Source organism: Microtus pennsylvanicus, chromosome 17, assembly GCF_037038515.1.
Source record: "Microtus pennsylvanicus isolate mMicPen1 chromosome 17, mMicPen1.hap1, whole genome shotgun sequence".
Classification (NCBI taxonomy): Eukaryota; Metazoa; Chordata; class Mammalia; order Rodentia; family Cricetidae; genus Microtus; species Microtus pennsylvanicus.
The window spans coordinates 15183123-15325178 of record NC_134595.1 but is presented as its reverse complement, the minus strand read 5'-3'; the positions used below and the strand labels follow the sequence as shown (position 1 = coordinate 15325178).

The 142056-nt window shown below is 45.2% G+C and overlaps 7 protein-coding genes and 1 pseudogene across 8 annotated transcripts in view; all 8 read right to left on the bottom strand.

Moving 5' to 3' along the window:
* The window catches only part of LOC142837164 (uncharacterized protein C2orf78 homolog), a 5876-nt gene extending 3865 nt beyond the window's left edge, over window positions 1-2011 (bottom strand). Inside the window, exons 1-2 of the mRNA XM_075952126.1 lie at window positions 2005-2011; window positions 1-19 (exon numbers count right to left, since the gene is read on the bottom strand). The exon at window positions 1-19 is cut by the window's left edge and continues 257 nt beyond it. Coding sequence (XP_075808241.1) covers window positions 1-19; window positions 2005-2011 — 26 coding nt within the window. The remainder of the gene's footprint in view (window positions 20-2004) is intronic.
* An 11975-nt stretch (window positions 2012-13986) lies between these two features.
* On the bottom strand, window positions 13987-19841 carry LOC142837163 (uncharacterized protein C2orf78 homolog). The gene is made up of 3 exons (XM_075952125.1): window positions 19835-19841; window positions 17104-17865; window positions 13987-15854 (listed from the first exon to the last, which is right to left on the bottom strand). The coding sequence occupies exons 1-3, from the start codon at window positions 19839-19841 to the stop codon at window positions 13987-13989; spliced, it is 2637 nt and encodes an 878-aa protein (XP_075808240.1).
* Window positions 19842-31825: 11984 nt separating this feature from the next.
* On the bottom strand, window positions 31826-37692 carry LOC142837161 (uncharacterized protein C2orf78 homolog pseudogene; annotated as a pseudogene).
* A 12001-nt stretch (window positions 37693-49693) lies between these two features.
* Window positions 49694-55559, bottom strand: LOC142837160 (uncharacterized protein C2orf78 homolog). The gene is made up of 3 exons (XM_075952124.1): window positions 55553-55559; window positions 52809-53570; window positions 49694-51561 (listed from the first exon to the last, which is right to left on the bottom strand). Exons 1-3 carry the CDS (start codon window positions 55557-55559, stop codon window positions 49694-49696), a joined length of 2637 nt encoding a protein of 878 aa, XP_075808239.1.
* Window positions 55560-67560: 12001 nt separating this feature from the next.
* On the bottom strand, window positions 67561-73427 carry LOC142837159 (uncharacterized protein C2orf78 homolog). The gene is made up of 3 exons (XM_075952123.1): window positions 73421-73427; window positions 70676-71437; window positions 67561-69428 (listed from the first exon to the last, which is right to left on the bottom strand). The coding sequence occupies exons 1-3, from the start codon at window positions 73425-73427 to the stop codon at window positions 67561-67563; spliced, it is 2637 nt and encodes an 878-aa protein (XP_075808238.1).
* A 12004-nt stretch (window positions 73428-85431) lies between these two features.
* LOC142837158 (uncharacterized protein C2orf78 homolog) lies at window positions 85432-91286 on the bottom strand. The gene is made up of 3 exons (XM_075952122.1): window positions 91280-91286; window positions 88549-89310; window positions 85432-87299 (listed from the first exon to the last, which is right to left on the bottom strand). The coding sequence occupies exons 1-3, from the start codon at window positions 91284-91286 to the stop codon at window positions 85432-85434; spliced, it is 2637 nt and encodes an 878-aa protein (XP_075808237.1).
* Window positions 91287-103025: 11739 nt separating this feature from the next.
* Window positions 103026-114190, bottom strand: LOC142836917 (ribonuclease P protein subunit p29-like). Of its 2 annotated transcripts, XM_075951618.1 has the most exons (7): window positions 113940-114190; window positions 110576-110628; window positions 109088-109308; window positions 107938-108015; window positions 107726-107787; window positions 105296-105397; window positions 103026-103501 (listed from the first exon to the last, which is right to left on the bottom strand). In XM_075951618.1, exons 1-7 carry the CDS (start codon window positions 113944-113946, stop codon window positions 103365-103367), a joined length of 660 nt encoding a protein of 219 aa, XP_075807733.1. In that variant the 5' UTR covers window positions 113947-114190; the 3' UTR covers window positions 103026-103364. The 2 variants fall into 2 exon arrangements, with proteins under 2 accessions (XP_075807733.1, XP_075807734.1); XM_075951619.1 differs by lacking the exon at window positions 110576-110628 and having other exon boundaries at window positions 113940-114018.
* Window positions 114191-133240: 19050 nt separating this feature from the next.
* Window positions 133241-141643, bottom strand: LOC142837157 (uncharacterized protein C2orf78 homolog). Its single transcript, XM_075952121.1, has 3 exons — window positions 141436-141643; window positions 136615-137376; window positions 133241-135132 (listed from the first exon to the last, which is right to left on the bottom strand). Exons 1-3 carry the CDS (start codon window positions 141641-141643, stop codon window positions 133241-133243), a joined length of 2862 nt encoding a protein of 953 aa, XP_075808236.1.
* Between the last annotated feature and the right edge of the window lie 413 nt (window positions 141644-142056).

Below are 142056 nucleotides of genomic sequence, written 5' to 3'. Positions count from 1 at the left end.
GGTGCACTTTGGCAATTTTCTGTAGGAAGCAAGAAGAGAGTTGGAAAAATTTGAGATGGAAGCTTTCTATGCCCTGGGAGGGACTGTGTTATCTTCAGGTTGTACTGAGTGGGAGAGTCTAGCACCTATGTTCCCTTACATATCTCAAGCAAATGGGTTAAGATCGATCGGTGGTGCTATGTAGGATGACAATCACTAGATGAACTGTCTGCTTTTTCCTGTGTGGGCATGGAAATCCTGGTCAATCTGCCTTAATCCTCACTCAGATCTAGACACGATGCTCCTTTTTCCTGATTGTAATATAATAATGCCTGTTGGGACACTTCCTTGCAAATATATTCTACAACAGAGGTTATTATTGGGAAGAGACCCATAGGCATATTCCATACCTGGAACTTTGTCCTGTTCTCTGCAGATCTTACAGTATAGAGTGACCTAAACTCACTCTACGTTGATCAGTCTGGCTTTGAAATCACAGAGACAGGTCTGCTGCTGCCTCTAAAGTGCTGGTGCTGGAGCCCCTGCCATGACCACCAGGCCAATCTCTATTTTATTGAGTTTTTTTTTCTGAAATGATGTTTAACAAATGTGTAAGGAATTTAGGTAATTATTCCTTTCCCCTCTCTCTTTTTTCCCCCTTGGATTTCTTGTATAAATAGGATCTCTTATAATTTCATAACTTTCAAGCATTATTCAAATATGATTTCAGAAATACAACCTACTGACAACATTTCTTCTTGTTTGCACCAGTTTAGTGTGTCCTCTTGAGAATGCTAATGTTTTATGGGGTTCATCTCTGAATATGATTGCTTCTCAATTTAATATCTGTTGATTAAATTGTTTTCTTAACAGCTCCTCAGTAACTGTTAATTTTTATATCTCTTCTAAGGGGGAATCCTTGTGAGAATCCCCTCCCCCACAACAGCGTGTCAGTTGCCATGGTCAGACTCTAACTGACTGGACTTCGCAGCCCCAGTTGATCCTATCCAACACCACCAGTGCACATGAGACATGGGGAACTGGGCAGAAAGTGGTCTGGATGGAGTGCAAGAGTAGGGACCAGATCAGGATATTCTTTCTATATGTGCCAGGGAACCTTTGTACAGACTAATCTGAACAGTTACGTTTGGTTAAACATGGCTTGGGAAATGACAATGCCTTGTCTGTTTTGATTATAATCTGGTCGTCTTCAACATTGTGTTCTAAACTACCATTGTTGACCACCAGGGTCCCCTCTGCAGTGTGCCTTCATATATTTATATACTTTTAGACCCGTACTGTGTTTGCCCCCTTCCCTGACTTCCTGTGGGTCTGTCCTTCCAGCAACACTGTCAATATTTCTTTCAGTACAACAACTGCCTTCTCAGATTCCACAATCGTCTTATTCTCTTCCACTCTCCATGTTTAATCCAGGGAAGTCCAAGTAACTGCACACCATGGCAGTCGCCATTTTGTCCATAGTCAATATTCATTTGGTGAGTATAGAGAGAGGCCAGTGTAGAGCTAGTTAGACTTGAACTGACCTCCATCCCACCCAGTTCTCTCTATGTTGTGATTATAGTTGTGTGCCACCATCCGTGGTGTGACCGATACTGTTAGAGTCGCCCTGAATTTTAAAATAAGACTGGAAACAGTAGTGGGGGTAGACTGTCTCATCAGTGGTGTGGAGTGCTAGATCTCTGCGTGCCTTGTTCATTTTCCTGTGTCTCTGTAGTTTAATACCATCCAAAAGGGCCTGATTTTATTCCCTGGTCACTTTCCTCTGAAAACCCAACAGTACACACCCCAAGCATAGTGACACTGTTCACTCCTTGAGGTGGATGGAAAACACTTGAGAATAAACTTTCTGTCTAAAATCACATACTTAGTAAGAACCAAAGCTAAATGTGACATTCAAATCTAGATATCTATATCAACATCAATACTATCCACATTCAGCAAAGATTTACTAGTATAGTAAAAGTCAGTGGAGAGGATCACATGTTTTAAAGTCTCTTTCCTTACCTGACATGGTCAAGGGGAGAGGATTAGCAATCCAAAGAACAATGGAGCAAGATAATCGGTCGGCTTTGTCTGATCAGCTGACCTCAGTGGCAAGTGTGTCCAGTATCAGACAGCACTCACTGGTCACTGGTCACCTGGACCTGTGATGATCCAAATTTGTTTACAGTCATCACCATGGAAACACCAAGATTCTACCAGGTGCTGGTAGGGTTGGAGGGAGAATGATGTCATAAATGAGGCAACAGCCAATGGGAAGGCTCGATTCCTAACTAGAAGATGGGATTGGTTGGAGAAGATGCCAGGAGACCAACAGTAGCCTTGGAGGCTGGGGTGTGGGCTATTGAAAGAGGCAATCAAGGCATGGACGTGCCACTTCCCATAGCGTTTAGTCTAGGCTATCATGGCAGTGCTCTTATAAGGTTCACTGATGAAGCAGTGTATAATGTACATATAATGGGTCACCTTCCAACAGAAAGTGTCCCATCAGCCAACACTTACATACAGTGAGTAGTCTTGGGCAGGAGGGAGAACTGCTGTTGAGGGAACTCAGGTGATAGGCCATTCCAGTCCATCTGGCTTTTGTGCCATCAGCATCTGTCCATGACCCAAGGAAGAGATCAAATTGTTCCTTTGTGACTATGTGCAAGGTCAGGGCTCGGTGTGCTGCGTGCATGTTGATGAACTCTAAGACACTTGTCTTCTTGTTGCTTCTGTTATTCTTTTTTGTCTTGTTTGTCTGTCTGCGGGATTAGAGAGTGGAGACTTTATGCGAGACACCCGGCGATGCGGGGTTAGGACGGAGACACAGACACGCGACCGTCCCACGTGGGTGCACTTTAATGTTGGGGTAACAACAAGTAAGGGACAGGTGTGCAGAGACGAAAGGAGAGAGGGGCAGAGAGAGAGAGAGCTCGTGGTGACCCCTGTTTTTAACGGGGAACACACGGGCGTCTGGGAGAAATGCCCTGCGCCTTTGCGGCTTCAAGTCCAGGGGGATGCTGGGAGCTGTAGTCTGCAAAAGGAACAACATTTCACCCTTTTTGGTTTTATTAAAAAAATTGTGGGGGGTCTTAAAGGGTAGGGAATGGGGGCGTAGCCCGGTCTCTCATGACTGCTTCCTGCTGGCTTTGGACGTCGAGGGATCCAGGGAGTGTCCAATTATTCTGACGATGTCCTTTGGGTGTCGAGGGATCCAGGGAGTGTCCGATTATTCTGGCGATGTCCTGTTGGTTATGTCCTGTTTGCTGGCTTTTTAAGGTGGCTGATTGAAGAAATCACATCTGTCTGGATCCTCCTGAGTATCTGGATCATAGTTAAGTTGCTGGAAGACAAAAGTCGCATTAGTAGAGAGAAAAAAATTAAAGGGGAGAGGAGGTTTGGGAGGATGCTTGGAAAATTAAAGGGGAAATTTGGGGTGGAGGAGTTTTAGGAGGTCTGGGGTTAAGAATGATAAAAAAATTAAATGATACTTATTCCGTTAATGATCCGCTTGAGTTTGATTTGTTTAGGTGGGTCGGGCTGGCTTCCTAGAGCTTAAAGAAAGTGTCTTAAAAGAAAATAGATTTTAACCGTATATTCCTTAACATTTCAGGGGTCACTGCCACAGTCAGCGACTGACCTGTTATGTCAAGGAACTTTGTTAAGAATCTGCTTACCGCCTGAGCCCTTGACTCCGTATTTGATGATGATATCTGTAACGACAGCTGGATGGTTATTTAGGAATTTAAAGAAGGGAGGGTGTGTTAACACAGGAGGATTAAGTGACGGATGGGACCACTGTTTCCCTTAGACTGGAGTCGAGGGGGCTGAACCTGGTATCCTTTGGAACTTAAGAGAACAAGGTCCTGTCTGAGTTACCGTGTATGAAGGATTATCTTGAGCCGTGGAGATGAACAGTTTAAGATGTGACAGGTGAATCCAATGGGGAATTCCTTCAAGCTTGGCAGCTGTGGGGGTTAGAAGAATTACTTTGAAAGGACCCTGCCATTTAGGGGAAAGAGGTGAGGGACGTTGGCCTGGAGGTGAGAGTAATACCTTATCTCCTATTTTAACCGGCGGTGGACATGTATTAGCACATGGTTGATGTAATGAGTGATCTGTGAAGTCCCACAGTAGCGAAGGTAAGTGGAAAAGGAGGGGAGTGAGCAGGTGATCAGGAAGGGGAGAGGTTCCCGATGAGAAGCTGGGGGTTAAAACCGGCCGCCCATACATGAGTTCAAAGGGTGAAATGAAAAGGGGGCCCTTTGTGAGAGCCCGAAGCCTGAGAAGAGCAAGGGACAGAAGGCTTACCCAGTCGAGGTGGAGTTCCTGTGACATCTTAACGAGAGCTTCCTTTAAAGAGCAGTTAGTCCGTTCTACCTTACCTGAAGACTGAGGGTGGTACAGTGTGTGGAAGTTCCAGGGGATTACAAGTGCCCTAGACAGATTTTGAGAAATCTGGGAAGTAAACTCTGGGCCATTATCTTTTGGCAGATCTGACAGGGGGCTGCTGTGGCTTTTAGGAACCTGATATCCTTAGGTGTGGGTGTTTTAACAACGGGAGAATGGTGATCAGTGACAGCGGGAGCCTAGAGGGGCTTTGGAAGATCGAGGGGGCAGAGTAGGGCGGGGAGGAGACTGAGAGGAGTCCAAAGATGCTTTCCTAGTCTGTGTGACCTGTGGCAGGGGGAAGCCTCCAGCTGCTTGCATGACCTGTTGGACGAATATTTATGAGGGAGTCTCTCAGAGGGGCTATGCGAAGTCCTTGCAGATCTGGAATGGGACTTTCTTGGAGATCTGGAAGCGGAACGTTTAGAGGTGTTAGGTGAGTCCTTCCTGTGCCGAGAAGAGACCTTGGAGGAAAGAGGAATGGGTGAGCTGTTGCTGTCACTCAACTGGGGAGAACGAGAGCGAGTGGCCCCTCGAGGCCTGCGGGGGGTGGGTGGAGGTTTGTCCGCAGGATCCATGGCGGGAGCAGAGGGTTCCTGGAGGGATGGCATTGATAAGAACATGTGTGCAGGTGAACAGTGAGAGGCAACGGAGGGGTCAATCTTAATGGCCATGTAGAAAAATGCCATAATGTACATCATTTCTTTCCATTTAGCCGAACGGTGACAGAAGTTAGCCAATTCCTGTAAAATATCGGGGTCAAATGAACCCTGAGAAGGCCACCTGAAGGAACCCTGTAAATTGTACTTTGGCCAAGTTTTAGAGCAAAGACGGATTAATGTATATAACTTCACGGAGGGAATTAGGGCATGAGGTTTCAGAGCTTCCAGCAGCTGCCCCAATGGGGAGGCCAGGGGAACCGTTTTAGGAGGCTTAGCACCCATGGCTATTACTGTGAAACTATCCGCAGAAGGCACACGGAGGTGCCACGAACAAAGCAGCCCTAATTACAGGCGTCCGAGCAACCAGGGGGCCTTGCTATAGCCTAACTGACCAGAACCTAGCTTCCGATGGGGAAGAATCCCGGCTAGGAGGAGGCAGGTAAGCCTTTGGGGGCTGCCTGTTGCAGCCCAGAGGCGCTCGCCACATAGGGATCCCATAAAGAGGACAGAAAAGAGATCAGAAAGAAAACAGAAAAAGATAGAACTGGGAGCTCTGAGCTCCCAGGTGCGGATAAAAAAACAGGTCTAGCTAGCCAAGGGTGGAAGGCCGGGCGGAGGGGGGAAGAGTCGGCAACCTTACCCAGGATGCACCAAAGAGAGCCGGGACCTCTCTGGGCTTAATGGGAAGGCGATCCAACCCAGGTGAACTCACGAATTAGTCGCTCTTAATTCCAGATGGCCGCATTGAACACGTGGGGGCGGTCACAGGTTGTTGGTCCTGACCTTGTCCCGGGGGAGGCCCCGAGCTCTGGGAGGTGCCAAAAGCCCAGAGTAAAGGCCCCAGGCGAGGGCACCGGGACAGAAATGTTGCCGTGTCGAAGACGGCACCAATAACATGTTATTCTTTTGATCTTAGTCATTCTGACAGGTGTAAGATGGTATCTCAGAGTTATTTTGATTTTCATTTCCCTGACTGCTAAGGATGTTGAACATTCATATTTATCCCCAAGCACAAAACTCAAGTCTAAATGGATCAAAGACCTTAATATAAATCTGACCACACAGAACCAAATAGAAGAGAAAGTGGAAGTAGTCTCCAATGCATGGGCACGTGAGACCACTTTCTAAATATTACCCCAGTAGCACAGACCCTGAGAGCAACAATAAATAAATGGAACTTCCTGAAACTGAGAAACTTCTGTAAAGCAAAGGACACAGTCAATAAGAGGAAAGGGCAGCCTACTGAATGGGGAAAGATCTTCACCAACCCCACATCAGACAAAGGACTGATTTCCAAAATATGTAAAGAACTCAAGAAATTAGACATCAACATTTCAAATAACCCAATTAAAAAATGAGATACAGACCTAAACAGAGAATTCTCAGCTAACTTGGTGCAGGATCAAGTGTCTTTCATGTTATCCTTTACAGACCATTGTCTAAGCAATCCAGAACAGGAGACCAAAGCAGTACATTGAGGTAAGAGGTAAATCAGAGACCACAGGGGATTTCTCCTTCCTGGTACTCTCTAGATTTGCTCAGCCAACATTCTTATATATTCCAAGTCAACTGTGTTTGTATAGTATTGCCGAGCATAGCCTAGGTCCTTCCGTGCCATTTAATAATAAAGATCATGTTTAGGGGCTAGAGAAATGGCTCAGAGTTTAAGAGCATTGCCTGCCCTTCCAAAGGTCCTGAGGTCAATTCCCAGCAACCACGTGTTGGCTCACAACCATCGGTAATGGGGTCTGGTGCCCTCTTCTGGCCTGCAGGCATACACACAGACAGAATATTGTATACATAATAAATAAATATTAAAAAAAGATCATGTTTCACAATCAGTCTGAGAGGCTACTTCAGGGAGGCAACCACTGAATTGAACTCTCCTCTTTCCTTAGGATCCTGGTTTGTTTTATGCTCTATAAGCTAAATAGGAGTGTGTGCCTTGGTACTTGCAGTCGTCACTATTGCCCCTTTGTTGTATCTCAGTTGTGCTCCAAGTAGCATCGCAAAGTAAGCATTTTTCTGACCAATTGTTTATTATTATCCAATTTTGGGGTTCCCATGAATAACATGGTCCAGAGGTGTCAATGGAATAGTGCATTGTGGGTGATCTCTGATGTCTTTCTTGTGCCTTGCCCCATTACTAGGGGAGCACTTTACATAGCTGTGTTGCTGGCTTCCATTAATGAAAGAGCCCTAGGGACTTTGATTTCCTGTCCCATATACCTTATCCATGTGAGTTTTTGCTTTATTTTACATATCTACGTATATAAATGATGTCCAGTGCTTGTAACCCACCATTCCTTCACTTTCAAGTAACGTGGGTAATCCCACAAGATCATTACTGTTGACGTGGGTGAGAAGGTGTTTGTTCTCTTATTCTGTAGGAATGTACATTGTTAGGGAGACACACATGTGACATTACTTACACTGACTGCATTTTATGAAAGAAATTAACTGAAATCCACATACCCTGTCAATGAACTCCTGAAGTCTTTAACTCAAAATGACAAAAATCTTAGTTGTGCCAAGTGGATAGGTGAGAGCAAACTAAAACAGAGACCATGCTGTGTTCAATAATACACTCAAGTAAATTCAATAATACATTCAAGTGGATGGGTATATGATGGCCATGTTCTTGTCTTTGAGTCAGTGTAAAGAGATTGGTTTGATACTACCAGATGCGTAAGAGCTGTTATGATGTGCCCTGGCCCCATGAGAATCCTGAAAACTAGGAGCTGAAGGGACTTGTTGTATTATCTAGATTACAAAATTCCATGTGAGGGGATCTTTGCAAGCTGCAGCGGAATAGACTGCCCTCCCTATTTAGAGAATCTTCTTAGTGTGTGACTTTGCACAAAGGCTATCCCCTGATAGAATTGGCATTGGCAGGTCTGCACAGAGACTGCTCACATGTGTACGAAACATTTCTTATCGTCGGTGGTACCGTGGTATCGTCACAGTGCCTGAAAATTATGGATAGCATCTCCAAGGAGAGCAAAAGTAAGTTAGAGAAGTTGAGAAATGGGACCCTGAATGAGTGGAATATGGCACTCACTGAAGCCATATGCCTGCTATATTCTATGTCCCAGAAATGATCTTAAGACTCAGGAGATGCTGGTCAAGAAACTCTTCAAGACCTGCCAAAAGATGAAGCTCTTTGGATCCTTTTATTTGGTATGAGTAAGAAGTAGATGATTGTCCCTCTGTTTCAGTTGTAGGATATCTAGAAGTCAGACTTGGACTGAACTGTAACCTCCCTTTCTGCTAGCAGGCTGGCTTTCATAGAAGGGAATTTTTATGTTGTGCCGTGATGTACAACAGAATCTCCTGTGGCTCAGAGGATCACAGGTCACAGTGGGAAGGGAACTCCTACTGTTTTATTGAAGGGAATGGATGGGCCTTTGTATTTCCCTTCTAAACCTTTGTGCTTCTGCGTGAGATTAGTGCAGCTGCAGGTGTCGATGGAACTGCTCCAGTCTGTCTCCTTTCTCGACTTCCTTTTCTGTGTGCTTTTGGTGCTGATGGAAAAACTGTAAAAGCTTTGGCTGCTGATACTCAGTGGCTGTGGCTGCTGTTGTGGTGAGATGATTGCCTCTTATGCCAAAATGGATCATGCAGAATGCAGTCCATCCAAATATCAGGGACTGTCATGCAAGCAGGAGTGCAGTGGTTTGTATGTAAGAGCTAATGCACTCAGGTAGAGCAGTGTAGCCTGGTTTTTTACCCCATAATAAAATGACTATCCCATAGAGATATGTTAGCTAAGATCAGTTGGACTTGATCTTTCTAGATGGTACAGAATATAAGAAGTGGAGAGTTATCTGAAAGTTGGGGACTTGCAAGTATTGCTTCCGTAGGAGCAGCAAATCAGTTGGTGGGTGTAATGTGAAGTATTGTACCCTCCGTGTATTTCAATATACAGTGTCTTTAAACACCAAAGCAGGTCTACCACTCTTCCTGTCCATGCTGTTCCAAGGCGTTGGATGGATTATTGCTCTGCACATTGCTGTATATTGCAGTTTGTTCAGGATTAGGATATCTGTGTTAGGGCCTGAACTTGATGTCCAGTAGCAGAGCAAATGATAAGAAATTTGTGATGTTGCACACAGTGGAACTCGTTACAGTAGAAACAACGAATGCAGTCAAGGTGATTGCAGGAGAATCCTTGGAACTCGAGATAATTATATTGTACCAAATGTATCCAGTCCCACAGAAACATCTTCTTATCCTGTCTCACTATGTGGATTTTTGGCGACACATCTCTACCTATAGACATTCATGAAATTGTAAGCAGTACTATAAAGCAGAAGAACATTTCCTAAGATATTTGGTGAGAGCTAAGGAATGGCCAGGTAGTGGGAACTGAGTGCTGTTGTCAGTATACAATATACAGAATAAAATCTGTTCATTGAATAAATAGTACAGTGAGACTTAAAGTCCATGAGAAGAATTCAGTACATCTTTTTGTCAATTGCTTTAATATGTAAAATAATTCCTGAGCTATGTTCAACAAGTGTTATTCTACAAGACACTTAATTTGAAAACATAAAGATTAAAATAATAATCTTAACATGAATGTATATCCATTCAAATGCCTTTCTGTTTTTCTGAGGAGTACAGTGAAGCCCAGTAGACTCATGGAGTCCCAAGTTCTGTAGTTAAAAAACACAGAGAGAGTGATCAAAAAAGAGACCTCCCTAAACTATTGCTTTCCTTCATTCTCTTGTAGTCAATTGTGCCCCTATCAGGATGCTTGGATACAGGTTGTGGGATCCTTTCGTGCTGGCTTTGTTATATTTATCTAGACCAGTGACTCTGGACAGCAAATAGGCTTTGTTAGAATGGACAGTATTGTGTCTACACAGTAGCTGGGGATTGCCTATTGAGAAAATACAAACACCATAAATATCTAGGGACTGGTTGAATACATTCCTTGAGTCAAATCCAGATGTTGTACTATCTGGAAGTAGATAGGCATTGTCAGAAGTCCAGCCTACAAGTGAAACAAAGGTACTGTCAGAAAAAAGAATCTGAGTTGAGTTGCAGTTGTAAATCCATGCAGCTAAGTCAATACATTCAGTTCAGTCTCTTGTGATTTTAGGTCAGTAGCAAGAATTGCCTTGGCCTACACATGGACTCTTCATCAAATCATGCTGGGAAACCTGGTGATCCACATGTACAGAAAGAATCTTGATTCTACCTGGATTGTTGAAGCATATTTTTAGTTCCAGCACTCTTGAGGCAGGGACTCAAAAGACAGAGGAAGCGGCAGAGGCAGAGTCTAGCAGATCACTGAGTTCAAGGCTAACCTGGTCTATGATGTTATTACCAGGACATAGAGCGCTTTGGAGAGAACTCTCTCTAAAGGAACTAAAAGAAAGTGAATAAATGTCACCCAGCGAATATCCAATGCCACTTCCCCAGAGATCAAAGTTCAATAAACTCTTGTAATAATAGGGGACAGAGTAGCAGGAAGAGTTGACAGAGTTCAGGGGAGGCCAGTTTTCTTCTCTCACTTCCCCCACAAGAGGTGAAAGCCCTTCCCGGACTCCCGTGTGTGCATGCTGGGGTGGGTTCGAGGCTTTTTAAAGCTGTGGTGGCTGAGCACAGGTGGATTCCTCCTCCTTTTGGTCCTGGGATGGTGTGCTTCTCTTCTGACTTGACTCTTCCTAAACTGCTTCAGCTCCTCTGTTTTCTTGAAGCTGTTTTCTCTGGTCTTCTTGGTATTGTCTTGCTCATGAGCCCCAGCTTATTCCCTCCTGATGACTAAGGAGTCTTTGCATAAGGATGCTGTGCATCTCTGAATATGTTTAATACATTGAGTTATTTGAAAAATCGTGGAAGGTGAATATCTGGCCCCGGTGTAGTCATGTCAGCAAAGTCTATGCTGGAGACCATCACAGTGTGCATGTCCAGGCTCATGATGGCCAAAGGTGCTGCTTAGCAAGGAGACATGGTCAACAGCCAGCTTCTGCCTCAGGGTGTTAGTGTCAGTAAAGCACAGCGTGTGCTGCAAGTTGGGGTGTGCTAAAGGGAGAAGTGATGGGACTAGGTTTCCTGTGTACCCTTAAGGAATCCATAAGCATTGATAGATTGGCTGTCATCTCATTCAAATTCTTTTCCATCCCCCCCTCCCCAGGATTAGAGCTGTTGGCAAGAACAGGAATTCTGGAGACCTTTGGATGGGGGCAGTCAATGACCTGTCCCTATCAACAGGTGGCATCAACATCTGTGAATGCAGGGTGGAATACTAGCAATATTGTGGACTGCAACTGATGGACTGTCTGTCCTGAGGTGTCAGTCCCACGGACACCCCCTTCTCCAACACTGAAAGAGCGTCAAGGAAGAAGTTAGTGACTGGTAAGTGAGATGCTCCCCTCCTTCTGTGCCCTCTCCACTTAGGCCCTTATAGTGATGGGGAAGGCATTCCTATGATCTCTGTTTGAGTAGCAATTTTTCAGAACAGTGAATCTGTGTGGAATTACAGTTGTAAGTGCAAGCAGTTCAGCCTCTGTGACTCTTGGTAGCTATCAAAAATGTACTGTTGCTAACATACATCCTCACATAATCATGGTGGGGAAATCGGTGACCCACATATACAGAAAGGAAGGTGCTTTCACCTGTGATTTTGGTGCATTCCTTTAGTCCCAGCACTCTTGAGGCAGGGACACAGGCAAAGGCATTACAAAGGCAGTGTCAGGCATATCTTTGTGATTTCAAGGCTAGCCTGATTAGTGAGGTCAGTTCCCAAATATTCAGTGATATGAAGAGAAACATTGTCTCAAGAAATTAAACTTATAAATAAATTAATTCTATTTCTTATGTGTCACCCCATACAAGGTTAATGCCATATGCCTCAGAGGACAATGTGTTACAAACTCTGAAACAGTTAGAGCACAGAATAGTGCAAGGAGGTTAAGATTCAGGGACAGGTCAGGATGGAGGAAAATATCAGGCGATCAAATGTCAGTTGATCAATGGTTGCTCAGGGAAGTAAAGGATTCTTTGCCAGCAAGAGAAGCCATTATTTGAGGGTTTTTTCTTGAAAACCAAGTGAAATCTTTGCTACTGATAGCTCAGTTAGAAGATTAATATCTAGACGATTTAGAATTAAATAAGTAAATCATAAGAAAGAAGACAACACAGGTATTAAAGGGGATAGAAAAAGACTGTTCTCACAGATTTTGGAAAAACTGAGGGTGAGTACATCCAAATGTTCTGATTCAGGAGGAATCAGGGAAATGCATAGTGAACCTCCAGTGGATGCCATTCAAGGCCGACTAGAAAAAGTGACCAATGCTGCTAATGGGAATTCACAGTGAGGAATGCTATCTACTGCTGCTGGGGATTGGACGTTTTCCATCCTGACTGGCTGTCAGTGTTCCGGGACCACCAAAGCCTGCATCTGGCCCACCCCATGGTTCATGTGCACCTTCCCAAAGAACTCGGGACATTAGAGAGGCACTTGCCCGTCAGTGTTGATTGCAGCACTGTCTACAGTACATCAGGGAACCAGGCATGGTGTCCAACAGTGTTTCCATGGGTGAAAAACATGTGATGTTTGTAGATAGTCAAGTCTTTGCAGCAATAGAGAGGCTAAGGTTATGTTGTTTGCATTATGTGTACTCAACTTGGGTGTGATGAGATGGCTTCTTAGACAAGAACACTTGATTTTCTCGCAGAGTCCCCAGGTCGAATTCAGAGCACCTCATGATGGTTTTCAGTCTCTCTTAATTCCAGACTCCAGAGACCTGATTTTGGCCTCTGTGAGCACTCCACACATTTGTTACACAGTAGCTCATGTGGACAACACAGACACACACACACACACACACACACACACAAGAGAAATGAACATGTTAAATGGATCATTTCAAAGATTGATACAATTTGAGATAAACCCAGTAATCCAAATCAACCCATATCAGAAAGATACTTGCCTTGAAGAATTTCTTTCAAGGTAGGATCTTGATTATGCATACATGGACTCTATGTTTCATATCATGAAAATGCAGGCAGATCTCTATGGCAGAGTACTGATGTTTAAAGGGCTCGTGTTTGAGGTTCATAATGGGAGAAAGTGTGGTGACAGCAGGAGTGTGTTCAGTTTACAGTATACACTCTAGGAAACCTACCATGTTTAGTAACTCTGACACGGATAATCACACAGAAACCACATTAATTACAGTACTGTTCGGCCAATGACCCCAGCATATTCCTGGCTAACTCTAACATCTTAATAAAGCCAAGTAATATTAATCTGTTATCACTGTGAGTCTGTGACCTATTGGCAATGTTCTGGCATTCAGGCATCTTTCTCCTTCGGCAGCTACATGGCATCTTTTTGAGTTTGCCTGCTTTCTCTCTATATCTCAGCTCGAATTTCCTACCTAGCTTTGACCTGCTCAGTCATTGGCTGAAACAGCTTTACTCATTAATGACCAATGGTAATAAAACATATTGACAGCACACAGAGGGGACTCCACATCATCCTAGGATCCTGAAAATTAAAGTCCAGGAAAATAATCTTATTGCCACTAGAGCTTTTTGCTACAGCTTTAACATTAAATAAGTAGTACCACTGACTTATAGCATATGTTGTATCTATGTAACATGTATTATTACATAACTAGGAAACATAAATTAATAATAGTAAAGTTCTAAGGAAGACATCAAAGCCCTCTCTATATACTGATAGATAAAATCACAGTCTTAAGTTTCTACAGTCAATTATAGTGTCTTCAAATATTTATAAATTTATAAACTATGTCTTTCCATTCATATATATGCATATATCTAAATATTATTCTGCATTACTATGTATGTATCTACATATCTACACATTAGGCTAAGCCTCTAAACTTCATGTATGCATGAATATCTATGTGTATCTACATCTTACCTGTGTATGATGAACAGCGTTGTGTCCCAAAGGTTTGGGCAGCACTTACACTGCATAGCCATAATATCTCGAAATTTCCATATCTTTCTCCCTCTGAAGGAAAAGCTGTGGTTTTCCCAGGGAGGTACACTTGGCAGCATTCTCTCGCTCCTGTTGAGCCCGCCTCTTCATGGCCTCCCTCTCTGGCCTCTGCTCTTCAGTGATGGGCTGTGAGATGACTGGCCCTGGAATGTCCACTTTCCTCCATGGGATGGGTTGGCAACTGAAGTCTAGCAGCAGGTATTGGGTTTTAGCTTTGGGAGATGAGAGGGCCTTGTTGCTGGCAGCAGAAAGAGGCTCCCTGTGGAGTGAAGTGTGAGATGATGCTCTGTAGGGTGCAGGCAAAGAGGCAGCCGGCTGAGGCCCAGGGCAAGACTGGATGGGCTTGGTTATGTTGGCTCGTGTGGCACTGGTGCCGTTTGGCAGAGCTGGCTTGTCAGAGGCCATCAGTGATGTGCTGGCAGGAGCTGGTTGGGATGGCTTGAGCGTGGGAGGCTGAGCTGAGTGGGAGTGAGGCCTCACTGGGTAAGCCACAGTGGGCCTGCGTGAAGCCAGGCAGAGGAGCTTTCTAGAAACAGGTTTGGTTTGAGGCTTGTCCAGGACTGGGAAAGGCAGAGGTACTAACTTGACCTTCCCAGGTTGGGGAAGCTCATACTGGGATGGAGATGGACACCGCTTGGGAGCACTGCTCCCTGGTCTCTGAATCTTGCCCAGGCTTTTGTCAAGGCTTTGGCCCTCACGTGGCATATCCAGCAGTGATGTGGTATCAGGACCCATCCTGGGATCTTTGTTGCTGCTGAAGTTCAGCAGAGCCCGGGAGGAGGAGACGCCAGTTTTCCTCTCACTCTTCTTCCCCAGTGGGTGAAAGACCTGCACGGACTCCAGCATGTGCATGCCGAGGTGAGTTCGAGGCTTCTTAAAGCTGTCATGGCTGAGCTCAGGTGGATTCCTCTTCCTCTTGGTCTTGGGGATGGCGGGCTTCTCTTTTGCCTTGACTCTGTGACTTGATGGCTTCAGCTCCTGTGTTTTCTTGGAGCCGTTTTCTCTGGTCTCTTTGGCCTTTTCTTTCCCCTGTGCTCTTGCTACGCTGGGCCTCTTGGGTACAAATATCTGAGATTTGCTCTGCACGTGGTTGGCCGTGTTGTCTATGGTCCCAGGATCATCTTCCTTCAGCATATCCTCGCTATGGGTTCTGGCCTGAAGAGCTCCATGAAACACATCAGAGACTTTCTGGCTTTTCTTTTTGCCTAGTTCAGATAGTCCATTAAAGATGCTGGTGCGTGACTGGGCCTGATCCCTCCTGATGTCTTTGGAGTCTTTGGTTTGGCTTGCTGTGTGATCTTCCATTTGGTCAAGGTCAGTGATGGAGTTTAAGAGTTGGGGAAGGTGAATATCTGCCACCAGAGTAGTCATGTCTGTAAAGTCATTGCTAGACTCCATGACACTCTGCAGAGCCTCAGGGTCTTCCAGACCAAGGCCACTGTTTCCCAAAGTGGCATTTTGAGAAGCTAGCTTCTGTCTCAGGCTCCCAACATCACTGTAGTTCAAGGGCTGCTGCATGCCGGGGTATGCTGAAGGGAGGGGTGATGCGTCTTGGTTACATTTTGTGCCCTCATAGGAATCCAGAGGTGTTGATTGCTCAGCATTCATCTCATCTGCATTGTTCTTCTGTGTCTTTTCCAGGCTTGGGGCTGGAGGCAAGGCCAGGAATTCAGAAGGACTGTGCATGAGGGCAGTTAATGACCTGTTCCCACTGACAGGTGCTGTCGTCATCTGGGCATCCTGGGTGCAGGCATTGCCGAGGTCTGGACTCTGTAGCAGACACAGTGTCTGCTCTGAAGGTGTCAATCCCAGGGTCATCTCCCTCTCCACCACTGAAAGAGAGGAAGTTCGAAGTCAGTGCCTGGTAAGTGAGATGCTACCCCGCCCCCCTTTCAGTGCACCTGAGCACTGAGGCTCCTACAGCATTGTTACAGGCATTGCTATGAGTTCTGCTGGAGGAGCAGGGAAAGCAGCCCTCTTTGGAGACACATAGTAACTACTCATTTGTTTCTTCTGACCGTGTGATATCATGTTTTCTTTTGTGATTGTGTGGTGTGTACATGCTTAGTGATCATGGGGAGGTGGTAGAATTCCTTGGTGTGTGCTCTTCCCTGTCTCCCATATTTTCCTTTGGAACAGTGCCTCTCATTGCCTTGGGAGTTTGCTCTGAGACAGGTTGTGTTGCTCACTATTTCCTAATCTTACTCATCTCTACCAGTTTCTTTCTGTTCATTGTATTACTCATATGGCCTTGAAGCCTGGATTTTTATATGAGTTTAGGTATCCATATCAGTTCCTCAATTCTGAAAGGCAAGCAGTTCAAAAGCCCTGATATTCCTTAAGCTCCACATTTCACAGATTTTTTTTGTTAGTGATGTGAAAATGTAAGACTGTAGTAGCTTTGAGCTTCAACTTTGTAACAGAGAACATGTCTACATAGTCTTGGCCTTGGGTCACTGCTGAAGATTCAGAAAGAAAAAGAAAAAGAGAAAGTGGAAGAGAGATCTAGAGGAATAAAAGAGACAGAGGCAAAGACAGAGAGAGGTTGATCGAGACAGATAGGGCTAGATGCTTCATTCCTACTTATCAATATTACACAGGTCAAAGCAAACTGTCACTACATCTTAAGTGTTAGAGAATGTCACAGCAGACACTAGGAGTGTGGGAGAAGACCTCCTCTAGGTCAGATTCAGGGTTCCATTTCTCTCGATACTAGTTTCAACTCAGGGGAAACTTAGTGATACAAAAACAGAAAAAAAAATTCTTGGTGACATCTAGAATCTGGAGACATAGATTAGGAAGGAGGTGATTTTAGTGAGCTGGTACGTGGGGCTGATTAGCCTTGTCAGTGAAATGCGTTCCTGTGGTGTGGTCCTTGGACATGTCTAATGAAGGTTGAATGTCACTCACTTTCCTGTATTCTCTCTCATTATAGAGACTGAATATAGGGGTAATAAGCCTGAGCCACAGCCAACATGTCAGGACTCCCATTCTTCCTCTGTGTGGACATCCACTTCTGAAAGGTAGAGCTGTGTCTCCTCTGAGGGCTGATCTCACACCTCTCCTCCTGGCTTTACTCACCTTGAAGACTGGTGTCTGGCATGGTTTGAGCAGATGTGGGCCAGTAGATGGGAGAGGTGGAGAAAGGTGTTTGGATGTTCATTGGCTGAATCTCCTGTAGTGCCATCACCATCTCTGGGTGCAGAGAGGAAGCCTGATTCCCAGAGCAGGACACAGAGCCATAGGCCTGCTGGCACTGCCAGAATTCTTCAGCCATCGGAGGACCCAGGCTGTTCTGGTCATAATAATAGACCTGACTTCCATGCAGGTAGCAAGGTGCCAGGATATATCGTTGATCTGGTAGATTTGATGGCGTTGCCTGTACAAGGCAGGCAGACAGTGTTGGATAGGATGGTGGTAATGCATTGATATGGAAAGTGGTATCACACTGGGCTGTTATAGACTGAGACGAGGGGATGGTATTCTGGTCAATGACAGTTAAAGGGGCATCCAGGAACGGAGCTTCCCTTCTGGTGGTGCTTTCTCTGAGATCCCAGTGGAGAACACTTGGATAGAAAAATGTCGAAGTAGAGATCTGGTTCTGGTCAGTTGGCTTAGTCAGCATGGTCGTGCCAGCTCGTTGGTAAAGACAGGCACTGTCCGTGAGCTGCTGGCAGCATGTGCTGGAGTCTGATGACAGGAGCCATGCTGAGCTCACAGCTGGGGTACAGACCCTATAGAAATTGTACACACTTCCTGCTGAGGGTGTGGCATTCCTCAGCACAGGCACAGAGGGCTGCAGAGCACATTCTGTCCCAGTGAAAGGTGCACTTTGGCAATTTTCTGTAGGAAGCAAGAAGAGAGTTGGAAAAATTTGAGATGGAAGCTTTCTATGCCCTGGGAGGGACTGTGTTATCTTCAGGTTGTACTGAGTGGGAGAGTCTAGCATCTATGTTCCCTTACATATCTCAAGCAAATGGGTTAAGATCGATCGGTGGTGCTATGTAGGATGACAATCACTAGATGAACTGTCTGCTTTTTCCTGTGTGGGCATGGAAATCCTGGTCAATCTGCCTTAATCCTCACTCAGATCTAGACACGATGCTCCTTTTTCCTGATTGTAATATAATAATGCCTGTTGGGACACTTCCTTGCAAATATATTCTACAACAGAGGTTATTATTGGGAAGAGACCCATAGGCATATTCCATACCTGGAACTTTGTCCTGTTCTCTGCAGATCTTACAGTATAGAGTGACCTAAACTCACTCTACGTTGATCAGTCTGGCTTTGAAATCACACAGACAGGTCTGCTTCTGCCTCTAAAGTGCTGGTGCTGGAGCCCCTGCCATGACCACCAGGCCAATCTCTATTTTATTGAGTTTTTTTCTGAAATGATGTTTAACAAATGTGTAAGGAATTTAGGTAATTATTCCTTTCCCCTCTCTCTTTTTTTCCCCTTGGATTTCTTGTATAAATAGGATCTCTTATAATTTCATAACTTTCAAGCATTATTCAAATATGATTTCAGAAATACAACCTACTGACAACATTTCTTCTTGTTTGCACCAGTTTAGTGTGTCCTCTTGAGAATGCTAATGTTTTATGGGGTTCATCTCTGAATATGATTGCTTCTCAATTTAATATCTGTTGATTAAATTGTTTTCTTAACAGCTCCTCAGTAACTGTTAATTTTTATATCTCTTCTAAGGGGGAATCCTTGTGAGAATCCCCTCCCCCACAACAGCGTGTCAGTTGCCATGGTCAGACTCTAACTGACTGGACTTCGCAGCCCCAGTTGATCCTATCCAACACCACCAGTGCACATGAGACATGGGGAACTGGGCAGAAAGTGGTCTGGATGGAGTGCAAGAGTAGGGACCAGATCAGGATATTCTTTCTATATGTGCCAGGGAACCTTTGTACAGACTAATCTGAACAGTTACATTTGGTTAAACATGGCTTGGGAAATGACAATGCCTTGTCTGTTTTGATTATAATCTGGTCGTCTTCAACATTGTGTTCTAAACTACCATTGTTGACCACCAGGGTCCCCTCTGCAGTGTGCCTTCATATATTTATATACTTTTAGACCCGTACTGTGTTTGCCCCCTTCCCTGACTTCCTGTGGGTCTGTCCTTCCAGCAACACTGTCAATATTTCTTTCAGTACAACAACTGCCTTCTCAGATTCCACAGTCCTCTTATTCTCTTCCACTCTCCATGTTTAATCCAGGGAAGTCCAAGTAACTGCACAACATGGCAGTCGCCATTTTGTCCATAGTCAATATTCATTTGGTGAGTATAGAGAGAGGCCAGTGTAGAGCTAGTTAGACTTGAACTGACCTCCATCCCACCCAGTTCTCTCTATGTTGTGATTATAGTTGTGTGCCACCATCCATGGTGTGACCGATACTGTTAGAGTCGCCCTGAATTTTAAACTAAGACTGGAAAGAGTAGTGGGGGGAGACTGTCTCATCAGTGGTGTGGAGTGCTAGATCTCTGCGTGCCTTGTTCATTTTCCTGTGTCTCTGTAGTTTAATACCATCCAAAAGGGCCTGATTTTATTCCCTGGTCACTTTCCTCTGAAAACCCAACAGTACACACCCCAAGCATAGTGACACTGTTCACTCCTTGAGGTGGATGGAAAACACTTGAGAATAAACTTTCTGTCTAAAATCACATACTTAGTAAGAACCAAAGCTAAATGTGATATCTATATCAACATCAATACTATCCACATTCAGCAAAGATTTACTAGTATAGTAAAAGTCAGTGGAGAGGATCACATGTTTTAAAGTCTCTTTCCTTACCTGACATGGTCAAGGGGAGAGGATTAGCAATCCAAAGAACAATGGAGCAAGATAATCGGTCGGCTTTGTCTGATCAGCTGACCTCAGTGGCAAGTGTGTCCAGTATCAGACAGCACTCACTGGTCACTGGTCACCTGGACCTGTGATGATCCAAATTTGTTTACAGTCATCACCATGGAAACACCAAGATTCTACCAGGTGCTGGTAGGGTTGGAGGGAGAATGATGTCATAAATGAGGCAACAGCCAATGGGAAGGCTCGATTCCTAACTAGAAGATGGGATTGGTTGGAGAAGATGCCAGGATACCAACAGTAGCTTTGGAGGCTGGGGTGTGGGCTATTGAAAGAGGCAATCAAGGCATGGACGTGCCACTTCCCATAGCGTTTAGTCTAGGCTATCATGGCAGTGCTCTTATAAGGTTCACTGATGAAGCAGTGTATAATGTACATATAATGGGTCACCTTCCAACAGAAAGTGTCCCATCAGCCAACACTTACATACAGTGAGTAGTCTTGGGCAGGAGGGAGAACTGCTGTTGAGGGAACTCAGGTGATAGGCCATTCCAGTCCGTCTGGCTTTTGTGCCATCAGCATCTGTCCATGACCCAAGGAAGAGATCAAAGTGTTCCTTTGTGACTATGTGCAAGGTCAGGGCTCGGTGTGCTGCGTGCATGTTGATGAACTCTAAGACACTTGTCTTCTTGTTGCTTCTGTTATTCTATTTTGTCTTGTTTGTCTGTCTGCAGGATTAGAGAGTGGAGACGTTATGTGAGACACCGGGCGATGCGGAGTTAGGACGGAGACACAGACATGCGGCGGTCCCACTTGGGTGCACTTTAAAGTTGGGGTAACAACAAGTAAGGGACAGGTGTGCAGAGACGAAAGGAGAGAGGGGCAGAGAGAGAGAGAGAGAGAGCTCGTGGTGACCCCTGTTTTTAACGGGGAACACACGGGCGTCTGGGAGAAATGCCCTGCGCCTTTGCGGCTTCAAGTCCAGGGGGATGCTGGGAGCTGTAGTCTGCAAAAGGAACAACATTTCACCCTTTTTGGTTTTATTAAAAAAATTGTGGGGGGTCTTAAAGGGTAGGGAATGGGGGCGTAGCCCGGTCTCTCATGACTGCTTCCTGCTGGCTTTGGGCGTCGAGGGATCCAGGGAGTGTCCAATTATTCTGACGATGTCCTTTGGGTGTCGAGGGATCCAGGGAGTGTCCGATTATTCTGGCGATGTCCTGTTGGTTATGTCCTGTTTGCTGGCTTTTTAAGGTGGCTGATTGAAGAAATCACATCTGTCTGGATCCTCCTGAGTATCTGGATCATAGTTAAGTTAATGGAAGACAAAAGTCGCATTAGTAGAGAGAAAAAAATTAAAGGGGAGAGGAGGTTTGGGAGGAGGCTTGGAAAATTAAAGGGGAAATTTGGGGTGGAGGAGTTTTAGGAGGTCTGGGGTTAAGAATGATAAAAAAATTAAATGATACTTATTCCGTTAATGATCCGCTTGAGTTTGATTTGTTTATGTGGGTCGGGCTGGCTTCCTAGAGCTTAAAGAAAGTGTCTTAAAAGAAAATAGATTTTAACCGTATATTCCTTAACATTTCAGGGGTCACTGCCACAGTCAGCGACTGACCTGTTATGTCAAGGAACTTTGTTAAGAATCTGCTTACCGCCTGAGCCCTTGACTCCGTATTTGATGATGATATCTGTAACGACAGCTGGATGGTTATTTAGGAATTTAAAGAAGGGAGGGTGTGTTAACACAGGAGGATTAAGTGACGGATGGGACCACTGTTTCCCTTAGACTGGAGTCGAGGGGGCTGAACCTGGTATCCTTTGGAACTTAAGAGAACAAGGTCCTGTCTGAGTTACCGTGTATGAAGGATTATCTTGAGCCGTGGAGATGAACAGTTTAAGATGTGACAGGTGAATCCAATGGGGAATTCCTTCAAGCTTGGCAGCTGTGGGGGTTAGAAGAATTACTCTGAAAGGACCCTGCCATTTAGGGGAAAGAGGTGAGGGACGTTGGCCTGGAGGTGAGAGTAATACCTTATCTCCTATTTTAACCGGCGGTGGACATGTATTAGCACATGGTTGAGGTAATGAGTGATCTGTGAAGTCCCACAGTAGCGAAGGTAAGTGGAAAAGGAGGGGAGTGAGCAGGTGATCAGGAAGGGGAGAGGTTCCCGATGAGAAGCTGGGGGTTAAAACCGGCCGCCCATACATGAGTTCAAAGGGTGAAATGAAAAGGGGGCCCTTTGTGAGAGCCCGAAGCCTGAGAAGAGCAAGGGACAGAAGGCTTACCCAGTCGAGGTGGAGTTCCTGTGACATCTTAACGAGAACTTCCTTTAAAGAGCAGTTAGTCCGTTCTACCTTACCTGAAGACTGAGGGTGGTACAGTGTGTGGAAGTTCCAGGGGATTACAAGTGCCCTAGACAGATTTTGAGAAATCTGGGAAGTAAACTCTGGGCCATTATCTTTTGGCAGATCTGACAGGGGGCTGCTGTGGCTTTTAGGAACCTGATATCCTTAGGTGTGGGTGTTTTAACAACGGGAGAATGGTGATCAGTGACAGTGGGAGCCTAGAGGGGCTTTGGAAGATCGAGGGGGCGGAGTTGGGCGGGGAGGAGACTGAGAGGAGTCCAAAGATGCTTTTGTCTGTCTGTGTGACCTGTGGCAGGGGGAAGCCTCCAGCTGCTTGCATGACCTGTTGGACGAATATTTATGAGGGACTCTATAGGAGGGGCTATGCGAAGTCCTTGCAGATCTGGAATGGGACTTTCTTGGAGATCTGGAAGGGGAACGTTTAGAGGTGTTAGGTGAGTCCTTCCTGTGCCTAGAAGAGACCTTGGAGGAAAGAGGAATGGGTGAGCTGTTGCTGTCACTCAACTGGGGAGAATGAGAGCGAGTGGCCCCTCGAGGCCTGGGGGGGGTGGGTGGAGGTTTGTCCGCAGGATCCATGGCGGGAGCAGAGGGTTCCTGGAGGGATGGCATTGATAAGAACATGTGTGCAGGTGAACAGTGAGAGGCAACGGAGGGGTCAATCTTAATGGCCATGTAGAAAAATGCCATAATGTACATCATTTCTTTCCATTTAGCCGAACGGTGACAGAAGTTAGCCAATTCCTGTAAAATATCGGGGTCAAATGAACCCTGAGAAGGCCACCTGAAGGAACCCTGTAAATTGTACTTTGGCCAAGTTTTAGAGCAAAGACGGATTAATGTATATAACTTCACGGAGGGAATTAGGGCATGAGGTTTCAGAGCTTCCAGCAGCTGCCCCAATGGGGAGGCCAGGGGAACCGTTTTAGAAGGCTTAGCACCCATGGCTATTACCGTGAAACTATCCGCAGAAGGCACACGGAGGTGCCACGAACAAAGCAGCCCTAATTACAGGCGTCCGAGCAACCAGGGGGCCTTGCTATAGCCTAACTGACCCGAACCTAGCTTCCGATGGGGAAGAATCCCGGCTAGGAGGAGGCAGGTAAGCCTTTGGGGGCTGCCTGTTGCAGCCGAGAGGCGCTCGCCCCATAGGGAGCCCGTAAAGAGGACAGAAAAGAGATCAGAAAGAAAACAGAAAAAGATAGAACTGGGAGCTCTGAGCTCCCAGGTGCGGATAAAATAACAGGTCTAGCTAGCCAAGGGTGGAAGGCCGGGCGGAGGGGGGAAGAGTCGGCAACCTTACCCAGGATGCACCAAAGAGAGCCGGAACCTCTCTGGGCTTAATGGGAAGGCGATCCAACCCAGGTGAACTCACGAATTAGTCGCTCTTAGTTCCAGATGGCCGCATTGAACAGGTGGGGGCAGTCACAGGTTGTTGGTCCTGACCTTGTCCCGGGGGAGGCCCCGAGCTCTGGGAGGCGCCAAAAGCCCAGAGTAAAGGCCTCAGGCGAGGGCACCGGGACAGAAAGGTTACCGTGTCGAAGACGCCACCAATAACATGTTATTCTTTTGATCTTAGTCATTCTGACAGGTGTAAGATGGTATCTCAGAGTTATTTTGATTTTCATTTCCCTGACTGCTAAGGATGTTGAACATTCATATTTATCCCCAAGCACAAAACTCAAGTCTAAATGGATCAAAGACCTTAATATAAATCTGACCACACACAACCAAATAGAAGAGAAAGTGGGAAGTAGTCTCCAATGCATGGGCACGTGAGACCACTTTCTAAATATTACCCCAGTAGCACAGACCCTGAGAGCAACAATAAATAAATGGAACTTCCTGAAACTGAGAAACTTCTGTAAAGCAAAGGACACAGTCAATAAGAGGAAAAGGCAGCCTACTGAATGGGGAAAGATCTTCACCAACCCCACATCAGACAAAGGACTGATGTCCAAAATATGTAAAGAACTCAAGAAATTAGACATCAACATTTCAAATAACCCAATTAAAAAATGAGATACAGACCTAAACAGAGAAATCTCAGCTAACTTGGTGCAGGATCAAGTGTCTTTCATGTTATCCTTTACAGACCATTGTCTAAGCAATCCAGAACAGGAGACCAAAGCAGTACATTGAGGTAAGAGGTAAATCAGAGACCACAGGGGATTTCTCCTTCCTGGTACTCTCTAGATTTGCTCAGCCAACATTCTTATATATTCCAAGTCAACTGTGTTTGTATAGTATTGCCGAGCATAGCCTAGGTCCTTCCGTGCCATTTAATAATAAAGATCATGTTTAGGGGCTAGAGAAATGGCTCAGAGTTTAAGAGCATTGCCTGCTCTTCCAAAGGTCCTGAGTTCAATTCCCAGCAACCACGTGTTGGCTCACAACCATCGGTAATGGGGTCTGGTGCCCTCTTCTGGCCTGCAGGCATACACACAGACAGAATATTGTATACATAATAAATAAATATTAAAAAAAAGATCATGTTTCACAATCAGTCTGAGAGGCTACTTCAGGGAGGCAACCACTGAATTGAACTCTCCTCTTTCCTTAGGATCCTGGTTTGTTTTATGCTCTATAAGCTAAATAGGAGTGTGTGCCTTGGTACTTGCAGTCGTCACTATTGCCCCTTTGTTGTATCTCAGTTGTGCTCCAAGTAGCATCGCAAAGTAAGCATTTTTCTGACCAATTGTTTATTATTATCCAATTTTGGGGTTCCCATGAATAACATGGTCCAGAGGTGTCAATGGAATAGTGCATTGTGGGTGATCTCTGATGTCTTTCTTGTGCCTTGCCCCATTACTAGGGGAGCACTTTACATAGCTGTGTTGCTGGCTTCCATTAATGAAAGAGCCCTAGGGACTTTGATTTCCTGTCCCATATACCATATCCATGTGAGTTTTTGCTTTATTTTACATATCTACGTATATAAATGATGTCCAGTGCTTGTAACCCACCATTCCTTCACTTTCAAGTAACGTGGGTAATCCCACAAGATCATTACTGTTGACGTGGGTGAGAAGGTGTTTGTTCTCTTATTCTGTAGGAATGTACATTGTTAGGGAGACACACATGTGACATTACTTACGCTGACTGCATTTTATGAAAGAAATTAACTGAAATCCACATACCCTGTCAATGAACTCCTGAAGTCTTTAACTCAAAATGACAAAAATCTTAGTTGTGCCAAGTGGATAGGTGAGAGCAAACTAAAACAGAGACCATGCTGTGTTCAATAATACACTCAAGTAAATTCAATAATACATTCAAGTGGATGGGTATATGATGGCCATGTTCTTGTCTTTGAGTCAGTGTAAAGAGATTGGTTTGATACTACCAGATGCGTAAGAGCTGTTATGATGTGCGCTGGCCCCATGAGAATCCTGAAAACTAGGAGCTGAAGGGACTTGTTGTATTATCTAGATTACAAAATTCCATGTGAGGGGATCTTTGCAAGCTGCAGCGGAATAGACTGCCCTCCCTATTTAGAGAATCTTCTTAGTGTGTGACTTTGCACAGAGGCTATCCCCTGATAGAATTGGCATTGGCAGGTCTGCCCAGAGACTGCTCACATGTGTACGAAACATTTCTTATCGTCGGTGGTACCGTGGTATCGTCACAGTGCCTGAAAATTATGGATAGCATCTCCAAGGAGAGCAAAAGTAAGTTAGAGAAGTTGAGAAATGGGACCCCGAATGAGTGGAATATGGCACTCACTGAAGCCATATGCCTGCTATATTCTATGTCCCAGAAATGATCTTAAGACTCAGGAGATGCTGGTCAAGAAACTCTTCAAGACCTGCCAAAAGATGAAGCTCTTTGGATCCTTTTATTTGGTATGAGTAAGAAGTAGATGATTGTCCCTCTGTTTCAGTTGTAGGATATCTAGAAGTCAGACTTGGACTGAACTGTAACCTCCCTTTCTGCTAGCAGGCTGGCTTTCATAGAAGGGAATTTTTATGTTGTGCTGTGATGTACAACAGAATCTCCTGTGGCTCAGAGGATCACAGGTCACAGTGGGAAGGGAACTCCTACTGTTTTATTGAAGGGAATGGATGGGCCTTTGTATTTCCCTTCTAAACCTTTGTGCTTCTGCGTGAGATTAGTGCAGCTGCAGGTGTCGATGGAACTGCTCCAGTCTGTCTCCTTTCTCGACTTCCTTTTCTGTGTGCTTTTGGTGCTGATGGAAAAACTGTAAAAGCTTTGGCTGCTGATACTCAGTGGCTGTGGCTGCTGTTGTGGTGAGATGATTGCCTCTTATGCCAAAATGGATCATGCAGAATGCAGTCCATCCAAATATCAGGGACTGTCATGCAAGCAGGAGTGCAGTGGTTTGTATGTAAGAGCTAATGCACTCAGGTAGAGCAGTGTAGCCTGGTTTTTTACCCCATAATAAAATGACTATCCCATAGAGATATGTTAGCTAAGATCAGTTGGACTTGATCTTTCTAGATGGTACAGAATATAAGAAGTGGAGAGTTATCTGAAAGTTGGGGACTTGCAAGTATTGCTTCCGTAGGAGCAGCAAATCAGTTGGTGGGTGTAATGTGAAGTATTGTACCCTCCGTGTATTTCAATATACAGTGTCTTTAAACACCAAAGCAGGTCTACCACTCTTCCTGTCCATGGTGTTCCAAGGCGTTGGATGGATTATTGCTCTGCACATTGCTGTATATTGCAGTTTGTTCAGGATTAGGATATCTGTGTTAGGGCCTGAACTTGATGTCCAGTAGCAGAGCAAATGATAAGAAATTTGTGATGTTGCACACAGTGGAACTCGTTACAGTAGAAACAACGAATGCAGTCAAGGTGATTGCAGGAGAATCCTTGGAACTCGAGATAATTATATTGTACCAAATGTATCCAGTCCCACAGAAACATCTTCTTATCCTGTCTCACTATGTGGATTTTTGGCGACACATCTCTACCTATAGACATTCATGAAATTGTAAGCAGTACTATAAAGCAGAAGAACATTTCCTAAGATATTTGGTGAGAGCTAAGGAATGGCCAGGTAGTGGGAACTGAGTGCTGTTGTCAGTATACAATATACAGAATAAAATCTGTTCATTGAATAAATAGTACAGTGAGACTTAAAGTCCATGAGAAGAATTCAGTACATCTTTTTGTCAATTGCTTTAATATGTAAAATAATTCCTGAGCTTTGTTCAACAAGTGTTATTCTACAAGACACTTAATTTGAAAACATAAAGATTAAAATAATAATCTTAACATGAATGTATATCCATTCAAATGCCTTTCTGTTTTTCTGAGGAGTACAGTGAAGCCCAGTAGACTCATGGAGTCCCAAGTTCTGTAGTTAAAAAACACAGAGAGAGTGATCAAACAAGAGACCTCCCTAAACTATTGCTTTCCTTCATTCTCTTGTAGTCAATTGTGCCCCTGTCAGGATGCTTGGATACAGGTTGTGGGATCCTTTCGTGCTGGCTTTGTTATATTTATCTAGACCAGTGACTCTGGACAGCAAATAGGCTTTGTTAGAATGGACAGTATTGTGTCTACACAGTAGCTGGGGATTGCCTATTGAGAAAATACAAACACCATAAATATCTAGGGACTGGTTGAATACATTCCTTGAGTCAAATCCAGATGTTGTACTATCTGGAAGTAGATAGGCATTGTCAGAAGTCCAGCCTACAAGTGAAACACAGGTACTGTCAGAAAAAAGAATCTGAGTTGAGTTGCAGTTGTAAATCCATGCAGCTAAGTCAATACATTCAGTTCAGTCTCTTGTGATTTTAGGTCAGTAGCAAGAATTGCCTTGGCCTACACATGGACTCTTCATCAAATCATGCTGGGAAACCTGGTGATCCACATGTACAGAAAGAATCTTGATTCTACCTGGATTGTTGAAGCATATTTTTAGTTCCAGCACTCTTGAGGCAGGGACTCAAAAGACAGAGGAAGCGGCAGAGGCAGAGTCTAGCAGATCACTGAGTTCAAGGCTAACCTGGTCTATGATGTTATTACCAGGACATAGAGTGCTTTGGAGAGAACTCTCTCTCAAGGAACTAAAAGAAAGTGAATAAATGTCACCCTGCGAATATCCAATGCCACTTCCCCAGAGATCAAAGTTCAATAAACTCTTGTAATAATAGAGGACAGAGTAGCAGGAAGAGTTGACAGAGTTCAGGGGAGGCCAGTTTTCTTCTCTCACTTCCCCCACAAGAGGTGAAAGCCCTTCCCGGACTCCCGTGTGTGCATGCTGGGGTGGGTTCGAGGCTTTTTAAAGCTGTGGTGGCTGAGCACAGGTGGATTCCTCCTCCTTTTGGTCCTGGGATGGTGTGCTTCTCTTCTGACTTGACTCTTCCTAAACTGCTTCAGCTCCTCTGTTTTCTTGAAGCTGTTTTCTCTGGTCTTCTTGGTATTGTCTTGCTCATGAGCCCCAGCTTATTCCCTCCTGATGACTAAGGAGTCTTTGCATAAGGATGCTGTGCATCTCTGAATATGTTTAATACATTGAGTTATTTGAAAAATCGTGGAAGGTGAATATCTGGCCCCGGTGTAGTCATGTCAGCAAAGTCTATGCTGGAGACCATCACAGTGTGCATGTCCAGGCTCATGATGGCCAAAGGTGCTGCTTCTCAAGGAGACATGGTCAACAGCCAGCTTCTGCCTCAGGGTGTTAGTGTCAGTAAAGCACAGCGTGTGCTGCAAGTTGGGGTGTGCTAAAGGGAGAAGTGATGGGAATAGGTTTCCTGTGTACCCTTAAGGAATCCATAAGAATTGATAGATTGGCTGTCATCTCATTCAAATTCTTTTCCATCCCCCCCTCCCCAGGATTAGAGCTGTTGGCAAGAACAGGAATTCTGGAGACCTTTGGATGGGGGCAGTCAATGACCTGTCCCTATCAACAGGTGGCGTCCTCATCTGTGAATGCAGGGTGGAATACTAGCAATATTGTGGACTGCAACTGATGGACTGTCTGTCCTGAGGTGTCAGTCCCACGGACACCCCCTTCTCCAACACTGAAAGAGCGTCAAGGAAGAAGTTAGTGACTGGTAAGTGAGATGCTCCCCTCCTTCTGTGCCCTCTCCACTTAGGCCCTTATAGTGATGGGGAAGGCATTCCTATGATCTCTGTTTGAGTAGCAATTTTTCAGAACAATGAATCTGTGTGGAATTATAGTTGTAAGCGCAAGCAGTTCAGCCTCTGTGACTCTTGGTAGCTATCAAAAATGTACTGTTGCTAACATACATCCTCACATAATCATGGTGGGGAAATCGGTGACCCACATATACAGAAAGGAAGGTGCTTTCACCTGTGATTTTGGTGCATTCCTTTAGTCCCAGCACTCTTGAGGCAGGGACACAGGCAAAGGCATTACAAAGGCAGTGTCAGGCATATCTTTGTGATTTCAAGGCTAGCCTGATTAGTGAGGTCAGTTCCCAAATATTCAGTGATATGAAGAGAAACATTGTCTCAAGAAATTAAACTTATAAATAAATTAATTCTATTTCTTATGTGTCACCCCATACAAGGTTAATGCCATATGCCTCAGAGGACAATGTGTTACAAACTCTGAAACAGTTAGAGCACAGAATAGTGCAAGGAGGTTAAGATTCAGGGACAGGTCAGGATGGAGGAAAATATCAGGCGATCAAATGTCAGTTGATCAATGGTTGCTCAGGGAAGTAAAGGATTCTTTGCCAGCAAGAGAAGCCATTATTTGAGGGTTTTTTCTTGAAAACCAAGTGAAATCTTTGCTACTGATAGCTCAGTTAGAAGATTAATATCTAGACGATTTAGAATTAAATAAGTAAATCATAAGAAAGAAGACAACACAGGTATTAAAGGGGATAGAAAAAGACTGTTCTCACAGATTTTGGAAAAACTGAGGGTGAGTACATCCAAATGTTCTGATTCAGGAGGAATCAGGGAAATGCATAGTGAACCTCCAGTGGATGCCATTCAAGGCCGACTAGAAAAAGTGACCAATGCTGCTAATGGGAATTCACAGTGAGGAATGCTATCTACTGCTGCTGGGGATTGGACGTTTTCCATCCTGACTGGCTGTCAGTGTTCCGGGACCACCAAAGCCTGCATCTGGCCCACCCCATGGTTCATGTGCACCTTCCCAAAGAACTCGGGATATTAGAGAGGCACTTGCCCGTCAGTGTTGATTGCAGCACTGTCTACAGTACATCAGGGAACCAGGCATGGTGTCCAACAGTGTTTCCATGGGTGAAAAACATGTGATGTTCGTAGACAGTCAAGTCTTTGCAGCAATAGAGAGGCTAAGGTTATGTTGTTTGCATTATGTGTACTCAACTTGGGTGTGATGAGATGGCTTCTTAGACAAGAACACTTGATTTTCTCGCAGAGTCCCCAGGTCGAATTCAGAGCACCTCATGATGGTTTTCAGTCTCTCTTAATTCCAGACTCCAGAGACCTGATGCCCAGATTTGGTGTCTGTGAGCACTCCACACATTTGTTACACAGTAGCTCATGTGGACAACACACACACACACACACACACACACAAGAGAAATGAACATGTTAAATGGATCATTTCAAAGATTGATACAATTTGAGATAAACCCAGTAATCCAAATCAACCCATATCAGAAAGATACTTGCCTTGAAGAATTTCTTTCAAGGTAGGATCTTGATTATGCATACATGGACTCTATGTTTCATATCATGAAAATGCAGGCAGATCTCTATGGCAGAGTACTGATGTTTAAAGGGCTCGTGTTTGAGGTTCATAATGGGAGAAAGTGTGGTGACAGCAGGAGTGTGTTCAGTTTACAGTATACACTCTAGGAAACCTACCATGTTTAGTAACTCTGACCCGGATAATCACACAGAAACAACATTAATTACAGTACTCTTCGGCCGATGACCCCAGCATATTCCTGGTTAACTCTAACATCTTAATAAAGCCAAGTAATATTAATCTGTTATCACCGTGAGTCTGTGACCTATTGGCAATGTTCTGGCATTCAGGCAACTTTCTCCTTCGGCAGCTACATGGCATCTTTTTGAGTTTGCCTGCTTTCTCTCTATATCTCAGCTCGAATTTCCTACCTAGCTTTGACCTGCTCAGTCATTGGCTGAAACAGCTTTACTCATTAATGACCAATGGTAATAAAACATATTGACAGCACACAGAGGGGACTTCCACATCATCCTAGGATCCTGAAAATTAAAGTCCAGAAAAATAATCTTATTGCCACTAGAGCTTTTTGCTACAGCTTTAACATTAAATAAGTAGTACCACTGACTTATAGCATATGTTGTATCTATGTAACATGTATTATTACATAACTAGGAAACATAAATTAATAATAGTAAAGTTCTAAGGAAGACATCAAAGCCCTCTCTATATACTGATGGATAAAATCACAGTCTTAAGTTTCTACAGTCAATTATAGTGTCTTCAAATATTTATAAATTTATAAACTATGTCTTTCCATTCATATATATGCATATATCTAAATATTATTCTGCATTACTATGTATGTATCTACATATCTACACATTAGGCTAAGCCTCTAAACTTCATGTATGCATGAATATCTATGTGTATCTACATCTTACCTGTGTATGATGAACAGCGTTGTGTCCCAAAGGTTTGGGCAGCACTTACACTGCATAGCCATAATATCTCGAAATTTCCATATCTTTCTCCCTCTGAAGGAAAAGCTGTGGTTTTCCCAGGGAGGTACACTTGGCAGCATTCTCTCGCTCCTGTTGAGCCCGCCTCTTCATGGCCTCCCTCTCTGGCCTCTGCTCTTCAGTGATGGGCTGTGAGATGACTGGCCCTGGAATGTCCACTTTCCTCCATGGGATGGGTTGGCAACTGAAGTCTAGCAGCAGGTATTGGGTTTTAGCTTTGAGAGATGAGAGGGCCTTGTTCCTGGCAGCAGAAAGAGGCTCCCTGTGGAGTGAAGTGTGAGATGATGCTCTGTAGGGTGCAGGCAAAGAGGCAGCCGGCTGAGGCCCAGGGCAAGACTGGATGGGCTTGGTTATGTTGGCTCGTGTGGCACTGGTGCCGTTTGGCAGAGCTGGCTTGTCAGAGGCCATCAGTGATGTGCTGGCAGGAGCTGGTTGGGATGGCTTGAGCGTGGGAGGCTGAGCTGAGTGGGAGTGAGGCCTTACTGGGTAAGCCACAGTGGGCCTGCGTGAAGCCAGGCAGAGGAGCTTTCTAGAAACAGGTTTGGTTTGAGGCTTGTCCAGGACTGGGAAAGGCAGAGGTACTAACTTGACCTTCCCAGGTTGGGGAAGCTCATACTGGGATGGAGATGGACACTGCTTGTGAGCACTGCTCCCTGGTCTCTGAATCTTGCCCAGGCTTTTGTCAAGGCTTTGGCCCTCACGTGGCATATCCAGCAGTGATGTGGTATCAGGACCCATCCTGGGATCTTTGTTGCTGCTGAAGTTCAGCAGAGTCCGGGAGGAGGAGACGCCAGTTTTCCTCTCACTCTTCTTCCCCAGTGGGTGAAAGACCTGCACGGACTCCAGCATGTGCATGCCGAGGTGAGTTCGAGGCTTCTTAAAGCTGTCATGGCTGAGCTCAGGTGGATTCCTCTTCCTCTTGGTCTTGGGGATGGCGGGCTTCTCTTTTGCCTTGACTCTGTGACTTGATGGCTTCAGCTCCTGTGTTTTCTTGGAGCCGTTTTCTCTGGTCTCTTTGGCCTTTTCTTTCCCCTGTGCTCTTGCTACGCTGGGCCTCTTGGGTACAAATATCTGAGATTTGCTCTGCACGTGGTTGGCCGTGTTGTCTATGGTCCCAGGATCATCTTCCTTCAGCATATCCTCGCTATGGGTTCTGGCCTGAAGAGCTCCATGAAACACATCAGAGACTTTCTGGCTTTTCTTTTTGCCTAGTTCAGATAGTCCATTAAAGATGCTGGTGCGTGACTGGGCCTGATCCCTCCTGATGTCTTTGGAGTCTTTGGTTTGGCTTGCTGTGTGATCTTCCATTTGGTCAAGGTCAGTGATGGAGTTTAAGAGTTGGGGAAGGTGAATATCTGCCACCAGAGTAGTCATGTCTGTAAAGTCATTGCTAGACTCCATGACACTCTGCAGAGCCTCAGGGTCTTCCAGACCAAGGCCACTGTTTCCCAAAGTGGCATTTTGAGAAGCTAGCTTCTGTCTCAGGCTCCCAACATCACTGTAGTTCAAGGGCTGCTGCATGCCGGGGTATGCTGAAGGGAGGGGTGATGCGTCTTGGTTACATTTTGTGCCCTCATAGGAATCCAGAGGTGTTGATTGCTCAGCATTCATCTCATCTGCATTGTTCTTCTGTGTCTTTTCCAGGCTTGGGGCTGGAGGCAAGGCCAGGAATTCAGAAGGACTGTGCATGAGGGCAGTTAATGACCTGTTCCCACTGACAGGTGCTGTCGTCATCTGGGCATCCTGGGTGCAGGCATTGCCGAGGTCTGGACTCTGTAGCAGACACAGTGTCTGCTCTGAAGGTGTCAATCCCAGGGTCATCTCCCTCTCCACCACTGAAAGAGAGGAAGTTCGAAGTCAGTGCCTGGTAAGTGAGATGCTACCCCGCCCCCCTTTCAGTGCACCTGAGCACTGAGGCTCCTACAGCATTGTTACAGGCATTGCTATGAGTTCTGCTGGAGGAGCAGGGAAAGCAGCCCTCTTTGGAGACACATAGTAACTACTCATTTGTTTCTCATGACCGTGTGATATCATGTTTTCTTTTGTGATTGTGTGGTGTGTACATGCTTAGTGATCATGGGGAGGTGGTAGAATTCCTTGGTGTGTGCTCTTCCCTGTCTCCCATATTTTCCTTTGGAACAGTGCCTCTCATTGCCTTGGGAGTTTGCTCTGATACAGGTTGTGTTGCTCAATATTTCCTAATCTTACTCATCTCTACCAGTTTCTTTCTGTTCATTGTATTACTCATATGGCCTTGAAGCCTGGATTTTTATATGAGTTTAGGTATCCATATCAGTTCCTCAATTCTGAAAGGCAAGCAGTTCAAAAGCCCTGATATTCCTTAAGCTCCACATTTCACAGATTTATTTGTTAGTGATGTGAAAATGTAAGACTGTGGTAGCTTTGAGCTTCAACTTTGTAACAGAGAACATGTCTACATAGTCTTGGCCTTGGGTCACTGCTGAAGATTCAGAAAGAAAAAGAAAAAGAGAAAGTGGAAGAGAGATCTAGAGGAAGAAAAGAGACAGAGACAAAGACAGAGAGAGGTTGATCGAGACAGATAGGGCTAGATGCTTCATTCCTACTTATCAATATTACACAGGTCAAAGCAAACTGTCACTACATCTTAAGTGTTAGAGAATGTCACAGCAGACACTAGGAGTGTGGGAGAAGACCTCCTCTAGGTCAGATTCAGGGTTCCATTTCTCTCGATACTAGTTTCAACTCAGGGGAAACTTAGTGATACAAAAACAGAAAAAAAAATTCTTGGTGACATCTAGAATCTGGAGACATAGATTAGGAAGGAGGTGATTTTAGTGAGCTGGTACGTGGGGCTGATTAGCCTTGTCAGTGAAATGCGTTCCTGTGGTGTGGTCCTTGGACATGTCTAATGAAGGTTGAATGTCACTCACTTTCCTGTATTCTCTCTCATTATAGAGACTGAATATAGGGGTAATAAGCCTGAGCCACAGCCAACATGTCAGGACTCCCATTCTTCCTCTGTGTGGACATCCACTTCTGAAAGGTAGAGCTGTGTCTCCTCTGAGGGCTGATCTCACACCTCTCCTCCTGGCTTTACTCACCTTGAAGACTGGTGTCTGGCATGGTTTGAGCAGATGTGGGCCAGTAGATGGGAGAGGTGGAGAAAGGTGTTTGGATGTTCATTGGCTGAATCTCCTGTAGTGCCATCACCATCTCTGGGTGCAGAGAGGAAGCCTGATTCCCAGAGCAGGACACAGAGCCATAGGCCTGCTGGCACTGCCAGAATTCTTCAGCCATCGGAGGACCCAGGCTGTTCTGGTCATAATAATAGACCTGACTTCCATGCAGTTAGCAAGGTGCCAGGATATATCGTTGATCTGGTAGATTTGATGGCGTTGCCTGTACAAGGCAGGCAGACAGTGTTGGATAGGATGGTGGTAATACATTGATATGGAAAGTGGTATCACACTGGGCTGTTATAGACCGAGACGAGGGGATGGTATTCTGGTCAATGACAGTTAAAGGGGCATCCAGGAATGGAGCTTCCCTTCTGGTGATGCTTTCTCTGAGATCCCAGTGGAGAACACTTGGATAGAAAAATGTCGAAGTAGAGATCTGGTTCTGGTCAGTTGGCTTAGTCAGCATGGTCATGCCAGCTCGTTGGTAAAGACAGGCACTGTCCGTGAGCTGCTGGCAGCATGTGCTGGAGTCTGATGACAGGAGCCATGCTGAGCTCACAGCTGGGGTACAGACCCCATAGAAATTGCACACACTTCCTGCTGAGGGTGTGGCATTCCTCAGCACAGGCACAGAGGGCTGCAGAGCACATTCTGTCCCAGTGAAAGGTGCACTTTGGCAATTTTCTGTAGGAAGCAAGAAGAGAGTTGGAAAAATTTGAGATGGAAGCTTTCTATGCCCTGGGAGGGACTGTGTTATCTTCAGGTTGTACTGAGTGGGAGAGTCTAGCATCTATGTTCCCTTACATATCTCAAGCAAATGAGTTAAGATCGATCGGTGGTGCTATGTAGGATGACAATCACTAGATGAACTGTCTGCTTTTTCCTGTGTGGGCATGGAAATCCTGGTCAATCTGCCTTAATCCTCACTCAGATCTAGACACGATGCTCCTTTTTCCTGATTGTAATATAATAATGCCTGTTGGGACACTTCCTTGCAAATATATTCTACAACAGAGGTTATTATTGGGAAGAGACCCATAGGCATATTCCATACCTGGAACTTTGTCCTGTTCTCTGCAGATCTTACAGTATAGAGTGACCTAAACTCACTCTACGTTGATCAGTCTGGCTTTGAAATCACACAGACAGGTCTGCTTCTGCCTCTAAAGTGCTGGTGCTGGAGCCCCTGCCATGACCACCAGGCCAATCTCTATTTTATTGAGTTTTTTTCTGAAATGATGTTTAACAAATGTGTAAGGAATTTAGGTAATTATTCCTTTCCCCTCTCTCTTTTTTCCCCTTGGATTTCTTGTATAAATAGGATCTCTTATAATTTCATAACTTTCAAGCATTATTCAAATATGATTTCAGAAATACAACCTACTGACAACATTTCTTCTTGTTTGCACCAGTTTAGTGTGTCCTCTTGAGAATGCTAATGTTTTATGGGGTTCATCTCTGAATATGATTGCTTCTCAATTTAATATCTGTTGATTAAATTGTTTTCTTAACAGCTCCTCAGTAACTGTTAATTTTTATATCTCTTCTAAGGGGGAATCCTTGTGAGAATCCCCTCCCCCACAACAGCGTGTCAGTTGCCATGGTCAGACTCTAACTGACTGGACTTCGCAGCCCCAGTTGATCCTATCCAACACCACCAGTGCACATGAGACATGGGGAACTGGGCAGAAAGTGGTCTGGATGGAGTGCAAGAGTAGGGACCAGATCAGGATATTCTTTCTATATGTGCCAGGGAACCTTTGTACAGACTAATCTGAACAGGTACGTTTGGTTAAACATGGCTTGGGAAATGACAATGCCTTGTCTGTTTTGATTATAATCTGGTCGTCTTCAACATTGTGTTCTAAACTACCATTGTTGACCACCAGGGTCCCCTCTGCAGTGTGCCTTCATATATTTATATACTTTTAGACCCGTACTGTGTTTGCCCCCTTCCCTGACTTCCTGTGGGTCTGTCCTTCCAGCAACACTGTCAATATTTCTTTCAGTACAACAACTGCCTTCTCAGATTCCACAGTCCTCTTATTCTCTTCCACTCTCCATGTTTAATCCAGGGAAGTCCAAGTAACTGCACAACATGGCAGTCGCCATTTTGTCCATAGTCAATATTCATTTGGTGAGTATAGAGAGAGGCCAGTGTAGAGCTAGTTAGACTTGAACTGACCTCCATCCCACCCAGTTCTCTCTATGTTGTGATTATAGTTGTGTGCCACCATCCGTGGTGTGACCGATACTGTTAGAGTCGCCCTGAATTTTAAACTAAGACTGGAAAGAGTAGTGGGGGGAGACTGTCTCATCAGTGGTGTGGAGTGCTAGATCTCTGCGTGCCTTGTTCATTTTCCTGTGTCTCTGTAGTTTAATACCATCCAAAAGGGCCTGATTTTATTCCCTGGTCACTTTCCTCTGAAAACCCAACAGTACAGACCCCAAGCATAGTGACACTGTTCACTCCTTGAGGTGGATGGAAAACACTTGAGAATAAACTTTCTGTCTAAAATCACATACTTAGTAAGAACCAAAGCTAAATGTGACATTCAAATCTAGATATCTATATCAACATCAATACTATCCACATTCAGCAAAGATTTACTAGTATAGTAAAAGTCAGTGGAGAGGATCACATGTTTTAAAGTCTCTTTCCTTACCTGACATGGTCAAGGGGAGAGGATTAGCAATCCAAAGAACAATGGAGCAAGATAATCGGTCGGCTTTGTCTGATCAGCTGACCTCAGTGGCAAGTGTGTCCAGTATCAGACAGCACTCACTGGTCACTGGTCACCTGGACCTGTGATGATCCAAATTTGTTTACAGTCATCACCATGGAAACACCAAGATTCTACCAGGTGCTGGTAGGGTTGGAGGGAGAATGATGTCATAAATGAGGCAACAGCCAATGGGAAGGCTCGATTCCTAACTAGAAGATGGGATTGGTTGGAGAAGATGCCAGGAGACCAACAGTAGCCTTGGAGGCTGGGGTGTGGGCTATTGAAAGAGGCAATCAAGGCATGGACGTGCCACTTCCCATAGCGTTTAGTCTAGGCTATCATGGCAGTGCTCTTATAAGGTTCACTGATGAAGCAGTGTATAATGTACATATAATGGGTCACCTTCCAACAGAAAGTGTCCCATCAGCCAACACTTACATACAGTGAGTAGTCTTGGGCAGGAGGGAGAACTGCTGTTGAGGGAACTCAGGTGATAGGCCATTCCAGTCCGTCTGGCTTTTGTGCCATCAGCATCTGTCCATGACCCAAGGAAGAGATCAAATTGTTCCTTTGTGACTATGTGCAAGGTCAGGGCTCGGTGTGCTGCGTGCATGTTGATGAACTCTAAGACACTTGTCTTCTTGTTGCTTCTGTTATTCTATTTTGTCTTGTTTGTCTGTCTGCGGGATTAGAGAGTGGAGACGTTATGTGAGACACCGGGCGATGCGGAGTTAGGACGGAGACACAGACATGCGGCGGTCCCACTTGGGTGCACTTTAAAGTTGGGGTAACAACAAGTAAGGGACAGGTGTGCAGAGACGAAAGGAGAGAGGGGCAGAGAGAGAGAGAGAGAGCTCGTGGTGACCCCTGTTTTTAACGGGGAACACACGGGCGTCTGGGAGAAATGCCCTGCGCCTTTGCGGCTTCAAGTCCAGGGGGATGCTGGGAGCTGTAGTCTGCAAAAGGAACAACATTTCACCCTTTTTGGTTTTATTAAAAAAATTGTGGGGGGTCTTAAAGGGTAGGGAATGGGGGCGTAGCCCGGTCTCTCATGACTGCTTCCTGCTGGCTTTGGACGTCGAGGGATCCAGGGAGTGTCCAATTATTCTGACGATGTCCTTTGGGTGTCGAGGGATCCAGGGAGTGTCTGATTATTCTGGCGATGTCCTGTTGGTTATGTCCTGTTCCTGGCTTTTTAAGGTGGCTGATTGAAGAAATCACATCTGTCTGGATCCTCCTGAGTATCTGGATCATAGTTAAGTTGCTGGAAGACAAAAGTCGCATTAGTAGAGAGAAAAAAATTAAAGGGGAGAGGAGGTTTGGGAGGATGCTTGGAAAATTAAAGGGGAAATTTGGGGTGGAGGAGTTTTAGGAGGTCTGGGGTTAAGAATGATAAAAAATTAAATGATACTTATTCCGTTAATGATCCGCTTGAGTTTGATTTGTTTAGGTGGGTCGGGCTGGCTTCCTAGAGCTTAAAGAAAGTGTCTTAAAAGAAAATAGATTTTAACCGTATATTCCTTAACATTTCAGGGGTCACTGCCACAGTCAGCGACTGACCTGTTATGTCAAGGAACTTTGTTAAGAATCTGCTTACCGCCTGAGCCCTTGACTCCGTATTTGATGATGATATCTGTAACGACAGCTGGATGGTTATTTAGGAATTTAAAGAAGGGAGGGTGTGTTAACACAGGAGGATTAAGTGACGGATGGGACCACTGTTTCCCTTAGACTGGAGTCGAGGGGGCTGAACCTGGTATCCTTTGGAACTTAAGAGAACAAGGTCCTGTCTGAGTTACCGTGTATGAAGGATTATCTTGAGCCGTGGAGATGAACAGTTTAAGATGTGACAGGTGAATCCAATGGGGAATTCCTTCAAGCTTGGCAGCTGTGGGGGTTAGAAGAATTACTCTGAAAGGACCCTGCCATTTAGGGGAAAGAGGTGAGGGACGTTGGCCTGGAGGTGAGAGTAATACCTTATCTCCTATTTTAACCGGCGTTGGACATGTATTAGCACATGGTTGAGGTAATGAGTGATCTGTGAAGTCCCACAGTAGCGAAGGTAAGTGGAAAAGGAGGGGAGTGAGCAGGTGATCAGGAAGGGGAGAGGTTCCCGATGAGAAGCTGGGGGTTAAAACCGGCCGCCCATACATGAGTTCAAAGGGTGAAATGAAAAGGGGGCCCTTTGTGAGAGCCCGAAGCCTGAGAAGAGCAAGGGACAGAAGGCTTACCCAGTCGAGGTGGAGTTCCTGTGACATCTTAACGAGAGCTTCCTTTAAAGAGCAGTTAGTCCGTTCTACCTTACCTGAAGACTGAGGGTGGTACAGTGTGTGGAAGTTCCAGGGGATTACAAGTGCCCTAGACAGATTTTGAGAAATCTGGGAAGTAAACTCTGGGCCATTATCTTTTGGCAGATCTGACAGGGGGCTGCTGTGGCTTTTAGGAACCTGATATCCTTAGGTGTGGGTGTTTTAACAACGGGAGAATGGTGATCAGTGACAGCGGGAGCCTAGAGGGGCTTTGGAAGATCGAGGGGGCGGAGTAGGGCGGGGAGGAGACTGAGAGGAGTCCAAAGATGCTTTCCTAGTCTGTGTGACCTGTGGCAGGGGGAAGCCTCCAGCTGCTTGCATGACCTGTTGGACGAATATTTATGAGGGAGTCTATCAGAGGGGCTATGCGAAGTCCTTGCAGATCTGGAATGGGACTTTCTTGGAGATCTGGAAGCGGAACGTTTAGAGGTGTTATGTGAGTCCTTCCTGTGCCTAGAATAGACCTTGGAGGAAAGAGGAATGGGTCAGCTGTTGCTGTCACTCAACTGGGGAGAACGAGAGCGAGTGGCCCCGCGAGGCCTGGGGGGGGTGGGTGGAGGTTTGTCCGCGGGATCCATGGCGGGAGCAGAGGGTTCCTGGAGGGATGGCATTGATAAGAACATGTGTGCAGGTGAACAGTGAGAGGCAACGGAGGGGTCAATCTTAATGGCCATGTAGAAAAATGCCATAATGTACATCATTTCTTTCCATTTAGCCGAACGGTGACAGAAGTTAGCCAATTCCTGTAAAATATCGGGGTCAAATGAACCCTGAGAAGGCCACCTGAAGGAACCCTGTAAATTGTACTTTGGCCAAGTTTTAGAGCAAAGACGGATTAATGTATATAACTTCACAGAGGGAATTAGGGCATGAGGTTTCAGAGCTTCCAGCAGCTGCCCCAATGGGGAGGCCAGGGGAACCGTTTTAGGAGGCTTAGCACCCATGGCTATTACCGTGAAACTATCCGCAGAAGGCACACGGAGGTGCCACGAACAAAGCAGCCCTAATTACAGGCGTCCGAGCAATCAGGGGGCCTTGCTATAGCCTAACTGACCCGAACCGAGCTTCCGATGGGGAAGAATCCCGGCTAGGAGGAGGCAGGTAAGCCTTTGGGGGCTGCCTGTTGCAGCCGAGAGGCGCTCGCCCCATAGGGAGCCCATAAAGAGGACAGAAATGAGATCAGAAAGAAAACAGAAAAAGATAGAACTGGGAGCTCTGAGCTCCCAGGTGCGGATAAAAAAACAGGTCTAGCTAGCCAAGGGTGGAAGGCCGGGCGGAGGGGGGAAGAGTCGGCAACCTTACCCAGGATGCACCAAAGAGAGCCGGGACCTCTCTGGGCTTAATGGGAAGGCGATCCAACCCAGGTGAACTCACGAATTAGTCGCTCTTAGTTCCAGATGGCCGCATTGAACAGGTGGGGGCAGTCACAGGTTGTTGGTCCTGACCTTGTCCCGGGGGAGGCCCCGAGCTCTGGGAGGCGCCAAAAGCCCAGAGTAAAGGCCCCAGGCGAGGGCACCGGGACAGAAATGTTGCCGTGTCGAAGACGCCACCAATAACATGTTATTCTTTTGATCTTAGTCATTCTGACAGGTGTAAGATGGTATCTCAGAGTTATTTTGATTTTCATTTCCCTGACTGCTAAGGATGTTGAACATTCATATTTATCCCCAAGCACAAAACTCAAGTCTAAATGGATCAAAGACCTTAATATAAATCTGACCACACAGAACCAAATAGAAGAGAAAGTGGAAGTAGTCTCCAATGCATGGGCACGTGAGACCACTTTCTAAATATTACCCCAGTAGCACAGACCCTGAGAGCAACAATAAATAAATGGAACTTCCTGAAACTGAGAAACTTCTGTAAAGCAAAGGACACAGTCAATAAGAGGAAAGGGCAGCCTACTGAATGGGGAAAGATCTTCACCAACCCCACATCAGACAAAGGACTGATGTCCAAAATATGTAAAGAACTCAAGAAATTAGACATCAACATTTCAAATAACCCAATTAAAAAATGAGATACAGACCTAAACAGAGAAATCTCAGCTAACTTGGTGCAGGATCAAGTGTCTTTCATGTTATCCTTTACAGACCATTGCCTAAGCAATCCAGAACAGGAGACCAAAGCAGTACATTGAGGTAAGAGGTAAATCAGAGACCACAGGGGATTTCTCCTTCCTGGTACTCTCTAGATTTGCTCAGCCAACATTCTTATATATTCCAAGTCAACTGTGTTTGTATAGTATTGCCGAGCATAGCCTAGGTCCTTCCGTGCCATTTAATAATAAAGATCATGTTTAGGGGCTAGAGAAATGGCTCAGAGTTTAAGAGCATTGCCTGCCCTTCCAAAGGTCCTGATTTCAATTCCCAGCAACCACGTGTTGGCTCACAACCATCGGTAATGGGGTCTGGTGCCCTCTTCTGGCCTGCAGGCATACACACAGACAGAATATTGTATACATAATAAATAAATATTAAAAAAAAAGATCATGTTTCACAATCAGTCTGAGAGGCTACTTCAAGGAGGCAACCACTGAATTGAACTCTCCTCTTTCCTTAGGATCCTGGTTTGTTTTATGCTCTATAAGCTAAATAGGAGTGTGTGCCTTGGTACTTGCAGTCGTCACTATTGCCCCTTTGTTGTATCTCAGTTGTGCTCCAAGTAGCATCGCAAAGTAAGCATTTTTCTGACCAATTGTTTATTATTATCCAATTTTGGGGTTCCCATGAATAACATGGTCCAGAGGTGTCAATGGAATAGTGCATTGTGGGTGATCTCTGATGTCTTTCTTGTGCCTTGCCCCATTACTAGGGGAGCACTTTACATAGCTGTGTTGCTGGCTTCCATTAATGAAAGAGCCCTAGGGACTTTGATTTCCTGTCCCATATACCATATCCATGTGAGTTTTTGCTTTATTTTACATATCTACGTATATAAATGATGTCCAGTGCTTGTAACCCACCATTCCTTCACTTTCAAGTAACGTGGGTAATCCCACAAGATCATTACTGTTGACGTGGGTGAGAAGGTGTTTGTTCTCTTATTCTGTAGGAATGTACATTGTTAGGGAGACACACATGTGACATTACTTACGCTGACTGCATTTTATGAAAGAAATTAACTGAAATCCACATACCCTGTCAATGAACTCCTGAAGTCTTTAACTCAAAATGACAAAAATCTTAGTTGTGCCAAGTGGATAGGTGAGAGCAAACTAAAACAGAGACCATGCTGTGTTCAATAATACACTCAAGTAAATTCAATAATACATTCAAGTGGATGGGTATATGATGGCCATGTTCTTGTCTTTGAGTCAGTGTAAAGAGATTGGTTTGATACTACCAGATGCGTAAGAGCTGTTATGATGTGCGCTGGCCCCATGAGAATCCTGAAAACTAGGAGCTGAAGGGACTTGTTGTATTATCTAGATTACAAAATTCCATGTGAGGGGATCTTTGCAAGCTGCAGCGGAATAGACTGCCCTCCCTATTTAGAGAATCTTCTTAGTGTGTGACTTTGCACAGAGGCTATCCCCTGATAGAATTGGCATTGGCAGGTCTGCCCAGAGACTGCTCACATGTGTACGAAACATTTCTTATCGTCGGTGGTACCGTGGTATCGTCACAGTGCCTGAAAATTATGGATAGCATCTCCAAGGAGAGCAAAAGTAAGTTAGAGAAGTTGAGAAATGGGACCCTGAATGAGTGGAATATGGCACTCACTGAAGCCATATGCCTGCTATATTCTATGTCCCAGAAATGATCTTAAGACTCAGGAGATGCTGGTCAAGAAACTCTTCAAGACCTGCCAAAAGATGAAGCTCTTTGGATCCTTTTATTTGGTATGAGTAAGAAGTAGATGATTGTCCCTCTGTTTCAGTTGTAGGATATCTAGAAGTCAGACTTGGACTGAACTGTAACCTCCCTTTCTGCTAGCAGGCTGGCTTTCATAGAAGGGAATTTTTATGTTGTGCTGTGATGTACAACAGAATCTCCTGTGGCTCAGAGGATCACAGGTCACAGTGGGAAGGGAACTCCTACTGTTTTATTGAAGGGAATGGATGGGCCTTTGTATTTCCCTTCTAAACCTTTGTGCTTCTGCGTGAGATTAGTGCAGCTGCAGGTGTCGATGGAACTGCTCCAGTCTGTCTCCTTTCTCGACTTCCTTTTCTGTGTGCTTTTGGTGCTGATGGAAAAACTGTAAAAGCTTTGGCTGCTGATACTCAGTGGCTGTGGCTGCTGTTGTGGTGAGATGATTGCCTCTTATGCCAAAATGGATCATGCAGAATGCAGTCCATCCAAATATCAGGGACTGTCATGCAAGCAGGAGTGCAGTGGTTTGTATGTAAGAGCTAATGCACTCAGGTAGAGCAGTGTAGCCTGGTTTTTTACCCCATAATAAAATGACTATCCCATAGAGATATGTTAGCTAAGATCAGTTGGACTTGATCTTTCTAGATGGTACAGAATATAAGAAGTGGAGAGTTATCTGAAAGTTGGGGACTTGCAAGTATTGCTTCCGTAGGAGCAGCAAATCAGTTGGTGGGTGTAATGTGAAGTATTGTACCCTCCATGTATTTCAATATACAGTGTCTTTAAACACCAAAGCAGGTCTACCACTCTTCCTGTCCATGGTGTTCCAAGGCGTTGGATGGATTATTGCTCTGCACATTGCTGTATATTGCAGTTTGTTCAGGATTAGGATATCTGTGTTAGGGCCTGAACTTGATGTCCAGTAGCAGAGCAAATGATAAAAATTTGTGATGTTGCACACAGTGGAACTCGTTACAGTAGAAACAACGAATGCAGTCAAGGTGATTGCAGGAGAATCCTTGGAACTCGAGATAATTATATTGTACCAAATATATCCAGTCCCACAGAAACATCTTCTTATCCTGTCTCACTATGTGGATTTTTGGCAACACATCTCTACCTATAGACATTCATGAAATTGTAAGCAGTACTATAAAGCAGAAGAACATTTCCTAAGATATTTGGTGAGAGCTAAGGAATGGCCAGGTAGTGGGAACTGAGTGCTGTTGTCAGTATACAATATACAGAATAAAATCTGTTCATTGAATAAATAGTACAGTGAGACTTAAAGTCCATGAGAAGAATTCAGTACGTCTTTTTGTCAATTGCTTTAATATGTAAAATAATTCCTGAGCTTTGTTCAACAAGTGTTATTCTACAAGACACTTAATTTGAAAACATAAAGATTAAAATAATAATCTTAACATGAATGTATATCCATTCAAATGCCTTTCTGTTTTTCTGAGGAGTACAGTGAAGCCCAGTAGACTCATGGAGTCCCAAGTTCTGTAGTTAAAAAACACAGAGAGAGTGATCAAACAAGAGACCTCCCTAAACTATTGCTTTCCTTCATTCTCTTGTAGTCAATTGTGCCCCTGTCAGGATGCTTGGATACAGGTTGTGGGATCCTTTCGTGCTGGCTTTGTTATATTTATCTAGACCAGTGACTCTGGACAGCAAATAGGCTTTGTTAGAATGGACAGTATTGTGTCTACACAGTAGCTGGGGATTGCCTATTGAGAAAATACAAACACCATAAATATCTAGGGACTGGTTGAATACATTCCTTGAGTCAAATCCAGATGTTGTACTATCTGGAAGTAGATAGGCATTGTCAGAAGTCCAGCCTACAAGTGAAACAAAGGTACTGTCAGAAAAAAGAATCTAAGTTGAGTTGCAGTTGTAAATCCATGCAGCTAAGTCAATACATTCAGTTCAGTCTCTTGTGATTTTAGGTCAGTAGCAAGAATTGCCTTGGCCTACACATGGACTCTTCATCAAATCATGCTGGGAAACCTGGTGATCCACATGTACAGAAAGAATCTTGATTCTACCTGGATTGTTGAAGCATATTTTTTGTTCCAGCACTCTTGAGGCAGGGACTCAAAAGACAGAGGAAGCGGCAGAGGCAGAGTCTAGCAGATCACTGAGTTCAAGGCTAACCTGGTCTATGATGTTATTACCAGGACATAGAGCGCTTTGGAGAGAACTCTCTCTCAAGGAACTAAAAGAAAGTGAATAAATGTCACCCTGCGAATATCCAATGCCACTTCCCCAGAGATCAAAGTTCAATAAACTCTTGTAATAATAGAGGACAGAGTAGCAGGAAGAGTTGACAGAGTTCAGGGGAGGCCAGTTTTCTTCTCTCACTTCCCCCACAAGAGGTGAAAGCCCTTCCCGGACTCCCGTGTGTGCATGCTGGGGTGGGTTCGAGGCTTTTTAAAGCTGTGGTGGCTGAGCACAGGTGGATTCCTCCTCCTTTTGGTCCTGGGATGGTGTGCTTCTCTTCTGACTTGACTCTTCCTAAACAGCTTCAGCTCCTCTGTTTTCTTGAAGCTGTTTTCTCTGGTCTTCTTGGTTTTGTCTTGCTCATGAGCCCCAGCTTATTCCCTCCTGATGACTAAGGAGTCTTTGCATAAGGATGCTGTGCATCTCTGAATATGTTTAATACATTGAGTTATTTGAAAAATCGTGGAAGGTGAATATCTGGCCCCGGTGTAGTCATGTCAGCAAAGTCTATGCTGGAGACCATCACAGTGTGCACGTCCAGGCTCATGATGGCCAAAGGTGCTGCTTAGCAAGGAGACATGGTCAACAGCCAGCTTCTGCCTCAGGGTGTTAGTGTCAGTAAAGCACAGCGTGTGCTGCAAGTTGGGGTGTGCTAAAGGGAGAAGTGATGGGACTAGGTTTCCTGTGTACCCTTAAGGAATCCATAAGCATTGATAGATTGGCTGTCATCTCATTCAAATTCTTTTCCATCCCCCCCTCCCCAGGATTAGAGCTGTTGGCAAGAACAGGAATTCTGGAGACCTTTGGATGGGGGCAGTCAATGACCTGTCCCTATCAACAGGTGGCATCCACATCTGTGAATGCAGGGTGGAATACTAGCAATATTGTGGACTGCAACTGATGGACTGTCTGTCCTGAGGTGTCAGTCCCACGGACACTCCCTTCTCCAACACTGAAAGAGCGTCAAGGAAGAAGTTAGTGACTGGTAAGTGAGATGCTCCCCTCCTTCTGTGCCCTCTCCACTTAGGCCCTTATAGTGATGGGGAAGGCATTCCTATGATCTCTGTTTGAGTAGCAATTTTTCAGAACAGTGAATCTGTGTGGAATTATAGTTGTAAGCGCAAGCAGTTCAGCCTCTGTGACTCTTGGTAGCTATTAAAAGTGTACTGTTGCTAACATACATCCTCACATAATCATGGTGGGGAAATCGGTGACCCACATATACAGAAAGGAAGGTGCTTTCACCTGTGATTTTGGTGCATTCCTTTAGTCCCAGCACTCTTGAGGCAGGGACACAGGCAAAGGCATTACAAAGGCAGTGTCAGGCATATCTTTGTGATTTCAAGGCTAGCCTGATTAGTGAGGTCAGTTCCCAAATATTCAGTGATATGAAGAGAAACATTGTCTCAAGAAATTAAACTTATAAATAAATTAATTCTATTTCTTATGTGTCACCCCATACAAGGTTAATGCCATATGCCTCAGAGGACAATGTGTTACAAACTCTGAAACAGTTAGAGCACAGAATAGTGCAAGGAGGTTAAGATTCAGGGACAGGTCAGGATGGAGGAAAATATCAGGCGATCAAATGTCAGTTGATCAATGGTTGCTCAGGGAAGTAAAGGATTCTTTGCCAGCAAGAGAAGCCATTATTTGAGGGTTTTTTCTTGAAAACCAAGTGAAATCTTTGCTACTGATGGCTCAGTTAGAAGATTAATATCTAGACGATTTAGAATTAAATAAGTAAATCATAAGAAAGAAGACAACACAGGTATTAAAGGGGATAGAAAAAGACTGTTCTCACAGATTTTGGAAAAACTGAGGGTGAGTACATCCAAATGTTCTGATTCAGGAGGAATCAGGGAAATGCATAGTGAACCTCCAGTGGATGCCATTCAAGGCCGACTAGAAAAAGTGACCAATGCTGCTAATGGGAATTCACAGTGAGGAATGCTATCTACTGCTGCTGGGGATTGGACGTTTTCCATCCTGACTGGCTGTCAGTGTTCCGGGACCACCAAAGCCTGCATCTGGCCCACCCCATGGTTCATGTGCACCTTCCCAAAGAACTCGGGACATTAGAGAGGCACTTGCCCGTCAGTGTTGATTGCAGCACTGTCTACAGTACATCAGGGAACCAGGCATGGTGTCCAACAGTGTTTCCATGGGTGAAAAACATGCGATGTTTGTAGACAGTCAAGTCTTTGCAGCAATAGAGAGGCTAAGGTTATGTTGTTTGCATTATGTGTACTCAACTTGGGTGTGATGAGATGGCTTCTTAGACAAGAACACTTGATTTTCTCGCAGAGTCCCCAGGTCGAATTCACAGCACCTCATGATGGTTTTCAGTCTCTCTTAATTCCAGACTCCAGAGACCTGATGCCCAGATTTGGCCTCTGTGAGCACTCCACACATTTGTTACACAGTAGCTCATGTGGACAACACACACACACACACACACACACACACACACACACACACACACACACAAAAGAGAAATGAACATGTTAAATGGATCATTTCAAAGATTGATACAATTTGAGATAAACCCAGTAATCCAAATCAACCCATATCAGAAAGATACTTGCCTTGAAGAATTTCTTTCAAGGTAGGATCTTGATTATGCATACATGGACTCTATGTTTCATATCATGAAAATGCAGGCAGATCTCTATGGCAGAGTACTGATGTTTAAAGGGCTCGTGTTTGAGGTTCATAATGGGAGAAAGTGTGGTAACAGCAGGAGTGTGTTCAGTTTACAGTATACACTCTAGGAAACCTACCATGTTTAGTAACTCTGACACGGATAATCACACAGAAACCACATTAATTACAGTACTGTTCGGCCAATGACCCCAGCATATTCCTGGCTAACTCTAACATCTTAATAAAGCCAAGTAATATTAATCTGTTATCACTGTGAGTCTGTGACCTATTGGCAATGTTCTGGCATTCAGGCATCTTTCTCCTTCGGCAGCTACATGGCATCTTTTTGAGTTTGCCTGCTTTCTCTCTATATCTCAGCTCGAATTTCCTACCTAGCTTTGACCTGCTCAGTCATTGGCTGAAACAGCTTTACTCATTAATGACCAATGGTAATAAAACATATTGACAGCACACAGAGGGGACTCCACATCATCCTAGGATCCTGAAAATTAAAGTCCAGAAAAATAATCTTATTGCCACTAGAGCTTTTTGCTACAGCTTTAACATTAAATAAGTAGTACCACTGACTTATAGCATATGTTGTATCTATGTAACATGTATTATTACATAACTAGGAAACATAAATTAATAATAGTAAAGTTCTAAGGAAGACATCAAAGCCCTCTCTATATACTGATGGATAAAATCACAGTCTTAAGTTTCTACAGTCAATTATAGTGTCTTCAAATATTTATAAATTTATAAACTATGTCTTTCCATTCATATATATGCATATATCTAAATATTATTCTGCATTACTATGTATGTATCTACATATCTACACATTAGGCTAAGCCTCTAAACTTCATGTATGCATGAATATCTATGCGTATCTACATCTTACCTGTGTATGATGAACAGCGTTGTGTCCCAAAGGTTTGGGCAGCACTTACACTGCATAGCCATAATATCTCGAAATTTCCATATCTTTCTCCCTCTGAAGGAAAAGCTGTGGTTTTCCCAGGGAGGTACACTTGGCAGCATTCTCTCGCTCCTGTTGAGCCCGCCTCTTCATGGCCTCCCTCTCTGGCCTCTGCTCTTCAGTGATGGGCTGTGAGATGACTGGCCCTGGAATGTCCACTTTCCTCCATGGGATGGGTTGGCAACTGAAGTCTAGCAGCAGGTATTGGGTTTTAGCTTTGGGAGATGAGAGGGCCTTGTTGCTGGCAGCAGAAAGAGTCTCCCTGTGAAGTGAAGTGTGAGATGATGCTCTGTAGGGTGCAGGCAAAGAGGCAGCCGGCTGAGGCCCAGGGCAAGACTGGATGGGCTTGGTTATGTTGGCTCGTGTGGCACTGGTGCCGTTTGGCAGAGCTGGCTTGTCAGAGGCCATCAGTGATGTGCTGGCAGGAGCTGGTTGGGATGGCTTGAGCGTGGGAGGCTGAGCTGAGTGGGAGTGAGGCCTCACTGGGTAAGCCACAGTGGGCCTGCGTGAAGCCAGGCAGAGGAGCTTTCTAGAAACAGGTTTGGTTTGAGGCTTGTCCAGGACTGGGAAAGGCAGAGGTACTAACTTGACCTTCCCAGGTTGGGGAAGCTCATACTGGGATGGAGATGGACACCGCTTGGGAGCACTGCTCCCTGGTCTCTGAATCTTGCCCAGGCTTTTGTCAAGGCTTTGGCCCTCACGTGGCATATCCAGCAGTGATGTGGTATCAGGACCCGTCCTGGGATCTTTGTTGCTGCTGAAGTTCAGCAGAGCCCGGGAGGAGGAGACGCCAGTTTTCCTCTCACTCTTCTTCCCCAGTGGGTGAAAGACCTGCACGGACTCCAGCATGTGCATGCCGAGGTGAGTTCGAGGCTTCTTAAAGCTGTCATGGCTGAGCTCAGGTGGATTCCTCTTCCTCTTGGTCTTGGGGATGGCGGGCTTCTCTTTTGCCTTGACTCTGTGACTTGATGGCTTCAGCTCCTGTGTTTTCTTGGAGCCGTTTTCTCTGGTCTCTTTGGCCTTTTCTTTCCCCTGTGCTCTTGCTACGCTGGGCCTCTTGGGTACAAATATCTGAGATTTGCTCTGCACGTGGTTGGCCGTGTTGTCTATGGTCCCAGGATCATCTTCCTTCAGCATATCCTCGCTATGGGTTCTGGCCTGAAGAGCTCCATGAAACACATCAGAGACTTTCTGGCTTTTCTTTTTGCCTAGTTCAGATAGTCCATTAAAGATGCTGGTGCGTGACTGGGCCTGATCCCTCCTGATGTCTTTGGAGTCTTTGGTTTGGCTTGCTGTGTGATCTTCCATTTGGTCAAGGTCAGTGATGGAGTTTAAGAGTTGGGGAAGGTGAATATCTGCCACCAGAGTAGTCATGTCTGTAAAGTCATTGCTAGACTCCATGACACTCTGCAGAGCCTCAGGGTCTTCCAGACCAAGGCCACTGTTTCCCAAAGTGGCATTTTGAGAAGCTAGCTTCTGTCTCAGGCTCCCAACATCACTGTAGTTCAAGGGCTGCTGCATGCCGGGGTATGCTGAAGGGAGGGGTGATGCGTCTTGGTTACATTTTGTGCCCTCATAGGAATCCAGAGGTGTTGATTGCTCAGCATTCATCTCATCTGCATTGTTCTTCTGTGTCTTTTCCAGGCTTGGGGCTGGAGGCAAGGCCAGGAATTCAGAAGGACTGTGCATGAGGGCAGTTAATGACCTGTTCCCACTGACAGGTGCTGTCGTCATCTGGGCATCCTGGGTGCAGGCATTGCCGAGGTCTGGACTCTGTAGCAGACACAGTGTCTGCTCTGAAGGTGTCAATCCCAGGGTCATCTCCCTCTCCACCACTGAAAGAGAGGAAGTTCGAAGTCAGTGCCTGGTAAGTGAGATGCTACCCCGCCCCCCTTTCAGTGCACATGAGCACTGAGGCTCCTACAGCATTGTTACAGGCATTGCTATGAGTTCTGCTAGAGGAGCAGGGAAAGCAGCCCTCTTTGGAGACACATAGTAACTACTCATTTGTTTCTTATGACCGTGTGATATCATGTTTTCTTTTGTGATTGTGTGGTGTGTACATGCTTAGTGATCATGGGGAGGTGGTAGAATTCCTTGGTGTGTGCTCTTCCCTGTCTCCCATATTTTCCTTTGGAACAGTGCCTCTCATTGCCTTGGGAGTTTGCTCTGAGACAGGTTGTGTTGCTCACTATTTCCTAATCTTACTCATCTCTACCAGTTTCTTTCTGTTCATTGTATTACTCATATGGCCTTGAAGCCTGGATTTTTATATGAGTTTAGGTATCCATATCAGTTCCTCAATTCTGAAAGGCAAGCAGTTCAAAAGCCCTGATATTCCTTAAGCTCCACATTTCACAGATTTTTTTGTTAGTGATGTGAAAATGTAAGACTGTAGTAGCTTTGAGCTTCAACTTTGTAACAGAGAACATGTCTACATAGTCTTGGCCTTGGGTCACTGCTGAAGATTCAGAAAGAAAAAGAAAAAGAGAAAGTGGAAGAGAGATCTAGAGGAAGAAAAGAGACAGAGACAAAGACAGAGAGAGGTTGATCGAGACAGATAGGGCTAGATGCTTCATTCCTACTTATCAATATTACACAGGTCAAAGCAAACTGTCACTACATCTTAAGTGTTAGAGAATGTCACAGCAGACTCTAGGAGTGTGGGAGAAGACCTCCTCTAGGTCAGATTCAGGGTTCCATTTCTCTCGATACTAGTTTCAACTCAGGGGAAACTTAGTGATACAAAAACAGAAAAAAAATTCTTGGTGACACCTAGAATCTGGAGACATAGATTAGGAAGGAGGTGATTTTAGTGAGCTGGTACGTGGGGCTGATTAGCCTTGTCAGTGAAATGCGTTCCTGTGGTGTGGTCCTTGGACATGTCTAATGAAGGTTGAATGTCACTCACTTTCCTGTATTCTCTCTCATTATAGAGACTGAATATAGGGGTAATAAGCCTGAGCCACAGCCAACATGTCAGGACTCCCATTCTTCCTCTGTGTGGACATCCACTTCTGAAAGGTAGAGCTGTGTCTCCTCTGAGGGCTGATCTCACACCTCTCCTCCTGGCTTTACTCACCTTGAAGACTGGTGTCTGGCATGGTTTGAGCAGATGTGGGCCAGTAGATGGGAGAGGTGGAGAAAGGTGTTTGGATGTTCATTGGCTGAATCTCCTGTAGTGCCATCACCATCTCTGGGTGCAGAGAGGAAGCCTGATTCCCAGAGCAGGACACAGAGCCATAGGCCTGCTGGCACTGCCAGAATTCTTCAGCCATCGGAGGACCCAGGCTGTTCTGGTCATAATAATAGACCTGACTTCCATGCAGGTAGCAAGGTGCCAGGATATATCGTTGATCTGGTAGATTTGATGGCGTTGCCTGTACAAGGCAGGCAGACAGTGTTGGATAGGATGGTGGTAATGCATTGATATGGAAAGTGGTATCACACTGGGCTGTTATAGACCGAGACGAGGGGATGGTATTCTGGTCAATGACAGTTAAAGGGGCATCCAGGAACGGAGCTTCCCTTCTGGTGGTGCTTTCTCTGAGATCCCAGTGGAGAACACTTGGATAGAAAAATGTCGAAGTAGAGATCTGGTTCTGGTCAGTTGGCTTAGTCAGCATGGTCGTGCCAGCTCGTTGGTAAAGACAGGCACTGTCCGTGAGCTGCTGGCAGCATGTGCTGGAGTCTGATGACAGGAGCCATGCTGAGCTCACAGCTGGGGTACAGACCCCATAGAAATTGCACACACTTCCTGCTGAGGGTGTGGCATTCCTCAGCACAGGCACAGAGGGCTGCAGAGCACATTCTGTCCCAGTGAAAGGTGCACTTTGGCAATTTTCTGTAGGAAGCAAGAAGAGAGTTGGAAAAATTTGAGATGGAAGCTTTCTATGCCCTGGGAGGGACTGTGTTATCTTCAGGTTGTACTGAGTGGGAGAGTCTAGCATCTATGTTCCCTTACATATCTCAAGCAAATGGGTTAAGATCGATCGGTGGTGCTATGTAGGATGACAATCACTAGATGAACTGTCTGCTTTTTCCTGTGTGGGCATGGAAATCCTGGTCAATCTGCCTTAATCCTCACTCAGATCTAGACACGATGCTCCTTTTTCCTGATTGTAATATAATAATGCCTGTTGGGACACTTCCTTGCAAATATATTCTACAACAGAGGTTATTATTGGGAAGAGACCCATAGGCATATTCCATACCTGGAACTTTGTCCTGTTCTCTGCAGATCTTACAGTATAGAGTGACCTAAACTCACTCTACGTTGATCAGTCTGGCTTTGAAATCACACAGACAGGTCTGCTTCTGCCTCTAAAGTGCTGGTGCTGGAGCCCCTGCCATGACCACCAGGCCAATCTCTATTTTATTGAGTTTTTTTCTGAAATGATGTTTAACAAATGTGTAAGGAATTTAGGTAATTATTCCTTTCCCCTCTCTCTTTTTTCCCCTTGGATTTCTTGTATAAATAGGATCTCTTATAATTTCATAACTTTCAAGCATTATTCAAATATGATTTCAGAAATACAACCTACTGACAACATTTCTTCTTGTTTGCACCAGTTTAGTGTGTCCTCTTGAGAATGCTAATGTTTTATGGGGTTCATCTCTGAATATGATTGCTTCTCAATTTAATATCTGTTGATTAAATTGTTTTCTTAACAGCTCCTCAGTAACTGTTAATTTTTATATCTCTTCTAAGGGGGAATCCTTGTGAGAATCTCCTCCCCCACAACAGCGTGTCAGTTGCCATGGTCAGACTCTAACTGACTGGACTTCGCAGCCCCAGTTGATCCTATCCAACACCACCAGTGCACATGAGACACGGGGAACTGGGCAGAAAGTGGTCTGGATGGAGTGCAAGAGTAGGGACCAGATCAGGATATTCTTTCTATATGTGCCAGGGAACCTTTGTACAGACTAATCTGAACAGTTACGTTTGGTTAAACATGGCTTGGGAAATGACAATGCCTTGTCTGTTTTGATTATAATCTGGTCGTCTTCAACATTGTGTTCTAAACTACCATTGTTGACCACCAGGGTCCCCTCTGCAGTGTGCCTTCATATATTTATATACTTTTAGACCCGTACTGTGTTTGCCCCCTTCCCTGACTTCCTGTGGGTCTGTCCTTCCAGCAACACTGTCAATATTTCTTTCAGTACAACAACTGCCTTCTCAGATTCCACAGTCCTCTTATTCTCTTCCACTCTCCATGTTTAATCCAGGGAAGTCCAAGTAACTGCACAACATGGCAGTCGCCATTTTGTCCATAGTCAATATTCATTTGGTGAGTATAGAGAGAGGCCAGTGTAGAGCTAGTTAGACTTGAACTGACCTCCATCCCACCCAGTTCTCTCTATGTTGTGATTATAGTTGTGTGCCACCATCCGTGGTGTGACCGATACTGTTAGAGTCGCCCTGAATTTTAAACTAAGACTGGAAAGAGTAGTGGGGGGAGACTGTCTCATCAGTGGTGTGGAGTGCTAGATCTCTGCGTGCCTTGTTCATTTTCCTGTGTCTCTGTAGTTTAATACCATCCAAAAGGGCCTGATTTTATTCCCTGGTCACTTTCCTCTGAAAACCCAACAGTACACACCCCAAGCATAGTGACACTGTTCACTCCTTGAGGTGGATGGAAAACACTTGAGAATAAACTTTCTGTCTAAAATCACATACTTAGTAAGAACCAAAGCTAAATGTGACATTCAAATCTAGATATCTATATCAACATCAATACTATCCACATTCAGCAAAGATTTACTAGTATAGTAAAAGTCAGTGGAGAGGATCACATGTTTTAAAGTCTCTTTCCTTACCTGACATGGTCAAGGGGAGAGGATTAGCAATCCAAAGAACAATGGAGCAAGATAATCGGTCGGCTTTGTCTGATCAGCTGACCTCAGTGGCAAGTGTGTCCAGTATCAGACAGCACTCACTGGTCACTGGTCACCTGGACCTGTGATGATCCAAATTTGTTTACAGTCATCACCATGGAAACACCAAGATTCTACCAGGTGCTGGTAGGGTTGGAGGGAGAATGATGTCATAAATGAGGCAACAGCCAATGGGAAGGCTCGATTCCTAACTAGAAGATGGGATTGGTTGGAGAAGATGCCAGGAGACCAACAGTAGCCTTGGAGGCTGGGGTGTGTGCTATTGAAAGAGGCAATCAAGGCATGGACGTGCCACTTCCCATAGCGTTTAGTCTAGGCTATCATGGCAGTGCTCTTATAAGGTTCACTGATGAAGCAGTGTATAATGTACATATAATGGGTCACCTTCCAACAGAAAGTGTCCCATCAGCCAACACTTACATACAGTGAGTAGTCTTGGGCAGGAGGGAGAACTGCTGTTGAGGGAACTCAGGTGATAGGCCATTCCAGTCCGTCTGGCTTTTGTGCCATCAGCATCTGTCCATGACCCAAGGAAGAGATCAAATTGTTCCTTTGTGACTATGTGCAAGGTCAGGGCTCGGTGTGCTGCGTGCATGTTGATGAACTCTAAGACACTTGTCTTCTTGTTGCTTCTGTTATTCTATTTTGTCTTGTTTGTCTGTCTGCGGGATTAGAGAGTGGAGACGTTATGTGAGACACCGGGCGATGCGGAGTTAGGACGGAGACACAGACATGCGGCGGTCCCACGTGGGTGCACTTTAATGTTGGGGTAACAACAAGTAAGGGACAGGTGTGCAGAGACGAAAGGAGAGAGGGGTAGAGAGAGAGAGAGAGAGAGCTCGTGGTGACCCCTGTTTTTAACGGGGAACACACGGGCGTCTGGGAGAAATGCCCTGCGCCTTTGCGGCTTCAAGTCCAGGGGGATGCTGGGAGCTGTAGTCTGCAAAAGGAACAACATTTCACCCTTTTTGGTTTTATTAAAAAAATTGTGGGGGGTCTTAAAGGGTAGGGAATGGGGGCGTAGCCCGGTCTCTCATGACTGCTTCCTGCTGGCTTTGGACGTCGAGGGATCCAGGGAGTGTCCAATTATTCTGACGATGTCCTTTGGGTGTCGAGGGATCCAGGGAGTGTCTGATTATTCTGGCGATGTCCTGTTGGTTATGTCCTGTTTGCTGGCTTTTTAAGGTGGCTGATTGAAGAAATCACATCTGTCTGGATCCTCCTGAGTATCTGGATCATAGTTAAGTTGCTGGAAGACAAAAGTCGCATTAGTAGAGAGAAAAAAATTAAAGGGGAGAGGAGGTTTGGGAGGATGCTTGGAAAATTAAAGGGGAAATTTGGGGTGGAGGAGTTTTAGGAGGTCTGGGGTTAAGAATGATAAAAAATTAAATGATACTTATTCCGTTAATGATCCGCTTGAGTTTGATTTGTTTAGGTGGGTCGGGCTGGCTTCCTAGAGCTTAAAGAAAGTGTCTTAAAAGAAAATAGATTTTAACCGTATATTCCTTAACATTTCAGGGGTCACTGCCACAGTCAGCGACTGACCTGTTATGTCAAGAAACTTTGTTAAGAATCTGCTTACCGCCTGAGCCCTTGACTCCGTATTTGATGATGATATCTGTAAAGACAGCTGGATGGTTATTTAGGAATTTAAAGAAGGGAGGGTGTGTTAACACAGGAGGATTAAGTGACGGATGGGACCACTGTTTCCCTTAGACTGGAGTCGAGGGGGCTGAACCTGGTATCCTTTGGAACTTAAGAGAACAAGGTCCTGTCTGAGTTACCGTGTATGAAGGATTATCTTGAGCCGTGGAGATGAACAGTTTAAGATGTGACAGGTGAATCCAATGGGGAATTCCTTCAAGCTTGGCAGCTGTGGGGGTTAGAAGAATTACTCTGAAAGGACCCTGCCATTTAGGGGAAAGAGGTGAGGGACGTTGCCCTGGAGGTGAGAGTAATACCTTATCTCCTATTTTAACCGGCGTTGGACATGTATTAGCACATGGTTGAGGTAATGAGTGATCTGTGAAGTCCCACAGTAGCGAAGGTAAGTGGAAAAGGAGGGGAGTGAGCAGGTGATCAGGAAGGGGAGAGGTTCCCGATGAGAAGCTGGGGGTTAAAACCGGCCGCCCATACATGAGTTCAAAGGGTGAAATGAAAAGGGGGCCCTTTGTGAGAGCCCGAAGCCTGAGAAGAGCAAGGGACAGAAGGCTTACCCAGTCGAGGTGGAGTTCCTGTGACATCTTAACGAGAGCTTCCTTTAAAGAGCAGTTAGTCCGTTCTACCTTACCTGAAGACTGAGGGTGGTACAGTGTGTGGAAGTTCCAGGGGATTACAAGTGCCCTAGACAGATTTTGAGAAATCTGGGAAGTAAACTCTGGGCCATTATCTTTTGGCAGATCTGACAGGGGGCTGCTGTGGCTTTTAGGAACCTGATATCCTTAGGTGTGGGTGTTTTAACAACGGGAGAATGGTGATCAGTGACAGCGGGAGCCTAGAGGGGCTTTGGAAGAACGAGGGGGCGGAGTAGGGCGGGGAGGAGACTGAGAGGAGTCCAAAGATGCTTTCCTAGTCTCTGTGACCTGTGGCAGGGGGAAGCCTCCAGCTGCTTGCATGACCTGTTGGACGAATATTTATGAGGGAGTCTATCAGAGGGGCTATGCGAAGTCCTTGCAGATCTGGAATGGGACTTTCTTGGAGATCTGGAAGCGGAATGTTTAGAGGTGTTATGTGAGTCCTTCCTGTGCCTAGAAGAGACCTTGGAGGAAAGAGGAATGGGTGAGCTGTTGCTGTCACTCAACTGGGGAGAACGAGAGCGAGTGGCCCCTCGAGGCCTGGGGGGGGTGGGTGGAGGTTTGGCCGCGGGATCCATGGCGGGAGCAGAGGGTTCCTGGAGGGATGGCATTGATAAGAACATGTGTGCAGGTGAACAGTGAGAGGCAACGGAGGGGTCAATCTTAATGGCCATGTAGAAAAATGCCATAATGTACATCATTTCTTTCCATTTAGCCGAACGATGACAGAAGTTAGCAAATTCCTGTAAAATATCGGGGTCAAATGAACCCTGAGAAGGCCACCTGAAGGAACCCTGTAAATTGTACTTTGGCCAAGTTTTAGAGCAAAGACGGATTAATGTATATAACTTCACAGAGGGAATTAGGGCATGAGGTTTCAGAGCTTCCAGCAGCTGCCCCAATGGGGAGGCCAGGGGAACCATTTTAGGAGGCTTAGCACCCATGGCTATTACCGTGAAACTATCCACAGAAGGGACACGGAGGTGCCACGAACAAAGCAGCCCTAATTACAGGCGTCCGAGCAACCAGGGGGCCTTGCTATAGCCTAACTGACCCGAACCTAGCTTCCAATGGGGAAGAATCCCGGCTAGGAGGAGGCAGGTAAGCCTTTGGGGGCTGCCTGTTGCAGCCGAGAGGCGCTCGCCCCATAGGGAGCCCATAAAGAGGACAGAAAAGAGATCAGAAAGAAAACAGAAAAAGATAGAACTGGGAGCTCTGAGCTCCCAGGTGCGGATAAAAAAACAGGTCTAGCTAGCCAAGGGTGGAAGGCCGGGCGGAGGGGGGAAGAGTCGGCAACCTTACCCAGGATGCACCAAAGAGAGCCGGGACCTCTCTGGGCTTAATGGGAAGGCGATCCAACCCAGGTGAACTCACGAATTAGTCGCTCTTAGTTCCAGATGGCCGCATTGAACATGTGGGGGCGTTCACAGGTTGTTGGTCCTGACCTTGTCCCGGGGGAGGCCCCGAGCTCTGGGAGGTGCCAAAAGCCCAGAGTAAAGGCCTCAGGCAAGGGCACCGGGACAGAAATGTTGCCGTGTCGAAGACGGCACCAATAACATGTTATTCTTTTGATCTTAGTCATTCTGACAGGTGTAAGATGGTATCTCAGAGTTATTTTGATTTTCATTTCCCTGATTGCTAAGGATGTTGAACATTCATATTTATCCCCAAGCACAAAACTCAAGTCTAAATGGATCAAAGACCTTAATATAAATCTGACCACACACAACCAAATAGAAGAGAAAGTGGGAAGTAGTCTTCAATGCATGGGCACGTGAGACCACTTCCTAAATATTACCCCAGTAGCACAGACCCTGAGAGCAACAATAAATAAATGGAACTTCCTGAAACTGAGAAACTTCTGTAAAGCAAAGGACACAGTCAATAAGAGGAAAAGGCAGCCTACTGAATGGGAAAAGATCTTCACCAACCCCACATCAGACAAAGGACTGATGTCCAAAATATGTAAAGAACTCAAGAAATTAGACATCAACATTTCAAATAACCCAATTAAAAAATGAGATACAGACCTAAACAGAGAAATCTCAGCTAACTTGGTGCAGGATCAAGTGTCTTTCATGTTATCCTTTACAGACCATTGTCTAAGCAATCCAGAACAGGAGACCAAAGCAGTACATTGAGGTAAGAGGTAAATCAGAGACCACAGGGGATTTCTCCTTCCTGGTACTCTCTAGATTTGCTCAGCCAACATTCTTATATATTCCAAGTCAACTGTGTTTGTATAGTATTGCCGAGCATAGCCTAGGTCCTTCCGTGCCATTTAATAATAAAGATCATGTTTAGGGGCTAGAGAAATGGCTCAGAGTTTAAGAGCATTGCCTGCCCTTCCAAAGGTCCTGAGTTCAATTCCCAGCAACCACGTGTTGGCTCACAACCATCGGTAATGGGGTCTGGTGCCCTCTTCTGGCCTGCAGGCATACACACAGACAGAATATTGTATACATAATAAATAAATATTAAAAAAAAGATCATGTTTCACAATCAGTCTGAGAGGCTACTTCAGGGAGGCAACCACTGAATTGAACTCTCCTCTTTCCTTAGGATCCTGGTTTGTTTTATGCTCTATAAGCTAAATAGGAGTGTGTGCCTTGGTACTTGCAGTCGTCACTATTGCCCCTTTGTTGTATCTCAGTTGTGCTCCAAGTAGCATCGCAAAGTAAGCATTTTTCTGACCAATTGTTTATTATTATCCAATTTTGGGGTTCCCATGAATAACATGGTCCAGAGGTGTCAATGGAATAGTGCATTGTGGGTGATCTCTGATGTCTTTCTTGTGCCTTGCCCCATTACTAGGGGAGCACTTTACATAGCTGTGTTGCTGGCTTCCATTAATGAAAGAGCCCTAGGGACTTTGATTTCCTGTCCCATATACCATATCCATGTGAGTTTTTGCTTTATTTTACATATCTACGTATATAAATGATGTCCAGTGCTTGTAACCCACCATTCCTTCACTTTCAAGTAACGTGGGTAATCCCACAAGATCATTACTGTTGACGTGGGTGAGAAGGTGTTTGTTCTCTTATTCTGTAGGAATGTACATTGTTAGGGAGACACACATGTGACATTACTTACGCTGACTGCATTTTATGAAAGAAATTAACTGAAATCCACATACCCTGTCAATGAACTCCTGAAGTCTTTAACTCAAAATGACAAAAATCTTAGTTGTGCCAAGTGGATAGGTGAGAGCAAACTAAAACATAGACCATGCTGTGTTCAATAATACACTCAAGTAAATTCAATAATACATTCAAGTGGATGGGTATATGATGGCCATGTTCTTGTCTTTGAGTCAGTGTAAAGAGATTGGTTTGATACTACCAGATGCGTAAGAGCTGTTATGATGTGCCCTGGCCCCATGAGAATCCTGAAAACTAGGAGCTGAAGGGACTTGTTGTATTATCTAGATTACAAAATTCCATGTGAGGGGATCTTTGCAAGCTGCAGCGGAATAGACTGCCCTCCCTATTTAGAGAATCTTCTTAGTGTGTGACTTTGCACAAAGGCTATCCCCTGATAGAATTGGCATTGGCAGGTCTGCCCAGAGACTGCTCACATGTGTACGAAACATTTCTTATCGTCGGTGGTACCGTGGTATCGTCACAGTGCCTGAAAATTATGGATAGCATCTCCAAGGAGAGCAAAAGTAAGTTAGAGAAGTTGAGAAATGGGACCCCGAATGAGTGGAATATGGCACTCACTGAAGCCATATGCCTGCTATATTCTATGTCCCAGAAATGATCTTAAGACTCAGGAGATGCTGGTCAAGAAACTCTTCAAGACCTGCCAAAAGATGAAGCTCTTTGGATCCTTTTATTTGGTATGAGTAAGAAGTAGATGATTGTCCCTCTGTTTCAGTTGTAGGATATCTAGAAGTCAGACTTGGACTGAACTGTAACCTCCCTTTCTGCTAGCAGGCTGGCTTTCATAGAAGGGAATTTTTATGTTGTGCCGTGATGTACAACAGAATCTCCTGTGGCTCAGAGGATCACAGGTCACAGTGGGAAGGGAACTCCTACTGTTTTATTGAAGGGAATGGATGGGCCTTTGTATTTCCCTTCTAAACCTTTGTGCTTCTGCGTGAGATTAGTGCAGCTGCAGGTGTCGATGGAACTGCTCCAGTCTGTCTCCTTTCTCGACTTCCTTTTCTGTGTGCTTTTGGTGCTGATGGAAAAACTGTAAAAGCTTTGGCTGCTGATACTCAGTGGCTGTGGCTGCTGTTGTGGTGAGATGATTGCCTCTTATGCCAAAATGGATCATGCAGAATGCAGTCCATCCAAATATCAGGGACTGTCATGCAAGCAGGAGTGCAGTGGTTTGTATGTAAGAGCTAATGCACTCAGGTAGAGCAGTGTAGCCTGGTTTTTTACCCCATAATAAAATGACTATCCCATAGAGATATGTTAGCTAAGATCAGTTGGACTTGATCTTTCTAGATGGTACAGAATATAAGAAGTGGAGAGTTATCTGAAAGTTGGGGACTTGCAAGTATTGCTTCCGTAGGAGCAGCAAATCAGTTGGTGGGTGTAATGTGAAGTATTGTACCCTCCGTGTATTTCAATATACAGTGTCTTTAAACACCAAAGCAGGTCTACCACTCTTCCTGTCCATGGTGTTCCAAGGCGTTGGATGGATTATTGCTCTGCACATTGCTGTATATTGCAGTTTGTTCAGGATTAGGATATCTGTGTTAGGGCCTGAACTTGATGTCCAGTAGCAGAGCAAATGATAAGAAATTTGTGATGTTGCACACAGTGGAACTCGTTACAGTAGAAACAACGAATGCAGTCAAGGTGATTGCAGGAGAATCCTTGGAACTCGAGATAATTATATTGTACCAAATGTATCCAGTCCCACAGAAACATCTTCTTATCCTGTCTCACTATGTGGATTTTTGGCGACACATCTCTACCTATAGACATTCATGAAATTGTAAGCAGTACTATAAAGCAGAAGAACATTTCCTAAGATATTTGGTGAGAGCTAAGGAATGGCCAGGTAGTTGGAACTGAGTGCTGTTGTCAGTATACAATATACAGAATAAAATCTGTTCATTGAATAAATAGTACAGTGAGACTTAAAGTCCATGAGAAGAATTCAGTACATCTTTTTGTCAATTGCTTTAATATGTAAAATAATTCCTGAGCTTTGTTCAACAAGTGTTATTCTACAAGACACTTAATTTGAAAACATAAAGATTAAAATAATAATCTTAACATGAATGTATATCCATTCAAATGCCTTTCTGTTTTTCTGAGGAGTACAGTGAAGCCCAGTAGACTCATGGAGTCCCAAGTTCTGTAGTTAAAAAACACAGAGAGAGTGATCAAACAAGAGACCTCCCTAAACTATTGCTTTCCTTCATTCTCTTGTAGTCAATTGTGCCCCTGTCAGGATGCTTGGATACAGGTTGTGGGATCCTTTCGTGCTGGCTTTGTTATATTTATCTAGACCAGTGACTCTGGACAGCAAATAGGCTTTGTTAGAATGGACAGTATTGTGTCTACACAGTAGCTGGGGATTGCCTATTGAGAAAATACAAACACCATAAATATCTAGGGACTGGTTGAATACATTCCTTGAGTCAAATCCAGATGTTGTACTATCTGGAAGTAGATAGGCATTGTCAGAAGTCCAGCCTACAAGTGAAACAAAGGTACTGTCAGAAAAAAGAATCTGAGTTGAGTTGCAGTTGTAAATCCATGCAGCTAAGTCAATACATTCAGTTCAGTCTCTTGTGATTTTAGGTCAGTCGCAAGAATTGCCTTGGCCTACACATGGACTCTTCATCAAATCATGCTGGGAAACCTGGTGATCCACATGTACAGAAAGAATCTTGATTCTACCTGGATTGTTGAAGCATATTTTTAGTTCCAGCACTCTTGAGGCAGGGACTCAAAAGACAGAGGAAGCGGCAGAGGCAGAGTCTAGCAGATCACTGAGTTCAAGGCTAACCTGGTCTATGATGTTATTACCAGGACATAGAGCGCTTTGGAGAGAACTCTCTCTCAAGGAACTAAAAGAAAGTGAATAAATGTCACCCTGCGAATATCCAATGCCACTTCCCCAGAGATCAAAGTTCAATAAACTCTTGTAATAATAGGGGACAGAGTAGCAGGAAGAGTTGACAGAGTTCAGGGGAGGCCAGTTTTCTTCTCTCACTTCCCCCACAAGAGGTGAAAGCCCTTCCCGGACTCCCGTGTGTGCATGCTGGGGTGGGTTCGAGGCTTTTTAAAGCTGTGGTGGCTGAGCACAGGTGGATTCCTCCTCCTTTTGGTCCTGGGATGGTGTGCTTCTCTTCTGACTTGACTCTTCCTAAACTGCTTCAGCTCCTCTGTTTTCTTGAAGCTGTTTTCTCTGGTCTTCTTGGTTTTGTCTTGCTCATGAGCCCCAGCTTATTCCCTCCTGATGACTAAGGAGTCTTTGCATAAGGATGCTGTGCATCTCTGAATATGTTTAATACATTGAGTTATTTGAAAAATCGTGGAAGGTGAATATCTGGCCCCGGTGTAGTCATGTCAGCAAAGTCTATGCTGGAGACCATCACAGTGTGCATGTCCAGGCTCATGATGGCCAAAGGTGCTGCTTCTCAAGGATACATGGTCAACAGCCAGCTTCTGCTTCAGGGTGTTAGGGTCAGTAAAGCACAGCGTGTGCTGCAAGTTGGGGTGTGCTAAAGGGAGAAGTGATGGGACTAGGTTTCCTGTGTACCCTTAAGGAATCCATAAGCATTGATAGATTGGCTGTCATCTCATTCAAATTCTTTTCCATCCCCCCCTCCCCAGGATTAGAGCTGTTGGCAAGAACAGGAATTCTGGAGACCTTTGGATGGGGGCAGTCAATGACCTGTCCCTATCAACAGGTGGCGTCCTCATCTGTGAATGCAGGGTGGAATACTAGCAATATTGTGGACTGCAACTGATGGACTGTCTGTCCTGAGGTGTCAGTCCCACGGACACCCCCTTCTCCAACACTGAAAGAGCGTCAAGGAAGAAGTTAGTGACTGGTAAGTGAGATGCTCCCCTCCTTCTGTGCCCTCTCCACTTAGGCCCTTATAGTGATGGGGAAGGCATTCCTATGATCTCTGTTTGAGTAGCAATTTTTCAGAACAATGAATCTGTGTGGAATTATAGTTGTAAGCGCAAGCAGTTCAGCCTCTGTGACTCTTGGTAGCTATCAAAAATGTACTGTTGCTAACATACATCCTCACATAATCATGGTGGGGAAATCGGTGACCCACATATACAGAAAGGAAGGTGCTTTCACCTGTGATTTTGGTGCATTCCTTTAGTCCCACCACTCTTGAGGCAGGGACACAGGCAAAGGCATTACAAAGGCAGTGTCAGGCATATCTTTGTGATTTCAAGGCTAGGCTGATTAGTGAGGTCAGTTCCCAAATATTCAGTGATATGAAGAGAAACATTGTCTCAAGAAATTAAACTTATAAATAAATTAATTCTATTTCTTATGTGTCACCCCATACAAGGTTAATGCCATATGCCTCAGAGGACAATGTGTTACAAACTCTGAAACAGTTAGAGCACAGAATAGTGCAAGGAGGTTAAGATTCAGGGACAGGTCAGGATGGAGGAAAATATCAGGCGATCAAATGTCAGTTGATCAATGGTTGCTCAGGGAAGTAAAGGATTCTTTGCCAGCAAGAGAAGCCATTATTTGAGGGTTTTTTCTTGAAAACCAAGTGAAATCTTTGCTACTGATGGCTCAGTTAGAAGATTAATATCTAGACGATTTAGAATTAAATAAGTAAATCATAAGAAAGAAGACAACACAGGTATTAAAGGGGATAGAAAAAGACTGTTCTCACAGATTTTGGAAAAACTGAGGGTGAGTACATCCAAATGTTCTGATTCAGGAGGAATCAGGGAAATGCATAGTGAACCTCCAGTGGATGCCATTCAAGGCCGACTAGAAAAAGTGACCAATGCTGCTAATGGGAATTCACAGTGAGGAATGCTATCTACTGCTGCTGGGGATTGGACGTTTTCCATCCTGACTGGCTGTCAGTGTTCCGGGACCACCAAAGCCTGCATCTGGCCCACCCCATGGTTCATGTGCACCTTCCCAAAGAACTCGGTACATTAGAGAGGCACTTGCCCGTCAGTGTTGATTGCAGCACTGTCTACAGTACATCAGGGAACCAGGCGTGGTGTCCAACAGTGTTTCCATGGGTGAAAAACATGTGATGTTTGTAGACAGTCAAGTCTTTGCAGCAATAGAGAGGCTAAGGTTATGTTGTTTGCATTATGTGTACTCAACTTGGGTGTGATGAGATGGCTTCTTAGACAAGAACACTTGATTTTCTCGCAGAGTCCCCAGGTCGAATTCAGAGCACCTCATGATGGTTTTCAGTCTCTCTTAATTCCAGACTCCAGAGACCTGATGCCCAGATTTGGCCTCTGTGAGCACTCCACACATTTGTTACACAGTAGCTCATGTGGACAACACACACACACACACACACACACACACACACACACACACACACACACGAGAAATGAACATGTTAAATGGATCATTTCAAAGATTGATACAATTTGAGATAAACCCAGTAATCCAAATCAACCCATATCAGAAAGATACTTGCCTTGAAGAATTTCTTTCAAGGTAGGATCTTGATTATGCATACATGGACTCTATGTTTCATATCATGAAAATGCAGGCAGATCTCTATGGCAGAGTACTGATGTTTAAAGGGCTCGTGTTTGAGGTTCATAATGGGAGAAAGTGTGGTGACAGCAGGAGTGTGTTCAGTTTACAGTATACACTCTAGGAAACCTACCATGTTTAGTAACTCTGACACGGATAATCACACAGAAACCACATTAATTACAGTACTGTTCGGCCAATGACCCCAGCATATTCCTGGCTAACTCTAACATCTTAATAAAGCCAAGTAATATTAATCTGTTATCACTGTGAGTCTGTGACCTATTGGCAATGTTCTGGCATTCAGGCATCTTTCTCCTTCGGCAGCTACATGGCATCTTTTTGAGTTTGCCTGCTTTCTCTCTATATCTCAGCTCGAATTTCCTACCTAGCTTTGACCTGCTCAGTCATTGGCTGAAACAGCTTTACTCATTAATGACCAATGGTAATAAAACATATTGACAGCACACAGAGGGGACTCCACATCATCCTAGGATCCTGAAAATTAAAGTCCAGGAAAATAATCTTATTGCCACTAGAGCTTTTTGCTACAGCTTTAACATTAAATAAGTAGTACCACTGACTTATAGCATATGTTGTATCTATGTAACATGTATTATTACATAACTAGGAAACATAAATTAATAATAGTAAAGTTCTAAGGAAGACATCAAAGCCCTCTCTATATACTGATAGATAAAATCACAGTCTTAAGTTTCTACAGTCAATTATAGTGTCTTCAAATATTTATAAATTTATAAACTATGTCTTTCCATTCATATATATGCATATATCTAAATATTATTCTGCATTACTATGTATGTATCTACATATCTACACATTAGGCTAAGCCTCTAAACTTCATGTATGCATGAATATCTATGTGTATCTACATCTTACCTGTGTATGATGAACAGCGTTGTGTCCCAAAGGTTTGGGCAGCACTTACACTGCATAGCCATAATATCTCGAAATTTCCATATCTTTCTCCCTCTGAAGGAAAAGCTGTGGTTTTCCCAGGGAGGTACACTTGGCAGCATTCTCTCGCTCCTGTTGAGCCCGCCTCTTCATGGCCTCCCTCTCTGGCCTCTGCTCTTCAGTGATGGGCTGTGAGATGACTGGCCCTGGAATGTCCACTTTCCTCCATGGGATGGGTTGGCAACTGAAGTCTAGCAGCAGGTATTGGGTTTTAGCTTTGGGAGATGAGAGGGCCTTGTTGCTGGCAGCAGAAAGAGGCTCCCTGTGGAGTGAAGTGTGAGATGATGCTCTGTAGGGTGCAGGCAAAGAGGCAGCCGGCTGAGGCCCAGGGCAAGACTGGATGGGCTTGGTTATGTTGGCTCGTGTGGCACTGGTGCCGTTTGGCAGAGCTGGCTTGTCAGAGGCCATCAGTGATGTGCTGGCAGGAGCTGGTTGGGATGGCTTGAGCGTGGGAGGCTGAGCTGAGTGGGAGTGAGGCCTCACTGGGTAAGCCACAGTGGGCCTGCGTGAAGCCAGGCAGAGGAGCTTTCTAGAAACAGGTTTGGTTTGAGGCTTGTCCAGGACTGGGAAAGGCAGAGGTACTAACTTGACCTTCCCAGGTTGGGGAAGCTCATACTGGGATGGAGATGGACACCGCTTGGGAGCACTGCTCCCTGGTCTCTGAATCTTGCCCAGGCTTTTGTCAAGGCTTTGGCCCTCACGTGGCATATCCAGCAGTGATGTGGTATCAGGACCCGTCCTGGGATCTTTGTTGCTGCTGAAGTTCAGCAGAGCCCGGGAGGAGGAGACGCCAGTTTTCCTCTCACTCTTCTTCCCCAGTGGGTGAAAGACCTGCACGGACTCCAGCATGTGCATGCCGAGGTGAGTTCGAGGCTTCTTAAAGCTGTCATGGCTGAGCTCAGGTGGATTCCTCTTCCTCTTGGTCTTGGGGATGGCGGGCTTCTCTTTTGCCTTGACTCTGTGACTTGATGGCTTCAGCTCCTGTGTTTTCTTGGAGCCGTTTTCTCTGGTCTCTTTGGCCTTTTCTTTCCCCTGTGCTCTTGCTACGCTGGGCCTCTTGGGTACAAATATCTGAGATTTGCTCTGCACGTGGTTGGCCGTGTTGTCTATGGTCCCAGGATCATCTTCCTTCAGCATATCCTCGCTATGGGTTCTGGCCTGAAGAGCTCCATGAAACACATCAGAGACTTTCTGGCTTTTCTTTTTGCCTAGTTCAGATAGTCCATTAAAGATGCTGGTGCGTGACTGGGCCTGATCCCTCCTGATGTCTTTGGAGTCTTTGGTTTGGCTTGCTGTGTGATCTTCCATTTGGTCAAGGTCAGTGATGGAGTTTAAGAGTTGGGGAAGGTGAATATCTGCCACCAGAGTAGTCATGTCTGTAAAGTCATTGCTAGACTCCATGACACTCTGCAGAGCCTCAGGGTCTTCCAGACCAAGGCCACTGTTTCCCAAAGTGGCATTTTGAGAAGCTAGCTTCTGTCTCAGGCTCCCAACATCACTGTAGTTCAAGGGCTGCTGCATGCCGGGGTATGCTGAAGGGAGGGGTGATGCGTCTTGGTTACATTTTGTGCCCTCATAGGAATCCAGAGGTGTTGATTGCTCAGCATTCATCTCATCTGCATTGTTCTTCTGTGTCTTTTCCAGGCTTGGGGCTGGAGGCAAGGCCAGGAATTCAGAAGGACTGTGCATGAGGGCAGTTAATGACCTGTTCCCACTGACAGGTGCTGTCGTCATCTGGGCATCCTGGGTGCAGGCATTGCCGAGGTCTGGACTCTGTAGCAGACACAGTGTCTGCTCTGAAGGTGTCAATCCCAGGGTCATCTCCCTCTCCACCACTGAAAGAGAGGAAGTTCGAAGTCAGTGCCTGGTAAGTGAGATGCTACCCCGCCCCCCTTTCAGTGCACCTGAGCACTGAGGCTCCTACAGCATTGTTACAGGCATTGCTATGAGTTCTGCTGGAGGAGCAGGGAAAGCAGCCCTCTTTGGAGACACATAGTAACTACTCATTTGTTTCTTATGACCGTGTGATATCATGTTTTCTTTTGTGATTGTGTGGTGTGTACATGCTTAGTGATCATGGGGAGGTGGTAGAATTCCTTGGTGTGTGCTCTTCCCTGTCTCCCATATTTTCCTTTGGAACAGTGCCTCTCATTGCCTTGGGAGTTTGCTCTGATTCAGGTTGTGTTGCTCAATATTTCCTAATCTTACTCATCTCTACCAGTTTCTTTCTGTTCATTGTATTACTCATATGGCCTTGAAGCCTGGATTTTTATATGAGTTTAGGTATCCATATCAGTTCCTCAATTCTGAAAGGCAAGCAGTTCAAAAGCCCTGATATTCCTTAAGCTCCACATTTCACAGATTTTTTTGTTAGTGATGTGAAAATGTAAGACTGTAGTAGCTTTGAGCTTCAACTTTGTAACAGAGAACATGTCTACATAGTCTTGGCCTTGGGTCACTGCTGAAGATTCAGAAAGAAAAAGAAAAAGAGAAAGTGGAAGAGAGATCTAGAGGAATAAAAGAGACAGAGACAAAGACAGAGAGAGGTTGATCGAGACAGATAGGGCTAGATGCTTCATTCCTACTTATCAATATTACACAGGTCAAAGCAAACTGTCACTACATCTTAAGTGTTAGAGAATGTCACAGCAGACTCTAGGAGTGTGGGAGAAGACCTCCTCTAGGTCAGATTCAGGGTTCCATTTCTCTCGATACTAGTTTCAACTCAGGGGAAACTTAGTGATACAAAAACAGAAAAAAAAATCTTGGTGACACCTAGAATCTGGAGACATAGATTAGGAAGGAGGTGATTTTAGTGAGCTGGTACGTGGGGCTGATTAGCCTTGTCAGTGAAATGCGTTCCTGTGGTGTGGTCCTTGGACATGTCTAATGAAGGTTGAATGTCACTCACTTTCCTGTATTCTCTCTCATTATAGAGACTGAATATAGGGGTAATAAGCCTGAGCCACAGCCAACATGTCAGGACTCCCATTCTTCCTCTGTGTGGACATCCACTTCTGAAAGGTAGAGCTGTGTCTCGTCTGAGGGCTGATCTCACACCTCTCCTCCTGGCTTTACTCACCTTGAAGACTGGTGTCTGGCATGGTTTGAGCAGATGTGGGCCAGTAGATGGGAGAGGTGGAGAAAGGTGTTTGGATGTTCATTGGCTGAATCTCCTGTAGTGCCATCACCATCTCTGGGTGCAGAGAGGAAGCCTGATTCCCAGAGCAGGACACAGAGCCATAGGCCTGCTGGCACTGCCAGAATTCTTCAGCCATCGGAGGACCCAGGCTGTTCTGGTCATAATAATAGACCTGACTTCCATGCAGGTAGCAAGGTGCCAGGATATATCGTTGATCTGGTAGATTTGATGGCGTTGCCTGTACAAGGCAGGCAGACAGTGTTGGATAGGATGGTGGTAATGCATTGATATGGAAAGTGGTATCACACTGGGCTGTTATAGACCGAGACGAGGGGATGGTATTCTGGTCAATGACAGTTAAAGGGGCATCCAGGAACGGAGCTTCCCTTCTGGTGGTGCTTTCTCTGAGATCCCAGTGGAGAACACTTGGATAGAAAAATGTCGAAGTAGAGATCTGGTTCTGGTCAGTTGGCTTAGTCAGCATGGTCGTGCCAGCTCGTTGGTAAAGACAGGCACTGTCCGTGAGCTGCTGGCAGCATGTGCTGGAGTCTGATGACAGGAGCCATGCTGAGCTCACAGCTGGGGTACAGACCCCATAGAAATTGCACACACTTCCTGCTGAGGGTGTGGCATTCCTCAGCACAGGCACAGAGGGCTGCAGAGCACATTCTGTCCCAGTGAAAGGTGCACTTTGGCAATTTTCTGTAGAAAGCAAGAAGAGAGTTGGAAAAATTTGAGATGGAAGCTTTCTATGCCCTGGGAGGGACTGTGTTATCTTCAGGTTGTACTGAGTGGGAGAGTCTAGCATCTATGTTCCCTTACATATCTCAAGCAAATGGGTTAAGATCGATCGGTGGTGCTATGTAGGATGACAATCACTAGATGAACTGTCTGCTTTTTCCTGTGTGGGCATGGAAATCCTGGTCAATCTGCCTTAATCCTCACTCAGATCTAGACACGATGCTCCTTTTTCCTGATTGTAATATAATAATGCCTGTTGGGACACTTCCTTGCAAATATATTCTACAACAGAGGTTATTATTGGGAAGAGACCCATAGGCATATTCCATACCTGGAACTTTGTCCTGTTCTCTGCAGATCTTACAGTATAGAGTGACCTAAACTCACTCTACGTTGATCAGTCTGGCTTTGAAATCACACAGACAGGTCTGCTTCTGCCTCTAAAGTGCTGGTGCTGGAGCCCCTGCCATGACCACCAGGCCAATCTCTATTTTATTGAGTTTTTTTCTGAAATGATGTTTAACAAATGTGTAAGGAATTTAGGTAATTATTCCTTTCCCCTCTCTCTTTTTTTCCCCTTGGATTTCTTGTATAAATAGGATCTCTTATAATTTCATAACTTTCAAGCATTATTCAAATATGATTTCAGAAATACAACCTACTGACAACATTTCTTCTTGTTTGCACCAGTTTAGTGTGTCCTCTTGAGAATGCTAATGTTTTATGGGGTTCATCTCTGAATATGATTGCTTCTCAATTTAATATCTGTTGATTAAATTGTTTTCTTAACAGCTCCTCAGTAACTGTTAATTTTTATATCTCTTCTAAGGGGGAATCCTTGTGAGAATCCCCTCCCCCACAACAGCGTGTCAGTTGCCATGGTCAGACTCTAACTGACTGGACTTCGCAGCCCCAGTTGATCCTATCCAACACCACCAGTGCACATGAGACACGGGGAACTGGGCAGAAAGTGGTCTGGATGGAGTGCAAGAGTAGGGACCAGATCAGGATATTCTTTCTATATGTGCCAGGGAACCTTTGTACAGACTAATCTGAACAGTTACGTTTGGTTAAACATGGCTTGGGAAATGACAATGCCTTGTCTGTTTTGATTATAATCTGGTCGTCTTCAACATTGTGTTCTAAACTACCATTGTTGACCACCAGGGTCCCCTCTGCAGTGTGCCTTCATATATTTATATACTTTTAGACCCGTACTGTGTTTGCCCCCTTCCCTGACTTCCTGTGGGTCTGTCCTTCCAGCAACACTGTCAATATTTCTTTCAGTACAACAACTGCCTTCTCAGATTCCACAGTCCTCTTATTCTCTTCCACTCTCCATGTTTAATCCAGGGAAGTCCAAGTAACTGCACAACATGGCAGTCGCCATTTTGTCCATAGTCAATATTCATTTGGTGAGTATAGAGAGAGGCCAGTGTAGAGCTAGTTAGACTTGAACTGACCTCCATCCCACCCAGTTCTCTCTATGTTGTGATTATAGTTGTGTGCCACCATCCGTGGTGTGACCGATACTGTTAGAGTCGCCCTGAATTTTAAACTAAGACTGGAAAGAGTAGTGGGGGTAGACTGTCTCATCAGTGGTGTGGAGTGCTAGATCTCTGCGTGCCTTGTTCATTTTCCTGTGTCTCTGTAGTTTAATACCATCCAAAAGGGCCTGATTTTATTCCCTGGTCACTTTCCTCTGAAAACCCAACAGTACACACCCCAAGCATAGTGACACTGTTCACTCCTTGAGGTGGATGGAAAACACTTGAGAATAAACTTTCTGTCTAAAATCACATACTTAGTAAGAACCAAAGCTAAATGTGACTTTCAAATCTAGATATCTATATCAACATCAATACTATCCACATTCAGCAAAGATTTACTAGTATAGTAAAAGTCAGTGGAGAGGATCACATGTTTTAAAGTCTCTTTCCTTACCTGACATGGTCAAGGGGAGAGGATTAGCAATCCAAAGAACAATGGAGCAAGATAATCGGTCGGCTTTGTCTGATCAGCTGACCTCAGTGGCAAGTGTGTCCAGTATCAGACAGCACTCACTGGTCACTGGTCACCTGGACCTGTGATGATCCAAATTTGTTTACAGTCATCACCATGGAAACACCAAGATTCTACCAGGTGCTGGTAGGGTTGGAGGGAGAATGATGTCATAAATGAGGCAACAGCCAATGGGAAGGCTCGATTCCTAACTAGAAGATGGGATTGGTTGGAGAAGATGCCAGGAGACCAACAGTAGCCTTGGAGGCTGGGGTGTGGGCTATTGAAAGAGGCAATCAAGGCATGGACGTGCCACTTCCCATAGCGTTTAGTCTAGGCTATCATGGCAGTGCTCTTATAAGGTTCACTGATGAAGCAGTGTATAATGTACATATAATGGGTCACCTTCCAACAGAAAGTGTCCCATCAGCCTACACTTACATACAGTGAGTAGTCTTGGGCAGGAGGGAGAACTGCTGTTGAGGGAACTCAGGTGATAGGCCATTCCAGTCCATCTGGCTTTTGTGCCATCAGCATCTGTCCATGACCCAAGGAAGAGATCAAAGTGTTCCTTTGTGACTATGTGCAAGGTCAGGGCTCGGTGTGCTGCGTGCATGTTGATGAACTCTGAGACACTTGTCTTCTTGTTGCTTCTGTTATTCTATTTTGTCTTGTTTGTCTGTCTGCGGGATTAGAGAGTGGAGACTTTACGCGAGACACCCGGCGATGCGGAGTTATGACGGAGACACAGACATGCGGCGGTCCCACGTGGGTGCACTTTAATGTTGGGGTAACAACAAGTAAGGGACAGGTGTGCAGAGACGAAAGGAGAGAGGGGCAGAGAGAGAGAGAGAGAGCTCGTGGTGACCCCTGTTTTTAACGGGGAACACACGGGCGTCTGGGAGAAATGCCCTGCGCCTTTGCGGCTTCAAGTCCAGGGGGATGCTGGGAGCTGTAGTCTGCAAAAGGAACAACATTTCACCCTTTTTGGTTTTATTAAAAAAATTGTGGGGGGTCTTAAAGGGTAGGGAATGGGGGCGTAGCCCGGTCTCTCATGACTGCTTCCTGCTGGCTTTGGGCGTCGAGGGATCCAGGGAGTGTCCAATTATTCTGACGATGTCCTTTGGGTGTCGAGGTATCCAGGGAGTGTCCGATTATTCTGGCGATGTCCTGTTGGTTATGTCCTGTTTGCTGGCTTTTTAAGGTGGCTGATTGAAGAAATCACATCTGTCTGGATCCTCCTGAGTATCTGGATCATAGTTAAGTTGCTGAAAGACAAAAGTCGCATTAGTAGAGAGAAAAAAATTAAAGGGGAGAGGAGGTTTGGGAGGAGGCTTGGAAAATTAAAGGGGAAATTTGGGGTGGAGGAGTTTTAGGAGGTCTGGGGTTAAGAATGATAAAAAATTAAATGATACTTATTCCGTTAATGATCCGCTTGAGTTTGATTTGTTTAGGTGGGTCGGGCTGGCTTCCTAGAGCTTAAAGAAAGTGTCTTAAAAGAAAATAGATTTTAACCGTATATTCCTTAACATTTCAGGGGTCACTGCCACAGTCAGCGACTGACCTGTTATGTCAAGGAACTTTGTTAAGAATCTGCTTACCGCCTGAGCCCTTGACTCCGTATTTGATGATGATATCTGTAACGACAGCTGGATGGTTATTTAGGAATTTAAAGAAGGGAGGGTGTGTTAACACAGGAGGATTAAGTGACGGATGGGACCACTGTTTCCCTTAGACTGGAGTCGAGGGGGCTGAACCTGGTATCCTTTGGAACTTAAGAGAACAAGGTCCTGTCTGAGTTACCGTGTATGAAGGATTATCTTGAGCCGTGGAGATGAACAGTTTAAGATGTGACAGGTGAATCCAATGGGGAATTCCTTCAAGCTTGGCAGCTGTGGGGGTTAGAAGAATTACTCTGAAAGGACCCTGCCATTTAGGGGAAAGAGGTGAGGGACGTTGGCCTGGAGGTGAGAGTAATACCTTATCTCCTATTTTAACCGGCGTTGGACATGTATTAGCACATGGTTGAGGTAATGAGTGATCTGTGAAGTCCCACAGTAGCGAAGGTAAGTGGAAAAGGAGGGGAGTGAGCAGGTGATCAGGAAGGGGAGAGGTTCCCGATGAGAAGCTGGGGGTTAAAACCGGCCGCCCATACATGAGTTCAAAGGGTGAAATGAAAAGGGAGCCCTTTGTGAGAGCCCGAAGCCTGAGAAGAGCAAGGGACAGAAGGCTTACCCAGTCGAGGTGGAGTTCCTGTGACATCTTAACGAGAGCTTCCTTTAAAGAGCAGTTAGTCCGTTCTACCTTACCTGAAGACTGAGGGTGGTACAGTGTGTGGAAGTTCCAGGGGATTACAAGTGCCCTAGACAGATTTTGAGAAATCTGGGAAGTAAACTCTGGGCCATTATCTTTTGGCAGATCTGACAGGGGGCTGCTGTGGCTTTTAGGAACCTGATATCCTTAGGTGTGGGTGTTTTAACAACGGGAGAATGGTGATCAGTGACAGCGGGAGCCTAGAGGGGCTTTGGAAGATCGAGGGGGCGGAGTTGGGCGGGGAGGAGACTGACAGGAGTCCAAAGATGCTTTTGTCTGTCTGTGTGACCTGTGGCAGGGGGAAGCCTCCAGCTGCTTGCATGACCTGTTGGACGAATATTTATGAGGGACTCTATCGGAGGGGCTATGCAAAGTCCTTGCAGATCTGGAATGGGACTTTCTTGGAGATCTGGAAGGGGAACGTTTAGAGGTGTTAGGTGAGTCCTTCCTGTGCCTAGAAGAGACCTTGGAGGAAAGAGGAATGGGTGAGCTGTTGCTGTCACTCAACTGGGGAGAACGAGAGCGAGTGGCCCCTCGAGGCCTGGGGGGGGGTGGGTGGAGGTTTGTCCGCAGGATCCATGGCGGGAGCAGAGGGTTCCTGGAGGGATGGCATTGATAAGAACATGTGTGCAGGTGAACAGTGAGAGGCAACGGAGGGGTCAATCTTAATGGCCATGTAGAAAAATGCCATAATGTACATCATTTCTTTCCATTTAGCCGAACGGTGACAGAAGTTAGCCAATTCCTGTAAAATATCGGGGTCAAATGAACCCTGAGAAGGCCACCTGAAGGAACCCTGTAAATTGTACTTTGGCCAAGTTTTAGAGCAAAGACGGATTAATGTATATAACTTCACGGAGGGAATTAGGGCATGAGGTTTCAGAGCTTCCAGCAGCTGCCCCAATGGGGAGGCCAGGGGAACCGTTTTAGAAGGCTTAGCACCCATGGCTATTACCGTGAAACTATCCGCAGAAGGCACACGGAGGTGCCACGAACAAAGCAGCCCTAATTACAGGCGTCCGAGCAACCAGGGGGCCTTGCTATAGCCTAACTGACCCGAACCTAGCTTCCGATGGGGAAGAATCCCGGCTAGGAGGAGGCAGGTAAGCCTTTGGGGGCTGCCTGTTGCAGCCGAGAGGCGCTCGCCCCATAGGGAGCCCGTAAAGAGGACAGAAAAGAGATCAGAAAGAAAACAGAAAAAGATAGAACTGGGAGCTCTGAGCTCCCAGTTGCGGATAAAAAAACAGGTCTAGCTAGCCAAGGGTGGAAGGCCGGGCGGAGGAGGGAGGAGTCGGCAACCTTACCCAGGATGCACCAAAGAGATCCGGGACCTCTCTGGGCTTAATGGGAAGGCGATCCAACCCAGGTGAACTCACGAATTAGTCGCTCTTAGTTCCAGATGGCCGCATTGAACAGGTGGGGGCAGTCACAGGTTGTTGGTCCTGACCTTGTCCCGGGGGAGGCCCCGAGCTCTGGGAGGCGCCAAAAGCCCAGAGTAAAGGCCTCAGGCGAGGGCACCGGGACAGAAAGGTTACCGTGTCGAAGACGCCACCAATAACATGTTATTCTTTTGATCTTAGTCATTCTGACAGGTGTAAGATGGTATCTCAGAGTTATTTTGATTTTCATTTCCCTGACTGCTAAGGATGTTGAACATTCATATTTATCCCCAAGCACAAAACTCAAGTCTAAATGGATCAAAGACCTTAATATAAATCTGACCACACAGAACCAAATAGAAGAGAAAGTGGGAAGTAGTCTCCAATGCATGGGCACGTGAGACCACTTTCTAAATATTACCCCAGTAGCACAGACCCTGAGAGCAACAATAAATAAATGGAACTTCCTGAAACTGAGAAACTTCTGTAAAGCAAAGGACACAGTCAATAAGAGGAAAAGGCAGCCTACTGAATGGGGAAAGATCTTCACCAACCCCACATCAGACAAAGGACTGATGTCCAAAATATGTAAAGAACTCAAGAAATTAGACATCAACATTTCAAATAACCCAATTAAAAAATGAGATACAGACCTAAACAGAGAAATCTCAGCTAACTTGGTGCAGGATCAAGTGTCTTTCATGTTATCCTTTACAGACCATTGTCTAAGCAATCCAGAACAGGAGACCAAAGCAGTACATTGAGGTAAGAGGTAAATCAGAGACCACAGGGGATTTCTCCTTCCTGGTACTCTCTAGATTTGCTCAGCCAACATTCTTATATATTCCAAGTCAACTGTGTTTGTATAGTATTGCCGAGCATAGCCTAGGTCCTTCCGTGCCATTTAATAATAAAGATCATGTTTAGGGGCTAGAGAAATGGCTCAGAGTTTAAGAGCATTGCCTGCCCTTCCAAAGGTCCTGAGTTCAATTCCCAGCAACCACGTGTTGGCTCACAACCATCGGTAATGGGGTCTGGTGCCCTCTTCTGGCCTGCAGGCATACACACAGACAGAATATTGTATACATAATAAATAAATATTAAAAAAAAAGATCATGTTTCACAATCAGTCTGAGAGGCTACTTCAAGGAGGCAACCACTGAATTGAACTCTCCTCTTTCCTTAGGATCCTGGTTTGTTTTATGCTCTATAAGCTAAATAGGAGTGTGTGCCTTGGTACTTGCAGTCGTCACTATTGCCCCTTTGTTGTATCTCAGTTGTGCTCCAAGTAGCATCGCAAAGTAAGCATTTTTCTGACCAATTGTTTATTATTATCCAATTTTGGGGTTCCCATGAATAACATGGTCCAGAGGTGTCAATGGAATAGTGCATTGTGGGTGATCTCTGATGTCTTTCTTGTGCCTTGCCCCATTACTAGGGGAGCACTTTACATAGCTGTGTTGCTGGCTTCCATTAATGAAAGAGCCCTAGGGACTTTGATTTCCTGTCCCATATACCATATCCATGTGAGTTTTTGCTTTATTTTACATATCTACGTATATAAATGATGTCCAGTGCTTGTAACCCACCATTCCTTCACTTTCAAGTAACGTGGGTAATCCCACAAGATCATTACTGTTGACGTGGGTGAGAAGGTGTTTGTTCTCTTATTCTGTAGGAATGTACATTGTTAGGGAGACACACATGTGACATTACTTACGCTGACTGCATTTTATGAAAGAAATTAACTGAAATCCACATACCCTGTCAATGAACTCCTGAAGTCTTTAACTCAAAATGACAAAAATCTTAGTTGTGCCAAGTGGATAGGTGAGAGCAAACTAAAACATAGACCATGCTGTGTTCAATAATACACTCAAGTAAATTCAATAATACATTCAAGTGGATGGGTATATGATGGCCATGTTCTTGTCTTTGAGTCAGTGTAAAGAGATTGGTTTGATACTACCAGATGCGTAAGAGCTGTTATGATGTGCGCTGGCCCCATGAGAATCCTGAAAACTAGGAGCTGAAGGGACTTGTTGTATTATCTAGATTACAAAATTCCATGTGAGGGGATCTTTGCAAGCTGCAGCGGAATAGACTGCCCTCCCTATTTAGAGAATCTTCTTAGTGTGTGACTTTGCACAAAGGCTATCCCCTGATAGAATTGGCATTGGCAGGTCTGCACAGAGACTGCTCACATGTGTATGAAACATTTCTTATCGTCGGTGGTACCGTGGTATCGTCACAGTGCCTGAAAATTATGGATAGCATCTCCAAGGAGAGCAAAAGTAAGTTAGAGAAGTTGAGAAATGGGACCCCGAATGACTAGAATATGGCACTCACTGAAGCCATATGCCTGCTATATTCTATGTCCCAGAAATGATCTTAAGACTCAGGAGATGCTGGTCAAGAAACTCTTCAAGACCTGCCAAAAGATGAAGCTCTTTGGATCCTTTTATTTGGTATGAGTAAGAAGTAGATGATTGTCCCTCTGTTTCAGTTGTAGGATATCTAGAAGTCAGACTTGGACTGAACTGTAACCTCCCTTTCTGCTAGCAGGCTGGCTTTCATAGAAGGGAATTTTTATGTTGTGCCGTGATGTACAACAGAATCTCCTGTGGCTCAGAGGATCACAGGTCACAGTGGGAAGGGAACTCCTACTGTTTTATTGAAGGGAATGGATGGGCCTTTGTATTTCCCTTCTAAACCTTTGTGCTTCTGCGTGAGATTAGTGCAGCTGCAGGTGTCGATGGAACTGCTCCAGTCTGTCTCCTTTCTCGACTTCCTTTTCTGTGTGCTTTTGGTGCTGATGGAAAAACTGTAAAAGCTTTGGCTGCTGATACTCAGTGGCTGTGGCTGCTGTTGTGGTGAGATGATTGCCTCTTATGCCAAAATGGATCATGCAGAATGCAGTCCATCCAAATATCAGGGACTGTCATGCAAGCAGGAGTGCAGTGGTTTGTATGTAAGAGCTAATGCACTCAGGTAGAGCAGTGTAGCCTGGTTTTTTACCCCATAATAAAATGACTATCCCATAGAGATGTGTTAGCTAAGATCAGTTGGACTTGATCTTTCTAGATGGTACAGAATATAAGAAGTGGAGAGTTATCTGAAAGTTGGGGACTTGCAAGTATTGCTTCCGTAGGAGCAGCAAATCAGTTGGTGGGTGTAATGTGAAGTATTGTACCCTCCGTGTATTTCAATATACAGTGTCTTTAAACACCAAAGCAGGTCTACCACTCTTCCTGTCCATGGTGTTCCAAGGCGTTGGATGGATTATTGCTCTGCACATTGCTGTATATTGCAGTTTGTTCAGGATTAGGATATCTGTGTTAGGGCATGAACTTGGTGTCCAGTAGCAGAGCAAATGATAAGAAATTTGTGATGTTGTACACAGTGGAACTCGTTACAGTAGAAACAATGAATGCAGTCAAGGTGATTGCAGGAGAATCCTTGGAACTCGAGATAATTATATTGTACCAAATGTATCCAGTCCCACAGAAACATCTTCTTATCCTGTCTCACTATGTGGATTTTTGGCGACACATCTCTACCTATAGACATTCATGAAATTGTAAGCAGTACTATAAAGCAGAAGAACATTTCCTAAGATATTTGGTGAGAGCTAAGGAATGGCCAGGTAGTGGGAACTGAGTGCTGTTGTCAGTATACAATATACAGAATAAAATCTGTTCATTGAATAAATAGTACAGTGAGACTTAAAGTCCATGAGAAGAATTCAGTACATCTTTTTGTCAATTGCTTTAATATGTAAAATAATTCCTGAGCTTTGTTCAACAAGTGTTATTCTACAAGACACTTAATTTGAAAACATAAAGATTAAAATAATAATCTTAACATGAATGTATATCCATTCAAATGCCTTTCTGTTTTTCTGAGGAGTACAGTGAAGCCCAGTAGACTCATGGGGTCCCAAGTTCTGTAGTTAAAAAACACAGAGAGAGTGATCAAACAAGAGACCTCCCTAAACTATTGCTTTCCTTCATTCTCTTGTAGTCAATTGTGCCCCTGTCAGGATGCTTGGATACAGGTTGTGGGATCCTTTCGTGCTGGCTTTGTTATATTTATCTAGACCAGTGACTCTGGACAGCAAATAGGCTTTGTTAGAATGGACAGTATTGTGTCTACACAGTAGCTGGGGATTGCCTATTGAGAAAATACAAACACCATAAATATCTAGGGACTGGTTGAATACATTCCTTGAGTCAAATCCAGATGTTGTACTATCTGGAAGTAGATAGGCATTGTCAGAAGTCCAGCCTACAAGTGAAACAAAGGTACTGTCAGAAAAAAGAATCTGAGTTGAGTTGCAGTTGTAAATCCATGCAGCTAAGTCAATACATTCAGTTCAGTCTCTTGTGATTTTAGGTCAGTAGCAAGAATTGCCTTGGCCTACACATGGACTCTTCATCAAATCATGCTGGGAAACCTGGTGATCCACATGTACAGAAAGAATCTTGATTCTACCTGGATTGTTGAAGCATATTTTTAGTTCCAGCACTCTTGAGGCAGGGACTCAAAAGACAGAGGAAGCGGCAGAGGCAGAGTCTAGCAGATCACTGAGTTCAAGGCTAACCTGGTCTATGATGTTATTACCAGGACATAGAGCGCTTTGGAGAGAACTCTCTCTCAAGGAACTAAAAGAAAGTGAATAAATGTCACCCTGCGAATATCCAATGCCACTTCCCCAGAGATCAAAGTTCAATAAACTCTTGTAATAATAGAGGACAGAGTAGCAGGAAGAGTTGACAGAGTTCAGGGGAGGCCAGTTTTCTTCTCTCACTTCCCCCACAAGAGGTGAAAGCCCTTCCCGGACTCCCGTGTGTGCATGCTGGGGTGGGTTCGAGGCTTTTTAAAGCTGTGGTGGCTGAGCACAGGTGGATTCCTCCTCCTTTGGGTCCTGGGATGGTGTGCTTCTCTTCTGACTTGACTCTTCCTAAACTGCTTCAGCTCCTCTGTTTTCTTGAAGCTGTTTTCTCTGGTCTTCTTGGTTTTGTCTTGCTCATGAGCCCCAGCTTATTCCCTCCTGATGACTAAGGAGTCTTTGCATAAGGATGCTGTGCATCTCTGAATATGTTTAATACATTGAGTTATTTGAAAAATCATGGAAGGTGAATATCTGGCCCCGGTGTAGTCATGTCAGCAAAGTCTATGCTGGAGACCATCACAGTGTGCATGTCCAGGCTCATGATGGCCAAAGGTGCTGCTTAGCAAGGAGACATGGTCAACAGCCAGCTTCTGCTTCAGGGTGTTAGGGTCAGTAAAGCAGAGCGTGTGCTGCAAGTTGGGGTGTGCTAAAGGGAGAAGTGATGGGACTAGGTTTCCTGTGTACCCTTAAGGAATCCATAAGCATTGATAGATTGGCTGTCATCTCATTCAAATTCTTTTCCATCCCCCCCTCCCCAGGATTAGAGCTGTTGGCAAGAACAGGAATTCTGGAGACCTTTGGATGGGGGCAGTCAATGACCTGTCCCTATCAACAGGTGGCGTCCTCATCTGTGAATGCAGGGTGGAATACTAGCAATATTGTGGACTGCAACTGATGGACTGTCTGTCCTGAGGTGTCAGTCCCACGGACACCCCCTTCTCCAACACTGAAAGAGCGTCAAGGAAGAAGTTAGTGACTGGTAAGTGAGATGCTCCCCTCCTTCTGTGCCCTCTCCACTTAGGCCCTTATAGTGATGGGGAAGGCATTCCTATGATCTCTGTTTGAGTAGCAATTTTTCAGAACAATGAATCTGTGTGGAATTATAGTTGTAAGCGCAAGCAGTTCAGCCTCTGTGACTCTTGGTAGCTATCAAAAATGTACTGTTGCTAACATACATCCTCACATAATCATGGTGGGGAAATCGGTGACCCACATATACAGAAAGGAAGGTGCTTTCACCTGTGATTTTGGTGCATTCCTTTAGTCCCACCACTCTTGAGGCAGGGACACAGGCAAAGGCATTACAAAGGCAGTGTCAGGCATATCTTTGTGATTTCAAGGCTAGCCTGATTAGTGAGGTCAGTTCCCAAATATTCAGTGATATGAAGAGAAACATTGTCTCAAGAAATTAAACTTATAAATAAATTAATTCTATTTCTTATGTGTCACCCCATACAAGGTTAATGCCATATGCCTCAGAGGACAATGTGTTACAAACTCTGAAACAGTTAGAGCACAGAATAGTGCAAGGAGGTTAAGATTCAGGGACAGGTCAGGATGGAGGAAAATATCAGGCGATCAAATGTCAGTTGATCAATGGTTGCTCAGGGAAGTAAAGGATTCTTTGCCAGCAAGAGAAGCCATTATTTGAGGGTTTTTTCTTGAAAACCAAGTGAAATCTTTGCTACTGATAGCTCAGTTAGAAGATTAATATCTAGACGATTTAGAATTAAATAAGTAAATCATAAGAAAGAAGACAACACAGGTATTAAAGGGGATAGAAAAAGACTGTTCTCACAGATTTTGGAAAAACTGAGGGTGAGTACATCCAAATGTTCTGATTCAGGAGGAATCAGGGAAATGCATAGTGAACCTCCAGTGGATGCCATTCAAGGCCGACTAGAAAAAGTGACCAATGCTGCTAATGGGAATTCACAGTGAGGAATGCTATCTACTGCTGCTGGGGATTGGACGTTTTCCATCCTGACTGGCTGTCAGTGTTCCGGGACCACCAAAGCCTGCATCTGGCCCACCCCATGGTTCATGTGCACCTTCCCAAAGAACTCGGTACATTAGAGAGGCACTTGCCCGTCAGTGTTGATTGCAGCACTGTCTACAGTACATCAGGGAACCAGGCATGGTGTCCAACAGTGTTTCCATGGGTGAAAAACATGTGATGTTTGTAGACAGTCAAGTCTTTGCAGCAATAGAGAGGCTAAGGTTATGTTGTTTGCATTATGTGTACTCAACTTGGGTGTGATGAGATGGCTTCTTAGACAAGAACACTTGATTTTCTCGCAGAGTCCCCAGGTCGAATTCAGAGCACCTCATGATGGTTTTCAGTCTCTCTTAATTCCAGACTCCAGAGACCTGATGCCCAGATTTGGCCTCTGTGAGCACTCCACACATTTGTTACACAGTAGCTCATGTGGACAACACACACACACACACACACACACACACACACACACACACACACACACAAGAGAAATGAACATGTTAAATGGATCATTTCAAAGATTGATACAATTTGAGATAAACCCAGTAATCCAAATCAACCCATATCAGAAAGATACTTGCCTTGAAGAATTTCTTTCAAGGTAGGATCTTGATTATGCATACATGGACTCTATGTTTCATATCATGAAAATGCAGGCAGATCTCTATGGCAGAGTACTGATGTTTAAAGGGCTCGTGTTTGAGGTTCATAATGGGAGAAAGTGTGGTGACAGCAGGAGTGTGTTCAGTTTACAGTATACACTCTAGGAAACCTACCATGTTTAGTAACTCTGACACGGATAATCACACAGAAACCACATTAATTACAGTACTGTTCGGCCAATGACCCCAGCATATTCCTGGCTAACTCTAACATCTTAATAAAGCCAAGTAATATTAATCTGTTATCACTGTGAGTCTGTGACCTATTGGCAATGTTCTGGCATTCAGGCATCTTTCTCCTTCGGCAGCTACATGGCATCTTTTTGAGTTTGCCTGCTTTCTCTCTATATCTCAGCTCGAATTTCCTACCTAGCTTTGACCTGCTCAGTCATTGGCTGAAACAGCTTTACTCATTAATGACCAATGGTAATAAAACATATTGACAGCACACAGAGGGGACTCCACATCATCCTAGGATCCTGAAAATTAAAGTCCAGGAAAATAATCTTATTGCCACTAGAGCTTTTTGCTACAGCTTTAACATTAAATAAGTAGTACCACTGACTTATAGCATATGTTGTATCTATGTAACATGTATTATTACATAACTAGGAAACATAAATTAATAATAGTAAAGTTCTAAGGAAGACATCAAAGCCCTCTCTATATACTGATAGATAAAATCACAGTCTTAAGTTTCTACAGTCAATTATAGTGTCTTCAAATATTTATAAATTTATAAACTATGTCTTTCCATTCATATATATGCATATATCTAAATATTATTCTGCATTACTATGTATGTATCTACATATCTACACATTAGGCTAAGCCTCTAAACTTCATGTATGCATGAATATCTATGTGTATCTACATCTTACCTGTGTATGATGAACAGCGTTGTGTCCCAAAGGTTTGGGCAGCACTTACACTGCATAGCCATAATATCTCGAAATTTCCATATCTTTCTCCCTCTGAAGGAAAAGCTGTGGTTTTCCCAGGGAGGTACACTTGGCAGCATTCTCTCGCTCCTGTTGAGCCCGCCTCTTCATGGCCTCCCTCTCTGGCCTCTGCTCTTCAGTGATGGGCTGTGAGATGACTGGCCCTGGAATGTCCACTTTCCTCCATGGGATGGGTTGGCAACTGAAGTCTAGCAGCAGGTATTGGGTTTTAGCTTTGGGAGATGAGAGGGCCTTGTTGCTGGCAGCAGAAAGAGGCTCCCTGTGGAGTGAAGTGTGAGATGATGCTCTGTAGGGTGCAGGCAAAGAGGCAGCCGGCTGAGGCCCAGGGCAAGACTGGATGGGCTTGGTTATGTTGGCTCGTGTGGCACTGGTGCCGTTTGGCAGAGCTGGCTTGTCAGAGGCCATCAGTGATGTGCTGGCAGGAGCTGGTTGGGATGGCTTGAGCGTGGGAGGCTGAGCTGAGTGGGAGTGAGGCCTCACTGGGTAAGCCACAGTGGGCCTGCGTGAAGCCAGGCAGAGGAGCTTTCTAGAAACAGGTTTGGTTTGAGGCTTGTCCAGGACTGGGAAAGGCAGAGGTACTAACTTGACCTTCCCAGGTTGGGGAAGCTCATACTGGGATGGAGATGGACACCGCTTGGGAGCACTGCTCCCTGGTCTCTGAATCTTGCCCAGGCTTTTGTCAAGGCTTTGGCCCTCACGTGGCATATCCAGCAGTGATGTGGTATCAGGACCCATCCTGGGATCTTTGTTGCTGCTGAAGTTCAGCAGAGCCCGGGAGGAGGAGACGCCAGTTTTCCTCTCACTCTTCTTCCCCAGTGGGTGAAAGACCTGCACGGACTCCAGCATGTGCATGCCGAGGTGAGTTCGAGGCTTCTTAAAGCTGTCATGGCTGAGCTCAGGTGGATTCCTCTTCCTCTTGGTCTTGGGGATGGCGGGCTTCTCTTTTGCCTTGACTCTGTGACTTGATGGCTTCAGCTCCTGTGTTTTCTTGGAGCCGTTTTCTCTGGTCTCTTTGGCCTTTTCTTTCCCCTGTGCTCTTGCTACGCTGGGCCTCTTGGGTACAAATATCTGAGATTTGCTCTGCACGTGGTTGGCCGTGTTGTCTATGGTCCCAGGATCATCTTCCTTCAGCATATCCTCGCTATGGGTTCTGGCCTGAAGAGCTCCATGAAACACATCAGAGACTTTCTGGCTTTTCTTTTTGCCTAGTTCAGATAGTCCATTAAAGATGCTGGTGCGTGACTGGGCCTGATCCCTCCTGATGTCTTTGGAGTCTTTGGTTTGGCTTGCTGTGTGATCTTCCATTTGGTCAAGGTCAGTGATGGAGTTTAAGAGTTGGGGAAGGTGAATATCTGCCACCAGAGTAGTCATGTCTGTAAAGTCATTGCTAGACTCCATGACACTCTGCAGAGCCTCAGGGTCTTCCAGACCAAGGCCACTGTTTCCCAAAGTGGCATTTTGAGAAGCTAGCTTCTGTCTCAGGCTCCCAACATCACTGTAGTTCAAGGGCTGCTGCATGCCGGGGTATGCTGAAGGGAGGGGTGATGCGTCTTGGTTACATTTTGTGCCCTCATAGGAATCCAGAGGTGTTGATTGCTCAGCATTCATCTCATCTGCATTGTTCTTCTGTGTCTTTTCCAGGCTTGGGGCTGGAGGCAAGGCCAGGAATTCAGAAGGACTGTGCATGAGGGCAGTTAATGACCTGTTCCCACTGACAGGTGCTGTCGTCATCTGGGCATCCTGGGTGCAGGCATTGCCGAGGTCTGGACTCTGTAGCAGACACAGTGTCTGCTCTGAAGGTGTCAATCCCAGGGTCATCTCCCTCTCCACCACTGAAAGAGAGGAAGTTCGAAGTCAGTGCCTGGTAAGTGAGATGCTACCCCGCCCCCCTTTCAGTGCACCTGAGCACTGAGGCTCCTACAGCATTGTTACAGGCATTGCTATGAGTTCTGCTGGAGGAGCAGGGAAAGCAGCCCTCTTTGGAGACACATAGTAACTACTCATTTGTTTCTTCTGACCGTGTGATATCATGTTTTCTTTTGTGATTGTGTGGTGTGTACATGCTTAGTGATCATGGGGAGGTGGTAGAATTCCTTGGTGTGTGCTCTTCCCTGTCTCCCATATTTTCCTTTGGAACAGTGCCTCTCATTGCCTTGGGAGTTTGCTCTGAGACAGGTTGTGTTGCTCACTATTTCCTAATCTTACTCATCTCTACCAGTTTCTTTCTGTTCATTGTATTACTCATATGGCCTTGAAGCCTGGATTTTTATATGAGTTTAGGTATCCATATCAGTTCCTCAATTCTGAAAGGCAAGCAGTTCAAAAGCCCTGATATTCCTTAAGCTCCACATTTCACAGATTTTTTTTGTTAGTGATGTGAAAATGTAAGACTGTAGTAGCTTTGAGCTTCAACTTTGTAACAGAGAACATGTCTACATAGTCTTGGCCTTGGGTCACTGCTGAAGATTCAGAAAGAAAAAGAAAAAGAGAAAGTGGAAGAGAGATCTAGAGGAATAAAAGAGACAGAGGCAAAGACAGAGAGAGGTTGATCGAGACAGATAGGGCTAGATGCTTCATTCCTACTTATCAATATTACACAGGTCAAAGCAAACTGTCACTACATCTTAAGTGTTAGAGAATGTCACAGCAGACACTAGGAGTGTGGGAGAAGACCTCCTCTAGGTCAGATTCAGGGTTCCATTTCTCTCGATACTAGTTTCAACTCAGGGGAAACTTAGTGATACAAAAACAGAAAAAAAAATTCTTGGTGACATCTAGAATCTGGAGACATAGATTAGGAAGGAGGTGATTTTAGTGAGCTGGTACGTGGGGCTGATTAGCCTTGTCAGTGAAATGCGTTCCTGTGGTGTGGTCCTTGGACATGTCTAATGAAGGTTGAATGTCACTCACTTTCCTGTATTCTCTCTCATTATAGAGACTGAATATAGGGGTAATAAGCCTGAGCCACAGCCAACATGTCAGGACTCCCATTCTTCCTCTGTGTGGACATCCACTTCTGAAAGGTAGAGCTGTGTCTCCTCTGAGGGCTGATCTCACACCTCTCCTCCTGGCTTTACTCACCTTGAAGACTGGTGTCTGGCATGGTTTGAGCAGATGTGGGCCAGTAGATGGGAGAGGTGGAGAAAGGTGTTTGGATGTTCATTGGCTGAATCTCCTGTAGTGCCATCACCATCTCTGGGTGCAGAGAGGAAGCCTGATTCCCAGAGCAGGACACAGAGCCATAGGCCTGCTGGCACTGCCAGAATTCTTCAGCCATCGGAGGACCCAGGCTGTTCTGGTCATAATAATAGACCTGACTTCCATGCAGGTAGCAAGGTGCCAGGATATATCGTTGATCTGGTAGATTTGATGGCGTTGCCTGTACAAGGCAGGCAGACAGTGTTGGATAGGATGGTGGTAATGCATTGATATGGAAAGTGGTATCACACTGGGCTGTTATAGACCGAGACGAGGGGATGGTATTCTGGTCAATGACAGTTAAAGGGGCATCCAGGAACGGAGCTTCCCTTCTGGTGGTGCTTTCTCTGAGATCCCAGTGGAGAACACTTGGATAGAAAAATGTCGAAGTAGAGATCTGGTTCTGGTCAGTTGGCTTAGTCAGCATGGTCGTGCCAGCTCGTTGGTAAAGACAGGCACTGTCCGTGAGCTGCTGGCAGCATGTGCTGGAGTCTGATGACAGGAGCCATGCTGAGCTCACAGCTGGGGTACAGACCCCATAGAAATTGCACACACTTCCTGCTGAGGGTGTGGCATTCCTCAGCACAGGCACAGAGGGCTGCAGAGCACATTCTGTCCCAGTGAAAGGTGCACTTTGGCAATTTTCTGTAGGAAGCAAGAAGAGAGTTGGAAAAATTTGAGATGGAAGCTTTCTATGCCCTGGGAGGGACTGTGTTATCTCCAGGTTGTACTGAGTGGGAGAGTCTAGCATCTATGTTCCCTTACATATCTCAAGCAAATGGGTTAAGATCGATCGGTGGTGCTATGTAGGATGACAATCACTAGATGAACTGTCTGCTTTTTCCTGTGTGGGCATGGAAATCCTGGTCAATCTGCCTTAATCCTCACTCAGATCTAGACACGATGCTCCTTTTTCCTGATTGTAATATAATAATGCCTGTTGGGACACTTCCTTGCAAATATATTCTACAACAGAGGTTATTATTGGGAAGAGACCCATAGGCATATTCCATACCTGGAACTTTGTCCTGTTCTCTGCAGATCTTACAGTATAGAGTGACCTAAACTCACTCTACGTTGATCAGTCTGGCTTTGAAATCACACAGACAGGTCTGCTTCTGCCTCTAAAGTGCTGGTGCTGGAGCCCCTGCCATGACCACCAGGCCAATCTCTATTTTATTGAGTTTTTTTCTGAAATGATGTTTAACAAATGTGTAAGGAATTTAGGTAATTATTCCTTTCCCCTCTCTCTTTTTTTCCCCTTGGATTTCTTGTATAAATAGGATCTCTTATAATTTCATAACTTTCAAGCATTATTCAAATATGATTTCAGAAATACAACCTACTGACAACATTTCTTCTTGTTTGCACCAGTTTAGTGTGTCCTCTTGAGAATGCTAATGTTTTATGGGGTTCATCTCTGAATATGATTGCTTCTCAATTTAATATCTGTTGATTAAATTGTTTTCTTAACAGCTCCTCAGTAACTGTTAATTTTTATATCTCTTCTAAGGGGGAATCCTTGTGAGAATCCCCTCCCCCACAACAGCGTGTCAGTTGCCATGGTCAGACTCTAACTGACTGGACTTCGCAGCCCCAGTTGATCCTATCCAACACCACCAGTGCACATGAGACACGGGGAACTGGGCAGAAAGTGGTCTGGATGGAGTGCAAGAGTAGGGACCAGATCAGGATATTCTTTCTATATGTGCCAGGGAACCTTTGTACAGACTAATCTGAACAGTTACGTTTGGTTAAACATGGCTTGGGAAATGACAATGCCTTGTCTGTTTTGATTATAATCTGGTCGTCTTCAACATTGTGTTCTAAACTACCATTGTTGACCACCAGGGTCCCCTCTGCAGTGTGCCTTCATATATTTATATACTTTTAGACCCGTACTGTGTTTGCCCCCTTCCCTGACTTCCTGTGGGTCTGTCCTTCCAGCAACACTGTCAATATTTCTTTCAGTACAACAACTGCCTTCTCAGATTCCACAGTCCTCTTATTCTCTTCCACTCTCCATGTTTAATCCAGGGAAGTCCAAGTAACTGCACAACATGGCAGTCGCCATTTTGTCCATAGTCAATATTCATTTGGTGAGTATAGAGAGAGGCCAGTGTAGAGCTAGTTAGACTTGAACTGACCTCCATCCCACCCAGTTCTCTCTATGTTGTGATTATAGTTGTGTGCCACCATCCATGGTGTGACCGATACTGTTAGAGTCGCCCTGAATTTTAAACTAAGACTGGAAAGAGTAGTGGGGGGAGACTGTCTCATCAGTGGTGTGGAGTGCTAGATCTCTGCGTGCCTTGTTCATTTTCCTGTGTCTCTGTAGTTTAATACCATCCAAAAGGGCCTGATTTTATTCCCTGGTCACTTTCCTCTGAAAACCCAACAGTACACACCCCAAGCATAGTGACACTGTTCACTCCTTGAGGTGGATGGAAAACACTTGAGAATAAACTTTCTGTCTAAAATCACATACTTAGTAAGAACCAAAGCTAAATGTGATATCTATATCAACATCAATACTATCCACATTCAGCAAAGATTTACTAGTATAGTAAAAGTCAGTGGAGAGGATCACATGTTTTAAAGTCTCTTTCCTTACCTGACATGGTCAAGGGGAGAGGATTAGCAATCCAAAGAACAATGGAGCAAGATAATCGGTCGGCTTTGTCTGATCAGCTGACCTCAGTGGCAAGTGTGTCCAGTATCAGACAGCACTCACTGGTCACTGGTCACCTGGACCTGTGATGATCCAAATTTGTTTACAGTCATCACCATGGAAACACCAAGATTCTACCAGGTGCTGGTAGGGTTGGAGGGAGAATGATGTCATAAATGAGGCAACAGCCAATGGGAAGGCTCGATTCCTAACTAGAAGATGGGATTGGTTGGAGAAGATGCCAGGAGACCAACAGTAGCCTTGGAGGCTGGGGTGTGGGCTATTGAAAGAGGCAATCAAGGCATGGACGTGCCACTTCCCATAGCGTTTAGTCTAGGCTATCATGGCAGTGCTCTTATAAGGTTCACTGATGAAGCAGTGTATAATGTACATATAATGGGTCACCTTCCAACAGAAAGTGTCCCATCAGCCTACACTTACATACAGTGAGTAGTCTCGGGCAGGAGGGAGAACTGCTGTTGAGGGAACTCAGGTGATAGGCCATTCCAGTCCGTCTGGCTTTTGTGCCATCAGCATCTGTCCATGACCCAAGGAAGAGATCAAAGTGTTCCTTTGTGACTATGTGCAAGGTCAGGGCTCGGTGTGCTGCGTGCATGTTGATGAACTCTGAGACACTTGTCTTCTTGTTGCTTCTGTTATTCTATTTTGTCTTGTTTGTCTGTCTGCGGGATTAGAGAGTGGAGACTTTACGCGAGACACCCGGCGATGCGGGGTTAGGACGGAGACACAGACACGCGACCGTCCCACGTGGGTGCACTTTAATGTTGGGGGTAACAACAAGTAAGGGACAGGTGTGCAGAGACAAAAGGAGAGAGGGGCAGAGAGAGAGAGAGAGAGAGCTCGTGGTGACCCCTGTTTTTAACGGGGAACACACGGGCGTCTGGGAGAAATGCCCTGCGCCTTTGCGGCTTCCAGTCCAGGGGGATGCTGGGAGCTGTAGTCTGCAAAAGGAACAACATTTCACCCTTTTTGGTTTTATTAAAAAATTGTGGGGGGTCTTAAAGGGTAGGGAATGGGGGCGTAGCCCGGTCTCTCATGACTGCTTCCTGCTGGCTTTGGGCGTCGAGGGATCCAGGGAGTGTCCAGTTATTCTGACGATGTCCTTTGGGCGTCGAGGGATCCAGGGCTCTCCACCTCATGATCCTTGCAAGGCAATCTTTCTGTGGAGAGAGGGCCCGTGGAAGCATTCAATAAGACATTTCTCTCTCTCACTTCTGGCTGGATGTACAATTTAATGTGTGCGTATTAAATGCTTCAGTAGTAGACACTGCTCCTTATTCCTCATCTTCTGTTTTCAAACTGAGGGTGGATAGTGAGTTGGCCTTGACCTCTGATTTCCTATCAAAGATGACAGCACAGAAGCTCACACTGTGCTTCAATGGGTGGAGCTAAGGCATGTAATGCTGGACTGCTCCGTGGTCCTGCGGTTTGTGGAATGTGGACTTGTGATTCTCTGTGTGTGTTGGGGGCAGGCTCTGATGACACAGCAGTTGTGGCATCTGGGGACTCTTGCTGGATGCAGTGCCTGCTTGTATAGGAGGGTAGCATATGGACCTGCTGTGGACAAGTCACAAGGATGGAGTCACTGCTGTCATCGTGGCAGCTGTGAGAACCAATGCCCACTCACTCATCATGGTCCACCCTTGGCTCCCTCTCTCTAATGAGACAATGCAAATATAAATCTTGTGTGTGTGTGTGTGTGTGTGTGTGTGTGTGTGTGTGTGTGTGTTTGAGACAGGGTCTCATACTGTGTAGTCCAGGCTGACCTGAACTCACTATTGACTTTGAACTCATGGTTCTCCTTCTGTCTCAGTCTCCCAAGTGATTTGACTACTAGTATGAGCCACTATAACTAGATAAACAACAAATACTTATGAACATGTTTTTTCCTGTGCTGAGAGTGGGTGCTAGGGCTTTGATGATGTTAGGCAAGCCTCTCTACCACTGGACTACACTTTGAGGCCCTCCTTGTGGTTTTTGAGACAGGCTTTTTTATGTAGCTCAGGCTGGCCTGGAACTCATGATCCTTCTGCCTCAGAGGTTTCCTGAGTGCTGAGATTAAAGGTGTGTGCCACCATACCCAGTGACTGCTAAACACATTCTATGCAAAGCAGTGTCATCACCATATGGGGATGTTTGATGGCTCTAATGACAATTAGGTAGGTAAAGTCCCAGCTGACAAGGGTTGTAGTACACATAAGAAGTGATAGGTTGGTGGAGGAGGGGCTGCTGAGCTAGGAAGGTGGGAGTGATCTAGGAAGGTCATGAGAGAACCTTCCAGTAGAACAGAGACAAATGCAGAAGATAAGGCTGACGTGGATTGAGGGACAACAGAGAGAAAATCCCACAAAGAACTCAAGAGCAAACACTGAGAGTGGAGCGGTGCACACTTGAGGGTTCCAGAGCGGACAGGACAGGTGCTGGGGAGGGGAAGCATAGCACCATCAGGAAGGGACCTGGGAATTCTGGTCAGGAGTATGACTTAACATCAGCTTAGGGGAAAGTTACTTGTGGGTTTTAAGTGAAAGGATGGCACAGTCTGAGTCCTTGTTTACACGTGGCTGACTATGGAGTCAGGGAAGCCATGGGAGAGCTGGGGCTGGGGCTGGCTGGGCAGTTGCTGTGGGAGGATGAGGTCAAGAGATAGGACGTGAGCAGAGCTGGGAGGAGACTTCAGTTCTTATTGATGTCCAATAGGACTTCAAGAAAGGTCGGATGTGGTTGCGGACAAAGGAGAAGAAGCAAGGCATAACTGGATCTTGTACCTGAGTTTCGGAGGCAATGAGACAATTCCATGGGGTGAGGGTAGATGTACTTACATGGAGAGGTCAAAGGGCAGTGTTTTCACACCAGCACTCAATGAGACTCTACCATGGGTCAGGTTCCCTCTAGATAACTGGGGATCCAGAATGATCAAAATACAGGCTTGTTACCAAGCTTTTAATCGAACTTGGGGGAGGAAGACAATGAAATCATATTTCCTCTCTGCTTGAAAATATGATTGTGAGAACTTTAGGTGAACCTGGGATTGTGGCCATGTGACCAGATAGGGAGGGAAGTTGGAGAGAAGTCCAACAATTGGAATGAGCTCAACATTTACGTTCTGGAATATAAAGGTCCATTGAAGGACTCTAAGAGGGAGTGGCCAAGAAGGTGGTGAAAGTTAGGAGGGTGGGAATAGAGAGGAGTGCCCGGGTGAGGAATGGTTACTCCTGCTAAGTAAGGGGGTCAGAGGAGATCAATATGGGGAGACAGCCTTAGGCTTTACAAAGATGCATCACTTCGGTCAGCTGGTGAGTGGATGGTGGAGGTAAAAGCAATGTAGTGTTCTACATCTCATCCCATTCCACACTCCGTCCCAACCATCCTGCCTTATCCTAGTCAGTCCCATTTCCCCTGCTCTATCATACAATGTCATGACCCTCCCCTCTCTAACACTTCTCTTTCTCCATTCGTTTCATGCTCCCCATCTCCTTCCTCTCTTCCCTACCTGGAGCTCAGTCCAAGGGAACACAGACAGAATATTTTCTGTAAATGCATATGAAAGCTGAAGCCTTTGTTCCTGAGTACCATCTTGGTGGCCGGGAAATATCTTTGCCGAAATCTCCTGGGACACAGAATGGTGAACCCTCGGGGTCCTGTCCATTCTGGATTTCCTGACGCTCTAACACTTTTTCTTTTGGAGTCGTCTCTGTTTGCCTACTTAGCAATGCTTGTCCTTCACAGCTCATGAGAAATTACCAAGAAAGTTATTGACTCTAATTTTCATTTGTCTAGCAGTCTTGTTAATGTCTATTTAAGATGTCCATTAAAGGCCTGTGAGGTTAATTAAATGAACAATTCCAATACAGTTCTATTAGAACCCTTTCTATTAAATTAATATTATAGACATTTAACAGATATCTTAATGAGGCATTATAGATAAGAAATTAAGGCAAAAGCCATTGTCCAGAAAGTGAGCCTTTTATTACAGTTGATGTATTTGGGGAAGAATCTTCATGTTTATTTATTCAGAATCTGACAGCCTGGTCACTGGATGATCCTTTTCAGCATTTAGAAAAGACTGGCCCAAGAATCTATGGTCAAATCAGATGTCAGGACTGAGAGACTTAGGTGCCATCTGGAATGTACCATCTTCAAATACTGGTGAGTGGAGAAAGTAGGTGATGTTACACAAACACATAGACATGTGAGTTCCATTCCTGGGACCTGACTCAGTATGGCTGAAGTGCAGCATAGGACAGCTGCTGCAGACATGTGCCTGCTTATGCCGCTGCAGGAATCCCAGCAGCCTGATTGAGGAGGCCTTCATGCAGTCAAGTTGTCTCACTTGACAGATGCTAGCTTGGAGACCCTGAAAGATTTCAGGTGTTGATGAAAAGATCAGAATTTTGTAATCTGCTCCATAGTTTAGAAAGTTAGTAGAAGTTCCTGATGTAATGGCGTAAATGAATGCAAACAGATTGTAAAATATATACACAGCTTTAATGGGGAAATTAGACTTACAGTACCAGGGTTCCCGCGGAGAACAGGAAGCAGAATGGGCGGCTGTGTGCACGCCCGGCAGATTTATAGGTAAACATTCGCTCGAGGTGGACACGCCCCATAAGGCTGGGCTTAACCCTACATCTCCCCCTTTTGTCTAAATAAGACAGAACTAAACCAAATACAACTATAACAAATAATAAATATAACAAACAATATTGAGAACAAAAGTTTTGCTAGACATTTTATCTCAAGGAGTCTAAATGTAGAGAGTAACAACAATTATATAATCTTCAATTCCGTCAAAGATCTGAGAAGGGTGATGGAGGAAGGTCATTGGCTAATAAAGGAACTGCCTCAGCCCATTTTATTGGTTAGGACATAGGTAGGGCAAACTCTGACTCTTTTACGCATGCGGTTCATGTGGTTTGCAAGCATAGGCTGCTGAAGCTCGCTTGCTGGCAGGGACCTTGAAATGCCATGAGGCTGGAAAGCTAAGGAATGGGCTACATCTAGCCTCAGAGAGACGCCATGCCCCACTCCCGGGCAGACACACGCGATGAAGCTCCGACCTAGAATCTTCCCGGTAAGACCGGTGCTCACAGATTATTAGAGATGGGTTGATCGGGATATCTGAATTAGCCAGTAAGGGCTGGAGCTAGAGGGCCAAGCAGTGATTGAATGAATACAGTTTGTGTGTAGTTATTTCGGGGCATAAGCTAGCCGGGCAGGCGGCTGGGGTGTTGGGGACGCAGCCCCGCCGCTCATATTACTACAAATGACGCCCAGACGTGTGGCTAACTGAGTCCACAGAAAGCCTGAGAAAGCTTGGAAAAGAATAGAGTAAAGCATGTTTCTTATGGCAATTTCTTGGGTCTGCTCTGCTTGCTAGAGGCAAGCAAGTGCCTCATCTAAGAGAGGCTTCCTGACTCAGCTTTAGCTGCAAAGCCTGCAGCTCATTAAGAGGTCCTGCCACGAAACACTTAAACGGTGTTGATGAAAAGCTGAACACATGCTTTTCGGTTTTCAGCCGTAGCAGGAAAAAAAAGCTGTGCCGTTTAAAAATGCCGGCTTTCTGGGCTGTTTTGCCAGGGCAAACTCTGACTCTTTTACACAGGCGGTTCATGTGGTTTGCAAGCATAGGCTGCTGAAGCTCGCTTGCTGGCAGGGACCTTGAAATGCCATGAGGCTGGAAAGCTAAGGAATGGGCTACATCTAGCCGGCAAAGCCACACCTTTAGTCCTACTGAGATTGCTTGGTAAATTAAAGATTCATGTGGTCAGAAAAAGAGAGATATACAGTAAAAAGAGAGATTCAAAGACAAAGAAAATTTTTAAATGATTTACAGCGTGTTAAAAATATATGCAGACTAAAAGTTGAAGTTCTTAAAGCAAAAAACAAAAAAAAGGAAGACAGTTGTTGTGTGTCGTAGTACACACCTTTAATCCCAACACTTGGGAGGCAGAGGGAGATAGACCTCTGTGACTTCAAGGTGTGTTAGCACACGCCTTTAATCCCAGTGCCTAAAAGGCAGAGACAACAGATCTCTGTGAGTTCAAGGTGTGGTAGCAAACACCTTTAATCCCAATGCCTGGGAGGCAGAGACAGGTGGATCTCTGAGAGTTCAAAGACAGCCTGGTCTACAGGGTTATTCCAGGTCAAAGATATACACTCAAAAAGCAAAAAGTTAACCTAGAAATGTCACAGCTTAGATTCTTAAGCGCCTAGTGATTTAAAGGTGCAAATCAAACGTGCTCCTGGATAGTAAAAAATTGCAGATTCACAATAGGACAGATTCAGACCACTAAATGAGTCACACTGTTGGATGAATGTACGTAGGCTTGGGAGAGAGAAGAAAAAGAATATAGAGAATAAAGTTAATGGTTTAAAAAAAAGGTAAAGTCTTTAAAGAGACAGAATAAAGTAAAGCGATAGAGTAAAAATAAGCCACGTAAAAATGGAAAATTCACGGAGAGTCTGGATTATGTACATTGTGTTTTCTTTAAAATTTTTTTAAATATTTATTTATTATGTATACAATATTCAATCTGTGTGTGTTTGCAGACCAGAAGAGGACAGCAGACCTCGTTACAGATGGTTGTGAGCCACCATGTGGTTGCCGGGAATTGAACTCATGACCTTTGGAAGAGCAGGCAATGCTCTTAACCACTGAGCCATCTCTCCAGCCCTTCTTTAAAATTTTTTACTGTGAAGGAGCTAAGTACAGAGAGACATTTCATTACATGGGCTGCCAAGCTAAACCAGAATGGATATAAGGGTATTACGATTTCAGAATTTGGGTCTAAGGATATGATGCTTTGGAGAGAGTCTTCTTTTGTTTTCACAGATGATGAAACTCTATGGATTTCTTCTATCCCAGTTTGGTATGATAGACCACGCCCTCCTGAAAGGTTGATGTGAACACCCTCAAAAAATTACTTCACTCAACTGCCAACTGAGATGACCCTGGCACACAGGTTATACCATGAAAGACCTAATTAACGACACCCTCATTCAGCAGGAAGCAGTTTGGAGAGAGAAAACTGCGCCCATGTTCCCAAATATGGTTTATAAATGTTCTTTAACATTAAAAGGGGGATGTGATATAGATATGAATAATTTGCATTGATATGGATTTTGTTTTAGTGATTTAAATTTAAGGTCAATTTTGTTATATGTATATGCATATTTCTGCTATTGATTAAGGTATTGTGATTGTGTAGTTCATTAAAAAATGTAATGTATAATTAAGAAATAGGTTAATGGATAATCATCAGTAATAGTCAAGTCTGTAGTCATGTTAGTTAAGATTTTCTAGATGTGCATAGATATATCTTAGATAGGCATTCTTCATATCTTTCAAAGATTATAGAATATGGCATTTTAAATGTTTTAATAACTTAGGACTTTTCATGACAATGAGACACTCTGCCCCTGGCAGCACCAATCTACTTCAAGAGGAAGATGGGCATTGAAGAGGATCCTTATGGAGTTTGATAGCCATTTGGGCAAGAAACTGCTCTTGCCTGGACATTGCATAAACTGGACACAGAGAACCCGCAGAGAGAGGACTACTGAACTTGCCTAAGGTGAGATGATCTTTCGCGGTTCCTGATTCATGAAAGAGTCTGCAAGACATTCTGCAGGACACAACAGATAGTGACTGAACTGACTTTGAATTATCCTGCTTTATGGAAATGTCTGCTGGATACCATGGGCCTGAAGGCTGAAGATGGATGCCCCAACGGTACAGAGGAACTTTGGGTGACTGTCCAGGCAGCGAGATGTCTCTGTCATTTCTAGAGTTTAAAAGTTGCTTTTTTATTGTTTGCTTATGTAGTATTGTATCTTTCTGGAGTCTTTGATGGAGTTAAGAATAGTTAGTTATAGTTATAGTTTTCCTTAGTTATGATAAAGATTATTGTAACTTTTACTTGATAACTGTTTCGTTATATGTAATTTTGCTATGTTAAAGTTAAAGCCTTCCTCCTCTTTTTTGTTTAAACCGAAAAAGGGGAAATGATGGAGGAAGGTCATTGGCTAATAAAGGAACTGCCTCGGCCCATTTTATTGGTTAGGACATAGGTAGGTAGAGTAAACAGAACAGAATGCCGGGAGGAAGAGGAAGTGAGCTCAGACTTGATAGCTCTCCTCTCAGGGGCAGACGCCTCAGAGAGACGCCATGCCCCACTCCCGGGCAGACACACGCGATGAAGCTCCGACCTAGAATCTTCCCGGTAAGACCGGTGCTCACAGATTATTAGAGATGGGTTGATCGGGATATCTGAATTAGCCAGTAAGGGCTGGAGCTAGAGGGCCAAGCAGTGATTGAATGAATACAGTTTGTGTGTAGTTATTTCGGGGCATAAGCTAGCCGGGCAGGCGGCTGGGGTGTTGGAGACGCAGCCCCGCCGCCCATATTACTACAGAAGGGAATAAATATTACTTAACAAACGAGAGATATCCAAAATGTGCAACAATTGACAGAGACAACTGACTACCTGGGCAATCACCCAAAGTCTCGTTTGCAAGGTTGAGTCAACCAACTTTAGCTAAGGCATAACATAACTGACATACCATTATTAAAGGCAAGGAACTTTCTTAGAATTATCCTACCCTGTCTTGGCAGGATAAGACAATCCTGTTTTATCCATTTAGGGATATTTTGTATCTTTTTTAGAAGTTAAGGTATGGGCTTTTTTTTTAACCCAAAGGCCAGTTCTGCCAAGAACACAAGCTCCCAGTGGAGTGTCTTTGGTGCTCAACGTTCTCTAGGGAGTAGAGTGGCGTTGCCAGGAGTAATTGTGTCTCATTGGCATAGAATTCTAGGTTAGATTAAAGGTCATTTTCTATAGCTCTTTGAAGAGGCTGAAGATTATACTATCTATATTAAATATAATCTCTATGTATCTAAAAGACCTGATTAACCTAAAAATAAATGACAAACATATAATTCTCAATACCTATCTAGCTTGAAGACTAAAAGGATAAACAACTGTGCAATATATGAAGACAATGATCTTCAACTGTAAACAATGTCATTACATATCAAATGTAAACAATGTTATTATATAAATAGTATCAGAGGTAGAAATATACATTGTAATATGGTAGATGTATCAATATAATATAGACAAAGTTATAAGCATACTCTTTTATACAAAAATAGAGGTAGGAACACTCACATTCAATATTCAGTATATCAATATAACGGAAACAGTACCAATACAATTTTCTAAAAACAGTAATTTACTAATACCAATCATCCTATCAAACCAGTTAATCCCCCCCTCTTTTTTTAACCCTACATCCTGACTTCTCTTTCTTACCACTACATAGCTGGGTGCAACCTGAGGCATCACCATTGAGACTAGTGGCCACATGTCCCCTTCCCATTTCTCCTCCCCTAGGGAGACCTTCCCAAGTCTTGCTCTGATTTCCTGGGTTCTTCATGTTTCCGAACCTGGGTGTGATTTAATTCTTCATATTCCACAGCTCCCCTCAGGGGCCAACTCTGCCCATCTCCCATGTTGGACTTTTTGTCCCTGTGATACAATCCCTGACACAAGTGACATGAGGAAGGCATTATTTTGCTACAGCGTCAGCCATTATGGCAGGGAAGGCACAGTGGGACAGGACACGTGACAGAGAAGTGGAGAGCAAGGATGCCTGTGTTGTAGCAAGCTTCCTTCTATTGTATCCAGCTCCTGACCCTAGGGAATGAAACTTCCCATGTATAGGGTGGATCTTCCTTCTCAGTTAATCCTCTCTGGAAGCCTCAGAAACACACCAAGTGCGCTTGTCAAAGCAATTCCCAATCTAGCCATGTAGACATTAACCATCCCCTCCCTCTACACATTTCCCCCCGGACTCTGCTGGCTCCAGTGGAACAAGGAGGGAGGAGTTTGGCTGCGGACAACTCCGGGACTCTGGATACTGTGCGTGCACCTTAAGTCAAAGCCCATGAAATTCAGGAAAATGTGAGCTCGTAGCCTAGCAGTTAGGCTGAGCTGCCTGGTATCCCAAGCATAGCATACAGCAAAGAAACAGCAGAGAAACCCAGGCCATTGCCTGTGAAGGGGTCCAGACTGGACATTGTCACTGTCCTGGGAGGTAAAGCCAACTTTTCTAATTAGGAACATTTCACAGTTGTTACTAACTACCCTCAAATTCCTGTGTTGAAGCTCTAACCTCCAACACGACTGTTTGGAGATAGGATCTTTATGAGGACGAAGGATAAACGGGTCATAGATGAGGTGTTATCTCAACACACCATCGTAAGAGGCACACTAGAGCCCCTTGAGGACAGACCATATGCACAGAGAGGTGGCTGTTGACCAGTCAGGAGGAAGCCTTAGCAGAAACCAATTTAGACAGCAGTCTGAGCCCTTTCTTGAGGTGCCAACTGTTCTTCCCATTGGCTTCTATGGCACCCTGCATGGGGCTCGTTTCTGTACTGCATGGTTTACATTCAACAGAGTTGGTTGTCATGTGACTCTCTACACCCCAAATCTCATTTCTACCACAGTCCTATTCCTTGGAGACAGTCACAAGTGCCAGTACCATACCCCTCTCCATGAAGTTGTGGGGACTTGGATAGTCATGCTGTATGTAATACCAAGTGCAGTTTCCGCAGGACCAGTGTCTGGGAGGATGCTGGGGAGATCAGGGAGACAACAGCAGCACATCCCAGACAAGGCAAAGAGCAGAGACTCTATTTCAGGTGAGCAGTACATTGTCTCCCTTGAGGGAGAATGTCCTTAGCGAGTCAATGGACACTTGAGTTGGGGCCAGCAGTAACATGCTTCACTTGGCAAGTGGCACCAGCAGCTTTTCTGGGAAGCAGCTGTGTTTATGCAACATAGCGCGCCCCTTACATCACAGAGGGTGGGGCTGGACAGGTCTGCTCTGAAGGTGCAGCACCTGCGCACTCTCAGCCAGCTAGAACAGCAGTCACTCTACACAGAAGAGTTCCTCGGTAGAGCGCTGGGTAAATAAGGAACATACACACACTCTTAGCTGTCTCTCTCACCCCCCTGTGGCTGTCCTCCTGGGAAGAACTTGACTCTGGAGCCAGCTCTTCTGGTTCAGATCTTAGCCTTTCTTTACCAGTCCGTAAGACCTCGGACAATGATCATTTTCTGGCTGATGAGTCATGTGTGCCCTGAACCTGGGTGGCAAGGACTGTGATAACACTGGGGTCAGGTGGGACGGGACAGTGTCGTGAGGAATGTCCAGATGATGTTGACAGACCAGGGCCTAGATAATCTCGGGGACTTGGGGGAGCACTTTGGTTTCTGAGAGGGAGGCGGCTTTCTGTTTTTCTGTCATATAAAGATCATCAGGCTCACTCATTTCTCTTCCATCCAGTGCAGTCTGAGTGGGAGGCACCGAGCACTGACCCCCAGCACCACTGCTGACCTGGGGTGAGTGCTGGATGTGCCATCACCTACTATTGCCAGGGCAGTTTCTGAGCCGGCCAGCAGTCACACACCTCTTACAAACAAGGGGCAACTGGCCCCTCTGAACCAGGTGTCAATGACAAGGCCTCCTCAAGGCTACTGGCACAGGGTAGCTGGACCCCAGCCATTTTTAATGCTGGTCTTGACCTGTAGTTCCAATGGCCACGTGCAGAAAGACCTCATCGGGTCTTACACAGTAGAAAGGTTACACATATAGCAGCTAAAATAGAACTAAGATGTCCAAATATATCATTATTAACTGAACTCATTTAGCACAGAATGTTCCAGAAACACAGGAAACTATGAAAGACAGAACCCAATGGCCCCCTTCTTCAAATCACCCAAGGTTAGTCCTCGTGTATTTTCTGCTAGTCTTTCCTCCCTAGAGAGACAAATCTCTACCCCCGACTTCCTCCTTTGTTGTTCAATGTTCTTCAGCCACTCCTTTTCCCCTGGAGACGAGATGGGCCACAGCCAGAAAGTGCTTCATGGAAAAGTGGGTATTTAAGGTGTTTCCAGTTCTCTGTTCCCAGGGGCATCTGTCGCCAGTGGCAAAGAGTTCACAGGTCAATCGTTCCCTTTACTTTGAACTTCTTGGCAGATCTCTCACTTGACGGAAGCTGGAAGTTGCTTCCATAAATGTAGGAAATGAAGCCATCAATTTCTATGGTGAACACACAATTCAGCTTGGGGATAACTGAATGGAAAAGAAGGAAAAAGGATGAGGAACAATACAGACAGTGCGTTCATGTTCATGTAAGCATGATTCACGCACATTTACATTTAAATTGTATTAAAGTAGTCGGAGGCTGCTTGCTCATTTCCCGGCTGCCAAGACCCAAAATAATCACACAGAAACTATATTAATTGCAGCACTGCTTGGCCAATAGCTTAGGCTTCTTACTAAGTAACTCTTACATCTTAAATTAACCCATTTCTATTAATCTATTAATTCTATTATTGCCATGAGGCTCATGATTTACCGGTAAGGTTCTAGCATCTGTCTCCTTCGCCAGCTACATGACATCTCTCTGACTCTGCCTTTTCTCCTCTATCTCTGTTTGGAATTCCTGCCTTGTTCTCTTTTGCTCTGTCATAGGCCCAAGTAGCTTCTTTATTCATTAACCAATCAAAGCAACACATATACAGAATGACTTCCCACACTATTATTAAGGTGATGGCCACACCTTTATTGCCAGCACTTAGGAGACAAAGGCAGGCAGATCTGAGAGTTCAAGGCCAGCCTGGTCTATACAGCAAGCTCCAAGTTAGCCAGGACTGCATATAAGACTGTCTTTAAAAAAGTCTACAGCAATGAGGAGACCCATGCCAGAAGTACCAAAAAAGACCTGGACAATTTGATTCACAGTCTAAATATAACTCACTGCCTAGTTTCCAGGTTCGGAGGTGATTAACTTAATTCCCAGAACTGAAAGCTCCCATACCACCAAACCCAGTTTCCCATACAGTCTTGAAGTGGTTCTTAGATTTGTGCATAGTGGGGAAACTTCTACATTACTTCCTTAGACTTATAAAATAAGCAGAAGAACATACAGAAAAATGGAAAAACAATGAAGCGGGGCTGTGGAGGTAGCTCAGGTGTAGAGCCCAGGATTAGCTGACAGAGGTCTTGGTCTTGATTTCTAATATCAACAGAAATGAGTACAAATCCCTCAACTGTTGTTTGAACTTTGGATTTGTGGGCAAGGCCAGGTACTGGGGTATTGGAAGATTCAAAAGTACCTGCTGGAGTGGCAATAACCATGCTATGATGTGGGATTTCCCCCTGTATGCTATGATTTCCATTAATGAATAGAAAAACTGCTTTGGACCTATAGCAGGGCAGAGCTTAGCTAGGTGGGGAAAACTAAACTAAATGCTGGGAGAAAGAAGGGATGAGTCAGAGAGAAGCCATGGAGCCTCCACCAGAGACAAACTCTGGGAACTTTACCTAGTAAGCCACAGCCTTGTGGCAATATACAGATTAAGAGAAATGGGTTAAATTAATATGTAAGAATGAGCTAGTGGGTCAAACAGTGATTTAAATAATATAGTTTCCGTGTGATTATTTCAGGGCTAAGTGGCCTGGGATGAACAAGTGCCTCTCTCCTCCCAACAATGCTAAAACTCAAAGAGTGTCTCCAGCAAGGGCACAGTTTTCAGAACTCCAGTGGCAGGCTGTTTTGGTTCCTTCTGCCTTTTAGTTATTCATTTGAGAGGTGGTGACCTTAGCAAATAGAAACCTCAAACAGATGAGTGCCAAAGACCCAGATAAGCAGTTCTTCTGTCCTGTTTATGAACAGGCTACTGACTGTTCATGATGTCTCTTGGTAGCCATAGGGGCAGGGGCCTCTCTCTGCAGTTCATAACATAGCAAGCACCTGCAGACTGACTCCATAGTCAAGTAGAACCTGAAAGCCTCAAGGAAAGGATAAGGCGCTCTCTCCCTCTCTCTCTCTCTCTCTCTCTACCCTAGGGACACAGCACACACCTTTCAGTCGGTCTTCTTTGGTGATGATCTTGAAGACATGCTTGGTCTCCTGCAGGAGGATTCCTGTGACCCCCACATAGGAGGGGCACTTGGATTTTGTCACTGCAAAGGAGAAAAGCAGATGAGGGTAAGGCCTGGGTAATGCCAGCAGTCACAGCTTGGCCTCAGGGACTAGGATCCTGGCCCTTCTAAGCTGAGGAAGAGAAGGCCCAGAGGATAGTGGCTCTGTAGCTGGGCAATGACCAAGCCAGCAAGAGCCCAGGATTCCCAACTCTTTGTCCTGGGCTTTGCAATCTCTGGGCTGTTCTCAGGTATCCTTTGGGTTTTATGCAGGGTTCTGGAGCCAAGAGGCCATACACAGAAAGAACTAAGTCCAGTCATGTTGCTTTGATGGAGCAAGTGCCATGGGCAGGACATCCATCATTCACTTTTGACTCTCCTGAACATTTCCTTGAATGTAGTCCTCCTGTAGAGCTGCCCAGAAGTGACAGGTGAGTCACCTCACGGGCAGGGCCCTGCCTCCTCCATGTAATCAGCACGTGGAGCTAACTATGTGCTTAGTGTGGCAGGTCAGTGCTGGGACAGGACACTGAACATGATGGCCTGTATCCTGCTCCTGTGAGCTGAAGCTCTCATGGGGGACAGTGATAGACAGCACGGGCTATTCTATTTCTTGATACGGATAATGGCTATGAGGAAAATAAGAGCAGCACAATGAGAGTGGAGGGGAAGCCTTAGTGGTGGTGGACTCTCAGGAAGTGATAGCAGGAGAGTGGAGGGGAAGCCTTAGTGGTGGTGGACTCTCAGGAAGTGATAGCAGGAGAGTGGAGGGGAAGCCTTAGTGGTGGTGGACTCTCAGGAAGTGACAGCAGGAGAGTGGAGGGGAAGCCTTAGTGGTGGTGGACTCTCAGGAAGTGAAAGCAGGAGAGTGGAGGGGAAGCCTTAGTGGTGGTGGACTCTCGGGAAGTGACAGCAGGAGAGTGGAGGGGAAGCCTTAGTGGGGTGGACTTTCAGGAAGTGACAGCAGGTGAGTGGAGGGGAAGCCTTAGTGGTGGTGGATTCTCAGGAAGTGACAGCAGGAGAGTGGAGGGGAAGCCTTAGTGGTGGTGGACTCTCGGGAAGTGACAGCAGGAGAGTGGAGGGGAAGCCTTAGTGGGGTGGACTCTCAGGAAGTGACAGCAGGAGAGTGGAGGGGAAGCCTTAGTGGTGGTGGATTCTCAGGAAGTGACAGCAGGAGAGTGGAGGGGAAGCCTTAGTGGTGGTGGATTCTCAGGAAGTGACAGCAGGAGAGTGGAGGGGAAGCCTTAGTGGTGGTGGATTCTCAGGAAGTGACAGCAGGAGAGTGGAGGGGAAGCCTTAGTGGGGTGGACTCTCAGGAAGTGACAGCAGGAGAGTGGAGGGGAAGCCTTAGTGGTGGTGGACTCTCGGGAAGTGACAGCAGGAGAGTGGAGGGGAAGCCTTAGTGGGGTGGACTCTCAGGAAGTGACAGCAGGAGAGTGGAGGGGAAGCCTTAGTGGGGTGGACTCTCAGGAAGTGACAGCAGGAGAGTGGAGGGGAAGCCTTAGTGGTGGTGGACTCTCGGGAAGTGACAGCAGGAGAGTGGAGGGGAAGCCTTAGTGGTGGTGGACTCTCAGGAAGTGACATCAGGAGTCAATGTATGAACCTTCAGAGCCCCTTCGTGGAGAGAAGGACCCAAGCAAAGGTACCAGGTGTGCAAGTCACACAGAGGGTAGCCAAAGGTCACTGTAGATTTTTACTCTGACTGGATGGGAAGCTGCTGGAGGCTTAGGACAGGCAAACGGCAGTCAGGAGTCTGATGTCCGATGACAGCCTTCATTCTGTGTATTTCATCTGGTGTGTATGTGGGAATAAAACAGTGTGTGAGCCGGGGGAAGGTGAGAGAAGCTTCCACAGCAGCTTGAGGGAGTTAGAGGCAGGTCAGATTCAGGAACTAGGTGTGTTAACCGACTTGAGGTGCAGGATTAGGAAAGAGGTAATGTGTATGTACTTCTAGGTCTCTAGCCTGAACAAACTGATATGGAGATGTGTCATAATCAGAGAGCTGACCTCAGGGGAGACCAAGGGCTCTGTGTGAGGTACTTTGAGGTCCCTCCTGGCTGTCCAAGTAGCTGTTGGGTGCCATGGGGTGAATGAGTCTGGCAATCATGGGAAAAGTCTGCACTGGTGTTGGCACCCTGGAAACCCCCAGAGTCTGCACTAGAGGTGAGGTGATAACCGTATGAGCTGACGGCATGCAGACACCACTTAGTGTGTGCTTAACAAGTCCCAGCACGGGTCAGGTCACAACCACCTGAGATCCTCACTGCTTGTAACTTAGAGAAACCTCAGGACGCCAAGTGACAGATGCCAGGCTGAGTACTGCCACTGAGTAGCAGTCTCCAGATGACCACATGCTCTCACAGAAATTACCTGAAATAATAGCACCGTGAAGATCCGCCTTCAGGAGCTTCGCTTGAATCATCTGCGGCTGCCTAGGAGGTCAAGAGAGCCCACAAAGAAAAGCTGGTAACAAAGCAAACAGGATCACAAACGGCACAGCCAGCTGGTTTCCCAGACTGCGTCTCTAGCGCACGCAAGACTTGGGATCTAATCCCATGGCAGGCTTCAAAAATAAAACTCACGTGTCTGGCTTGAGCCCGTTGCACAGGTCACGGATGTACTGCTTCCAGAGTTCATGCAGAGGGAGGAAGAGACTGTATCTGTCAGAGTCAGAAACACGAGCTTGGGATTTCCAGTGTTTGGCAAACCCGACCTGGGGTCAAGGCCGAGAGTAAGCACGAGGGAATACCAGAGACTGCGTGGAAGCCGTAGGAGCCCTGACGACAATGTGACCAAGGCCAAGTACATTCCCCTCCTTGAACCTCAATTTCTTCCCTGGCAGAACCTTTTCAGGGCTAAATTTCTGCTTTTGAGAAGGGAAGAGGGGCCCTTTGTCTTGATGCCCTTCCTCCTGGCCAGTTGTAGGCATGATGGAGGAGCCCCTGGCTCAGAGCAGGAGAACATCTGAAGGTGGTGATGTAGCCTCAGCCATAACAACCCAGGTGCAGGTTTCCAGGCAGGCCCTTGTGTAAGGTGGCAGGATCATCTGGAAGGGAGGGTAAAGGACCAAGAGCTTTTCTCTGGGGTTGTTATCCTTTGTCTTGGTGCCCATTCATACCAACCCAGGATCAGAGTCAGGAACACCAGGCTCGAATCTGAAACAGGCTCTTCCTGCAAGGACTCCAGGGAGGCAGCCTCAGTGCAAAGCGACACTCTCTTGCCTTCTGGGACAAGAAAGGCTGCGTGGCTATGGAGTGTTATACAAAGCCTAAACATAGTGGCTGTAAACACAAACTCAGAACCATCTCGAGGGAGACATCCTTCCACAAAACAGTGACACATTCCTTTCAGAAACTTCTGAAATGCCAAGGCAGGACCTTTCCCTGGCAGCAACCTGAGTGGGTGATTCTGCTAGTGATGTTAAAGGGTATAGGAAAGCACATAGTAAAGAATATCAGCCTGTTGCTATGGGCAATGAAGACACTTAGTGAGGCTAGGAGGGAAGTTAAATGATGAAAAGTCCTCAGTCTGACCAATGCCTGCCTTTTAGAGGCCAAGCCATGACATAAGAAAATTGGTAGCGGGACGCTGCCCCCTTGTGGCAGATGGTGGAGAAGCCCCTGAGACTAAAGAGGAAGAGCTGTCCAGGGAATCCCTGGAACCCCCAGTCCAGAGCCCTACCAGGAAGACTAGGCAGTGGTGAGTGGCAAGGCCATGGGAAGACTGGCATACCTCTGTTGCTCCGGGATAATGTCAAAGAGCCTCATGTCTCTCCTCTGTTTGGAAGAGAGGCCTTTGGATTTCTTCTTCTGCTTTGGCTTTTGGCGAGTGAAGTATTCCAAGACCACAGCCTTGCGCTGCAGATGGCTCTCACAGTCTTGCTGGCTCAAGTGCGGCATTGTGCGCTTCAGGAAGGCCCTCACAAAGGCCTCAGCCCGCTGGGTTCCCAGCTCCTGCTCAGAGACAGGGTGGTGTGGTTCACTGTTCTGCTCTCAGACACTAGGGCACTCATCCCATTCCTTAGAGCCACCATCTCTGCTGAGCTAGGCTCACACATCTCCTGTCTGCCAAGTGTTTCCTACACACAACTACCAAGATGTAAAAGTCACACTCATGTGCTAACTGTGACACCGCCCCACACTGCAGCCAGGCCAAGCGCTGACCAGTCCTGCTTCCTTGAGGTTACTCTACTGAGCATAGGACATATACAGAGTTACATGGACTCCTGGGGAAGGTTGAAAGACTGTTTCACAGCTGCATCAGTCCTGAAGCACAATAGTTTCCCACCTCTCAGACTGGACAGCAACAGTCTACTCTACACTGGCCGGCAGGTACCTCGCTCGGCCTTCATCTGCTGCAGCTCTGGGCAGTGCTCTTTCCTGAGCACCTACCTCTTGGCCGGGCCATTTGCTGGGTTCTTTTTGCATCACCAGACAGTAAAAACAAGTCTGAGGCTAACTGCCAGCTTTAGGTTAACATATCAATAGTAAATGATACCCTCTTTGTGCTAATGCAGGAGGTGAAAAGACAGAATACATAATCTTTGAGGTAGTGAGGTCAGGGATGGCTAAACAATTCATCATCAATAGCAGGACAATTTGGTTCTTTTAAATACATATGTGGCCTTTCATGGGGAAATACAATTAAAGGTTAACTGGCCTTTTAACATCTTGATTTAAAGGATAGTCTCTCTCTCTCTCTCTCTCTCTCTCTCTCTCTCTCTCTCTCTGTCTCTCTCTCTCTCTGGGACAAGATATCTCTGTGTAGCTCTGGTTGTCCTTGAACTCAGAGAGCTGCCTGCCTCTGCCTCCAAGTGCTGGGATTAAAGGCGTGCCCCACACAACCTGGCAGGATATGAGCCACAGGTGAAGCTTCTGCCCAATTGACAAAGCCTGTGAAGCATCCAGATAGACTCTGTAACATCCACTTATGGAATGGGCTGAGCACTGAACGGGGCACAGAAGCAAGATCAAGACAGGTTTCTGGTAAGCACAGGCTGTCTGTCTTTCCCTAAAGAGTGGGAGATGACATGAAATTAAGAGCTGACTCTGGTACCCTGAGAAAGGAGCCTAGAACATGAAGACACCAACCAAAAAGACCTTGATTTGGCCTGTGCAGATGAGTAATCCATGGGAAAGAAGAGCTAGGTGAGTCTAAGAAGACACTGAGCCTGCTCTGCTGTCAGGTCTGCTGCTCCCAGCCTCCTCTGAACGACTGTACCTGCACATCGTGCTCTCTGGCTTCTTTGTGAGGAAATGCACGGTAAATCACAGCTGGGGGACAAACACAAAAATAGACGATTACTTCTGTTAGGAATGAGTATAATACCCAAGGCTTTTCTAACTATGACAATAGCTACACTTATTTAGAGAAGGAATACTGAGTTAGTATGAAAAGGCAAAGCTTTCTTGGATGATCCTCCTGTTTTATTCTGCAGTGTTGGGGGGTTAAACTCAGTGGCGTTTTATGCATGCCAGGCAAGTGCTTCACCTTGGATCCATGTCCTGATCCTACTGAACGCTGCTTAGTTACATATTACTTAAAGACAAGGCCTCACTTTGTATCCTATGCTGACTTAGAAATTGCTATGGAGCCCACAGTGGCCTTAAACCCCCAACACTCCTGTCTCAGGCTCCCAATGCTAGTTGCTAAGATTATAGACATGTACCACCTCAACTGTCTTACACACTTCTTCCTCTTTCCTCTGGCCAGATTTGTCCTATAAATTCCCAGGATGAGGTTTAAAAAGAACACTTCTCAAAGCTTAACGTGTTTTAGAATCACTGGTATCTTATTAAAGCATGGGTTTAGTTCCTACTCCAGATTCTGCCTGTCTAAAAGAAGTCCTCACTGGAGCACTCTAGAGTTGTTCTCACTTAAAATACAGGTTATAGTTACACGAGGGCAGTGCTCACTAAGTAGTGAAGACTCTAAAGATGAGGTGACATTGATGGCTAGGGCATGTGTTTGGTTGAAACACTACATTTTGCTGACTACAAGAAGTTCGAAACAGATTTTTCACAGTTCAGAATCCTGACAAGATAAAATACAACAGTCTTTCTTCAAATTCTAAATATGTCCAGCATGATGCTGAAGTCCCTTTAACCATCCATGCTCCTGTTTCTTATTTGTTTGGAGGAAACCATCATGGTGGCACTGGGGGACAGAGTAGAGGAGTAAATGGGATAAGAAAGAGCAAATGACCAGAAAATGTAGCTCACACGACCCCCTATACATTTATCTCTAAGGTGAGTATAGTGACACACATGGTTAATCCTGTCACTTCAGAGGGAGAGGCCAGCCTAGTTTACACTGTGAGTTCCACTACATAGCTGGTCTTATCCCAACAGCAACAACACAAACAAAGAAACAAAAACCCATCTCTGTTCTCTTGGGCTTCCCTGAGTATGTGTTTGACCAAGTAAACAAACCAAGTAAACAAAACCAGTTTTACAGGTAGAATCTGAGCCGGCAGTGGTGGTGCACACCTTTAATCCCAGCACTCAGGAGGCAGAGGCAGGCGGATCTCTGTGAGTTTGAAGCCAGCCTGGTCTATAAGAGCTAGTTCCAGGACAGGCTCCAAAGCTACAGAGAAACTCTGTCTCGAAAAACAAAACAAAACAAAAAACAACAACAAAAAACAATCTGGTTCTCCCTTGAACTGCAGATTGAGTTTGTTTACTGAGAAAAGTGTGCAGGGCCTGGGACCCTAGGAATAACTTTGTTTTACCTACCCCAGATGCCTATCATCAGAATTGGAAGTCTTTCTGCATCAGTACACATGTAACAGCTCTGGTATACTCATTGCTTGTCAAGTAGTTGATTTAAAAGGACAAAAATACACTCAGAAGTGTGTGTACCCATTTACTTTCGTTTCATTAATTCTTCTAAGCAATTTTAGTTATTCCTATGTGAAAGACCTCCGGAGTGGGGAGACTCTCACTCAAGTCTCGGAATAACATGACCCCCCTCCCGCCCCAGGAACTCATGAGAGAACGTACTTGCTGCAATCACACGAGGTTTATTGACAGGCCAGCAACCAGTGCACTGGGGCCGAAACTCATTTCTCATGCAGGGGTAGAAAATCTGACCCCGAGTAGCTGGGAGAAGGGGTATTTAAGGGAAGAAAACCACAACCCAGTAATCCAAAGGGGGTAGTGAGGGCGTCATTGGAAAATTCTGAAAATACCAGTGATCACTGAAAAATTCCGAAAATACCAGTGATAATCACAAGGGGCTAACTCCCTGTTTCTCAAGATTATTATCTAACTTTATCTTCAGATAGTTCCTGAAACAGAGTCACTGAACTGGCTAACCTAGATTTTTGGCTCTATTTTTCCTGCTAGAGGGGTCTAGATTTATCCGGGTCTTTCATATGCACATATTTTTAAAAATTATCTTTTTAAAAAACCCCATCTCTTCATATTTTATATATCAATCCCAGCTCCTATTCCCTCCCCTCCTCCCATTCCCTTCACCTTCTCCCCCACCCTATGGCCATCCACTCCTCAGAGAGGGGGAAGACTTCCCACGTGAAGTCCACCAAAGTCTAGCAAGACCAAGGCTCTCCCCACTACATCTAGACTGATCAAGGTATCCCTCCAAAGAAAATGGGTTCCAAGAAGCCAGAACAAGCAGTAGGGATAAATCCTGGTCTCACTGTTAGTGGCCCCAGTCTACCCCAGTCATACAACGGTCACTATAAACTAGAGGGCTTAGTTTGGTCCTATGCTGGTTCCCTCTCTGTCAGGCTGGAGTTGGTAAGCTCCCATTAGCTCAGGTAAGCTGTTTCAGTGGGTATCCTCACCATGGTCTTGACCCCTTTGCTCATATTATCACTTTCCCTCTCTTCGACTGGACATTGGGAGCTCAGCCCCGTGCTTCACTGTGGATCTCTGCATCTGCTTCCATCAGTTTCTGGATGAAGGTTCTATGATGACATTTAAGATAGTCATCAATCTGACTACAGGTAAGGCCAGTTCAGGCATCCTCTCCACTATTGCTTAGGGTCTTAGCTGGGGTCATCCTTGTGGATTCCTGGGAACTTCTCTACGCACATAATACTGAAGTAGAGATATGCCAGGGCACGCGATCTCTGAGAACAGGACATGGCAGGAGTGTGAATCATCTTGATCGTATCCACTCTCCCCTCTAATAGTGCTCCAGTGCTTGCTTCCCCTTCCTGACACATCTGTGTTCTGATCATATACCACCGCCTTAGGTTTGAGATACTGCGTCTAGGAAGCTTTTTACAGGATGAAGCGTGAAAAGCCAGGCTGTAGAGGGGAGCAGGCACTTGGCCACAGTTATCAGGGCAGGTAGTGCCCAGTTCTGGCCAAGGCCTTGGATCAACCTCTTCTAGTTTCCTTGGGTGAACACACACTCGATCGTGACATCTATTCCTAGCTTAGAGACAGAGTCGGGCCGATTCACACTCTGGGCCTCGATTTCTTTTGTGTGCTGAGTCAATTCCCTGGATATTGTCCTGGGACTCTTTGCGACAGGTATCCCTGATTCATCTTCCAGTCCCGACCCTCTCTATACTGTGATCCGTGCCCAATTTCGTGTCTCCCATCCCGCTTACCCTTCATCTTCGGAACACTTCCGGAGCGCTCTGATGTCGTCTCCTTCGGGCCTCTTCTTTCTCTTTCTTCGTTTTGTTCTGCAGCTTTCAGTCACCAGGACTCTTTCTTGTCTAAATTTCCGCTAGAACAATTTGTTGTGCCCAAGAAACAACGTAGGCACAGTACACAAACAGACTTGCTCCAGCGGGCAACAATGGACTGCGACCAGATTTCGGAGATGGCGCCTTGCGTGACGTCATCAACGCGCGTCGTCGTCTGGCGGTACCTGCGCCTTAGGTTTAGCTCCGCGGCCAAGGGAGGGGCGAGCTAACAGCCCCTTCTATGCCAGGTGGAGTCTGTTCTTTATGTCATCTTTCGTTTGAGTCTCTCACGAGTTGAAAGAGTCGGGTCACGGGTCAGAATTAGTGAAATATAGCGAGGAAAGCTGTCATGGAGGAGACGCAAGGGAGATTGGGGACAGGGAGGGCGGAAATGGGTCTGAAATAGTGGAGGTAATGGCTGTAGTGAGGTCTTAGGATTCCTTCAGCGTGTTTGAGACAGGGTTTCTCTGTGTAACAGCCTGGGCCCCCCTCGAACTCACCGTAGACCTGGTGCCCTAAGACTTAGACATCTGCCTGCCTCTGCCCCGAGTGCTGGGATTAAAAGCCTGAACCACCACTGCCCCGATCGTCTGTCTTTCTCAATCTGTTTCTGTCTCTGTCTCTCTCTGTCTGTCTGTCTCTCCTCTCTCCCCTCTCTATTATGGCTTGAACCACCACCAACCTGTTTGTTTGTTTGTTTAGCAAGGGACTCCTATGACGCTGGCTGGTCTAGAATTCCCTCACAAGATACTATTATCTTGTAACGGTGTCCGGGAATTTCCTTCTGTCTCAGCTATTATGTACTAAGTTTTATGATTCTGTTTAAGGGTTTTTCTATTAACTCAGCTTTATCTGCCTTTGCCCTCAGAACGCGTGCTTTTTATTTATTTGTTTGTTTGTTTATTTATTTATTAAAGATTTCTGTCTCTTCCCCGCCGCAACCTCCCATTTCCCTCCCCCTCCCCCAATCAGGTCCCCCTTCCTCATCAGCCCAAAGAGCAATCAGGGTTCCCTGCCCTGTGGGAAGTCCAAGGACCACCTACCTCCTTCCAGGTCTAGTTAGGTGAGCATCCAAACTGCCTAGGCTACCACAAAGCCAGTACGTGCAATAGGATCAAAAACCCATTGCCATTGTTCTTGAGATCTCAGTAGTCCTCATTGTCCGCTATGTTCAGCGAGTCCGGTTTTATCCCATGCTTTTTCAGACCCAGGCCAGCTGGCCTTGGTGAGTTCCCAGTAGAACATCCCCATTCTCTCAGTGTGTGGGTGCACCCCTCGCGATCCTGAGTTCCTTGCTCATGCTCTCTCTCCTTCTGCTCCTGATTTGGACCTTGAGATTTCTGTCCTGTGCTCCAATGTGGGTCTCTATCTCTGTCTCCTTTCATCGCCTGCTGAAGGTTAATATTCAGGAGGATGTCTATATGTTTGTCTTTGGATTCACCTTCTTATTTAGCTTCTCTAGGATCACTAATTATAGGCTCAATGTCCTTTATTTATGGCTAGAAACCAAATATGTGTGAGTACATCCCACGTTCCTCTTTTTGGGTCTGGGTTACCTCACTCAGGATAGTGTTTTCTATTTCCATCCATTTGCATGCAAAATTCAAGAAGTCCTTGTTTTTTACTGCTGAGTAGTACTCTAATATGTATATATCCCATACTTTCTTCATCCATTCTTCCATTGAAGGGCATCTAGGTTGTTTCCAGGTTCTGGCTATTACAAACAATGCTGCTATGAACATATTTGAGCATATACTTTTGTTGTATGATAGGGCATCTCTTGGGTATATTCCCAAGAGTGGTATTGCTGGGTCCTGGGGTAGGTTGATCCCGAGTTTCCGGAGAAACCGTCACACTGCTTTCCAAAGTGGTTGCACAAGTTTGCATTCGCACCAGCAATGGATGAGGGTACCCCTTTCTCCACAACCTCTCCAACAAAGGCTATCATTGGTATTTTTGATTTTAGCCATTCTGACAGGTGTAAGATGGTATCTTAAAGTTGTCTTGATTTGCATTTCCCTGATCGCTAAGGAAGTTGAGCATGACCTTAAGTGTCTTTTGGCCATTTGAACTTCTGTTGAGAATTCTCTATTCAGCTCGATGCCCTATTTTATAATTGGGTTGATTAGCCTTTTACGGTCTAGTTTCTTGAGTTCTTTATATATTATGGAGATCAGACCTTTGTCTGTTGCGGGGTTGGTGAAGATCTTCTCCCAGTCAGTGGGTTGCCTTTTTGTCTTAGTGACAGTGTCCTTTGATTTACAGAAGCTTCTCAGTTTCAGGAGGTCCCATTTATTCATTGAGGCCCTTAATGTTTGTGCTGCTGAGGTTATACGTAGGAAGTGGCCTCCTGTGCCCATGTGTTGTAGAGTACTTCCCACTCTCTCTTCTATCAGGTTCAGTGTGTTCAGATTGATATTGAGGTCTTTGATTCATTTGGACTTGAGTTTTGTGCATGGTGATAGATATGGATCTATTTGCATTCTTCTGCAGGTTGACATCCAGTTTTGCCAGCACAATTTGTTGAAGATGCTTTCTTTTTTTCCATTGTATACTTTTAGCTCCTTTATCGAAAATCAGGTGTTCATAGGTTTGTGGGTTAAAGTCAGGGTCTTCTATTCCATTCTATTGGTCGACTACTCTGTTTTTATACCAATACCAAGCTGTTTTCAATACTGTAGCTCTGTAATAGAGTTTGAAGTCAGGGATGGTAATGCCTCCAAAAGTTCCTTTATTGTATAAGATTGTTTTGGCTATCCTGGGTTTTTTGTTTTTCCATATAAAGTTGATTATTGTCTTCTCCAGGTCTGTGAATAATTTTGATGGGATTTTGATGGGGATTGCATTGAATCTATAGATTGCTTTTGGTAGAATTGCCATTTTTACTATGTTGATCCTCCCAATCCAAGAGCAAGGGAGATCCTTCCATTTTCTGGTATCCTCTTCAATTTCTTTCTTCAAAGACTTAAAGTTCTTGTCAAATAGATCTTTCACTTCCTTGGTCAGAGTTACCCCAAGATATTATATGCTATATGTGGCTATCGTGAAAGGTGGTGCTTCTCTGATTTCCCTCTCTGTTTCCTTATCCTTATTGTATAGGAAGGCAACTGATTTTTTGGAGTTGATCTTGTATCCTGCCACATTACAAAAGGTGTTTATCAGCTGTAGGAGTTCTTTGGTAGAGTTTTTTGGGTCGCTTATGTACACTATCATATCATCTGCAAATAACAAAAGCTTAACTTCTTCCATTCCAATACGAACCCCTTGATCCCCTTATGTTGTCTTATTCCTATTGCTAGAACTTCAAGCACTATATTGAAGAGGTATGGAGAGAGTGGACAGCCTTGTTGTGTTCCTGATTTTAGTGGGATGGCTTTGAGTTTTTCTCTGTTTAATTTAATGTTAGCTGTCGGCTTGCTGTAAATAGCTTTTATTATATTTAGGTATGACCCTTGTATCCCTAATCTCTCCAAGACCTTTACCATAAAGCGGTGTTGAATTTTGTCGAATGCTTTTTCGGCATCTAATGAAATGATCATATGGTTTTTGTCGTTCAGTTTATTTATATGGTGGATTACATTGATAGATTTTCGTATGTTGAACCAGCCCTCCATCTCTGGGATGAAGCCTACTTGATCATAATGGACAATTTTTCTAATGTGTTCTTGGATTCGGTTTGCCAGTATTTTATTGAGAATTTTTGCGTCGATATTCATGAGTGAGATAGGTCTATAATTCTCTTTCTTGGTTGGGTCTTTGTGTGGTTTTGGTATCAGGGTAACTGTAGCTTCTTAAAAGGAATTTGGCAATGACTCTTCTGTTTCTATATTGTGAAATACATTAAGGAGTATAGGTATAAGCTTTTCTTGGAAGTTCTGGTAGAATTCTGCATTGAAACCATCTGGTCCTGGGATTTTTTTGGAAGGGAGATTTTTGATAACAGTTTCTAATTCTTCGCGACTAACAGGTCTATTTAGATTGTTCACCTGTGCCTTTTGTAGGTGAATTGAGACCATCAATATTAAGTGATATTAATGACCAGTGGTTGTTTACTCCAGTTATTCTTATTGTTTCTGGTAGTAGAGTTTGTGTGTCTCCCTTCTTTGAGTTGTGCTGTTGAAGGGTTGCTAGATGCCTGAGTTATTGTAGGCAGTGTTGGCAATGTTGGATTCCTTGGGTTGCGATTTTCCTTCTATTACTTTCTGTAGAACTGGATTTGTGGCTACGTATTGTTTAAATTTCTTCTTATCCTGGAATGTCTTGTTTTCTCCATTGATAGTGAACGATAGCTTGGCTGGGTATAGTAGTTGGGTTTGCATCCATGGTCTCTTAGCTTCTGCAGTACCTCTATCCAGGGCCTTCTGGCTTTCATGGTTTCCATTGAGAAGTCAGGTGTAAGTCTGATCAGTTTACCTTTATAAGTTACTTGGCCTTTTTCCTTTGCAGCTCTTAATATTCTTTCTTTAACCTGTATATTTCGTGTTTTGATTATTATATGGTGAGGGGATATTTTTCTTTGATCCAGTCTGTTTGGTGTTCTGTATGCTTCTTGAATATTCGAAGGAATATCTTTCTTTATGTTGGGAAAGTTTTCTTCCATAATTTTGTTAAAAATATTTTCTGGGCCTTTGAGCTGTGACTCTTCTCTTTCTTCTATTCCTATTATTATTAGGTTTGGTCTTTTTATTGTATCCCATATTTCCTGAATGTTTTGTGATGAGAATTTGTTGGCTTTGCTGTTTTCTTTGATCAGTGCGTTTATTTTCTCTATTGTGTCCTCAGAATCTGAGATTCTTTCTTCTATCTCTTGTATTCTATTGATTATGCTTGTTTCTGTAGACTCTGCTCATTGACCTAGATTTTTATATATCCAGCTGGTCCTCAGTTTGTGTTTTCTTCCTTGCTTCCATTTTAGTTTTCAATTCTTGAACTGTTTCCATTACCTGTTTGATCGTTTTTTCTTGGTTACCCAGGGTATCATGTACGTATTTACTCATTTCTTCAAACTTTGTGTTATACTTCCCATTCATTTCTATAAGGGTGTTTTTTACATGTTGTTTAAGGGACTCTATTGCTTTCATAAAGTCAATTTTTTCCACTTCTTCTGTGTTAGGGTTTTCAAGTCCTTCTGTTGTAAGATCATTGGGTTCTGGTGTTTTTATGTTGTTTTTCAGATTATTGGGTGAATTCTTGCCTTGGCGCCTGCCCATCTCCTCCTATTGATGCTATCTAATGGGTCTTTTAAAACTGGATCAGGTTTCCCTGCTGGCCAGGGACTCCTCTTACAAAATGCCCTTGCTCTGTTTCCTGGCTCCTGCCGGGGTCAAGATCCCTCTCACCCCTCAGAAGGGTCTTCAGGAACAGGACCAGGCTCCCCGTTTGCCAGGGACCTCACCAACAAAAGGCCTACCTCTTTGATTTAATTGTAGTGGGGCGATCTGCTCTCGGTGTTGTGTGCTGGTCCCCGCCGCCTGCTGGTCCCCGCCGGTCCCTGCTGGTCCCCGCCGCCTGCGGCCTGCGTCTGCCTCCACCCCTGCGTCTGCTGCCGGTCAGGCCTCATGTGTGCTTTTTTAAATTAATTTTCCCCTATGAATACAAAAGTCTCCCTGTGGAGCCCAGACACTTGCTATGTAGCCTAGACTGAGGATGGAAGTGTCATAATCCTGTCTCAGCTCCTGGAGCATTAGAATTTCCCTGCCTCTCCAGACAGCATTCTTGAGACTGGGAACATTAATTTCTGTCGGTATGATAAAAGACAAAAAGTAATCCTCATGGCTAGAGATCTGGGACATGGAGGCCCAGCCCAGCCCAGCCTTCTCAGGTTGCCTGGGTTCTGTCCAGACACTGCCCTTAACTTCTCATGAGTGCTGCCTCTAACTTGGATGGTGGGTGAGAGAAAGCAGAGTTATTGTCCCTGTACTCTCTTTAGTCAGTGATTTTTAATACTGAGTACTGTGCAACCTCCTTTTAAAGAAGGACAAAGAATTCTCAGAGAAACTTGGGCAAACACCACCACATCCTTGTTTTAGAAACATAGGCTTTGTATCTCTTTGGGTGATAGTTGTGTGCCCTTTTGATCTTAGGCAGTACAGGACATGCTAACACACACATGGTTTAGAGCTTGAGGCCAGCCTGACAGCAACAGGATGAACATCCTGTGTGGCATTTGCAAAGGCCTGCGACTAGTTTAGCATCTATGAGACTGTGAAGAGAAAGTGCCCTTGGGGACTCAACATGTGAACTCAGTATTGTACCACTTGATTTCTTTTTGTGACTGGGTCTTTGTAGGCCTGACTGTCCTGGAACTGGATATGTAGATCAAACTGGCCACAAACTCTACCTGCTTCAGTCCCAAGAGTGCTGGGATTAAAACATTTTAAAAGATTATTTGACAAAAATTGTATATATGTATGACATTTAAAATGACACTTTCAAATTTATATATTGTGAAGAATAGCTAAATCATACTAATTAACCCACTACCCTCATATAATTGTTTTTGTGGTGAGACATTTAAAGTTGTAGTGATGTTCAAGCAAATGATGTTGCTATAGTTACTATGACATAATTAGAATATTATATGTGAACTTTTGGTTTTCTTTAAAAAGTTAATTAATTAATTATTGATGCTTAGGATCAAGCCAGGACTACCTTATGCTGTGTACCACTAAACTATTCCTCCTCACAGTTATGAACTTAGAGAAGCACAAGACAACAGCGGACTAGGTGTGTAGCTCAGTGGTAGAACACTTGCTTTGTACAATGAGGCCCTGAGTTTGACTCCCAGAGCTGCAGGGGTGAGGTTGGGTTAGATAACAAAAGCAGCAGTCATTTTGTGGGTCGTAGATGACTTCCATGGACATAGTGACAGAGGCAAAGGCCAGGCTCTTTCAGGATCTTAGGAGTTTCTATTTTTAAAAGAACTATTTTTATTTTGTGAGTGGTTTTGCTTTTTGGTTTTCCAAGACAGGGTTTCTCTGTGTAACAGCCCTAGCTGTCCTGTAATCCACTTTGTAGACTAGGCTGGTCTGGAACTCGCAGAGATCATCCTGCCTGCCTCTCAAGTGCTGGGATTAAAGGTGTGTACTACCATGCCTGGCTCTATTTTATAGTCTTTTGTCTTTATGTAGCTATGTGCTCTGTGTGTGTGCAGTGCCTTTTGAAGCCAGAAGAGGGAGCCAGATTCTCTGGAACTGGACTTAACACAGACAGTTGTAACCCTTTGTGGGTTCCATGTGCATTGATCCCTAATCCTGGGGAAAAATAGCGGGTGCTCTTAGCTGCTGAGCCCTCTTTCTAAATTATTAGAAACCACTTAATGAACTCTTTTCAGATAGCCAGCATAGCTTTGGGTATCTGCCCATGTTCCCTGTGATACTCAGATTACAGTCGGGTGGTGAGTTCCCTAGAGCAACAGTGACCACAGTTGTCTGCTTACTAAATATTTGCTCTTTAAGAAGGAGATGCCCCCACTCTATCATCTTCAGAAAACAGTGCATGACAAAAGCTATCTATTAGAATTCTTGTGATTATTCTTTATGATAGCAAAGTCTCAGAACAATATTTGATAGTGATGGGCTGAGCAAATGAAATATATGCTGATTTATTTGGCAAATTAAATTTATCACGTGGGTGATAGAGTACACATCTATAATCCTAGCACACAGAAGGCTAGGCCAGGAGGGTAGAGAGTTTGAGACCCTCTTAGCATACACAGTAGGACCCTGTTTGAAAAAGCAAACAAATGAGAGGCTTCAAAAATTCTGATTCCTAGACGTCTCTTAGGAGAGTTATCTAGCAGATGAGTACCTAGAATCTGTTTTTAAAAAGGGTTTTAAAAATTTGCCAGAGAAACCCTGTCTCAAAAGAAAACAAAACAAAACAAATTTGCATGTTTGTGTGTGTGTGGTGTGCATGTGTGTGTGTGTGTATACACACATGTGCACGTGTGTGCTCACTGTACCTGTGCCAGTAGTCATAGAGGCTAGAGGAGAGTTCCACTGGATCTGGAGTTTGTGGATCAGTGGTTTGGAGCCACCTGCTGTGGGTGCTGGGACCTCTGGGTAAGTAGCAAGATATCTTAACCCCTGAGCCATCTTGCAGCCCAGAATCTGTATTTTTAGAGGATGTTCTCAGGTGAGGTGTTCTTAAAGAACAGCTGAAGTAGGGTCACCTTACAGGTTAGATAGTCACAATGTTTAGGATGGTTATGGAAAAATGGTAAATGACACCAAATCTTCACTGAAAAATTATACAATTACATTGAAAGTTTTCATAATGGGTCAGGAAATGTTTTTGCTTATTTAAAAAATTCATCTTATAAAAGTGACACCTTAACTTTCCCCTTTATAGCAATGAGCGGTAACCTTTGCATCGTGGATGTGCACATATTTTTCCACAAGCGAATCTGTGAAAATTCTGCGAGAAGTTGCGGTTCAGTGACATGGCGGTGACTCCACCCACCTCCAACAACTGAGTATGGAAAAGTTGAAGTAGGATTGGTGAGTTGGCTCAGCAGGTAAAGTGTTTGCCATCTAAATCTCACCATTGAATTCCATCGCCAAATTCCACCAGGACAGAAAAGAACTGACTCCAGAGAGTGACCTCTGACCTCCACACATGCCATGACACGCGGGTACCAGCGTTTACATTCACCCACTCCAGGCTGTAAATGTTTCTATAGCTAGCATTTTGCTGCACTTGCGCAGACTATTTTGCTTGCTGCCCTAAGACCCTCAGCTTGCCATACTGAAGACTGAAGAACGTTTTCATATAGAAAATCAAGAGTAAGTTTCAGTCATTAAACACATAAGTATTTGAAAATCAGTGAATGACTTGAGTTACTTTCTTTTTCCCCTTTTTATTTTATTATTGTTTTTTATTTTTATTTATGTGCATTGGCTTTTTTCCTGCATGTGTATCTATATGAGGGCATCAGGTACCCTGGAACTGGAGTTAGAATTGTTAGCTGCCGTGTGGGTGCTTGGAATTGAACCCATGTCCACCAGAACAGCCAGAGCACTTGACTACTGAGCCATCTCTCCAGCCCCCCTTTTTTCTTTTACAGTTATTATGTGTGTCTGTGTGTGTTTGTATGTGCGCACCACAGCGCATGTGTGAAGTCTAAGGACCGGGGTAGGGGTCAGTTCTCTCCGTTCACTCTGTGCCCCTGAAATCGAAGCCCTGCCATCAGGTTTGGCAGCAGCTTATTCACCCACTGTGTCCGTTAGGATTTCTGTTGCTGTGATGAAGACTACGGCCAAAAGCAACTTGGAGAGGACAGGGTTTATATAAATTTATTCACACCCTGAGTCAGAGGCCGTTGAGGGAAGCCAAGGCAGGAACTCAAAGGCAAATGAGTCTGGAGGTAGAGGTGATGCGGAGGCTATGGAGGAGCGATGCGTACTGGCTGACCCCTCAGTGTTTGTTCAGTCTGTTTTCCTACAGAACCTAGGACCACCTGCCCAGGAGTGGTAGCAGCCACAGTGAGGTGGGCCTCTTACATCAATCGCTAATTAAGAAAATGCCTTCTGGAGGCATTTTCTCAACTGAAACCTCAGTTTCACCCTGCACTCGGGTGAACTCGTATCAAGTTGGCACAAAACTAGCCAGCATACTCACAGAACCATCTTGCTAGCCCCTTAGTTTATTTCTTGCTGCCGTGACACCATACCCACAGAAAACAGGGTGGGAAGGTTTACTTTGGCTCAGGGTCTGTGATCTGCAGTCTGTCACAGCAGAGTGGGCGTGCTGGAGTGGTCCAGTTCATGGCAGCGGAAGAGTGTGGCAGTGGCTGCTCATGTCATGGCTGACCAAGAAAAGCAGAGCGGCTAGGACTGTCTGGGCTCAACTCAAAGGCCACTCCTACTTATCCACTTCCTCCAGGAATGCTGGGCTTCCTGAGGGTTCCAGAGCCTTCCCAAATATTACCACCAGCTAGGGAACAAGTACTCAAAACATGAGCCTCTGGGGGACATTGCAGATTCAAGCCATGTGTTCCGTAGGTGACAGAGATCCGTTTATCTAATGACTTCTGGTGACGGTGGGAATTACTTTCTGTAGCCTCCTTCACTTTCAAATTAGGGAATCACATTTCTACAGGAGTTTCCCAACACCACTTAAAACTTAGGGATTAGATGAATTCCCTCCAAGCATGCAATTAGAGCCAGAAGGCCTGGTTAATCATCAGAGGTGTAGTCTACCAAGTTTCCTTACTCTTATTTCATTTGCTGTATGAAATGTGTGTACACCCATGCATACATGTGTCTCAGCCTGCCCAGTGATGGGATTGTAGATCACTACTGTGTCCAATTGTGGCTCTTTTGAATATGAGAGAGAGAGAGAGAGAGAGAGAGAGAGAGAGAGAGAGAGAGAGAGAGAGAGAGAGGCCTTTTTGTGCTTCCACAGAAGAAATCCCCGTGTGTAACAGCACGAGAACAGCAGAGGTGAATATTTCCCGTCTTATCCAAAGTGTCTGGGACCAGAAGTGCCTCTTACTCTGGAGTTTTCTGCACCGGGGGAATATTGGCACGAATCTGCTGATTGAAGTATCTTAATCTGAAAACTTGAAGCTGGAAATTGCCCTGAAAATCTGATGGTTTTTCAAGATACTTTGGATTCTGGGTTATTTCCGATTTTAATTGTGGATTCTCCTGTGCTTGCTTCATAGCCGACTTGGAGTACGCTGCGATACCACACTGCCTGACAGGATACCCAGCTTTATCCCTGCCCTCAACAATTAAGACAGATTATGAGCTTCCTGGCCCTGCTTTGCACTTGATCCAAATACTGGCCTCCGTACAGAGGATTGGCATGCAGGGCTTGGAGGTTGTGGATAGAGGAGAACCTGGGCACAGTGGCACCAGCACTCTTCAGGTTGGTGATGACCTATTGTGTTTGGGAGTCTACGTGTGTATGTTCACCATGCCATGTATGTGGATATTGAACTCTGGTTATCAGGCTTGGCAGGCTGCTCTCTTACCCACTGACCCACTTTTCTGGCCATGGTCTTCTAGTTTAATAATGTCTCCAGATGCCACTGAAGAATCAAGAGACTGACCTTAGACTTTACTTTCGTCCATTTATCTTGTTAGTTCCCATGATGTTGTGGATGGACTCGTTTTCCCACTTGCTAGGCAACAGATCCACTATTGAACTCTAGCCCAGCTCCACATTGGGCATTTCTCCTGGGCGGACCGTTTCCTGCACTGAATAAGTAGACACATTGGATATAGAAATCACAGGCCTGATTATATGCACCCCTCTGGTCAAGAGGTGGCACCCTATTTTAATATTTGGAATTATCAACATTAGAGGCTTTGGCGCACAGCATGTATAGCCCAACATCAGTTTGTCAAATTCAATTCCCTGGTCTTTCAACTTGTGAAAGTGACTTTTCAGGCTATCTTGACCCCATGTTGTATACAATAGGGCGCCAGCAGATTTCTTTTCCATGGCAGTGTCTCACTATGTTGTCCTGGCTGTCCTGGTCCTCACTGTGTGTTTATCAGAGTGGCCTTCAACTCAAAGGGATCCACTGGCCTCTACCTCCTAAGTGCTGGGCTTATAGGTATGAACCACTACTTTATGTTTTCAGTAGATTGTTTAGGTTAGCTAAAGGGTCTTGCTGTGTGATGACCCCATTGAGTAAAACTTGGTTTGGTTTTCTGTGAGGGGCTCACATAAATTTGAGGCTCTTTGGATTTGGGGTCTATTCCTGAGACTCTGGAGGAGTTTGCAAGGGTCACACTGTAGGCTGCAAGGGCATGCACTCAGTTTACACTGTACTTCCCTTTCTGACAAGTTTAGTCTTAGAGAAGTTGGCACTGGCTGCAGGCCTCAAGAGTTCCCTGTGCATGCTGCCATGGTGGTTCCTAATACTGGCAAGTGAGAGAGGGGGAAAGTGGTGGAAGCAGAGACTGAAGTTCGGCTGTCTTGATGTGTCCTAACACCTAGCTGGGAGGAAGAGACCTACCTCCCCTTCAGGCCACAGTAGACTTGGAACTACTTTAGCCTGGTTCTGTGAAGAAGAGAGCCCCTCAGCATAGCTGCTTGCAACGGTTTAAAAGCCCTGTGTCTTCTGAGATGAGGTATTGAGATGAGGAAATACCTTTAGCTTCTCCTGCCTCTTCTGTCCTGTAATGTGCAACATGCAGCTTAAAATATAAAAAGCAGTATAGAAGAATATATGCAAAAGCAACAAAGGAGAAAGTTATGCAGATGCAGGAAACTGCAGGCTAGACAAGGAGAGGACATTGCTATCAGATGCAGGAAAGTGTAGGTTAGACCAGGAGAGGACAGTGCTATCAGATAAAGGAATCTGCAGGCTAGACCAGGATTGGACAGTGCTGTGGACATCTGAGATGCCTGAACCGGAAGGATCCATAAAATACTATGACAGACACGTCAACAGCTTAGAGGAAAAGATGGCTGAATAGGTGAGCAAATGATCCACAGAAACGCTAAAGACCTTGCTCATTGTTCTCATTGGTGGCTGCACGTATAAAGTAAGCTCATGGATTATTACTGAGCATAAATCCGCCCTAAAGTCACAGACACACTTCATGCTCAGTCGTTTGATAAACAATTATATTTGCGGTTGACCCTAGCTGTCGCGTCCACCCTCGACCAGCAAGGAAAAACGCAACACCAGGAGCTCTTCTTGCAGCAGTTTTCAGGACTTTATTCACAGCAATCTATCTCTATCTCCTTCTCCTCCTTCTCTTTCTCTCTCTCCCTGGGCAAACCTCTCCCAGCCCTTAAGTAAGCATGGGCTGCCAACCCTGAACTGCCAGGTGGGCACTGCCCATAGGTTCACGCATATGCAGGCAGCTGATAATCATTGCGTGATCATAGCATAGGTCAGGCCTTAGCCATCTCAGGAGTTGATTATACATCTTCATCAGGTGTGACACCACGCAGCTTGCTACACCTAGCAGCTGACGTGTACTAGGCAAGTGTTTTGCCACCCAGCTCGATCTCTACCCTCTTTATGCGTTTTATTTGGAGCCCAGGGTAGGTGCCCAGGCTACTCTTGAAGTTGTGATTTCTCGGCCTCAGCCTCTCAAGTAGGCTGGATAACAGTTCGCATCACCAGGCCTAGCAACAATTATCTTCTGCCAGCTCTGAGATCTTTCCCTGAACCTCTGGGACATGGAAGTGGTCAGCTTGGAGAAATACAAGCCTGCAAAATAGCAGGAGGGTCTTCAGAATGATACTCTAGTTGACCACTAGATGTCAGTGTAGCATCAGGAATTGAAATAAGGCCAGTCCCTTCTTCCCGAGGAGAGAGTGATTTTCCTCTGTGCCTGTTGAATGCAGCTGGTTCTTGTGAGAAGGAGCTGTGGACATTCAGGATCAGAATTATCTCTCTGTCCACATCCTGATTGGATTTTGATTTAATGCTTCAACAGCCAGGTGGCTTCAGTTTAACAGATGTTAAAAGGAGAAGAGGCATGTTTGCAGATGACATTCATGAACTGGTGGCTGCTCAAGGTGTTGGAAGAGCAGGCGGCCAGCCATCCCAGAGGAGAGGATGCACAGGTGGATCTTAGTGAGCCCAACACAGGGCTGCTCCGATGAACGCAAGGGGCTTGACTTGACACTCTGGCTTCATCTCATGTTTATTTTTTTATTTATTTTTGATGGTATTCTTTTCTTTTTCCAGTGAAAGACTCCTCTGCCCGGTGACTTTGTTATGGCCGTGGAGGGGCACTCCTATCTGCAGAGTTCTCTGCATTGAACAGTATATATGTGTCCACCATTTTGCATTATGTGTGTCCATGAGCTCATGATTTTAAGGTGCTGGTGTCATTTTCCTGTGACAAGTAAAAATCAACAACTTAGGGAAATTGTTACCCTAAGTTGTTAACAATTGAGATGATCTATTTTCACACTTAGTGTGTATATGATGACATTTATTGGTGTCATCTCATTGGGATTTCAATTTTCCCTCTTCATCAACATGAGGGGCAAATTTTTGTGAGCGCGGCTTAAGCCATGTGTGACGGCAGAATCACATAATGCTGAGGTGTGTGCAGGGTGCAGACAGCATTTGTGAAGGAGTGTAGCAATGACTGAGTGACTGGCCCATGCTCAGGTAGCTTCCTAAGTGGTGTGACTCCAGGGAGCACCATAGCATGTCAGATTCCCTGTTTCTATCAGCATAGTAACAGGCCAGCTCTTGTTCCAGGGAACTGCAGGGCCCAAGTTCCCAACAGCAGAGAGGAGAGTCCTTCCATCAGCAGAGGTGGCCAGCTTTCTTCAGGGTCATATTCTGGAATGCACATGCTCTTGAGAGGGTACGAAAAGAACCCTGCTGTTTCCCAAGGTACATCTGTAGCCTGCATCACTGATGGAGTCAGGATGTGAGCAGTGCCCAAGGTGCATCTGTAGCCTGTATCACTGATAGAGTCAGGATGTGAGCCATGTCCCAAGGTACATCTGTAGCCTGCTTCACTGATAGAGTCAGGATGTGAGCCGTGTCCCAAGGTACATCTGTAGCCTGTATCACTGATGGAGTCAGGATGTGAGCCGTGTCCCAAGGTACATCTGTAGCCTGTATTGCTGATAGAGTCAGTATGTGAGCTGTGTTCTAAGGTGCATCTGTAGCCTGCATCACTGATAGAGTCAGGATGTGAGCCATGTCCAAGGTACATCTGTAGCCTGCATCACTGATGGAATCAGGATGTGAGCTGTGTTCTAAGGTGCATCTGTAGCCTGCATCACTGATAGAGTCAGGATGTGAACCGTGTCCCAAGGTACATCTATAGCCTGCATCACTGATGGAGTCAGGATGTGGAGGGAACAAGTGAGTAGGTAAAGATCATAATTGGGGGTGGGGAGGATGAGGATCAGACAAGCTACACATGGATTCCAGTTTCCCTCCTAAGGACAATAAGATTCCACGTGACTAGGACAGAGCCTCTGGGAGTTTGGCTCATCTCTGGTCTGTGTAACTAGGGACAAGTAGCTTGTTTCTTATCCACTGGCCCCACCCACCAAGGATCCCCATAAAGGGTTGCAGGAAGGCAGGATGTGAGGAGACACAGTTTGAAGAGCTCACCCCTGTTTGTCACCTCCCTCAACTGACCACTTTGCTTTGCCTGACAGGCCTGCTGAGTTCTGTCTGTTCTAAGCTGAGTTCTGTCTGTCCCACACACTGTACTTTTCAAAGTGTCCCCCCACTTCCTGGAGATGCACTCTCTTTTGGAGCCACAGAACACACATGTTTCTCACTGTTCTTGCAAGGCGATCCCTGTTAATGCTGAACCCCAGCAGAGAAGCAGCCCCAACGGATATGAGAACTGCCCATAAATGCACTCTGGTGGGCAGAGAGGCTCTTCCTTCTCTTTAATTAGGAGATTGATCAGTAACATGGATGAAAAAACTCTGCCTGTTGACCATGTTCCTGATGGATGGTAATCAATGATGCTAATTTTCAGTACATGATTTCTGCATTAGGCACTGACTGGAAGGGATAAAGCTGTGTGGTGGATCACGGTGTGAGATCTAGGAAAGACACACACTCAAAGGGTGTCCACATAGCTAACAGGTAATGAAATGGGGAAACATTCCTTGTAGCTGGTCCTGAAGATAGATGTTTAAAAGTTGTTCCCTATGTCAGATGGATGACCATTTATGCTCTCTGGGTTCCAGTGACAAGAAAATGACAGTGCAGAGCTGGCAGGAGCCTCTGCCCCTTCTGATCCAGATGGGAGCCACTACTGGGAGGCAATGGAACCTTTATGATGTGGGGACATGGGAGAATTTAGGTCATAAAGAGGAGTGTAAGATCCTGGCTCCTTTTTGACTGTTTTATTTTAATTATTTATTTATTTTACATGCTAACCACACTTTCCCCACCCTCCTCTCCTGCCATCCCTCCCCCACCACCTTTCTGTCCTCCATGCACTCTTCAGAAAGTGTAAGGGGAGTCAACAAAGCGTAGATTATCAAGTTGAGGCAGGACCAAGCTCCTCCCCCTGCATCAAGTCTGAGCAAGGAATCCCACCTTAGGGAGTGGGTTCCATGCACCAGGGACAGATCTTGGTCCCACTGCTAGTGGTCCCACAAATAGACCAAACTTCACAACTGTCACCCACATACAGAGAACCTAAGCCGGTCCCATGTCTGCTGTTGGTCTTGTGTCCGTGAACTTGGGTCAGCTGTCTCTGTGGGTTTCCCCATCATGATATTGACCCCCCCACATCATTTAATCCCTCCTCCGTCTCTTCGATTGGACACCCAGAGCTTGGCCTAGTACTTGGCTGTGCATCTCTGCATCTGCTTCCATCAGTTACTGGATGAAGGGTCTGTGGTGACAATTAGGGCAGTCACCAATCTGATTACAGGAGAAGACCAGTTCAGGTACCCTCTCCACTATTGCTAAGAATCTTAGCTGGAGTCATCCTTGTGGATTCCTGGAAGTTTTCCTGGCACAGGTTTTTCTCTAACCCCCAAATGACCCCTCTATCAAGATATCTCTTTCATTGCTCTTCCTCTCTGTCACTCTTCCTATGGACAATACGGATCACTTGTATTCCCATCCCCTGCCCTCTGTCTCCCTGAGCCCCAGTTTATCCAGGAGATCTCATCGGTTTCCCCTTCCCAGGGCAATCCACGTATCCCTCTTAGGGCCCTCCTTGTTACCTAGCTTCTCTGGGACTGTGGATTGCATCCTGGTTATTCTCTGATTTACATCTAATATCCACTTAGGAGTTAGTACGTACTGTTTTTGTCTTTTTGGGTCAGGGTTACCTCACTTAGGATGATTATTTTTTCTAGTTTCATCCTTTTGTCAGCAAATTTCATAATGTCTTTTTTTTCCTTTTTTCTTTTTTGCTGAGTAATACTCAATTGTGTAAATGCACCACATTTTCCTTAACTATTCTTCAGTTGAGGGCATCTTGTTTGTTTCCAGTTTCTGGCTATTCTGAACAATGCTGCTATGAACATCATTGAGCAAGTGTCCCTGTGCTATGATTGAGCACCTAAGAGTGTTATCACTGATTCTTGAGGTAGAGACTCCCAATTTTCTGAGAAACAGCCCTACTGATTTCCAAAGTGCCTGTACAAGTTTGCACTCCCACCAGCAGTGGAGGAGTGTTCCCTTTACTCCAACACATCTGCAACAAAGCAGTCATCAGTGCTTTTGACCTTAGCCATTCTGACAGGAGTAAGATGGCTTCTCAGAGTCATTTTGATTTGCATTTCCATGATTACTAAGGATGTTGAGTAATTCTTTAAATGTCTTTTGGCCAATTGAGATTCTTCTGTTTAGAATTCTCTGTTTAGACCTGTTCCCTTTTAAAAATGGAATTATTTGGTATGCTGATGTCTAGTTTCTTGAGTTCTTTATATATCTTGGATATCAGTCCCCTGACCTTAGCACAACCGACACCATATTGTAGGTGCCATTCTGACCCTAGAACCCAGCAAGTGGGTCCCAACACCTGCTAAAATGGGAACAAAGACCTAATCCTCAAAGACATAGACAATAGTTCCAGGATCCAGGAAAGTCTCTAAATGTACTAGCCTTGCCTTTTGGCTTCTATAGTTCTGCTTCTTGCTAACTAAATTATGTCAACCCAGGAGGTAGTTTTTGTGCTTAGAAGATCAGAAGCAGTGAGTCTTGGGGCTGCATCATTTATGCAAGTTTCCCAGGCAGCTGCTGGCCAGAAATAAAGACTTTGTACTCAACTTTAAGAGTGTCCACGTGTGCTCTTTGTTAGAATTACCACACAACAGAATCACAGTGGAGACTCTTCAAAAAATTAAAAGTGAATCCGTTATACCACTCACGGGTATATACACGCAGCATTTCAGTTCTTTATATTAGAGGCACATCTGCACATCAATATTGATTGCAGCATACTTAAACTAGTCAGGCTTCCTTAGAGGAACAGAACTGATAGAATCTATCCATCTGTGTATTTATAGAAAGGTGATTTGGAATCTATCCATCTGTGTATTTATAGAAAGGTGATTTACTAACATGGCTTATAGGTCATAGTCTACCTATTTCAATAATGGCTGTCTACCATCAGAGATGGCAAGAGTAGAATAGTTGTTCACACCATGAGGGTAGATATCTCAGCTGGTCTTCGGTATATTCTGGAATTCTGAAGAAGTAGGCTCTAATCCCAGTGAAGGAATGGACATGCTAGCAAGAGCAAGGGCCAGCCAGCAAAGAGCAAAGGGCCTTCTTATTCTTTATCCTTTATGTAGGCTGCCACCTGAAGTTGTGGCCAAAGTTAAAAACAAAGCTTCCCATTTCAAAAGAGCTGGATTAAGTTGGGTATTTCTACTTCAAATGGTTTAATTTTTTTTAATTAAGAAAGACCCCCTTACAGGTGTATCCAGTCAGTTGGGTTTTAGTTAATTCCACATGTGTTCGGGTTGACGCCAACAGTAGCCATTGCAACAGTGCACAGTGGCTACATTAGGAAAATAGCCTGGGTGACAGAATCAGAGAAAGGTATAAAGAAAATGTGACGTATCAGCATAATGGAAAATTATTTATTCATAAAAGCATGGAAATTATGCTTTTTTTTTTGAAGGAAAAAAATTCAGTGGAGATAGTCATATAAATTAGCCAGGTTCCGTAAACTATCCATGTTTTCTTTCAGATGTGGTTCCCAGATTATATTTACATAATGAGTTCCTGTGTACATATGTTTCATGAGATTAGAGGCAAAGCTCTGTAGCGGAAAATGATGACTAAGCACTGGGGGGAGAGATGAGAGCTGGGCGGACTGTGGTGACAAGGAGTGCGCTCATACTCAGTATGTGCTTCAAGACATCCCATGTCCAGTGAATGAAGTCACAAGGAGAACGGTTTTAATACCACTATAGCTTTTTATTAATTGATCCAAGATTAAATACATATTTTGTGAGCTTTATTTCATATAGAATATGATACTGCAATTAGAAAACATAAATGCTAAATTATCAGAGAGAAATATTCAACCACTCATTACTCACAAATAAAATAACAAACTTAAGATTTTTAAAGAGTTTTACTAAGTACTCAAGTATGTGTGAATAGAAATATTTTACATATCCATCTATATCTACATGTCATCTATACGCCTATACTTGTGCCAATGTATCAATATATTCACATAAGTCTTTAAAACCTATGTATGCATGTGTTTTGGTACTTATATCTCTTCTTAGTCACACTGAACAGCACTTTACTCTGAAAACCTGGCTAGCTCTTACATTGCATAGCCATAATATTTCGAAATTTCCATATCCTTCTCCCTCTGAAGGAAAAACTGCAGTTTTCCCAGAGAGGTGTACTTGGCAGCATTCTCTCGCTCCTGTTGAGCCCGCCTCTTCATGGCCTCCCTCTCTGGCCTCTGCTCTTCAGTGATGGGCTGTGAGATGACTGGCCCTGGAATGTCCACTTTCCTCCATGGGATGGGTTGGCAACTGAAGTCTAGCAGCAGGTATTGGGTTTTAGCTTTGGGAGATGAGAGGGCCTTGTTGCTGGCAGCAGAAAGAGGCTCCCTGTGGAGTGAAGTGTGAGATGATGCTCTGTAGGGTGCAGGCAAAGAGGCAGCCGGCTGAGGCCCAGGGCAAGACTGGATGGGCTTGGTTATGTTGGCTCGTGTGGCACTGGTGCCGTTTGGCAGAGCTGGCTTGTCAGAGGCCATCAGTGATGTGCTGGCAGGAGCTGGTTGGGATGGCTTGAGCGTGGGAGGCTGAGCTGAGTGGGAGTGAGGCCTCACTGGGTAAGCCACAGTGGGCCTGCGTGAAGCCAGGCAGAGGAGCTTTCTAGAAACAGGTTTGGTTTGAGGCTTGTCCAGGACTGGGAAAGGCAGAGGTACTAACTTGACCTTCCCATGTGGGGGCAGCTCATCCAGGAACAGAGATGGATACCGCTTGTGAGCACTGCTCCCTGGTCTCTGAATCTTGCCCGGGCTTTTGTCAAGGCTTTGGCCCTCACGTGGCATATCCAGCAGTGATGTGGTATCAGGACCCGTCCTGGGATCTTTGTTGCTGCTGAAGTTCAGCAGAGCCCGGGAGGAGGAGACGCCAGTTTTCCTCTCACTCTTCTTCCCCAGTGGGTGAAAGACCTGCACGGACTCCAGCATGTGCATGCCGAGGTGAGTTCGAGGCTTCTTAAAGCTGTCGTGGCTGAGCTCAGGTGGATTCCTCTTCCTCTTGGTCTTGGGGATGGCGGGCTTCTCTTCTGCCTTGACTCTGTGACTTGATGGCTTCAGCTCCTCTGTTTTCTTGGAGTTGTTTTCTCTAGTCTTCTTGGCCTTGTCTTGCTCATGTGCCCTAGCTCTGCTGCGCTTGTTGGGTGTGACTTTCTGAGCTTTGCCCTCCAGGTGCTTGGCCATGTTGTCGAAAGCCCCTTCACTGAACCCAGCACTGCCCACAGCCTCTTCTCCCTCCACCAGTTTCTGGAGCTGGATTCTGCCTTGAGGAGCTCCATCAGGCAGCTCCGAGACTTTCTGGTCATTCTTTCTTACTTGGTCTGAGAGTGCACTGATGACGCTGGAGCTTTCCTGGGCCTGATCCCTCCCGATGACTGTGGTGTCTTTGGATTGAGATGCTCTGGGATCTTGGAATTGGTTTAGCTCTGTGAGGGAGTTGAAGAGTTGGGGAAGGTGAATATCTGCCACGAGTGCAGTCATGTCTGCAAAGTCCATGTTGGAGCCCACCACACTCTGAAGCACCCCAGGATCTTCCTGACCTAGGCTGCTGTTTCCCAAGGCGTCATTGTCAAGAACAAGGTTCTGCCGTAGGCTTTCAGCATCAGTGTATTTCAGGGTCTGCTGAATGTCGGGGTGCACTAAAGGTAGGAGTGCTGGGTCTTGGTTTTCTTTTGTGCCCTCATAGGTAACCAGAGTTGTTGCTAGATCGGCTGTCTTGAAATCCAAGTTGTTATTTTCTGTTTGTTCCAGGCTTGGAGCTGGAGGCAAGGGCAGGAATTCTGAAGGACTGTGGATGGGGGCAGTTAATGACCTGTCCTCACTGACAGGTGGTGTCCTCATCCGGGTGTCATGGGTGCAGGCATTGCCAAGGTCTGGACTCTGCAGCAAACAGAATGTCTGAGCTGAACGTGTCAATTCCAGGGGTGTCTCCATTTCTACCACTGAAAAAGAGTCAAGTAAGAAGTCAGTGCCTGGTAAGTGAGATGCTCCCCTCCTCTTCCCCTCCTTTCAGTGCTCCTCAGCACTGAGGCCCTACAGCAGTGGGGCAGGCATTCCTATGAGCTCTGCTTGAATAGCAAGGGGCAGCACCTCTATTGGGAGACTCGTGGTGAGTGCTCTGTTCTTTCTGGTGATAATGGAAAGTCATGTTTTCACAGATGATTGTGTGTTCCTTTGTGTTTGTATGGTGTGTGCATGTGTCTTCACCATGGGGAGGTTACAGAATTCCCTTGGTGTGTGCTCCTCTCTTGCTTTACCCTTTGTCTTTGAAAGTGTACCCCTCATTTCCTTGTAACTTTGTTATTAGGCAGGTTGTCTGGTCCATCATTTTTAAGAACTTATCCATCTCTTCCAACTTCTTTCAGTTTTTGTCATTACTTAAATACCCCCAGAATCTTGGCTTTTTATGTGGCTTTAGGTATCCAAACCAAGTTCCTCACTCCTGCAAGGCAAGCAGTTCAACAACCCAGGATTTCCTCCAGCCCCACATTTCACAGTCTTGTTATTAGTGACATAAAAATTGGTTTAAGAAAATAAAATCAGCCAGGGAGTGGTGGCACACACCTTTCATCTCAGCACTTGGGAGGCAGAGGCAGTTAGATCTCTGCGTTCGAGGCCAGGCTGGTCTACAAAGCAAGCTCCAGGACAGTCAGGGTGGAACAGAGAAACCCTGTCTCAAAAAGCAAAGCAAAAGAGAGCAAACAAACAAAATGGTAAAATCTTTGGCCTTGCGTGCAACTGTGTTGTAGAAAACATGTCCTAATGATCATGGTCTTTGCGAGAGAGAGAGAGAGAGAGAGAGAGAGAGAGAGAGAGAGAGAGAGAGAGAGAGAAAGTGAGAGACAGAGAGAGAGACAGAGAGACAGAGAGAGACAGAGAGAGAGACAGAGAGAGACACACAGAGAAAGAAGCTTCACCTAACTTAGCAATTGTACATGGGTTATACTGGACTCTGGATGCACTTATATTTGTAAGAGAATTGCAGGGCCAGCACTTGGAATCTGGGAGTAATAGTTCCTCCAGGACTGGTTTGGAGTTGCATTGCTCCAGAGTCAGGTCTCAACACAGGGAATATCAAGTGTTATGGAAACAGAAAGGCCTTTGTGTCCTCTAGAGCCCTGAGCAATAGATTAGGAAAGAGGTGACTGCCGTGTGTTGATGGATGGGATGAATTAGCTTGCAGGGTGACATGCGTGTCTGTGGGGGTGGTCCTCGGATGTGTCTTAACGAGGGATGGATGCCACTCATTGCCCTGCATTCTCTCATTATAGAGACTGTAGACTGTGATGATGAGCCCGAGGCAAACCTAACCTATCAGAACTTACATTCTCCCTTTGTATGGACCGTCCACTACTGAGAGGTAAGTTGTGCCCTCTTTGTTTGAGGGTTGATCTCACTCCTTCCCCTCCTGGCTCTGTTCTCACCTTGAAGGCTGGTGTCCTGCATGGCTTGAGCAGATGCGGGATAGTAGAAGGCAGAGGTGGAGAAAGGTGTTTGAACGTTCATTGAATGAAACTCCTTTAGCATCATCACCGTCTCTGGTTGCAGGGAGGAGGCCTGAGTTCCAGAGTAGGACACAAGGCGATAGGCCTGCAGGCACTGCTCGAGTTCTCCAGCCATCAGAGGGCCCAGGCTGTTGAGGCTGTAGTAATAGAGCTGGCTGCCATCCTGGTAGGAAGGTGCCAGGTTGTATCCTTGATTTGGCACCTCTGATGGTGTGGCCTGGACGAGGCTGGCAGAGTGTGTCGGATAAAGAGGGACTAAGGCATTGGGATCTAGAATGTTATCACACTGGGCTGTCATAGCCAGGGAGGAGAGTGTGGTATTCTGGTCAATGATAGTTACAGTGAAGTCCTGGAATGCAGTTTCTCTCCTGTCAGAGCTTCCTGTGAGATCACACTGGAGAACACCTGCATAGGGGAATGCCAGGGTGGAGATCTGGTTTTGGTCGGTCAGTGCAGTCAACGTGGTAGTGCCAGCTCGTTGGTAAAGGGAGGCACTGTCCATGAGCTGCTGGCAACAAGTGCTGGATTCTGATGGCAGGAGCCATGCTGAGCTCGCGACTGGGGTGGAGACCCTGTAGAAGTTGCACACACTTCCTACTGAGGGTATGGCATTCCTCAGCACAGGCACAGAGGGCTGCAGAGCACTTTCTGTCTCAACAAAAGGTGCACTTTGGCAATTTTCTGTAGGAAACAAGAGGACAGTGGGAAAATGGTGAGATGGAAGCTTTCTCACTTCCTGTGAGGAGCTGTGCTGTCTCCAGGTTGTACTATCTGGGGGAGTCTAACACCTATGTCCCCTCACATATCCCAAACAAATGGGTTCGGAATGATTCTTGTTACTATATAGGATGGCACTCATTTGATGAGCTGCCTGGTCTTCCTGTGTGGAACTGTAATTCCCAGTTGATCTGCTTTAACCCTCACTGTGCTCTAGACACCACTGTTCTTTCCCCTGCTTTGTCTTGCTCTAATACCTGCTTTGACACCGCCTTACAACTGTGTCCTAGAACAGAAGTGTTTGGAGGTAGGAGAACCTTAGACAACTTCTCATGGCCGCATCTTTACCCTATTCTGTGCAGATTTTACTCTGTGTAGACACAGGGTCTCACTCTGATCTTGAAATCATACAGATAGGCCTGCTTCTCTCTCCAGAGTTCTGGCACCATAGACATTTGCCATGTCCACCAGGCTTGTCTCTACTCTGAGCTTTTTACGTAAATGATGTATCAGGAATTTCATATATAAGTACTATATTTAGGTAATTATATGTTCCTCCCCTAGCTCCTCCTGTTTCCCTCTACTTCTTGTATAAGTCATGACGTCTTATTTTTGTATAACCATTGAGTGCGTATGCATATATGACTGCACAAATAAAGCCTGGTGATAACATTTCACGTTGCTTGCCTATGTTTCATGTGACATCTTAATGATACTAATGTAGTAAGGGGTTCCTCTCTGGACAAGATTGTTTCTTAGAGCTGGAGAGATGGCTCAGAGGTTAAGAGCACTGACTGCTCTTCTTGGGGTCCTGAGTTCAATTCCCAGCAACCACATGGTGGTTCACAACCATCTGTAATGAGATCTGGTGCCCTCTTCTGGCCTGCAGGCATACATGGAGGCTGAACACTGTATACACAGTAAATAAATTTTTTTAAAAGAAGATTGTTTCTTAATTTAATAGTTGGTTAAGTGGTTCTTCTTTTTTTGGCTTTCTTTTTTTTATTTTTTTAATTTATTTATTTATTAAAGATTTCTGTCTCTTCCCCGCCACCGCCTCCCATTTCCCTCCCCCTCCCCCAATTAAGTCCCACCCCCTCAGCCCGAAAAGCAATCAGGGTTCCCTGTCCTGTGGGAAGTCCAAGGACCACCCACCTCCATCCAGGTCTAGCAAGTTGAGCATCCAAACTGCCTAGGCTCCCACAAAGCCAGTGCATGCAGTAGGATCAGAAACCCATTGCCATTGTTCTTGAGTTCTCAGTAGTCCTCTCCTGAATATTAACCTTCAGCAGGCAATGAAAGCAGACAGAGACAGAGACCCACATTGGAGCACCGGACATAAATCTCAAGGTCCAAATCAGGAGCAGAAGGAGAGATAGCACGAGCAAGGAACTCAGGACCGCGAGGGGTGCACCCACACACTGAGACAATGGGGATGTTCTATCGGGAACTCACCAAGGCCAGCTGGCCTGGGTCTGGAAAATCCTGGGATAAAACCGGTTAAGTGGTTCTTAAATGATCAGTTCCTCAGTAACTGTTAATCTCTTGTAACTCTTCTAGTGGGCAGCCTTGTGAGAATTCCCCACCATGTGACAGTTCTTGTCCAGAGAACTACTGACCGTGGAGTACCCAGCCCCTGTTGATATCATCCAGCACAACAGTGCACAAAGATGTTGGGAATGCTCTGGAAGATGGGCTTGGTAGGTGTTAAGAGCCAGAGACCAGAGTGGGATGTTGTTTACTGTATTCGATAGGGAACCTTACCTAGACTAATCTCAGCAGTGTGGGTGCCTAAAAATGACAATATCTTGTGCCTTTAGATTTAAAATCTCTGGCTGTCTGTAACATTCAATTCCCAACTACCTTCATGTACCTCTACAGCCATCTGTGCAGTTTATCTTCTTTATTTCTGTTTTCTAACCCCTGGTAAGAACCAAAGCTAACTGTAACATTCAACCGGAGATATCTATATCAACATGAATAGTGTGCCCATTAAATGAAGATTTAAAAGCATAGTGAAAGTAATCAGAGAAGTGATTCAAAGAAACATTTTAAAGTTTCTTTTCTTACCTGACATGGTCAGGGGGAGAGGATCAGCAATCCACAGTACATTGGAGCAAGGTTATCCTTGTCTGATCAGCTGACCTCAGTGGCAAGTGTGTCCAGTATCAGACAGCACTTTCTGGTCACTGGTCACAGGTGACCTGTGGTGATCCAAATTTGTTTACAGGCATCACCATGGAAACAACAAGATTCTACCAGGTGCTGGTAGGGTAGGAGGGAGAATGATGTCATAAATAGGCAGCAGCCTATGGGGATGGGGAATCTTTTAGCTGATTCCTAGCTAAAAGATGGGATTGGATAGAGCAGATGCCAGAAGACCAACAGCAGTCATGAAGGCTGAATTTGGGCTAATGAAAGGAGGAAATTATGGTACAGAAATCCTGCTTCCCATGGTGTTTAGCCTAGGCTATCAAGGCAGTGGTTCTTCTAAGGTTCACTGATGAAGCTGTGCATGATGTGCATATGATGTATCACATTCTAACAGAATGTGCCCCATCAGCCTACCCTGTCCATACAGTCAGTAGCCTTGGGCAGAAAGGAGAGGAACACCTAGGTTGAGGGAACTCAGGTGGGAAACCATTTCAGCTGATCTGCTTTATGAGCTGTCTATTAGGGTCCGAGAGAGGTCCTGTAAAGGACCACCTGTCATGTATGCAGTCAGCAAGTTATTAAAAAACTGCCAACAGGGGCTGGAGAGATGGCTCAGCAGTTAAGAGCACTGACTAGTCTTCCAAAGGTCCTGAGTTCAATTCCCAGCAACCACATGGTGGCTCACAACCACCTATAAGGAGATCTGGTGCCCTCTTCTGGCCTACAGGCAAGACACTGTATAAATAAATAAATAAATAAATAAATAAATAAATAAATAAATAAATCTTTAAATAAAAACCCCAATTGCCAACATGTTGGGGTGGCAAATGACAACCCCCAGAGAATCTCACACACATCTTTTATACACGGTTAGGGGAATTCTAGAGAGGAGAGGTTATTCTGGGGGTTGATTGGTGGGTATAAACTAAACTTTCATGGGATTGGCAGGTGGCTCTAGGAACTTTGCAACAGCAGGGTAGGGAAAGCTATCTTTAGCTAGCAGGAAGCTGTGGGGCATCTCCTGAGCTAGCAGAAGGCTGTGGGGTTCCTGGTGACTGGTTGCTCCTGAGTTGTGGTTTTTCCAAGAACTGCTTGCTCAACTCCATCCAGTTCCAGTCAACCAAAACAAAGGCCTAGTCCCTGACAGGGGTTGATAGAAACCTGTCATGTTTGTGGTCTGGCTCCCTGGCCCTCTCATTCTCCCTTGAGTAGTATTTTAAATCCTTGAGATGCTTTTCTTCTAAATTTATAGGCTTGTATTGTTGTTTAGGACCACTAGTTGGACCTTAGAGATCTGCTTCTTTATAAATTTGACTAGTGCGTTAATGATGCAAGGTCCATAGGTTAAGGCCAACATTAAGTGGATCAAGGGCCCAGCCAATGATGACAGGAGAGTAATTAACCAGGGTGACCAAGTGAATAGAGATTCATATCATAGCTTCTTCTTTTCTTTGTTAAGATTTTTTTTATTGATTTTTATTGAGCTCACCTAGGCCAAGGCAGTTTCTTTATTCATTAACCAATGAAAGCAACACACAAACAGAAGGAACTCCTACACTATTTTCCCTTTTTTTTATGGTGAAAAAGTGTATATTTAGAATTAGCTGGCTGGGCTCAGTTTAGATGATTCCAATCTTGTTGGCAACATCCAGAGCATCATAATCAGGAGCCAACCTTCTTCTCTCCGTCGGGCCTTATGAGGGTGTTGACTTTGGCCACATCGATGTCATAGAGTTTCTTCACAGCCTGTTTGATCTGGTGCTTGTTGGCCTTGACGTCCACAATGAACACAAGTTTGTTGTTGTCTTCTGTCTTCTTCATGGCTGACTCGGTGGTCAGGGGGAATTTGATGATGGGTAGTGGTCAAACTTGTTCCTCCTGGTGCGCTCTGCCGGGGGTATTTAGGCTGCCTTTGTAGCCGCAGGGTCTTGGGATGCCTAAAGGTGGGTGATGTGCGGATCTTCTTCTTTTTATGGCTGTGGACGCCTTTCAGCACTGCCTTCTTGGCTTTCAAGGCCTTCGCTTTAGCTTCGGCTTTGGGAGGGGCAGGAGCTTCCTTCTTTGCTTTCGGCACCATCTTGACAAAAAAAAAACCTCTATTTTCCCTTTTATGTTTAAACAAAAAGGAAGGCTTTCACTTTTTTAATAGCGACTGTAACTTATCTTTTTTGCATTTTTATTGATATTTATTGAGCTCTACATTTTTCTCTGCTCCCCTCCCTGTCTTTCCCCTTCCCCCTTCAACACTCCCCGAAGGTCCCTGTGCTCCCAATTTACTCAGGAGATCTTGTCTTTTTCTACTTTCTACTTCCCATGTAGATTAGATCTATGTAAGTCTCTCTTAGTGTTTTCATTGTTGTCTAAATTCTCTGGGATTGTGGTTTGTGGGCTGTCTTTTTTTGCTTTATGTTTTAAATCCACTTATGAGTGAGTACATGTGATAACTGTCTTTCTGTGTCTGGGTTACCTCACTCAAAATAATGTTTTCTA

What these genes read in the sequence shown, in the direction of transcription:
- LOC142837158 (XM_075952122.1), bottom strand. An exon ending in GCCAGACACCAGTCTTCAAG is followed by an intron (nt 87,300 to 88,548) that starts GTGAGTAAAGCC and finishes CCTCTCTTTCAG; the next exon opens with TGGTGGAGAGGGAGATGACC.
- LOC142837159 (XM_075952123.1), bottom strand. An exon ending in GCCAGACACCAGTCTTCAAG is followed by an intron (nt 69,429 to 70,675) that starts GTGAGTAAAGCC and finishes CCTCTCTTTCAG; the next exon opens with TGGTGGAGAGGGAGATGACC.
- LOC142837157 (XM_075952121.1), bottom strand. Translation starts at nt 141,643, where the DNA reads ATGGTGCCGAAAGCAAAGAAGGAAGCTCCTGCCCCTCCCAAAGCCGAA. An exon ending in GAGCGCACCAGGAGGAACAA is followed by an intron (nt 137,377 to 141,435) that starts GTTTGACCACTA and finishes TGTTTCCTACAG; the next exon opens with AAAATTGCCAAAGTGCACCT. An exon ending in GCAGGACACCAGCCTTCAAG is followed by an intron (nt 135,133 to 136,614) that starts GTGAGAACAGAG and finishes ACTCTTTTTCAG; the next exon opens with TGGTAGAAATGGAGACACCC.
- LOC142837160 (XM_075952124.1), bottom strand. An exon ending in GCCAGACACCAGTCTTCAAG is followed by an intron (nt 51,562 to 52,808) that starts GTGAGTAAAGCC and finishes CCTCTCTTTCAG; the next exon opens with TGGTGGAGAGGGAGATGACC.
- LOC142836917 (XM_075951618.1), bottom strand. An exon ending in CCAGAGAGCACGATGTGCAG is followed by an intron (nt 109,309 to 110,575) that starts GTACAGTCGTTC and finishes GTCTCTGAGCAG; the next exon opens with GAGCTGGGAACCCAGCGGGC. An exon ending in TCACGGTGCTATTATTTCAG is followed by an intron (nt 105,398 to 107,725) that starts GTAATTTCTGTG and finishes TCTCCTTTGCAG; the next exon opens with TGACAAAATCCAAGTGCCCC.
- LOC142837163 (XM_075952125.1), bottom strand. An exon ending in GCCAGACACCAGTCTTCAAG is followed by an intron (nt 15,855 to 17,103) that starts GTGAGTAAAGCC and finishes CCTCTCTTTCAG; the next exon opens with TGGTGGAGAGGGAGATGACC.